At 47.4% G+C, this 143,607-nt stretch overlaps 1 protein-coding gene across 4 annotated transcripts; it reads left to right on the top strand.

Moving 5' to 3' along the window:
* Positions 1-41,401: 41,401 nt before the first annotated feature.
* Zbtb7c (zinc finger and BTB domain containing 7C) lies at positions 41,402-134,916 on the top strand. Of its 4 annotated transcripts, XM_005372894.2 has the most exons (5): positions 41,702-41,773; positions 88,101-88,270; positions 88,866-88,920; positions 122,141-123,367; positions 131,966-134,916. In XM_005372894.2, the coding sequence occupies exons 2-5, from the start codon at positions 88,177-88,179 to the stop codon at positions 132,615-132,617; spliced, it is 2,028 nt and encodes a 675-aa protein (XP_005372951.2). In that variant the 5' UTR covers positions 41,702-41,773; positions 88,101-88,176; the 3' UTR covers positions 132,618-134,916. The 4 variants fall into 4 exon arrangements, with proteins under 4 accessions (XP_013365990.1, XP_005372951.2, XP_005372952.1 ...); XM_005372895.2 differs by lacking the exons at positions 88,101-88,270; positions 88,866-88,920 and adding an exon at positions 45,843-45,969 and having other exon boundaries at positions 41,744-41,773; XM_013510536.1 differs by lacking the exons at positions 88,101-88,270; positions 88,866-88,920 and having other exon boundaries at positions 41,402-41,773.
* Positions 134,917-143,607: the final 8,691 nt, after the last annotated feature.

The following is a 143,607-nucleotide window of genomic DNA, read 5'->3' as shown; positions in this document are numbered from 1 at the left end:
ATTTTCTTCTGGAATATGAACAGGTGTGCAGGGGGAGTCAACATTTATCAACAAGATAGGTCTTAGGAGATTAATACTGAGTTTAGGTTTGCTCAAGGAAACAAAAGAAAGGAAAAAGAAATACTTCTGCTTGCAGTTGAGACCCTTCCAGGCTGGCCTCTGACCGCTTCCCCAACAGTGGTTTGTCCTGTGCCCTTGGCCTCTGGGCCTCTCACTCACTTGCCTCAGTGTAGAGGTGCTTTTTGCCCCCTCCTTTCCCCCTCCTCTCTCCCTTCTCCCTCCTCTCTCCTTCCCTGTGTTTAACTGTCTGTCACATGTCACCTCTCCAGCAACCTAGTAAGCCCTCCTCAGTCCACGCAGCCTGGGAATCTCTGTCTTCTCCCACCACCAGCACCACCACACATATGGGGCCTTGGGCAGTTTTGCTCCCTAGCTACCTGGAGGTCCCTAAAGAACATACATTTGGCTACACTGTAATGCAGGCCACTGGGCACACTCTCTACTCCCTGCCCTAGCCATCTAGGGCACCATATCAGCTGGGGATTATGATCTTACCCTGGGCCTCAAAGAGGGGGTGGTGCACTGAGCTAAGAGATTTGCAGTCTTCCTAGGGGCCCATTAAAACATCACCATAACACCCCTGGGTGACGCACTAGAGTGCTAAAAGCTAGATTTGTTTATGCCTGCTGGAAAAATGGAATTCATTTCTATTGTGGTATTCCCTCCAGAAATAAATGCAGCAATGAGAAGCCCAGAAAATTGAAAGGCACTTTTTATTTAAGCCTCAGGTCCCTGGTCATCAGGCCCTCTGGCCACTTCAAAATCAGTTCTGGCTTTAGATTGGGAAACAACCATCTTGGGCCTGAGTGGGGCCTGACCAAGCTCCATAGCCACCATGAGGAGCTCCAGTGCAGGGCAGGGCTGGAAAGTGACATCTTTTCACAGGAGCGTTGGCACAATGGGCTCCCCAGTTGGCTCTGCTGCTTTGTCCTAGACCTGCCAGTGTCTCCTATCCAGGACAAGAGACAGAATGGACTTAACAGAGGCAGCACATGAAAGGCCTTTTTCTCCACTTTCAAGTAGACAATGCATCAGAGAAGTTGCCAGGCCCACTCTGATGCTGCAACAAGCATTAGCTAATATTTTGATTTTAATAGAATGAATAATAAAGAGCCCCGAGTGTCTCTCGGAACTAATTTTGGAGAACATGCTCTGCCACATGTTTGTCTCATTGAATCAGGCTCCTAAAGAGTTGCTAACAAAAGGTTTAGCTAAGAAGAAAGGCATTCCTCCACCAACTTTTCTCTCTTTTAATTCCCTTCTTGTAATGCTTCTCAATTAGCAGTAACTTACGAAAAGATGAAATAAAGCAGAGCAGGAAGCAGCATGCCTTAGAGGGAGGCGTGAAGTGGTAGCCCTGGCTTTTTGTTCTGCAGCCCAGTGGCCTCACGGTGGAGCCCCTCACAAGCATGGTACCCTGGCCTCATGCAGACAAACCCGGACACTTCATGGGGGCATGCACCAAGCCCTCCACAGGTATCTGTGTGAGTCAGGACCAGCAGGATGCAGTGGCACACTCAGTGGGGCACCTGAAGGAGTTGAGTCCAAAGACCCACTGCGAGATGTAGGGAACTTGAGACCCAATGCAGCAGCCAAGGCTATTACATTGGGGAGCTGCTCCACCTGGGGCTGAAGGGCAAAGAGGGAGACAGGTGCTGAGAACAGAGGAGGGTGAGGAATCACCTTGTCTGGATGTGACCTCTGATCCAGTGTCACAGCCAGCTTGAGGTATCTCTGAAGAAAAGGAGACAAGGCACTAAATACCCCGACCTTGACCTCCTCTCTCCCTGTCTGTAGTCCCCACTTTGGGCTGCATCGGGTGAACAAACAGGAAGACAGTTGAAGGAGTCCATTGCTATATTCTCTAGGGTTCAGCTTCCTGGGATGCAGAGCTGGTGGAGAAGGGTAGAAAGCAACCCTGAAGGGGAAAAATGGAAGATGGTGACACAACTGCATTTCCTCAAAACAATGGGCCAGAGTAGGGGTAGATCCAGAATCATTGTTGGGGCAGTCCAGGCCTGAGTGCTGATTCCAAAGCCTCAAAGATTAATACACACACTCACACACATAGAGATATACCTGCACGCAGACACACAAACACACACTGCCCATTAGGGATCCCAGCTCTTTTGCCAGGAACTTGGGAATAATGACATTGTCACAGAGGGGTCCCCTGGGGGAGAAGAGATGGGACCATAAGTGAATCTATTTGGAAATACCACCCCAGATCCTTACTTGGAGAAGAAGCCAGTGGAGGGGACTGAAATAGCTCTAGCAGGGCTCAAGGAGTAGAATTTGAGGAGATCAGTCCCAAAGGAAAAGATTTTGCAGATGAGGTTAAGAGTGAGTCAAGCCAAGAGTGCAAGGGCCTCAGTTCCAGAAGCCTGAGGCCTGACAGGGACACAACTCGACCGCAAAGCTTTTTCCAGTGGAGCCAACCTGAGGCCAACCCTGGACAAACTTTTCTTATCAGCTCACAGTCTTGCTGGAGGACACAGGTGTCTCTGGGAAAGGTAGGCAGCTGTCACCCATGACCCTAAAAAAGATTTGTGATAAAAAAAAAAACACCACCAAAGTGACAGCTCATATTAGACCAGCCCTGCCTATGGCAGGCCCTCAGCTAAGCACTCGCACTTGTGATCTGCCTTAATCGTCCAAATGCCCAAGTGGTGGACAACACTCTATAGACAAGGGAGCAGAGACTCCAAGAGTAAAGTCACTTCTCCAAGGTCATCTATTGAATGAGATTTGTTTGATTCCAGGACTGTTCCCTGGCTGAGGATAGTGTATACCCACAGAAAAGGAATGCCTTGCAAGTGTTGGAACATACAGGAAATATTTAAATTTCAAAAAGCTTTCCATTCATGTGAGTTGCAAAAATAAAAATAACTGAGGGAAAACACTTGTATTCTTATATCGTAGATTTATCTGTTAAAATTCCAGCTCATTTGCTTGATCATCTGTGCTCTCTGTTAGTACCTGTGCACATGCATGGATGTGTACACGTGTGCATTTTCTCCCTGAACCATTTGAGAGTAAGTTGCATACCTGACAATAAACCTTCACCCTAAATATGTCAGCTGTGTTTCCCAAGGATGGGCACATTCCCTCACATGGTCATGGCGTGGTTGACCCATAACTTTAACATTCACACAACACTTTCTTAAATCTAATCTATCATTTGTATTCCAAATTTGACAACTAACTTCATGCTATGTCCTTCATAGCATTTTTCCCTCCAGTAGAGGATTCACTCAAGAGTCACACATTGCATTTAGTTATGTTTTCTTAGCCTCCTTTAATCCAGAGCATTTTTACAGCCTTTGTCTTTCATTTATTTTTCTTTTCTCCCTTGTTTCTTTCTTTCCTTTCTTTTCCCTTTATTTATTTATTTATTTATTTTTGGTTTTTCTCCGGTATCAGGAATCGAACTCACAACCTTGCGCTTGCCAGGCAGGCACTGTGCCGCTGAGCTAAATCCCCAGCCCCTTTTCTCTTTTTTTAAAGCACAAGGGAATTGAACCCAGGGTCTCATGCATGCTAGGAAAGTGCTTTGTCACTGAGCTACAACCTCTACCTCTTTTTATTTTATTTCCAGATAAGGTCTATATAAGTTGTCCAGGCTGTCCTTGAACTTGTGATCGTCTTGCTTTAACCTGCAGAGTAACTGGGATTGGAAGTGTGTCCCACTGCACCCATCTGACATTCACGTTTTTGTAGAATGCAATGTTTCCCTTATTTTTAATAAAATGTTCTTATTTTAAGTGTCTAATATTTCCTTGGGCTCTTGCTCTTGGCCAGACTCTTGCACAGGAGTCTTGGGGAATCGTATGCAAATACATTCACTGGCCTTCATTGATGAAGTTATTCGATTTCCTAGTCTAGGTATTGTCTGATTTCTCCACGATACGATGATTGCTTTTTTCCTCCCCTGGAAACAGGAAGCAGTCTGTGGGAAGGCAGTTTAACATGATGACGGAGCCATAATTTTTAGTCTTGCTGTCAGACAGCTCTTTAAATGCAGCATCCATTGATGATGCTGCCTCATTCTGTTGTTAATGTGATGACTGCAGATGTTCCTTTTCCAGCTCCTACACTGTCTCCATGTTTACCAATTATGAGGTATGATTTTCAAAAATAAAGGGAATGTTTAATTTTTAAAAACATTTTTTGCATCTTTAGTTGCACTATTACAACTACCTTGACATCCTGAATGGATTCAAAATATTTACCTTTCATGGTCATTTTGACTTTGGATGAAAGCCAGCAGTTGCACGGTGCCAGATTTGGCGAATAAGGTGGATGAGGACACACTGTTTGTGATGTTTTTATTTGATAGAATTTGCCATAAGCATTTTGAATGAACTCAGGGCATCAAGGCAGACACAAAAAGACAGTCACAAAAGAGACTTCCAGAACCATCTCAGAAAGTGGCAAGCATGAGGGCATAAGTGTGTTCAAAGTAAGGGGGGTTAATGACAAAGTGTCTTTTACTGTAATGCTTTATTTTTAATTTAAATGTTCACAATATATTTGTTTTTTACTGCATCTGGTATTTTGGTACTTAAACTGTCTCATATTTGATGGGTGAGCCCCTTAAGCTCACTCCCATGTTAATATGTCACTGTCCCTGACTTGAGCATGTTCTTCCTTTCTGGTGTAAGAAGAGGCTGTGGGCTCCTGTGCACCTGCCCCGCACTAATCCTGGAACTTGGTCACTTCTCTGGGGAGTTCTGGTTCCTCTTTGTGGACAACAGCATTAAATGCTACAGTCTTGGCACTAAATGTGTTTATTGCTGCTGAGTGTCTTTGCTTATGGGCCCTTTCAAGAGATAGAACTAGGAAACACACACATGTACACATACCTGCACACTCACATACCTTTCGTACATCGCTGAATGTATATGCACATATAAATATGCATATACACTCACACATACACATGCGTGTGTTACTATTTCAGAAATCATGAATCCACGATAATACTTCTAACTCCATTTCAATTCCACAGGGTTGTTTCCCCCTTTCCCCACCCCATATTTATATGTTTTTCCACAATGAATTGTGGTCTCTTATAACCATTCATTGATTTCTTTAGATCTTTTATTACATCTAAACTACTTTGAAAATTGTTTCACCAACACTACTACAACTAACAATTTTCCTGCTCCTTGCCCTTTACCCCAATCTACCATGTTCATAAATTACTTGAATCAGTTTTTCCTTGTTTTTCTTTTTTTTGGCTCTTCAGTATGATTATAGTATTTATCTAAGACATAGCTAGTTTCTTTTATTTTCAGTTTGGTTTCAGTTTGAAGATTTTCTTTCCCATTCTTATTGATTTAATATAATTTTTAAAATATATACAATATTAACATGCTTCTAAAAATCAAAACTACATGAAGATGTATATTTGAAGACTTTTTATTCTTTCTTATGTCCCATTCTCTCTTTGTAGGTAACCAATTTAATTGCTCTTTGCTTACACTTCGATTGATTTTTGTGAAAATAAGCAAAACTATAATTTCTCTCTTTCCTTTCTTAGAAAAGTAGCATATTATATATGCTTTTAAATGCCTTATTCATGTAATAACCTGTCATGGAAATCACTTCATACCAGCTGTCAGAGGTCTTCCTCATTCTTTTCCATAGCTGTATAATTCTCCATTATTTATGCATACCAAAGTTTATTTATCTGCCCTCCTGTGTATAAAGTGTAGATATTTTCCTATATTTCACAATTACAAACAGTGCTGCAGTGTTGTGCATATATTTCTTATGCTTGGAAATGTAGCTTCAGGGCAAGTCTCTAGGTGTTGCCACAGCCCCAGTATGGGGCTCCGCCAGGTTCCATTCCCACATGCTTACCCGTAGCCTCCAACAGAAGGGATCATGGAGGGGTGGAATTTTTGTCAATCTCGTGGGTACAATATAGTATTTCAGTGTAACTTTAATTTCCCTTGTAATGAGAAAAGCTAACAGTTTTTGTATGTTTAAGGATCATTTTTAAAAGCTCCTTTTGTGAATTGTCTGTTCATGTCTTTTGCTCATTTTCTATTGGGTTTTAGTTCTTTTTTTTTGTTTTTGTTTTTTTTTCCGGTACCGGGAATCAAACTTATGACCGTGCGCTTGCCAGGCAGGTGCTGTGCTGCTGAGCTAAATCCCCAGCTCCTGGGTTTTAGTTCTTGACCCTCCATTTATATGAGTTGTTTGTGAGTGACTGGTATTAACCCTTTCTCATTTATCATTAACTTTTTTTACTTTCTCATGAGGCTTGTCATAGAAAGTGGTTTTTTTGTTGTGTCAAACTATTCAATGTTTTCTTTTATTAACTCTGGGTTTTTTGTCACAGGTCAGGAACCCTCTTCTTATATTCAGCTTATAAAAGAATTCACTCATGTGGAAAATAATTTTAACAGTTGTATAATGTCTCACTGGAATGATAAACAGTAATTTTTATGTGGATTCTAACACATGAATTGGTTTTCTTAGGGAGATGGGAGTGGAGGACAGATGAGGGCAGAGGAGAGCAAGTTTGGAGGTTGGAGGTGTGGATGCAGATGGAGGAAATGTGGTCTCTGCCCTGCAGCAATGAATATGCATGAGGTTGACACAACCCAATGACAGGAGCCACAGAGGAGTGCTTGGTCTTTGGGGCCATAAGGGTCCTTTGGGCTGGCAGAACTCTGGGGTGCGGCCAGGACTGGAATGAGGCAAAGAGACGGGGCAAAATTTAAAGAAGCACTCACTCTCAGGTTCGTGCAAGTGCAGAACTGATGCCTAGGGGTGAGGGCCTCCTTAAATTCTGTGCTCCATAGCCATTCCTCCCTCACCCTCATTTCTGCCCTGTTTGAGAGGAGCCAGGCCTGCGCTGGGCCCTGGGGAAAGACACCAATTAAATGGGCAGAGAAGTGGGAAAGATTGTGGGCCTGAGGTTGCATGAGGACAAACAGTTATCCATCAGCACTGGCCAAGCTGGGGGCACTTAGTACAGCATGGGAAAGGTGGGTGGGGAGGAGCCTGGATCTTATCCCAAAGAGGATGGAAAAGTGACTGAGGACTTTGGAAATGTAGGAAATTATGCCCAAGTGGGGGAAATGAGAATGAGAATGGCCTCTTCCCAGAGCTGATGTCAAAATTAAATGAGATAATTGCTGTAAACATTTTCAGCTGGCATCGGGCCCAGCATGGAGTAGAAGTTCAATAATCATTGTTTCCTATGCTTTGAGGGAATCTATGATTTTCTTAATCAGGTTTCAGGTCCACTGCCCATGACACCATGAGACTTTTCAAACCGCAGTATATAAGTAGAAAACTGTAACACATAAAACTGGAGGTCAGCTCAGGCCCAGAAACGTCTTGTCCACTCAGATCTGGAAACATCTGGGAAGAGGAAGAAGGTGTTATAGAAGGACTGTAGAAAGTTAGAGCTAAAGGGTGGCTCCAAAGCCCCTGTTTCATAGAAATGGAAATTGAGGGTTGGGGAAAGTTTCATGGTGAGTTAATGGTCCAAAATAAGGTAAGGGGTATGAGTTCCTCAGCCAACCGAAGAGGCAGGGACACCCATCTCTCCAGCACACCCCTCCTCCTACAAAGCCTCTGTGCTTCTGCAGGAAGGCTTTCTGAACCAGAGCCTTTCCTTCCTGAGCTGGGCTCACCCAGGAAGGAGAAAATGGGAAGAACCTGAAGCAGGCAGCTGTCCCTTCCCACTCACCAAAGCAGACCTGGGAAGAGGTGGAAAGCTCTACCTGCTTTCCACTCCAGGCCACACCTCCCTGAGGGAAAGCTCCGCCCCCACCCCAGAACCCTATGGGCATCATTGCTCTCTCCCAGCTCCAGTGAAGGCTGTTCCCTGTGGTCCTGGGGGACACATCAATCACATGTGTGGAAAAATAGTAAGTCGAGCAACGTGGCCACTGTGTCCTTCTGAGCTCATTGATCTGGTCTGTCCTGGATCTTACTGGTGGAGGCCCAGAGGTTGCTGATTCTCCCAGACATGTTGGTGGAAGGAGGGCACCAGCTGCTGGCTGTAGCTCCCCTGCCCCCACTCACGCCCTCCAATCTTGCAGCTCCTGCTGAGAATTACACATCCTGGAGCAGATTCTCCAGGGATGCTCCAGCTCTCTCTCTCTCTCTTTCTCTCTCTCTCTCTCTCTCTCTCTCTCTCTCTCTCTGCCATGGCCCACTGCACTAAGCTGGCTAATTAGCAACATCATGATATGTGCTAGAGAGCCCCAACCGCAGACTCATCCCACCTTGGGCCTTCCCACCAGGGAGCTGCTTAAAATCTATCTTTCAAGCTTCCTGGCCTCACTCCAGCCTGTTCATGGCTCAAAGCCTGTCTGTCTTTCATGGCCCAACCCCCTATGTCCTCTTCTCACATAATTCTCTCAAACCACAGATAGAGACCTCCCTCTGCCTGCCACCTGCATACGGAAGTTCCAGCTTTTGGGACAGGCCCTGCAATATCTGGTTGTTGTCACAGGTAGTTGTAAACAAGATCATCTGCCTCTTATGAACTACCCAAGAGCTGGGGCTACTTCTTACTCTCTTTGAACCTCCATATACTAATTGCAAGACCATAGTCTTTAGGGGCAGGAAAGATTGAGCTTGGGCACTAGGGGACCGATGCTTGTGAATGGCCTCAAAGCACCTTGCCTGAGTCTCCATTTCCTTGTCCAGTAATGGGGACAATCCTATCAGCCTTGCAGGCCCGCCACATAAAACAAAGCAATGAAGGTACCCAGGGTAGTAGCTGGTTCTTAGCAGTTACCTATCATTCATTCACAGACACTTACTATGACCTTTGTTCAGGGTGACCAGAGAATGGAAAGCTGATACTTTTATGTCATGTGTGAACCTGTTGCCAGCCTTCTGTCCTGTTGGTCAGGGCTGGTGCCACAGTGGTTAGCAAAGCATCTCTGTCTTCAGGTGTTAATTGTCTCTCCCATCATGGGGACAGTGGCTTCTCTAGGTGCTTTACAGTCATACAGTTGCTGAGATGAGCCCCAGAATTGGGAATGGAGGTTTCTGGGATATTCCTTGCAGACTGAAGACCTGGCCTAAGTGCGGAAGTGAAGCTAGAAGGAGTGGGGAATTCAAAAGGAGCAGGGGCCTGGGCACCTGAGGGCAAAGAGCTCTCGGGGTGGCATATTCACTGCCAGAGATGGCTGGGTCTTTCCTTTGGGGAAGATGAGTGTCACTAGCTTGGGGAAGAAGCCACAGTATCTGCCTTGTCCTCTTGTCTATCTTGTGATGGGCCTGGGAGCAATGGACAGTGGGGCTCCCCAGGCTCAGGCAGGTCCAGGGAGAGAGTTGGGGAGGTCCAGAGCCAAGGGAACTTGGAGTCCCAGGCCTACCATGCTGGGACCTGCACCCCAGCTTCTAGTTTTTAACAACTACTTCCAGCTGGGAGGCTAAGTGCCAGTTGAGTGTAAGCTATGCAAAGTCAGGTTGTAGCCCCCTCTGGGATCAGGAAGTGAACGATCTCTTTCCAGGCACTCCCATGATGTGCCTGGAAAGCAGCCATAGCAGGCAGGGCTCTGATATCTGCCAGTGCAAAGGGTGGGCGCAGGAGAGGGACTGAACCCATGGTGGATAGCTGACTGAGAAAGGCCCTGGGGAGGTACCTGTGGCACCAGGCCTGGAACTCATCCATGGGCAAGTAGGGGCTCACCAATCACTTACTCTGCTAAGGTGCTCACAGGTCTTTTTCTCTTCCCATCCCCCTCTGAACATCTGAGGACCAACAGAAAGGCAGCTCTCCACCCGACCCCACCCCACCCCAGAGCCAGTCTGGTAATACTTGGCTCTGTGGTTAATCTTGGTTGGATGAGCTTCCCTTGGTGGGGAGCTGCTCTTTGTTCTGAAAGAGCTGTCAGGTCCACTGGACTGTGATGGGTGAATCCCTGTTCATCCTGATGGCTCGGATGCCTCTGCCAAATAGAAAGGCTAGATGCTGGTTATCCAAGCTCCTTGGGACAGACAAACATGTGCTTATAGTCATCCAATACGCTAAGAATGCTGTGTGTGCCTTAGGGTTAGTCTTTGGTGACACAGGGCAGGGCAGAGAAGCAGTGGGCACCCACCACCCCATGATACACGCCATGCCACGGGAGCATTCATGATGTTGGCTTGTATGCTTACAGATTTTCTGGGGGAAGGTGGCCTTTGAGGTGAGTATTGCTTAAATGGAGCTTTCAAGGAACAGATAACGGAATGACATTTTAATTGCATTTCTGGCTAAGGGTAAGAGAGCTGTGGGGTGAGGGAGAAGATGGAGTCAGGGAAACACAGTCCCTCCTTCTACTTTTCCTTATAATAGGGAGGACAGACAATTTATCATCCAAATGGGACACTTTGAGGGTGAAAGTGGACATTATTATAATGATTAGGGGGAACAGGTGTAAAATGGGACTTTCCCTGGCAAATATGAGATTTCACGAACTCTGTGCTTGGCTGTGTTTTCTCCTCTGCATTGTGTGCATGACAAAAAGACCTCCTGACCCTCTGCAGGCAGCTCATGAATTGTGGAGCCCTAAGCATGTCACTTTAGCTTTGTGACCCTTAGCTGCCTTATCCATAAGTTTCACTTATTTACTCCACAGATGCTATTTTGTGCCTTCTGTGTGCAAGATAATGTGCCAGGTGCTACAAGTGTGAAAGCAACAAAGGCAGGGCCCGGATGTTGGCCTGATGCTCTCAGCCCTGTGGGTTCCCTGTGACCTACAGAAACACAGATCCTGTCGGTGATGGCATGTTATCTAATTTGGGGAGCCAAAAGAAACAAGTAATACAGGGCAGGGTTCTCTCCAAATGTGCCCAGCTATGTAATAAAGACAAAGGCAAGGCGAGGAGGCTGGAAGGTGGGGAGCATGTGCCCATTTTGTAGAGGAGAAGCCCGAGCAGCAAAGAAATGGAACTACCTAGTAGCACACAACTAGGAGGTGGTAGAGTTGGGATTTGAGCCCAAAGCTGCCTGACAATAAAGGTCTGCTCTTTCCTTACACCTTACCTCTCTATTGTCTACTAACCTTTCTCTGTTCTCCATGCACACATCAGAACAGCAGACCCATGGCACAGACAGACTCCATGGCACAGCTAGACCCCTGAAAGGACAGGGCAAGAGCCCTGTTCTGTCTACACAGATTCCAGAGATGGGAAGTGGACCTAATAAATCTTCTGTTTCTAATCATCCAGGGGTGAGGGTGGAGAAGAAAATGTGATAAGCCTTCTGGAGTTGCCCAGAGAAGGGGAAAAAGAGTAAGAAGTCATTTTCATGCTTGAGGCAAAATACACAAGACCACTGCCACTCTTTATGTTTCTTTCATTAAAACATGAACTAGGAGAATATCCAGACAGGGAAAGTGATTTGACGGAAGTTTCGCAGAATAGAAAAATTAATCTTAGATTTAGCTCATTGAGTCCCCTTTCTCTAATATATCTGCTCCTATATTTTCATCAGCACTTAACAGATGGTTTTTACATATAAAAATGTTAGTGAAATTGAACAGTTTAACTTTGGGTTGTGTGTGTGCATGTGTGTTGCATGTGTGTGTGTGTGTGTGTGTGTGTATTTGTGTGTGTGTTGCTAGATATGGAACCCAGGCCTGTGCATACTAGACAGGTGCTCTACTACAGAGCTACACTGCCAGCCCTCAGTTTAAATAATTTTAGTAGACATTTAAACTTTATTGTTTTCCTTACTGATTCATAAGAGCTTGGTGTATATAATGGGTTTAAATCTATGTCCATTATATATGATTCTAATACTTACTCCCACTTGGTTTTTAATTTGCAGTGTAGTATCTTGTCATATAAAAGTTTTTAACTTTTATTTAACTAAATATATTACATTTTTCCTTTTTATGTCTTATGGGTTGGATTTTCTGTCATGTTTAGAAAAACCTGCATACTGATCAAGTCTTTATCGAAAACAAATGAGGTAACATTTCTGGATCTGAGAGCTTTGGGGGCAGAGGTCCCAGTAGGTTGTGCTGCAGCAAGCAGACCTTTTTTGAAGGCCTTTAATGAAAAGCCTTGGAGCAGGAGGCCCAGGGCAGTTTATCAGCCCGGCCTTCAAGCTGGACCCCTCACACCCACGGCAGCTGTGTGCCAGGCTCTGCCCTTGACTCCTTAAGTTCAGGGCCTGACTATAAGCTCTGTGGCAGGAATATTGACCGTGGTACCCTCAGAACATGTTTTCCTGGTTCCCAGGGCCGAATCAGAGCACGTGAACTTGGTCTTCCTTTTTGAGGTCCTCTTCCCCTTCCTCTCTACTCATGTGAGGGATCTAAAACCCCACAGAAAGTGTTTTATGTGGGCGGGCACCTTTATCTGACTGTAGCTGCTTTTATGGGAAACTTTTCACTGAACTGAACACAGAAAATTATCTTTTCAAACATACCATTCAGTGTAATTTTATAAGCTCTACAGTAATTGCCCTAGAATCTTCTCAAAGAAATGTAGTGGCTGCTGTTACAAAGGAAGCAAGAAATGTGGGTGACCAGAAAAGGACTCTTCATCTTTCTGGGGTTCATCCTCACTCCACTGTTTCTGGTAAAGGGGGAAATTTTGGTTTGAAAAGCTTCTTAAAAGGATCCAGAATTTATTGGTGTGCCATGTGTGTACACACACACACTCATATTCATACATAGCCAACCTAGCAAGACAGTGGCCTATGTGTAATATTTCCAAGTAGTAACCCAGGCATTAGTTTTGTGCTGAGTTGCTGCCTTTGTTGCCCTCCTGTTTTAGTGCCACATGCTATCAGCGTGTGTGTGCTCTGGGTAAGAGTTAACTCCACAGAGAAAAGGCAAGAACTAGAGGCCCCAGTGAGGGAGCAGCTGGAAGGAGGAAGGAGCTGGGCCAAGGCTTGGAATAGCCGGGTCCTGGCGCCAAAGGGTGAAAAGGGCAGAGGAAACGGGTAGGCTGGGCTGGCAGGAGGGGCAGGCAGGGCTGGGAGGGAAGCGAGGGTGCACTGTGGCCTAGAAGAGGTCACTGTTTGAAGAGAGCCTTCAAAGTGGAGATTCAGGGGTGGGTGGGAGGCCTGAAAGGGTGGAGGAAGGCTCTGGATGTTGCCTCTAGCCAAGAAGGGAGGGTCACAGGACAACCGGGTCCGGATGGCCATTGTGCAGAGAGGAGGCACAGACAGCACTGGTGGAAGGGCAGGATGGAGGTCACCGGGCAAGAGAAGGGCAGGGCTGGCAGAGGTTTCTGCCAGGCTCAACCCCGGGCTTTCGTCTGAGCGCTCTCCTAAGAGGAAGAGGTTTCTTGCACGGGCAGGGGCTGGGAGAGAGGAAATGGCATCAACAGCTCTCCCTCAGGGACAGCATGGCGTTTCACCTCCTGGTCAAGGATGGTAGCCTCACTGACTGCATCCAAAGAGCTTGGTCCAGTGTGGACAGTGGCTTCTAGGTTCATTTCAGCAAAACTGTCACCCAGTGTGGTCCATCTTAGGCTGTTCTTGACTGCCTGTGACATTACCATGCCCTGGCCCTATACTGCTGGGATAACTGTGCCACATCTCCCCGCTAGAGACTCCATTTCCTTCTCCCCAGTATGCTGCTTCACCTCTCTTGTCGCTGCCGCTCAGAACTAAACCAGACCTTCTGCCTGGAAGTAGCCAGGGGCACTGAGCCTCCATGGCACTGGCCCTCCCTGTGGTGACGTCCCTGTGGCAGCATTCCCTCCCCCCTCACAGTATCCATGGGGAGGAGGCAGGACCTGGTCACTGTGTACTTTGGGCAGGTGAGAGCTGAAGCTCCTGAAGCTGAGGGTCTAGGCTGTTCTTTAGGAGGAACTGGCTTTGTAGACACAAAGCATGCATGCTATATGATTCCACTTATATGAACCATTTAGAATAGGCAAATTCATAGAGAAAGAAAGGAGATTAGAAGGGATTGGGGGCTGTGGGAGGGGAGAGGAGGGAAGGGACTGCTTAGGTTGTGTTTGGGTTATTTAAAATGTTTTGAAAATAAGCCAGGCATAATGGTGCATGCCTGCATCGCAGCACGTGGGAGGGTGAAGCAGAAGGATCACAAGTTTGAGAAGAGCCTGGGCTACATAATAAGACCCTGTTTAAAAAATGGGAAGAAGGAAGGAAGGAAGAAAGGAAGGGAGGGAGGGGAAAAAAGAAAAGAAGAAAAGAAAAGCTCTGGAAATAGTGACAGTGGTTGTACAATATTGTGAAATACTCAGTGCCACTAATTTGCACACTTAAAATAGTTAAATGGCTATGTTATATATTTACCACAACTTTAAAATTTTTCTTCTTTTATAAAGAGGCAATCAAATGATAGTAGTCAAAAAATATGGGGTGGGGAGGGATATAGTTCAGTGGCACAGCACCTGCCTGGCAAGTGCAAGGTCCTGAGTTCAATTCCCAGAACAACAACAGCAAAAAAAGAATAACAACCTAAAAAATATGGAGGCAATGTAATATGCAGATATGCCATACTACTAAGAAAAAGTACTGATAATTTTAAAAGGAGACCAGCTTTGAGTCCAGCCCACCAGGTACTAGCTTTGTGTCCTTGAGCAGGCCACCTCCCCGCTATACTTGAGTTTCCTCATCTGTAAAATGAGGCTGTTATGGGATTAAACAAGACAGCAATGTGTGCAGCTAGTCCTGAGCAGTGCAAAGGCCATGAAGAGTAGCTGTCATAGTTCTGGTGATTCTGTCCCTCATTAATATTAAGCAGCTGAAGTTCATAGCACTAAGGAGGAGCTTCATGTTGGCAGGCGTCCAGGACTCTATTTTGACGTTAACCTTGAGGGCGTAGCATTTGGTGATGAGAGGAGTGTGTGAGGGGCAGAGGGAGGATTGGGAAGAGTGGCTTTGAAAGCTTGCTGTGCAGCAGAGATAGTGATGGGCTTTGTCTCTTAAGGTCCCAGAAGGTTATGGCAAGCACTAGAGGTCCATGGTGCTGATGAGGCCATGGTTTGGGGTTTGTCCACAAGAACCTTCCCTTTGCTGGCCTGCAGATTCCTGCCTTTGTAACACGAGGGTTGATGAGTGTCTCTTCCCCACTGGATGCTAGATTTTGTGCCTCTACTTATTGGTGGGGCTGTCATCGCAAACAGTGATGCAACACGGGTTATAGAACTAGTGTTAAGAGGTACTGAGAAGCAATATAGCTGTACCCTTCACCAGCTGGATTACCAAGTGCAGGTCACCTGGCCTTCCTGTACCTCAGTGTCTTCATCTGTCGAATAAGGATAACAACAACCTCAACTGGTGGGCGGGAGTAAGGGTCAGGTGAGAGCTAAAGGAGTTACTGGTGTGGAGTCATTTGAACAGTGCCTACCACTGTAGGTGTTTAATAAATGTTTGCAGCTCTTTCCATTTACAGAGTACTTAAAATTGTGAAATTAACCACACCCTGGGTTCGAGTAAGCTCCTGGATATCCAAAGAAGCACAGGCCTATTTTTCATGTTCAAGGAAACAATAGCCAATGAGAAAGTGCATTATCTGAGACCAGGAGTGTGAATGCTGGGGGAAGTGGGGTGAACATTTGACTTGAGCCAGGCCAGACAGGGAGAACAACAAAGGGGTTCCAGCTGGTGGTGAGTGTATGTGTGTATGTATGTATGCAAGCCAATCAGTGCAAGTTGTGTTGTGATGGGGTGTGTGTGTGTGTTCGTGCGTACACGCGGGTGGCCAAGAGCGCAAAGGCTTGTGAGTCTGGGTCTTTAGCTCCTTTAGGCAGTGCCATATTTGGGACTGTGTCACGGCCATGTGCACTTTTTCTGCCAGTAGCTCTGACCCAGAATGTGCCTGCTTGTGAATACAGGAACAAGCCCTTGTTCATAACCCAGGGTGTGATTAATTTAATTATTTCAAAGGCCCCTTTGGTATTTTATGAGGGTCATGCCCCTGGCTGTGGGCTTGAATACAACTGCAGCAGGTTTCAATAAAATCAATTAATTTAATTTGATTTGGTTTTATGTACTTGGAGCTGGTGCCTCTTGAACTCAGTATGAAAATTATTGCAGAATAAAAATGCATATTAGTACTCTGAGCCCAGTGTCCTTGGACTTTCTTCATAGAGCCTGCAGCCCTGATCACAAAGGCAAATCCCCCTGACCTGGTAAGAGCTGCTGCCCACCACCCACCATCCACCCCCTCCAGGTGAGGACACTGTTGCTGGAGGCTCTTTGGAGCACTCCTTTCACTTTCCAAAGCACCTTGTTTCTGGTAGTGAAACTAACGCATTTCCATTGCACTTTCATGAAAAGGATTCATAGGTTTTGATCAGCTTTGGTCACCAGCCTACTGAGTTTTGTTATTGTTAAGTAAATTAACTGGAGGCAGTATGGTGTAATGGATTGAAAGGTAGCTGGCTGTGCCCCTTGAAATCACATGAACCTGGGAAAGTCCCTTCTCTGGGCTTCTGTTTCTTCAGCTACATGTGATAAGGCTGGACACCTGCTCACAAGACAGCTTTGAGTCTTTTTCAGTGGGATAGCCTCTCTTCCCCAGGCATCCTTGGGGAGCCCTGTTTCATTTTCATTCCACTGAAGAGCGTCTAGGAGTTCACAGAATCACCACTGGGATGGAACACCAGCCCTGCACCCCTAACCAGTGGCTTTTGCCCCACATTCCTGAAGGTCAGAGTGCAGAGCTCCTTTCAGGGAGGAGGGTTGTGGCTCAGGAGGCCTAGAGAGCATCTGGCCCAGCCTTTGTTGTACAGACAGGGAATCATCTGAACTCCAGGGCCACACAGCACAGCCCAGGGCAGGAGCCAGGTTCAACCACATTCACGGTCTCTGTAGAGGGCAGAGGTTTTGTGCAGGGGTCATTTTCCAACCATCCTTTTCATTTCTTTCTCCTGTCCAGATGGGAAAGAGATGGACAAGCTTTCCCGCAGGCATCCCCAATAAAGCAGAAGCTGTCAGACATTCCACAGTCCCTATGTCCCTTCTTCCTGTGGTGGGAGAAGGCTGGGGCGCCCAATCAGAATAGTCCCCCACAGATACTGAGACCTGACTGTTGGCAGCTGCTTCCTTCTCTCGGACACCAAGGCCTGTGTGCCCACTGCCCTTCCTACTGACCTCCAGGTTAACCCTGAGTGATGATCCTAGTCAGCCTTATTTTTGTCACATAGGTCTTTCCTCCCTAGAGCTCTGAAGTCATAGGAACTGAGATTCTCCTTCCCATCTCTACCTTCAACTCTCCCAGGTTTTTGTTTTGTTTTTTCTTTTCAGGCAGAGTCTTGCTAACTTGCCCTGGCTAGGCTCTAACTTTTGATTCTCCTGCGTAGGCTTCCCAGAGTGCTGGGCCTGGGCCACCGTTACCAGCCCTAGCTCCTACTTTCTGAGAGGCATCTACTGTGTGCTGAGAACATCACATGTCAGTTCCTGCATCGGTTCTGCACCATGAGCATTGCTGTCCCTACCTTGCTGTGGGGGGAGCATCCACGAGAAGTGTTTTTCTCAAGGTCACTCTCAGCCACGGAGTGACAGGGCTAAGGTTCAACCCCACATCTAACTACACACTGAGACTTGCAGCACAGCAGGTGGGCTTCCCTGCATAAAACGCAGCAGGTTCTTAACTCTTCTTTAAGGACACAGTGTGCTATTCATCCCTCTGCCAGAACGCAAATGAGGGGAAGAGGTAATAACAGCCTCTGTGCATGAACTCACAACTCTGCAAGGTAAGATTATCCCCATTTTATAGATGCAACAGCTGAGGCACAGAGAAGCAACGTGCCCAAGTCACCTAGAAAATAAGTGAGCTAGTTGGGCTTTAGCCTAGCTCCATGTGGTTATGGTGGCTTCTTCGATCCCTGCCTTGGTTTCCCGGTGGAAAGTGCTCCTGTCTGGGGGCGCCCGCAGCTGGCACTGTCCTCCACTCTGCGGATAGCGGCGTCCAGGCTAGCAGGGCCCTGGCACCAAGCCTGGCCTGGGGGGCGGGGGAACAGGGACGCTGCTGGCAGCGACCTATCTGCCCGAGCTTCCCGCTTGCCGGGGTCCCGCAGACACCCCGCCCAGGCAGGCTCCGGCCACTGGGGCAACCACGCGCAGGGGAGGCGCTCCACCTCTCAGAGCCGCGGACCCCAGCAGAGGCGGGCGGTGAGAGGTCCGCAGGCGCTGCGTGAGAATGCGGAGGCGAGGCCAGCAAACATGCGGAGGCCTTGGTAGGCGGGAGGGAGGGGCCGGGGCGCCCAAGTCCTCCAGGGAGGATCCGGCTCCAGAGGCTGAGAGCAAGCGGCATAGGGGGCGTGGCGGGGGCGGGGGCGGAGGCTGAGGGGCGGGGCCTAGTGGGCGGGGCTCGCAGAGGTGGGAGCAGTGGAAGGGGCTGCTGGCCGGCGCTGAGTCCAGAGCGTTCGCGGCCGGGGCCGAGCCGCTGTGGTTGCATAGCGTTTCGGGTTTTGCCTTCTCAAGGATCAGGCCAAGGGGGATGGCTGGGGAGGAGGGGTGGGAAAACCAGTCTGAACAGGCCGGGCAACTCGAAAGGCGTGGGCCTGGCGAACTGGGACGCTGCCCAGCACCATCTACCCTCTCCAGGCTCGGGAATTTTTCGTGCATCCGCCCCACTGGTTTTATAGTCTCCCGCACCCCTTGGCCCGGCCCCACCCTGTCTTCTGACCCGCCCTCCCTTCCTCCCCTCTCTGAGTTGGCTCCTCTGCGGAATCGGTTAGCCAAAGGGAGGCACCAAGCTCTTGCCCTCAACTCTCCCACTCCCACCCGCCCTGGAGAATTCAAATCTTGCGCGTGCTCTCTCTTTCTCTGCCTCGATCTCCCAGGTCCTTGGACTTAATTCAAGGTCTTCTAGCCTGAATTTAGCCCCAGAAGCCCGCCCTCCCTCCCCTGCCGCCTCCTCAGGGTCCCTTCAAGGTATCCCTCCCCCAGCCTCATGTAACAGGGCCACAGGCCGAAAGGCTCTGGCTGAGAGGCAGGAGGGATCCTGGCAACCTGAGCAGGGTAGGACCCGCACCTTTCTGGAGGCTCTGCGTTTTGCACATAAATTGCTGCAAACAGAGTTTACCACACACACCCCAATTTGTCTCAAAAGATTGAATCGCCGAGTAAGATTCCTAGAATAGAGGTTGGGGAGTAGATAGCTGAGGCAGCAGAGGCCTTTCAAGGATCCTTCATACCACACCAAGAAAACAACTGTTGTACCCCCTAGAGTCCCCACTGCCCTGTCCTTGTGTCATTCCCTGTGGCCAGGTAAAGAAACCCAAGAACCTATTATTTCCTGGTAAGCAAATCAGGAACCTTCGTGTGACTACGGGAACTTGGCAGGTTGCTGAGCCTGTTTTCTACAAGCTTAGAGCTGCTTGACCAAGATTGCCCCTATCTATGCATTAGGGATGTTATTTAACAGATAGAATAAGGCAGGATTGCTAATAGTGCTGGACCACAGATTCATCAGCCACATGTCAGGTTTTGTAGGCAAGGCCTTGGAGACCCAGAGAGAAAAATGACCTGCTTTGTATCTTCTGGAAGAAGACGCCAGGCTTCCCGGAGCCCTTGGCCTCCTGGCCCCTTTCTACTGAGAGCCCTAGCAAAATGTTTAGGGCGGCCAACCAGCCAGTGGTGACAACAGCAGGAGATTGGCATCATCCTTGGTCACCTGAAGCCCGGTCATTTTGCCCAAGGAGACTGTGGACCGAAGGTGGGTCTAAGCGTGAGGCAAATTGACAGCTCCAGATCAAAGCGATTAATGCTGTGACTCTTTTCCATTCATTACTCTCAACCAATATCTGAACAGGTTGCAAAAGTCTAGGACATGTCTGCTCCTGCAGGGGCGCTTGTCATTCTGCAGCCCTGCCAGCCATTGTATTAGACCACGGCCCCTCAGAGCGATAGTCAACGGGACTGGAGGCTCCCTGTTGTCCTTGGGCTGCCAGGACTCTGTGGATCTGCTGTCCTGCACATCTGTGTCTTGCCTGCCCGGTATTGACTGTTAGTAAGTGTTTATATGGCACAGTCATGGAAGAGAGACAGGATTTTGGGGGAAGGTGAAAGCAGGAAAAATTCTAGTCAGTCAAGCTATTTGTTATTATTTTTAATAAAGCATTCAGATAAACGATTAAAATGATACTTTTGGTGATAGTAGAAGCTCAGGAATTCAGATGTCACTGATTGGGAATTTAAGATAGTGGAGTTTGGCTGTGGTAAAGTTCTTTTTGCATGGTCTGGACACAGAGCCCTGATGAATAACTTGTCAAAGCACATGTGATTTAGAAAGGGAGGCACATGTGTGTGTCTTGCTCACAATGAGAAACTTGGTTCGGAAGCAGTTCAGCCCCACTCACCTTGGTAAGCCTTTTACTCACAGTTATTGGGTACTTTCTCTGTGCCAGGCCCTATGCTAAACATTCCACAAACATTACTTTATTGAATCATTGTAAGAACCTTAGGAAGTAGGAATCATGATTCTTCCCATTTCACAGACAAAGAAACTCATGCAAGTAAGGGGAAACCACCAAGATTCACACCCAGGCAGTCTGGCTACAGGGCCCTTTAACTACCACATATGCCGGTGTTTTATGTGTTAGGACAAGGTGGATGGAAAAGAAAGAAAAGGGATGAACTATAACCCCTACCCATTCAGAAGCTTTTGATCTAGTTGGGAGAGGCAAACACAGGGCCTGGCTTATAATAGGTGCTCTATAATTAAGCAATGAGTGAGACATGGGCTAAACTCCTAAATAAGACAAACCCTATTCTGCTTCTCTGCTCTCCTCCTGCTTGTACATAATAGAGAAAGAATAGCCAGTAGAACTGCAGGGTGAGGAAGTGGCCCATGAGTGGAGAAGGAGTTTGTCTAAGGCCCACAGAGATCCCTGGTCTAAGGCTCCTCTACACAGCCTTCTGATTGGCTGCTTGGAAGCAGATATGGGCCTGAGGAACACAAAAGTGGATTGGCTGGCTCGTCATCCTCTCTACCCTTCCATTTTCATCTCCAGCCCCTGGAGAAATCCCACCATATAGAGAGGGCCCTGGGAACTTGTCTCCAGCTTTACCCTCTACTCTAGTCTGTCCTCTCCCCACAACCTTCACACTCCTCCCAAACCATTATTAAAGCTAGGTGCCTTCCAAGCTTCAAGATGGGCCACCGGGTAGGGAGGTGGAGAATGTCATGCCCAGAACCTCCCCTTGACCTATCTTATGCCATCCTCTGCTTTTGGAGTCTGCTGCCTACTGTCCTTATGAGAGCAGGGCCAGGGACATGGGGATACCTCATGCATTTGTTGAATGAGCAAACACTCCAGTATACTGCCAGGGCACTAATTAAAGCTTAGAGAATCTTGCAGAAAAGGGCCAAGAAGCTGCAAGAAGGCAGGCCATCAACAGCCATTCAGAATTCTGCCATGATGGCCTCAGGATCTTTCTCCAAACTCAAGGATGGGAGATTCAAAAAGGGCCTTCAGATTCCTCACCCCCACCAAGACCCCAACCTCCAAGACCCTCATTTTACTGATGAGAACAGTGAGGACCAGGAAGGAAGCAGTACTTGCTCCAGAACCTGCCGCCCCTTAGGAGCAGGTAGAAATAGGCTTCTTGTCTCCCAGCTGAGACCCTGCCCCCCAGTGTGCAGGCCATGCTTTGGAACACATTGTGCAGCCTGTGGTCACCCTGTGGCCCGGCAAAGTAAGAATGATGAGAAAGAACTTGTTTGCCTAGCACCTTCATAGGTCTCCTCACAGCCAAACCACCTGTCATTTCTGATGGGCTCCCTTGGCAGCAACTAAAATAAATCCACCAGAAGCAAAGAGGAGGAAGAGGATGGACAGAGCTGAGAACCAGTGTTTGCCCTGGTGGTAACCTGGCATATTTGACTTGTCGGCTTGTCCAGCCCAGATAACCTTCCTGCTTGGCATTGATTTATCAAGCTGTGAGTTCCTCTTTGTCAAGGTCCTCCAAGAGAGAGGAAGCAGGGGCCATCCCTGGGGTCTGGGAAAGTTTGCCAGATGCCTGCTCCCCACCTTCTTCCAGGTTTGGACCTTTTCTCTACCTCTCAGTGATTGCCCTGGGTGGATATTGAGTGACATTAACATTCTTCTGAGGCACATGCTTGAAATCTTGCCATTGGCCCGTTTCATTTGCCATTGTCCACCTTGTCATTGGTTGTTAAGGTGTGCACCAAGTTAGCTTATGTCTTCGGCATGCTTTTAGGGCACTTTATATATGGCAGGTACTGTTCTAGCACTTTACAAATACTGTATTGGCTGAGATAATCCTCCCAATAGCTGCTGTAGATGAAGAAACAGAGGCAGAAAAAGGATAAAGAACTTGTTTCAGGTCACACAGCAAGTGATAGCAGAACCAGGATACATAGTCTGCGTCCAGAGTTCATGTGATTCCATGCTGCCTTTCTGTTGGGGCAGCCAGGTCCTTGCCAATTTTACAAGTCATTTAACTGACCCAAGTCTCAGTTTCCTCATTGGTAATAGGAGGACAGTAAAAGTAACTCTCCCTTAAGCCCTCAGATAGTCATTTTGAAAAAAGTGGAGGGCCCAACCAGAGATTTTTCTCTTGGTTTACCAGGTTCCCAGCTGGGGTGGATCAATTCCACTGTTTGTTTCTCTTCCTGGAGGCCAGCAGGCTCTGGAGAAGTCACTGCCTGTGTGACTAGTGCACTGTGAAGGAGATTATTGGGCCCTCTTCCCCATCAGCAACCTTTGCATCTTCAATCCCAACTAAACATATTGTCTGTATGTTATTGACATGATATTTACACAGTTCTTCTTGCCATTAATGAGTGTTTATGTTTACTGAAGACCTCTTCTCCATGAATACCCCCAGTTTATAAACAAAGCCACATAGAAGAAGCTGGCTGAGCCCCCTAGAGGTCTGCTTGCCTACACTTAACTTTTTCTCCCACGTTCTCATCCTTTGGAACAACAACTTGCCAACCCTGGACCACTGGTTAATTTTTAGCTAAAATTCTGGCCTGTGTTCAGAAGATACTTATTCCACCCCTAACTTTTAGGGCTGGGGAGACCCTCTGAGAGACAGGCAGTAGGAAGAGGCCCCTAAAGGTGTGCAGTCTTCTCTTTGGCCAACCCTACTGTCTCTTCTCCTGCTTTTCAACACCCTGCTGCATAAATTTTTAAGGGAGACTTAAACTTGGCATTATAATTTGGTGTTCCTTCCTGTCCCTTTGTAACTGCCTTAATTTTTCCCAGAGCAAGGAAAGGGGAAAAGGTATAAAGAAATGGGCGTGATTGTACCTCAGAAAATGTCATGCAGCTTCCCACAGTTTGACTGTTCCCAGTGTTTTTGCTTGATGTTCTTAAACCTGTACAAAATCAGCTTTGGCCACCACAGCAGCTTCTTCCATCTGGCGGCCACATCAGCAATGCAACATGAGCAGGGTTTAATGCACAAGCAGACAGCCAGAAAGTGAGAAAGGATGAACTGTTTTGTGTCTCTTACTTTACCTTTCAAGTGCTTTCTTTTATGTACAAGACCTAACTTGCTCCACACAAAGATCCTACAAGCCAAGATTTGCCCATTTGACAGAGAGGATGCCCAGAGAGGGAAGTGTCGCATGTGAGTGAGTAACAAGTCCTAGACTTGGAAAGTGGAGCCTGTTGGGGCTGGCATAGTTATCCCTCCTGTGACTATAGCATCTTAGTACAGTATGCAGTCTATAGCCAGGTGCAAGATTTGTGGGTTCTTATCTTGGGTACTGACCTTAAACCTGGCTCCATCTTTGCTTTTATTTCTCCATTGTTTTGTTCTTTCTGATTTTTTATTTTTATTTTCGTTGTTATGTTGACCCGGCATTGCAGGCACATTTGTAAGCTGGCTCCAATCCTTTTTGGAGGAAGGTGGGTTACACACACTCCTACGCAGGCTGTTGTTAATCATTTTATAAGGTCTCTGGTGCAGGAGATAGTAACAGATTAGCCAAGAGCTTCTTTTGTAACATTGGACACACCTTCCATCCCAGGGGTAAAATGAGAGTGTGGGTTGGCAGGGTCTTTGCAGAGCCCAGCAGCTCTGACAGCCCGTGTGTGCTGCTATTCCCTGCCTTGTTAGAGACTCACAGTTCAGTGTGAGAGAAAGTTCAGTGTAAAAACCTGATTTTCCTAGTCTTGCCTCGTTTGCAATAAGCCAGTGGTTCTCAACCTAAAACTCAGGAACATCCCCCTGCCCCCACCCAACCACACCACACAAATATCACTGCATCAGGAAAGAACTAATTTAGAGGAAGGGAAAGAGAAGTAAAAAGTATTAAGATGTGTTAAGTACAGGTACCAACTCCCCATGATGAATGTAATCATTTTGTACTGCAAACGTGTACTAATAAAAATAAAAATTAAAAAAGAAAAAACTAATTAAAGTTACAAAGAAATAAAACCCTGTATGAAATAGTAAAGAATATGCGAGGTATAGGGAAATCTCATTTCTCTACTTACCTTATTTTGAGACAGAGCCAAGAATCTGAAAGGAAAATCAAATAATTTTGAACCACCTAAAGAGGCCACAGAATACATGTCCTGACACACATTCCTGTGGGGCTCATAGGCCAAGAGATCACGTGGGTCCTATCTGCTCTTGACATATTTAGTTTTCTAGTCCCCAAACCCACATGTAACTCTTTGACAGACAGGAATGTAGGGTAAAGGACTGCTAATGAAAATTCAGCTATGTTCCAACTCTGGCCAATCTGGTACCTCCAGGAGGCAGCCTGGTGAGGACTGGCACAGAGGGGTGAGAGTGCAAGGCTTTTCTAATTTTCTGTTATGCAAACCTCTTCAGATCCTATAAGCAGTTCCCATGAACAGACCAGGACTTGATCCTGTAGCTGTAACAGTGTACCTCAAAATGCTGCTGGCTTAATCAGAGGACACAGGTGCTAGCTGGAGGCATTTGCAGGTAAGATTTAACATGAAGTAAGGAGAAATGGGATGGAGAATGAGTACAAGTGCATAACTGGAAAATGTTCACCATAAAATGGCTAGTGAAGAAAACAGTGTAAATAAACTGCTGTCATAATGGAGTCCCAAACACATAAGGCTTTCCTCAAGGTGTACTGTATAGAGTACTTTGAGGATTTAGAAACACAAAGTTTGATTTTCTAAATTGAAAGGACATGCCAGACTCAAGATGACGGTGGAGTCCGGAGAGTGAGCATTCTAGGAAACAGAAGGGCTGATTTGGAAGACTATCGTGGAACATCTGCCACTCTGGGGTCAGCTTGGCTTCTGGGACACATCAGTGGCCACAGCTCACTCCCGCTGGTCACAGTCCAGCCTCTGCCATGGCCTGCCTTGCCTGTGTCCCTAAGGCTCACAGGGTCATTGTGAGAGGCTCCGTTTATCCTTCTGAGATCCATCGCCAGACAATTTGCTTTCCCCTGGCTCCTCAGGTGGACTGCTGACCCCGATCATGCCTGACTGTCAGGACCCCAGATAGGGGCCACGTGCCTTACCAAGTTGGAGCACTGGCTGTGTGTCCTGCTATCAGAGACCCTTCTGACTTTGCATCCAGCTTGGCCTCTAGACTTGGTAGGGCTTACACAACCCTCCCCTTCAGGTGTTCTTCCCTTCTACCTCTGGCCTAGGAGTGGATGTCCCTACTTTCTCGTGAAAGGAGGACTTTGTGACTTCTAGGCCCTAAAAGGTCAGAGCCACTAATTTTAACCAAAGGAATCTGCTCCCATCTTTACTTGCTCACATAAGAACAGCAAGGCGGTGGGCCTCAAAGACCACAGCCCAGTACTCAGAGGGCATGAGTCATGACTGTCCTGGAAGGAGTAGTCCAGGGTAAGCAGATCCATAGCACTGTAGTCAGTGTCCCTTTTTAGCAAGCTATGTTTGGATAAGTCCTCAACATCTTAGGCTGCCTAACACACAGACCATCTTCATCCACATTTCCTCCACTCCCTCCTTCTTTCCTTTTTTTCCTTCTTCCCTTCCTTTCTCCCTTCCTTCCTCTCTTCATTCCTCTCTATCTCCAAGACTCCCTTTCATCTTTCCTTCTTTCACTCCCCCTGTCTGGCTCCCTACCTTCCTTTCTTCCTTCTTTTCTTTCCCTTTGACTCTGGCCAGGAGCTTTGTCATGCCCCCATCATCAGGCAGACCTTAGGTGCAAGGGAAGAGAGCCCCTTGCACCACTGAGCCCTACTTTACCCAACAAGAGGCAGAGAAGCAAAGAGAAGGTGGTGCGGTCCAGTCCCTTCCACTTGCTACCTGACCGCAACCAGGCTCTCTCATGGGGTACCTCAGTACTCCATTATTAAAACAGGCACACAGGTACTCACTTTAGAAGCTTACTGAAAGGATGGAATTAATAAAATACTGTAAAGCATTTTATATATTGTCCAACTCAGATACTCAGTAAATGGAAGGGATTAATATAGCTACAACTATTATTATGCCATTGTGTGGGCAGTCAGCCTGGATAATTTCAAGTATACACACTACATTATCCTTTTAAAGACAAAGGGAATAGTAAAGGTCCAGCTCTTCTGTGGAAGCCAGACATGGGGCTGATTCTGGAGACCAGACAGTACTGTTCTCAAAGTCTGTGTCTGCCCCAGCTCCAGGAGCCCAGCTGTGGACCTACCTGCCTGACTTCTGGCACCCACCATTCCTTTCATGGCTGTTTGAGGGCAAATGACTGACCATTCCTGGTCCCTGGTCTTTATTTCCTCCCTGGTAAAATCGAAGTTATTGTACTGCCCAAACCGCAGGGCTGCTGTCAGATGTAAACAAGACAATACTTGCAGGATACTTCACTTGGTGCCTGACACCCACTAAGTACTCAATAAGGGCTCACTGTGATTATTTTCAAACATGTCCCATCTTATGCAAGACATGGCTCCAGAAAGGTTGTGAAACCAATCCCATTTTCCCACAAACTGACTTCATCACTTCACACAGGCTTTATCTTTGCCTCAGATCGTCCTTGGAGGGCAGTGACTCTGAACACCTCCGCACCAGTGCCTGTCTCCTCCCGGCCCCACAGTCACCCTGGCACGCAGTGGAAAATAAGAACACACAGGAGGTATAAGCGATGATTCCCATTGTACCTGTTCGTTACCTGTAGATTTGTTCTATCAGTATATCAGTCATCCAGCCATCTCTCTTATTAATCGTCTATCTAAGAAAGACCACCTGTAATTGTTTTTTCTGCCTACCATGGGTAAAAGTCACAAAACAGTTTATGTTCCTACTGGACTTCCTACCTTTCACTTGAATTTTGGTTTTTGAACTTTGTGGAGGTCATAAACTCTTTTGAAAATCTGATGAATCACAATGAGCTGTTTTCCCAGAAAAAGAAGCTGCTCCCATTGTCACACATGTGGTTTAGCTGGAGGTGGAAGGTGCCTTTGAAGCCTACCTGAGGCATTCTGTTCAAGCTACAGCCAGAACCCAGCTCTCCTACATAAACAGTAGCTGCACATGGCTGCTCATCCCTCCCCTCCCTCCAATTTGGGCTCCAAAGTGTGTTCCACCAGACCCTATCACCTGGCCCCCACTGCCTTCCCACCCAGTGGTCCCTGAGGTACACCTGACCAGGCTAGCTGGCTGCCTTTGGGGTGAGGACCCTTGGCTGTCACTTCACCTTTGTCTCATTGCTCCCCAGCGTCAAACACTCTTCGTCCACCCCCTTGTGTACATCCATCACACAGTACAAGTATGCAGTGACCTCCTCACCTGATCAGAGCAGGGTTCAGAGAAGATATGGAGCTTGGCCATGGAGACCCTGGTCCTCAAGGCAGAAATGCACAAAAACATCAACTCCTAGCATGGCTGAAGTCAGAGCTGGCAGTGAAATTGGAACACAGAATGGTGTCCCAGGCTGGGTTTTTCCTTCCTGCCTGGTTGGCCATGGCAAAATGATCTAACCCATGGATAAGAACTCCCTGGGTTTTTGCCCCAACTCTTGCATTGACTAGGTATGTAGCTTCAGCCAGATCAGTCAGTCACCAATTAGTACTGCGTCTTCTACTTCAGCATGCATCCTCAAGGAAGTCAGTAAGAATGTAGATTTGAGACTGAGATTCTGACCCACTGGCTTGAGGAGGCCTCAGACTCTGCATTGTAATTTTCTGGCCAGAGTGCTGTTATGGAGGATCAGAGAGGCATAACATGCTGCAGTCATTGCACAGCACATCCCTGTGACACACCATCCAGGCTGTTGTCCCTCTGCTCTTCATCAGGGAGATGGAAACCTTTATCAAAGACATCAAAATTGCATTTGACCTTGAACTTGCAGCTAGGCAAATCTGCTAAGTATACCAGACAGAGGGCTGTTTATTCTCTACTAGAAAGTACTCCCAAACAGCATCCCTAACCTAGAACAAGGGCCCGGTCTAATGTTTTACTTCTGTCATGATGAACTGAGCCTACTGTCTACCTTGCTTTGGTTTCTCTTACAAAAATATTCTGGGCCACTTTATCCAGTTCCCCAGGATTAAAAGTAATTTTAGAGGTGATAAATGTGACCTGAGTTCAGATTGTGGGTCTGAGCTGCTATTCTGTTAAAAAAAAGAAAAAGGAAAAAATATATGTGTGGCTGGGCATACTGCTCAGTGTTATGATGCCTGCCTGGCAAGTGTGAGGTCCTGAGTTTGATTTCTGGTACCAAGATTGTGTGTGTGTGTGTGTGTGTGTGTGTGTGTGTGTATTTTTCTGACTTCGTAGGATTATTATTGAGGATTAAAAGAAAAAATATGCAAAGTTCTGAGCATAATGAGTGCAACTGTTATGATTATTTTCCTGTCCTTGGGGTGAACAGTGGGCCTTTAATTTGATGTAGTCTTTCTAAGAAGCCAAGTCTGTTGTTTTGCTCTTGTAGTAGCCATTTAGTTCTGTCCTGTTCCCCTGTTCATCCTACAAGCCTAACCTTGAACTATAGAAAATGTCCAGCTTCAGTTAGAAGGTCCCTGTCTCAGCAGCCTGGAAATATGGCAAAGGCCACTGCGGTGACATGCCACCCTTGCTGATTTGTGTGGCCCTGAGAAAGGGCTGTGGGCTGCCCTAGCCATCCTCAGTATCCCCTAATGGCACACTGACCAGCATGAGAGGTGAGGCCAACCTCTGCCTGGGTATGCTGGCGTCAGCTAGAGCAGACACTTTCCTAGGAGTAGTCAAGAGTCCTGTTTGGTGCTTGATGCAACAGAGAAACTGTAGGCATGCACCCTTTCCTCATCTAGTAATCAGCCATCTAGCCCAGCTACTGGTCCTACTGTCCACCCTCCAGGCCTGCCTTCATCTTCCCCATCCCCGTCTCTACATTTCCTTTCCTGGTCAAACACTAACAGAGGAAAACTGAACCCTGACAAGATGTGCAACATGCCAAGATCGAGCCCAGTTTGCAAGTAGATATAAACCCTCACAGCCAATGAACAGGACATAGCTGATAACGCATAAAAGCGTGCTATCATTTTCTACTGAAATACAAAATTTCTCATGCAAGTATACTCAGCCTGCAGATGGTAGGTTAGGCATACTTACGTGTGCATGTGAGAGGGTGCTGAGGAGTGAACTTGGGGTCTTTACACTGACCTGTATCCCCAGCCCTTTTTATTCTTTTTATTTTGAGACAGGATTGCACTAAGCTGCTAAGTTGCCCAGGTTGGGCTCCACCTTATGACCCTCCTGCCTCAGCTTCCCAGGGTGCTGGGATTACATATGTGTGCCATGGACTGCCTACGTTGTAATAAAATATAAAGGAAGTTGTGTTACTTACATACATTAGCTATATTGTATATTTGATACATGGCCCAGAACAATTCTTCTTCACTCAGTGCAGCCCAGGCAAGCCAGGTGTGTCTGGTCTGTGACCTACAGGTTGTACACCCTGCCTAACCCCATTTTTGATCAAAGATAATCAAGGTCAATTCGTTCTTGTTTATAAAATAAGTTTAGTCTCATTGGATTTGGTCTGATTATGTGCATAAGCCTAGCAAGAATGATAACCAGCTACACAGGCCTTTTTAAGTTTGCGTTGCTGGCATTTTGCCTCAGGTTGGACCTTGAAAAGGTTCTCAAGGCTAGTAAGCCGTGCTGAGAAGTTGCCACCAGAGTGTGCCTGCAGTACCTACAAATTTGGGGGAAATCCTGTCTTCTTGAGGTCCCTCAAATAGCTCAAGGTTCCTGGGCCTACCAGGAAGCAACCTTCCCAGCAGCGGGATCATTTTCTCAAGAGGGCTATGTAAGCACTGACTCCACAAAATGGGCCTTCATTTCTCAGAAATGTCTGGTCATATCTGATGCATGGTACTCAAAGACAACATTCCAGTCAAAGCCTTGGTTACAAGGCTTTGTTTTCAATTATGCCCTGTTACAAGCAGAACAGATTCTTATTGAATGTGTGCAAATAATTATATTGCTATGAAAATGAGAACATTCAAAAAGAGTTTCTGAATTGTGGAGAAATTGGACAGGGACAAAAAGGTCAATGTTTCATTGCTGTTTACAGAAGCATAATCTACCAAATGGTTGTGAGTTATAGATAGCTTAAGAGAAAAGGAAAGAGGGTTTCTTAAAGCTGATAGTAGTATTCTAAACAAAAGCCACAATTATCCTTTACCAATTCAGACTAATGTAATTAATTCTTGTTTTGCCTGATCCTGGGTTATCAGGTTAATGAATGCAACTGTCTCTTCCTTAGAGGTGTAGAAATTCTGATTTGGTCTCCTAGTAGCATCTCTAAGTTATTTAAGCAATGCCATCAGAGGCCTGGAGCACTGTCCTTTCCATGGCCTCCAAGACAGACTTTTATAGAAGGAGAGGGTATTCTGATTTACAGTTGGTGGCAAATACTTTCAGAGAAGAACAGGGTTAAGAAAAACTACCAGAAATCTCTGTGAATGACAAAAAACTCAACAGGGCCATGATAAAAGATCTGATGAGGGTTTATCTGACAAGAAATTTAGTTGTTTCTGTGGCACGTAATGTTTTAAAACAACCAGAATTATGTTGGTGACTTTATACCATGACATGTCATGAACAGCAAGGGTACTGACAAATTTCTAGAAAGTTTGTACAGTTTCTAAAATATTTATACTAATAACATTTGCCAATATATAACACAGGGAAGGTTAGATATCTCTTCTTACCTGAAAATACTTTTCATGAAAATCAACATATCAAATAAACCTAATTATTTTTAACATCTCTTTTCACAAGGTGATAGAAAAATCCTTTGAGATTTCCCAGGGACCTTTTGGGAAATTTCAAGGTCAGTTCTCAAGATCAGGATTTTATTCAAGAGCTGGGCTGCAGCTCAGTGGTAGAGTGCTTGCCTAGTTGTGTGCAAGGCCTTGGGTTTGATGCCTAGCATAACAAAAAGTGTATGTGTGTGTGTGTCTGTGTGTATTTAAGATTTGAAGTAAGTAATTGTCTGTCCTGTACAAGTATTCTAGAGTAAACTTGCAGTTTTATGGTTATATCATCTTACTTTTTGTATAAGTTTATGCTGTTTCAAAGTGCAATTCACAGTGTAGCTAAGAGTATGCTTATTAACAGAGGTAGACGGTAGATGGATGGATGGGTAGATAGATAGATAGATAGATAGATAGATAGATAGATAGATAGATAGATGTCCTCTCTATACTGTATAAAAGTAGGAAGCCAGAAGTATACAAACTTAAACTTGTGCTTAGTAATTAATTTTTCAGTAGTTTGTCTTAGTTGGAAATGAGTCTAGCTATTTAAAATCTGTTGCTTCATTTAATTTAGGATACATCTAAGGTTGCCAAGATTTTGATAACTTTTTAGCTAGATATTGTAAAAAACATAATTATAATTCATAAAACTTTTATTCTACTTACATGAATTTAATATACATGATCTTAGCAAATATACTCATATTTTGAAAGTTTCACAGGACAGTAACCAAAGCTAACAATCAGCTTAGTTATCTCCCTGTTAACTGTTTTTATAACGCATGAACATTAGGCAAGTATCAAAAAATCACAAAAGGAAAACTAAAAAAAAAGGTTAAATATAAATGTATGCTTATATTACACTTAATATGGGCAAGTCAGAAGACATAGCTGGTTTTACTGTATTGAACCAACAATATAACATTATTATTTGCCAAACATACCTAAATGACATGAACTTGAGACATTTAAATTAATTCCTATATTTCTGAGAGCTTTTAGGAATACTTAACTTATGTTAGCACTTACAGTAATATGTTTAAGACCCTCAGTGGTTGCCTGCTGACAGTACCAACCCTTAATATATGCTATGTTTTTCCTAAATGTACAGGCTTATGATAAAGTTTAATTTATAAACTAGCACAATAAGAGATTAACAACAAATAATAATGAAATAGGACAGTTATAACAATATACTATAATAAAAGTTATGTAAATGTGGTCTCTCACTCTCAAAATACCTTACTGTGCTGCACTCACCATCTTGTGATGATGGTAGATAAAACAATAGCCATGTGGTGGGATGAACTGAAGTGAGTGATACAGGTACTATGTCAGTGTTAGGTAAATGCAGACTTTTTTCATTGATCCCCAGGAAGCTGTTTGAGTAGTATGATGCAATCTCATTCTGTTGTGCCTGGAATGTGAATCACTTCTTTATCCTGTGTGTCCACAGTATATATGCTACCCACCCATTAGTCACTCAGAAGCTGTCTCTCTTCTCAGATTGACTAGCACAATATTGCAGGGCTTGTGCTAAAGTAACCCTTGGAATGGTGTGAATTTAAAATTTATGAATTATTTATTTCTGGAATCTTTTATTCAATAATTTTGAACTCCAGTTGACTGAGATTGACAGCAAGTTAACTGAAACTAACTGCAGAAAATGAAAATGTGGATAAGAGAGAGACTACTATATTTGTATCTCAGCCAATCTGAATAAAATTGTCTTAAAGGGTTTTTTACATTGATTTGATAATGTCATCTGGCGGTAGAAGGATATCACAGATACATAGCATACACAAACAAATGTACAGACACAAATAGAGACCTTATAGCTTGTGTTCTAAAATTTGGGCCATAGTTAATGTAATAGCAACTATATAAGACTGACTGATTTCCATATGATAGTTGGCTCCCATTTTTGTTCCACTTCCTACTTCTATTTGACTTGGTTTCTGACAGATGGAATGAGTTAGGGTTACATGGGAAGGCTAAAGCTTGTTACCAATATTTGTGGAGATAACTTCCAAATTTTTCTTCTGCTCTGGTACATAATTGCTTTTGGGATCCTTGAGTCCCTTGAAAGCCTCACTGGGTCAGGAATCTAAAGTTCAAGTAACTGCAGGGAGTTGAGGGGTGGGAGTGGGAGCAATGAAGTGAAGGGGTGGACAGAAGAAAGGAGAAAAATGGACTTGCAGGGGGATATATGCAGGCCTGAGGGAGTTGAACAAAAAGTTGTAGGAGGTGAAAGGAGGAAGAGGAGCAGAAGCAATAAGGGGGGGTGCGTTATAGGAGCCAATCCAGGGAAGTCACTGAAGTTTCAGAGTTTCCTTAGTTAAATCGTGCCAAAAAGAAAAGAAGAGGACAGAGTTCCTACCACTGTTGTAGAGCATATCCTTAGCAGGACTTCTAAGGGTGTTTCAGTGACCAAGAAGCTTCCATATTCTTAACTAGTGATACTTTCTTAGCAAAGAATCCTAGGACTCTAACCCATCCTCTGTTTGTCTAGAACTCTAACCCGACTTCTAGACCGAAGGGCTCACAGAAGAGCCAGGAATTTCCTGCTCCAGGGCCAGGGAATAAATCACCAGAAAAGAGCCAGGGAGACCTCCATCCAAGAAGATTCTTGCTCAGTCAGGTAACTTTCAGCCGAAAAAGTCTAAGGCTCTCTCCTCGCCACCAAGATTATACTCAGACTCGTAAGAATAAAAATGTGTCTAATCATGTCTCAGTGGACTATTGTCCAGAACACTGAATTAGATCCAGAAGGGGTTCACCAGTAAATCCCCAGCCACTCAATAAGGAGTGAAAACAAAAACTTCAAAGGAGCACACTCAGGGTCCTGGGTGTCAGTCTGGGGTTCCAGTGATGAATGTCCAAGTCACAGCACCATAACTAACAAAGTTATTCATACAGTTGTTAAAATGGTTAAGGAAGATGGTCCTCACTTGTTTTTCTTATATTTGGAGTTGAGCCCATTACAGTGGGAAGGAGAAGCTGGGCTCAGCTCTGCATACAACAGGACAAGTAGGGATTTATAGGGCGGGATTACTAAGAGAAGACATCGCAAGTAGGGGATTCTCGCTTAACTGCCTTGATTCTTGCTGAAGGCAGACCAGTAGGCCAGAGTAATAAATATCAGGGTAGGGGGGCATTCTCGCCAAACTTAGCAGAATTCTTGTTAAAACAGGGCCAGGGAGACTCAAGACAGAGCTCAAAGCCAAGACCAAGTCAAGAAGACTCAGAGCAGCCTGAGTAAAGTCTGGTCAAGGAAAAAGCCTTTGTCAATACCCAGAGAACGTTTGTTATATTCAGGGGGTTTCAGTAACCTAGTTGGGTAATAGGACCCTCACAAATATATGAGGACCCAGGAAGCACAGGTCAGCTTTCATCACATTTGTCAAAAGGAGTGAGGTTCAAGGCCAGAGTCTGCAGCTAGCATGGCTGGACCTCAGCTCCCTTGAGACCCTCAAGCCCCAGGGATCCTGTCCTGGGCACAGCAAATGTTCATTCAATATCAGGAAAATCAGTGGTATGTCTAAGTCAAAATTCTTAGTTTTCTATTTATAAATGTTCACTTTAAAAAATATGGTCTCTAACTTAACTCCCTACTGTGGAACTAAGTTCAGCTGACTGCTGGGAGAAATGGGAGCACAGGGTAGGGAATTGGAAGGTGGCATTTCATTGCCACAAGCTCTACCACTACTCCCAGTAGGACGCTGGGCAAGTCCCCTCCCCACCCTGAATCCCATTTCCTCATTCTATATGGGAGCTATAATTCCTGGTGCCCTGGTCCCTTGGGATCAATTGAGGGAAGAGATGGGTAAGTGGTTGACCTAAGGTGGGAGCTGAGAGATGAATGATTGGACTCCATCAGAGTTCACTGTGGATGCTCAGCTATTTATGGTCTTTCCCCAACAAACAGGTCATCCCTATGCAGGTGGAGACCACAGTGGGTTTTCATCCCCTTACAGGAAAGCCTAGGGTGGTGTGAATGGGATAGATAGTGCATAGCTCAGAGAGAAAGGAAAAGGAAGGGGAGGGAAGGAGGGAGGATAAAGGAGAGAAAAGCAGGGAGGAATAGACAGAGAGGGAGGGAAGAGGGAGAAAAGGTGAAAAGGAGGGAGAATCTGTGTCTTGTACCTGGTGGTGTAATCCCCTTTCGTGCCACTGTCCCACCTTGGCCAGGTCTGAGGAGCCTCCTCCTCCTCCTCTAGGCTTCCAGTGTCTCCCGTGGTATCGGGCCTAGCCCCACCCTCAGCCAGACTTAGCTAAAGCTCCTGCCTGGCACCCGCCCCTCCTCCCATGTGAGTGTGATGCAGTCTTGGGAGTAGGATGGTGAGGCCCTGGCACCTGGGGCCTCAGGCTGTACACACAATGCTGGGACCTTGCTTGTTCTCCCTGCTTATTGTGAGCCAGCCAGGCTCAGAGCCCTTCCCTGTGCCCCAGCCCTGGCAGGGGTCTTTCCCCTCACTTCCCCTGAGAGAACACGCCAGCATCCTGTGCTTACTCAGCATCTCCCCTCAGAAGCTCCTGAAGCCCCAGACAAGCACTGGCTGGTCCCCAGAGCACCTGAGAAGTGAGAGGCAGGCTCTGCGGGTATCTGGTCCTCCCTTTTAGAGCCACAGCTCCTCCCTCACCCTCCAGCTCCCACAGGACAGGGCAGCCAAAGGCCGACCAGCCACAGGACTCTGCTTTTCTGGCTCACTGCCTATGCTTGAAGAATTGGAGTTGAGGGAGTTTGCAATGACTGGGTCCGCCTCCCTTAAATATAGTGGTAGAAATGTATGTAGCATTGGCAACTAACAGATTTGGAAACTGGATGATCATAAAAATCGCTGTTAAAACATAGCTTAGATTCAGTTTGTGGCCACTTCTGTGTTCTTGATGCTAAATAACAATGAATTGTTTTTTCAAATTAGTGTTGAATACATGCCATGAGATCTTACCTATGCATCACAGCGATAGAGCCAAGATCACAGCATCCACTGGGGCTAATGGCAGGACCATGGGCTTCAAAGCAGAGAAGTCTTGGCCTGTCCTCCAGCCAGAAGCAGCAGGAGCAAGAGGAAAGGGCCTGACTGCTCAACCTGAGGGAACCTCTGTTAGAAATGCCACCATCTTCCTGTTGCTCTGGCTGGCTGAGTTTGCTCTCACTTTTCCTCAAAATTTAATTAAATATTTGTTGAGCATTTAATAAGTTCAAGGTGGATGTTAGGTGAAGCCTGTGTAAAATGCAGTGTGGACGCTTCAGAGAGAGAGAGAGGGAGGACAAAGCAGCCTCCTCACACTACTGTGATGCTAGGAACATTAGTTCAACTGCTGTGGTGAGATTAGGGATGACCCTTTCTCCTTTCCTGTTGCATGAATTTCCTGCGTGAATTTGGAAGAAATTCAAATGCATTTTTTAAGAGTATAGGAATCTCTGTGGGGGTTTTCATTATTAATTTCAAAGGTTTTCCTTTGGCCACTCACTTTTTCATGTGGACCTCAGTTTCCATGTCTGAAAAGGATATACATTCCTTCCAGGCCTACTCTCAGGGCCGTAGTGAATGCTGATAATGGCAGAATTAGAAGAAGTGAAAGTACTCTGGGCATGGCAGTTGTCACCAATGTAAGTCCCAGATGCTCAGACGTGGTACACTGGGAGGAAATGGGTGTTGGGGTGGACCTCATCATCTGAGGTGGCAACTGCTGTCTCTGGATGAGCCTCAGTTTCCACACTTGTGTTTTAGGAAGTGGCAGAAGAATGCCACGGAGCATCACTTGCCCTTGTATCATAGCTGTGAGAAGGCTGCAGGCTTCTCAAGCTGATTTGGTCATAAAGTCAGCGGGGCCAATAAACAGAAGCAAAGCCTTCTCCCAGCTGCACCCAGTGCACTGTGGCCAGGATTCTTTTCCTGTTTGTCATAAGCATCTGCAGTTTCCCAGAGGATGAGAGCTAATTTGTGGAACATCGATGCTGGAAAGGCTTTGGGTCATCATCTTACTCACGTTCTCCATTTACAGAGGATGAGGCTGAGGATCTGGGGAAGCACAAGACAACCCCCGCCAAGGGCACAGAACATGCCTAAGAGTGCACAGCTTGCCAGTGGCAAAGCCAAGACGAGGCCCCTTTCATATGCTTCCCAGATCATGGGTTCACTCGATCAGCATCTGTCCCACATGTATCAGCCAGGGCCTGGCACATACCAGGCGTGATGCAGTGAAAAGGACACACAGGGTTCTTGCCACAGCAGGTTCCATGCTAGAAGGAAGGCAGTCAAAGCATAAAATCAATAGGCTCATGCATTAAAATAAATGCAAGATACAGGAATACTTTGATCAAAGGCCTGAGACAGACAATGGGAAGGGGAAATCCCAACTTAGCAGTATGGTCTGGAAAGAACTCTCTAAGGAACTGATGTTTCTGTCACACCTGAGGTGAGGAGTGAGCATTTCAAGCCAAGAGAATCAAAGCAAGCCAAACTCCACAGCTAAAAGGAAAGAAAATGAGGTGTATCCGACTGCAATGGGAGTATAGGGGTAAGAAGGGAGGCAGTTTGGAGAGAGAAGCAGGGACTTTGCAGTGCTTTGTGGGCCATGGTAAACAGTCTGAAGAGCATCGCAAGTTGCATGTGATGTGCTTTGATGCATGTTTTATCTTCTTTTGTATTTGCAGTGCTAGGGACAGAATCCAGGGCCTCAGACATGCTAGGTAAGTGCTTTACCACTGAGCTACACCCTAGCCCCAGATGAGTGTTTTCAGAGGATTGCTTGGGCAGACATGTGGTACCAAGGTGAGGAGCAGGAGAGGAGTGGGTCAAGGCAATGGGTTAGGAGGTCTCTGCAGAAGTCAAAGTGAAAGGGACCTGGGGGCACAGCCTGGGGAGGGGTGGGAGAGGTGGCAGGAAGAGATTCTTGATCTCTTGTGGAAACCGACTTGCTGGTGGAAGGTTTGGCTGGGAGCCCAGTGGGGAGCAGGAAGGAGAGGCAGATAGCAAGGATGGCTTTGTTCAGGCTTGAGTGACACTTGTTCCCAGCGCTAAGTTCTTTCTCTAGCAAGCCTTGCTTCAGTGTCTTACCAAAGTCCAACTTCCATCTCAGCTCCTCCTGGCCATCAGTATCCCCTCACATCTGTAAGAGATGCCACCCTCTTCAGCAGAGACAAAGCCTGAGGCGCACGGTGACAAAGCCAAGTCCCTTAGGAAACCAGTACTATAAAATAAAGAGGCAGGGCTTGAATCCCAGGAGAGCCTTGGGGCACCAGAGCCACGAATATCACTGTAGGATATCCAGTTTTATGGTGTATCGTGCAATGTGAACTTGAACAAGTTATGAGGCCTCTCTGAGCCTGTTTCTCATCAGGAGGATGGGAAAATAATGGAGTCTGCCTCCAGTGTTGATGAAAGGACTAAGTGAAGGACTAGCCCCTTGGTAGCTCCTGCACTGTCTGTGTGTGCCCTGTGCAGTCTGCGCACAGAAGCAGTCTGTGTGCCCGCACCACAGCAAAGGCCAGGCCCCGCCCAGGCTTCAAGTAAAGATGGAGCACAGTTGCTCTGGTGTTTCTGCACGGCCGTACGCCTGCGGTGGAAGCAGGAGCCTTTCCCCTTTGGAGAAAGGGGAGTGGGCTCTGGGGCCAGCTGTGGAAGTCAGGGTGCCTGTGAGCGCAACCTGCTTCCCAGCGCTCTGGCTGACCAGACCGAGGAAGGCAGGACAGGAGTCAGGGTGGAGGCAAAGGTGGGGCTGTGTGAGAAGGAAAGAGCGCAGGAACAGGGTAAGACAGAGGGGGCCAAGAGGGTTCCTGGAAGAAATGGGGCAAGAAGGAAAAGCACAATCACAGGTCTAGAGCAGTCTGCCCAGAGTTCCTTCTGTGGGAAGCTCTGGAGCCTCCTCCCTGTTCTCCTGTCCACACCGCACCCCTCTCTCAGACAACTCCTTTATACTCTTGTTCCCAGGAGGCAGCTGGCACTGAGTGAGGGGGCAGCGGGGCGGGGCTCCCACTTCTTCCCCAGAGCCATTCCGAAGGGCGTGTCCCAGCAGGGCACACACACAGTGATTAAGAGGGAGGGAGGAGTGACATTCAATGTCCACTGCAGGACCCAGCGGGTGGGCTGGACAGCAGCCAGTTCTCCCCAGGCTCTTGGCTGCAATACCATTGGCCCTGGCACCACCCACTGCTCTACCCAGACACTCCTCCAGAGCAAGGCTGGAGCCTGCACAGAGGGGCCGCCTGGGCAGGCTGGGCTGGGCACCGCCTCCCTCCCCACCCCTCTTGCAGTAGCCCTCCCCCACATTCCCTCCACCCACATCCCGCCCCAGCTGGCTTTGAAAAGGTGCTGCAATTCTCCCTCCCCACCAAAGCAGGCCCTGCCCCGTTCCGGAAGCTGTGGCTACAAACTGACCCTACCCCATAGACCCCTGCCTGATGTCCTACACACCGGCAGGACCTTCTCAACCAGGCCAGCTGTCCACTTGCCCTATGACTCTACCTCCTGCCTTCCCTCCCCCACCCAACAAGCCCTCCTGCTCACAGCAGCACACACTTCTGAGCCTGCTTGGCCTCTCTCTTCCTGCAGCCCAGTCCTCTTAAACCTGCCTTACCAACTGCTTTGGGCTACTGTCAACTCTCCCAGAAGTTGCACCCCATTCCTTAGTGGATGGCACTGTTTGCCCTTTGTCCCGCAGTTCACAGTCCCCCTGTGCTTTATCTACCCCACAGACACAGCGCTAAGGGTGGTACCCCACGGCACCCACCCCACCTGTGGGCTGTGAGGCAAACTCCTTGTGGCAACAGAACAAACACCTCAGGATTGATACTGATTCCATCCAGGCGTGGGTTGGCACCTTTACCCTGCCTGGGTCAGGGAGTGGAACATGGTGTTATGCTTGATCGAATATTTAATTAGTGACTTTGTGGACAAAGGGATTTGAGTTTTCATTCTTTGGCTTGGGTGTTCCGGGAGTACAGGGGTTTTGATTTTTTAGAACAATGCAGTCATCTAATTTTGGAGAATATCCACCTACTCAGATGGGAATGGACAGGCTTTCTCTTCTTCCCCTCAGCACACAATTCCTGGTCCAGCATGCTCCCTGCTGCTCTCCCAGCGCCCCCCCCTCTCCTGACACTGCCCTCTTAGACCTTCCTACACAGCAGAGAGGAGCTGACAAATGCATTCCAGGCTGTATGAAAACTGCTCCCCAGCCCCGTGGGAATTCACAGTTTAAGCGAGAGCCACAGAGACCCTTCCGGCCTTCCTTTGCCTACCCCGCTGGGGCAGGCTCCCTGCAGGGTGTGTGCCAAGCAGGAATGAATCACTGATACTGGAATTTCAGGCAGGGGGCATCTGTTGGAGATATTCTAGTGAGAACCATCTTTATGGGTCTGCAGATCACAAGCCCTATCCTTAGCTGTTTGAGGTGCCAGTGTAGCTTCAGAATGTATCTTTGGCTTCAGGATGCTTTAGGCCAAACCTGCCCCTTGGAAGAGTGGCAGAGATCTGGGAAGGGCAAGCATCTCATCTCCTGTGATCTGTGCTCATTTTCCGTGGAACATGGGATAGTTAGCTGGTCAGCCAAAAGGAATCCTCTTCCTGGCTCCTTGTCCTTTCTGAGGACAGCCAGCTGCTCAGGAGTTAATGGCAGCTTCCCCCAGGTGGCCAGACAGTGCCAGGCGAAAGAAGCCTGACAAGCTGGCTGGCCAGAACCTCCCAGCTGGCAATTTTCAAAAGAGCTGTGGTGTGTGGTTTGAAGGAAAGGCTGGGGAGAGGGTGCTGGCCACACCTCTCTGTGATTGGTGGCTGGCCCACCCCAAATGTGGACAGTTGGAATCTCCGGCTGGGATTTGAGTCAGCCTGTGTGATAAGTGTGTTTGCTGGCGGAAAGAGGTGGCAGTGGGTGCCCTCACCTCAGGCCTCATGACCTATCCTGGGCCCCCGGTGGGAGCAAGGAACTGCAGTTCTCTGCTTACTACCTGCACTTTCTTCTTTTTCGAAAAAAGAAATCACTTAAATGATTGCTGTGCAGTAGTTGACTGGTTAAGTTATTGTCACGACCCTTTAAGGAGAAAACGTACAATTCTAGTAATTTTATTGGGCTCAGGTTTCAGGCAAATGGAAACAAAATTGCCTCTAAAAATAAAAGACACATACCGAATTGACTAAAACAATAATAATAAAAAGCCTCCCTTGCCTTGAGTTCAGTAGCAAGGCACTTTGTGAAATATTAGACAGAAAGAGAGTAGGGAAAATTTTGGAGAGACCCAGGAGAAAAGGGGAAAGAAAAACTATTCCATCGTCCTTGCTTTCATTTCTGCACTACCTTCCCCAAAGAGCTTAATTTACGTGTTCAAAAGTGAAGCAGAAAGCGCCAGTGGTGAAATTGGTCCTTGTCCCGCGCTCAGCAGTACAGGTGGAGGAAGGGGGCTGTCTGCCAAATACTTCTGGTTGGAGGGAGGGGTGGGAGTGCTCTCTCCAAACCACTCCTGGAATGGCTTAGCGCGCCCAGCGCGAATCAATGACAACCTCTCTCGCCGGCTGCGGCAGGCTCCTTGAGCAGCGCTGCTGCGTGGATTCCCAGCCCCGGACCCTGGCGGCGCTCAAGACACGGCCCGGGCACCAGCGCGGCGTCCCGGGAACGGCCAGGTGAGTCTGCGGCGACCTCGGCTGAAATTGGCGACCTGGGGAGCCCTAGCTGAGGTTTGGGGAGGCCGTGGGGAAGAAGCCACTCCCAGGCTCTGCGGGCATTCTCGCTTCGTGCGCGGCGAACCCTCTGGCCAGGTGGCGCCTTGGGGGCCCCTGGGCAGCTCGGGGGAGCGCTCGCGGGCGGGAGCCCTGTCTTTCAAGACGTTTCAAGCCCGCTCCTCGCTGGAACCGCTGCGTGAGCGCGGGGCAAACGTCCCCGGCGGAACCCAGGAGAGAACCTGGAACTCTGCAGCGACACTCGCCGCTTGTCGCTTCCCGGTGCCCGCGTCGGCAGGCTCTTTCTGAGCGAGGGGCAGCGTAAGGCAGTTGCAGATTCACATTGTTAGCACCAAAGCTTGGCCCTCCCAAGTGTCAGAAAACTTGGGGAAAGCAAAAGCCATGGCAACTTGGCAGAAGTGTCGGTCCAGAGACCAGAGACGTGGGCAGAAATTAAAGGGAGATTGGCAGAAGTAACCGGGCACGCAGGAGAGCTGAACAGAGCTGGTGGGGGACCTGAGGGACTTCCCAGCGGGCCAGTCAAGCTGGGGTCTTGCAGCTCCGAGGAGGCCAGGTGCAGTAGGGCAGGGGCACCGACCCTGCTTGCCTCCTTCCCGGATAGTGCCCGGCCTTGCGTCACCTCGTTGAGCGGCACGGCCCGGGTTCTGGGTTTCGGGCGCAGCAGCCGCGGGACTGGCTTGGAAAGGACGCTGGAACGAGCTACTGGCCTGGCAAGGTCGAGGCCCCATGCTCATGGCCTCCCTGGACATTTCGTTCAGATCCTGCCTTGGGCTGTCCGGGTGTGGCTGTGCCTGCAGTTGATCGGCAGGGGATAGCTGCCCTCCCCTTTAGCAGCTGGTACCTGGCTGTGTGCAGGAGGAAGGCGCCCCCCGCCTCCTGCGCGATTCAGCTGCTGGTCGGTTAGGGACAGATCATTTTCAATACCTCTAAATGTGGAATTTAAATAATGTAAAGGAAATGATTGAAGCAATTAGGAGGTTTTCTCCAGGTTAGGTTGAAGATTTTTCGAAGTAGGAGGGATGCAAGGGGATGGGGTTCAGCATCACTCTTTCCCAGGGCTTCCCTCGTTAAGTCCTCTCTCCAGGCTTAGAAAGGCTTCTGGAGCCCCTTCTGGGTGAATCCCCAGGAAAGGAAGCAGCCCCGGTGCTGTCACCATGTCCTCTTAAGAGCTTACCTTAAGCTGAACTGGAAGAAAAACGACTCTTCCCCCAAAAAGCTGTGCCTTCTTGGTGGTTATGTTGGGTACGGGTATGGTATTCTGGTAGTGTTTAGTACTATTTCTTAAGCTCTCCTAAAGTGCTACTCAAGGACCATGGCAAGGGCAAACACACCATCCTCATCTACCTGATTGGAACCCCAGAGAGCAAGGTACATGCCCCAAGGTCCCAGGGTAGGCAGCAGAGGAGTCCGAGGTGCCTTACACAGAATTGCCAACTGGGTCCTATGGCCTCCAGCTTAGGATGCAGCATTTGATAAAAGTGGTAAATTTAGACCCCACCCAGCCCCCTCTGAGCCCTGCTAGGAAATGCACACAGGACTAGAGCAGGAAGCACCCCACCCCCAGGGGCAATTGGCAGAGAGAAGCATACAGGGCATAGCTCCTGAGGGAGCAAGTACAGGCCCCAGCAGTCACTGGGAGAGCCACTTTGGGATCTGAGAAGGGGCATCTGGCAGCCAGAGTTTAAGAAAGGCTTCTAAAGGAGGTGACACTGGGACAAGGACGTGAAGGAGAAAGACCTAGAGAACAAAGGCCTGGAAGCTGCAGAGCATGAAGCTTATCCTGCTAAGTGAGTGCTGGGAGCCAGAGGGGACAGAGGCAGAAAAAGAGTGGGTGTCTGGAGATTAAATCCTATGCCCCATACATTATTTCCTCTAACCCACCAATTCCTGTCAGATATAAATCATTAGCTGGACTTTGCAGATGAGGACAGTGGAGCTCAGAAGGGTTAAGTAAATGTCCAGGTAGTGACAGAGGCAGAATTCAAAGCTACCCATTACACTCCACATCTTTTTAGAACATTACACTGTAATTGGGGAAATGGGAACCACCTTGGTATAATTATAATACAATACAAAATAGTATGTAAGTGTTGTACATAGTATTAACTTTTTTGAGCTTTAGTTTCTTTCCACTCAGTCACTCAGCTTGTTATTCAACATGATTGTACTGCCTACTGTGCATTACCAGGGGTCATACTAAGTGCTAAGTATCCATCAATGAGTGAAATCAGAGCCAGTTCCTGGCCTCTGTCAGTGGGAGTAGTAATGGAAAAGTACATGCCCACCAGGATCGAGTGGACAGGGTGAGGTAGTGTGTGGGAGGGTGCCACAGAAGCTCTGCCACAGAAGCAGCAGCATGTGGCCTGGGTGAAGAGGAGAATGCGAGAAGGCAGGGAGGAAGGAAAGAGCTTGGACTGATGAGCTGTCTTCATGCTACAGTTACAAGGACTTGTCCCTGCCTCAAGGGGACACTGTGGAGTACAAACAGAATAATCAGCCCCTGCCCCAAAAGCTGGGAAGTAATTTGAGCCTCTGCTGTTTTAATGATCAGCTTTTACCAGTATAGATGACAAGAGACTCATGCAACCTCTAAGAGCATGACCCCTCTCTGGAGCAGTGCCTGCCAGGCTGAGAATTGCCCTTGTGCGCCATCCTCCTGATATACCGGCTGTGTTCCTCTGTGGTGGGAAGCCTCTCCCACTTGAGAGGCTCCCCCATGGCCCCAAGCTCTGAGAGATCTTGTCCGTGGTCACAGACTTATTGGTAAGAAAGCCAGGACTGGGACCCAGGCCTCCAGACCACCTGTGGTTCTCAGAGTAGCTCACACTGGTCAGCCAGGGCAGTTTCAGACCTCAACTGAAGAGGCACCTACACTTGCTTATTCTCCACTTCCATTGCCATTTTCTGAGACGTGAATCCTTCTCTGTTTTAGCTGACTGACATATCTGTCTGAATAGAATGGTGTCAGATGGATATTTGAGACAGAGCAGCCATAAATTTTCTGGGGTGTCTGGCCTGTTAACTTTCCTTCCATCTCAAATAGTGTAATAGGTGTAAGATAACTACCTCTAACATTAACGGTCCCGTCTGTGAGGACCATGAACGGATAGATCTTCCTTGAAGCTCTTGTCTGGCTGGATGATGCTCTGAGAGCTTCCTTCTCCAGAGATGCCAGCTCTTACCAGGAGGATATGTTTTCATTCTCTCTTTTTTTAATAAAAAAGAAAAAGAAGTTCTTGGATTTGAGGTCACAAAATTGCATTGCATTCCATTTTGATGTCATGCTGCCAGAATAAAGGCATTTTTCTCCTAATACTTCTGATGATGAGCTTAAGGGTGTCAAGCACCCGCTGGCAGCCCCATGTTTACAGCAATTACACAGGTGTATAATTGCACCAGGGTGTTTGTTTGTGTAGCCCGTGCCCAGCCGTGCAGCCCTACAGGTTAGTCCAGGGAGAGGGCTGTTCAGTTTATTTTCCTTTGGCTAGGAACTGCAGAGATGAATAGAGGGAGGGGAATCAGGTTGAGAAATTGTTGCCAAGAGCAATTTGGAGTCTCCTTCATATTAGTCAGAGATCATGTTTTTCCTTTCTGAAGCCGCCTGCCTTGTAGCAACTTCCAGGAAGAGCTTTCCCCCACCTCTGCCCTATCTTTTGTGGTGTATGTGTGTGCTTGTTGGTTTTTGTTTTGATTTTTAACTTGCTAGACTTCTTATGAGTAAGCAAAAAAAGAAGAAAAGAAAAAAGTAGCTTGGGGAAGGGGGTGATGAAACAGGTCTTTTGGTAGCATACATTCTGCACAACATGGCTTAATAAATTTGAATCCTGATTAACCCGAGGCACCATGACGGAGTGAGATGAATAATTCCTTTGAAGGGAGAGTTTATCTTCAGTAGATGGTATTCAAAATTGAACCATAATTTCACCTCCCTTCTGTACATCTCAGTCCTGTGTTTGGATCAAGAGAAGTGCTTGTTGTCTTCTGTTACACTCACCCTTGCTCCACTTGCCAGCGCCCTCCATCCTGGCCATGCTTGGATGAGGATCTTCCCGGAGGGCCTCCTTCCATTCTACCTGGCCTGCACACCTCCCTTTTCCACGCAAGAGGTCTGCTAATGAGAAAGACCCTTCGCTCAAGGGGTAAGAGCTTCTCCCTGGGGGAAATGTGGTGCCTGTGAGAGGTGGAACAGGAAAGTTTGCCTAGCCATAGCCTGCCTGTCCTAGGGCAGGAACCTGCTGGGGTGGGTTATAATCCATCCACTGGGGGCTGGGGATTTAGCTCAGCGGCAAAGCGCCTGCCTGGCAAGCGCAAGGTCGTGAGTTCGGTTCCCGGTACCGGAGAAAAACCAAAAAAGAAAAAAAAAAAAAAAATAATCCATCCACTGAACAAGATAGTCCATCTGCTGAACAAATTGAGTAGAGCAACCTCAAGACTCCAGACTTCAATAATTGCTTTATAAGATGGTACATGATGTCTGTCAGCTTTTTCAAATTAGTTACAAACCAGATGCAGATGTATATGTGACCCTCCAAATGATATCACATAACTAGACTTGGCCTTCAGGAAAATCTGTGTTGCCTGCACACATGTGTACACACATACCCTCAAGGGTCTTGCTTTATTTATTTATTTATTTAATTTTTGGCTGTGGATTTTGGCTGACAGTTCTATTCACTTGTTCCTGCAGATAACAAATTGGCCCTTTGGTCTTTGTGGAGCTACTGGTAAAAGATGACAAAGGTCCCAACTTCACTTGATATCTACCTTCCTGAAGCCCTAGAGAAGTCTAATAGGGGCTGCCTTAGTATGCAGAGATGAAATAACAGTAGCTTTCCTAAGAATTATTTTATTTTTGCTTTTTAATAACAGCTTTGTAGAGACATAGATAGATACAGTTCGCTTCTTTAAAGTGTATGGCTCAATGCTTTTAGTATGTTTGCAAGATTGTGTAACTGTCACGCAATCAATTCTACAGTGTTTTCATATGTACCCATTAGCAGTTACTGCCCATTTTATCCCAGCTGTCAGTCTGGGGTCAGCAGTAATCCACTTTCTGACTCTATGGACTTGCGTATTCTGGTCTTTTCATACAAACAGAATGGTACAATATGTGGCCTTTGGAGACAGACTTCTTGCAATTAGCATAATGCTTTCAAGAGTCATCCATTTTGTAGCATTCATCAGTACTGCATTTTTTTTATTACCAAATACTATTCCTTGTACAGATAAACTACATTTTGTTTCTCCTTTAACCCCTTGGTGGATATTTGGGCTGTGTCCACATTTGCCTTTTGTAAACAATGCTGCCTCGAATGTGTGAGTTTTTGTGTGGACATAGATTTTATTTCTTTTGGGTATATAGCTAGGAAAGGAATTGTTGGGTCAGAAGGCAACTCTACTCAACTTTTGGGAACATTACCAGGCTGTCTTTCACAGTGGCTGTACCGTTGTTCTCCTACCAGCAGGGCATGATGGCTCCAGTTTCTCCATAGTCTTAACACTGTTTAATAAGGGTTTATATGCTTAAGGTAGCAGTACCAGGGAGCATTTTAGGGTCAGCTCAGTCACATTTACCATGGCTGTTGTGAGATCCCCATGGACCTCTGGTGCATCCCAAATACTTGGGTGTTTCCTCTGAGCTCTATGCTGAGTTTTCCCTCCAAGTTTCTGTAGAACAATGGCTTTGTGTGGTTGGGTGCTCTGTTTTACACTGGTATTTCAGATCTGCAGGGAAATAATTTTACTCATTTTCAGGGGTATACTAGGGTGACACTTTGAACAGTTAATTTTGAGCCAAATAGTGGGGGAGGGCTGCATCTAGTTTGGAAATTACCAAAAATGACAGGAATTTACTAGAGTATCTGAATGTGCTGAAGTTCTGATCATTAGGTGTTCTGATCCAAAGCTCAGCAGTAGGATGGAATTCCGGTAGCTTCTAGGGACTCAGATTGAATTTGACCTGCGTAACCCAAGGGAAGTCTGAATGGGGCTCTGCTTCCAATGGACTCTTCACCTTCAAAGTAGTGCTTGGTCCAGCAGTTCCCAAACCTAACCACATGCTATAATCACCTGTGAAGTCTTCTATAAGAGGACAGCTGCCAGGGACCTACCCAGGAAGGTCTGAAGGAGAACCTAAGGGCAGTGGCCAGATCCTTAGAGGTGATTGTGATGAAGTCTAAGAACACAAGGCAGCCTCTCAGTGCCTCAGTTTTCTTACTGGAAATGAGTAGGATTAGACCAACATCCTCCAAAGCATCTTATAAAACTGATTCAAGCAGAACAGTTCTGGGTGGGGCAGCTTTTGCCCAACATTTAATTTGTAAAAGAGCATTTCTGCTGCTGAAAACAATTCAAAGAATGCTTGAATAGATGGCTTCTGAATTTAGCTTTGAGAGTTCTGAGAATCACATCCTCAGAGGATAATTGTCCCAACTTTTTGGAGAAGGATTTGGCAGGAGTCAGGTAAATGGCACTTATGTGGTAAATGTCACCCTATTTGAAGGATCATCTCCCTTTGCCACCCTTACTGGCTTTATGCACAACTGTAATGTGACAGAATTTAACTTTGTTCCACTACCCCTCATCTTGTCTTCCTTACCCACTTCCCTTGCAGTTCTCAGAGCTTTCCCTGCCTTTTCTCTGGTACCCAGAGTATCATTCATTCAATCCTTCATTCAACAAACATTTTCAAACACCTCTGATAGATAACAAATTGGCTAAAATTCTATTTCTGTCCTCAAATATTGTACCAGCACATTTTAAGCAGAGAAGAAGCCTGAGGCTAATCCCCCAGAGATACAATTTCAGGGCTCCCTGACTTGGATGAAGAAGGACCTTGGAGAGACCTGAATCCATGGGCGTGAGTGAGGTGCCTCCACCTCTAGCCTCATCCGCAAGCTCTGCTCCACAGCCTCCCCCAAGGGGCCTTGGCCCTCAGCAGGCTGCCGGGAAAGTGCTTCTGTCATCCCTTGTCTCAGCCAAAGAAATGCTCTCCTCCTCAACTCCCACCTGCTAGGGAGGAGGGGAAGGGAGACTGGGTTATTAGGAGATCTGAACTCCAGCTCCAGCCTTTGGCTCCCACCCCATAACCCTGACTGGACAATTCACAGGACAGCTGTGCTCTGAGGACTGAAATAATCAGTGTTTATTAAAGCTGTTGGAGGGAGGGCCAGCGGAGGAGGAGGGAAGGAAGGGTTGCATTTCTGCCTTCCAACAAGAGAGAGGCCAGGTGAGGAAACCTGAGGCCAGCCTGGATGCCAGAGCCCTCTCCCTCCCTTCCTGGCCCTGCACACACTGATGACATTAGAGCCGCTGGTTTGGGGGTGTTTCGAGAGGTTTTTCTTTTTTTAATAAATGAAAGAAGAGCCTTGAAGGTTCATTTGAATAGGGATTAATATCTCTGCAGGCTAGACCTGCAGAGAAGGAGAAATTCTAGAAGGGTGGAAGTTGCAATAAAAGGAAATGGACTTGATCTGCCTCCAAGTGATCGAGGGGCCTCCCAGTTGGCAGCTTTGAAAGGAACGTGTTTGGGGCAGTTTTCTGGGCAATGCTGTACCTTTCCATGGATGTGGATGCCTGTGTGTGTTTGTCCTCCATGGATATCTAATCTCTGGTGTTCTAACCAAGCGGGGGAGACACTGGCAATTTATACACCACCCTCAGTGTCTTTGGTCCCTATTGTTTCACTGTCCCTCTTTGGAATTTTTGTGGAGGGCAGTGATCAGGTATTTATGGTAAATGTTTTTCCCCCTGCATTTCTTCCACTGCTCACTCCCCTGCACCCTACTGGGACCTGCCTACCTGGCACCACTCTGTGTTCTGGGGTCCCCTCGTTAAGCCCTTGTCATCCCTCCCAAACTCTCACTTCACCCCTTGTTCTTATGCTGCACCCTGGTTTTAGGAAAAGCCAACTTTTTACACCAGTTCTCATGCAATATGAAAGGCAGGAGCTACTGCCTCACCCACTCACAGTGGTTCTGAGTTTGAAAGAGGAGTGTTGATGGTGTGCGAACCAAGTGATAGAACTTGGGCAGGAAGATGTGGAAGCTACTTATGAGGCCTGTTCATGGAATCCCATGCAGGTGGCTGAGTTTAGAGGAGGGAGGGGGACCCAAGTAAGGGTACTGTGAGAGGATAGTCAGTTGGAGTGCATGGTGGGGACACAGGGGTAGCTGAAAGACAAGCTGGACTGAAAGGCAGCCAGAATGGCCCCCTTCTCTGTAGGTATGAACTTCCTCAAGGAAATATTAGGTTTGACTCCAGGCAGGTTAGAGGACAAATGGAGTTTATGACTACTCCAGATGACTCAGGCCTTGGGGAGGGGCCCTTGGTAGAGCTGAGTGGCCTCTGGCTGGCCCTGGTATACAAGCAGCTGTGGGGTTCTCAAATCCAATGCCTCCTTCTCCCTCACTTCCCTGCTGGGGGACAGCTTCCCGATGTGTTTGCTGCTCCTCCTCTCCCACTCCCGCAGTGCACCCTCTGAGTGAACCTGGCCTCCAGCTCTTGAAAGTTTTTCCAATAATACAGGGGTAGGCTCTGCAGATTCAGGGGTAGGCTCTGCAGATGCAGGGAGAAGAGAAGGGCTGAGTGTTGGCCAACCCCAGAGTACACCCTGGGATGAAAGGCAGAGGGAGCCTCTGGTGTGGGGAGCCAAGGAGACGACAGATGGGTCCCTAGGGGGTAAACGTGGGCCCAAAGGGCCTTTCTCACTGCCAGCGGGGCCATCACAGGCAGGGCCTGGGGAGTATGGACAGAGCAGCACTTACTGCACCAAGCCTTTGCTGGCCCAGTAGAATGTAAACATAGGTCTCAGTCCTGCTTTCTGAAAGGCCATCATATGTTCAGCTAGGTAAGACCAGAGTATGGGGGCTTGGGATTTAGCTCAGCAGCAAAGAGCCTGCCTGGCAAGCGCAAAGTCGTGAGTTCGGTTCCCGGTACCGGAGAAAAACCGAAAAAAAAAAAAAAAAAAAAAAAAGACCAGAGTATGAAAAGAAAGCAAGAGGGCCGGGGATACAGCTCAGTGGCCCCATCGCCTGCCTGTGAGCACAAGGTCCTGAGTTCGATGCCTGGTACAAAAAAGAAAAGGAAGCGAGAGTCTGTGGGGTCAATACACGAAAGAGCACTGTTCAAGGTCAACGCAGCTGGACAGGGTGTGGGATATGGCTCTAAGAGTCCTTGGGGACACTCTCTGAGCTGGTACTGATGTTGATCATGGCCAAGTGGTACAGTCTCTTAACACATGGGCTGTGCAGTCAGGACCTGGTTCCAGTCTCATCTCTGTTACTTACAGGCTGTCTGACCTTAGCCTAGTTATTTAACCTCTTTGTGCTAAGATTTATCATTTGCAAAATGGAGATGAAGCCTACAAGATTGATGAGCAGACATAAGTGGCACATGCTCTTTAAGTAGTGACCTTCACCATCTGGAGAGGACTGTTGTTAATCCATGTACACCTTCCCTTGCCCTTGAACCTCCAGTGTTCTCTCTCCCCATCCTCCTTTCCCCCTACCTCTCTTTCTTTCTCCTTTGCTTGCTCCCTCTTCTTCCCTACCCTAAGGCTACATGTGATTGCTGTGCCTTGTGCCCAGGCTGGAGTGGGGAATTCTCCTTCTTTGTTTCCTGGATCTGGCAAGGTTTAGATCCTCCTCACAGGAGCAGCTCTTGGAGGATTGCTCCTACCCAGATGAATAATTTCAGACTCTGTGCAGAGCTCTGTCTTTCTCCTTTTCTCCCATCATGGAACCCAGAACAATGTAAATGCCTCCTGCAAATCACATAACAAGCGAGGATTGGTCACAATGGCCCATCCCAAGTAGGTGTCCCTAGGTAACATGAGGCTAATGAGGGTGTCCATTTAGACACGATCTCCCATGAACTTAAACTACCTGAAATTTTTGAAATGCGCTGATTTTGGAAAGCAGAGGAAGCTTAAGCCCACCATCTGTTTCAGATGATTGGATTCAGAAGCCACCAGGGGTCACACTGTCCAGAGCTAGACTCTGAGTACTATTCTGCCATGGACAGAGAGGAATAGCACCCTTCTGTCTTCATTTCCCAGGGTGTGAGGGGTTAAAAGTAGAGTTATTCTGGTCTGTTTAATCAGGAACTCCTTAGATCTGTCTATGACAAAATTCTGGTCTATTCTTAAACTAAGCGTTTTCACCAGTGACAGTGAGGAACTACCTTATAACTGTCTTTCAAAGTAATTATTAGCAGGGATTAAATCAGAAAAGGTAATAATATGGGAGAAAATCAGCATGAATGGTAATAAAGAAAATAGAAAACACCAGTATGTAAACTTTTGAAATGATGTCCTTTGAAGAGATCCAATGTTGTAAAAATGACATATTACCAAAGAATAATCCTGGCCAAATGTGCACACTTCCAGAAGTCTGATTGCAGGTGCAGGTGTTTTCATAGTGGTCCTGCTGCTGGCATACCAGTTCCCTTTCTCTTGGCAGGGCTCTTCCAGGATCCCTTGCCCAAAGCACCTTAGGGAAAGAGTTGCATGATGCCACACATTCACTCCAGAAGGACATCTTCTGAACAATGTCTTATGGGGCCCCATGAGCAGGGCTGCTGCTGTGGATTTCCTTGTCCACTGGGGCCATCTAACGAGGGCAAGGCAGACAGAATTAGGGAATCAGAAGCCCTCCTCATCTGAGAATTCATTCCCTACGGACATTGAAGCCAGGCTACGGGTCTGCTTTTTCCAAAGACCATGCTCTTGGCATGAGGGCTGACTGCCATCATATCCAGCCATTGTATTGTTAAGCCACGGTCCCATCATCCTTCCTCAGCCTCCTGAGATCTAGAGAGAGGACTAGAAGACCCTTAAAACAAGTAGCCTTTGAGTAGTGGCTCACAGGATGGCACAGAGGACTATTCAGGGGTCCCTAGTCAGGCAGCAGAGAAAGGACCCAAGGGTACAAGCACAGACATCTGTGAGACAGGCATGGGAGATGGGACATTTCAGTGGCTTTCAGTGCTGGGCTGCCTTCTTCCTCAAGACACTATCCAGGCCATGTATCTGTATCCATTCAGGAGCAAGATCCCATCGCTGGTTTTCCCACTTAATGGGGAGGTTGTTACTGGGTACAAATCCACTTAGAACTGAGCTCCAGTCTCAGCTCCTTTACTTGCCAGATTAGTCCCTGTGGACTTCTTGGGACCTCCAAGCCTCAAGTTATTTATCTGTATGGTGGGATAATCCTAACTGCCCTCTGAGCTGATGGGAGGATTAAAAACAAAAATTATGTAATGCATCTAGCACATAGTAGCCAACATTTTGAACATAGTCTGTAACTCAAGTGCTCCCATGCAGCGTGTTTCTGGGCCCCAGTTCGCCCTTTCCTCAGTGGCTCCCAGTGTCCTCTCACGGCAGTGGTAATTCCCTTGCCACCGCTGACGAAAGCTGAGGACACAGACGAGCAGTTGCTTCCTCTGCCCTACATTCTCTCCTGCTTGTCCCCATACTGGCCCCTACAGCTACCAGACGAGATAGGAAGGGAGTGACAGCTTGGGGCCTTCTTCAAACTAATGTTAAAACTCTTCCTGCCCATCCCCACCCACCCAAATCTTTGTTGTCCACTTTTCTCATCCTTTCTTACTCTCGGAGAAACTGGAGCCCCTAAAACAGCACTTAACAAAACCAAAAACGTCAGCTGTATTCCAGGAGGATTGCTGGTCTCAGCCATATGAGAGTGAATGCCCAGTCTTAATCCTAAATTCCTATGACTGTCCAGCCACCATCCACAAACTCTATGCATTATTGTTCCCCCAAACCCTCATGGTCCTCACATAGACCAGGACTACAAGGCTGGACATGCAGATTCACCCACCCCTCACCCAGCTGGCTCCTCCATAGTGATCATTTATTTAATCAATAACATGATAAAGAGTAATTAAATTGTGACAGCATCTGAAAAAGGCAATTAGCAGAGGAACGCACAGTTCTCCAGGTACTAGGTTATGTTTTGTTTGGCTCTGGGGACGATAGTGCAGAATATTCGTGGGAGGAGGCATATGGGCCACTTCCCACTAACATGTTCCTTTGGGGGATCCACTCCCACTTTCTCCTACCCAGGCCTGCCCACGGTTGCAGCCAGGACGGACTGTAGGCTTTGCTTGACTTTTTTTGTCAGCCCCCAAACTTGACATTTTTGGGTAGAGGTCACCTTGCCCCAAAGGAAGTGATGCCAGTTAAAGGGACCCTGAATGCTTGAGAATTTGAGAATGGTACCCAGCCTGTGATCCCCAGGTCATAGGGTTAATGTGACAACTGAAATGATTCCTTGCAGACAGCTTTGCCTTAATTGGCACGTTTCCTGGCTGGCTGAGCCCTGTGGGGAAGAAACCATCTCACTATCCCCAGGCTACATCACCTCCTGTCCATCAGCAACCACAGAGCTGAACATTATACATAAAATACATGAGGAACAACTCTTCATATTAATAAAGGGGACTGCGATATACATGTGGTAGTCTTATAAACTCATTAAGAAAAACATATACAAACATTCCTAAGGAAAGTTGTATTTTCAAGACCTATCTTCCAGCATTTACTTCTACAACCACCATGCTGAAAATGTGTTCAAAGTCCTAACCACAGAATTAACCCTGAGTGTTGAAGGATGAATTATTTTTCAGTATGCGTGTTTCTCAGTGCGGGGTTCCCTAGCCAGCTGACAGGAAGCAGTTTGGAACACATGACGTTAGAGGAATCAACTCCCACACACAGTGGGCGATGGAGGTGACAAGCAGAAGGGACTGGGGTAAAGCTGTAATGATGGCAGTCTCACAGCACAGTCAATCCCGTGGGGACCTCTGGAACTGAAATGGCCCCCTCAGGTTTGTCCCAGCATGGACCCACATGCTCAGACTTTAATAGAGCCTCTGATACCATCTGTAGTCCTTGAATGTGGGAAGTCTTTGGAAGTGTGTCACTTTGGTCCAGGTGGCATTCTGCAGCTGAGACAACCCCTTGCAGCTGTCCTGAGCTGAGGGCTGGCCGCTGACTTTCCCCTAGTACCCAAGGCCACTGCTGGGTGGCTCATCTCTGAGGCCCCAAGGGGCTGAATGTGATTATCTTTCTCTTTAATTTGTAAACTCCCTGTAAGTAGGAAGTATGTCTTATATATACTGCTCTTTCTATCCCCCTTTCAGTCCCTAGCATGGAGCTGAGCACTTGGTAGGGGATCACAAAGCAGTGGCTCAGGTGAGGCATAGCTGTAGATGTCAGGCTTGCTGGCTCTCAGTACCTGGGGATAGATCACCCAGGAGTCCACAGCTGCCACGGAGATGCTACAGCTCAGGGGATCAACCCTTCCAGACAGAGCCCCAAGGACAGGCTTCCCTATGGATCCAAACCCCTTCTGCAAGGAGTCAGGATCCAAGAGGGATGACTCCAGCCTTCCTGGGGTGAGGATTAGAGAGCGTGCAGTATGAAAGCTGCTCCTACCCATTTATTTAGTCATGCTCTCCTTCCTTCACGGGCTCCCTGAGCCCCTGCAATGATGCTGGCCCAGGGCTGCAGAGCACAGGTGTGGGCAGCTCTTCTTTCCCAGGGAGTGGACATATGCACAGCTGGAAGGGACCCCAGAACAACCTCCTAACTCTGCCACCACCAACAACCGGGAGGAATCTTACTCATGTCCATTTGACCTCCTTCTCACAAACGTCCTCTCACTTGGCACATACCCCTAACCCCACCCCTTGTTCTTTGCTGCCCAGTGCAGATATTTCACAGAGTATGTTATACCATATTAAGTCAGCCTAATCCTTGTGATCCCAGCTTCCCAGCTGCTCTGGTCCTTCTCAGTAGAGCTAGCTGTCACCATGGTTTTAATGGCACCACTGGCTGAGAGGCATCTAACACAGGGAGCTTGTACATGGGCAGGACAGAAGATCCAGTTTCTGCCCTCCGCCTCCCACACACCCTGCTCCAGCATTTGTGTACCTTTAAAGATAAAACAAGCACTCCATCCTCATAACCAAGAAGGAAAAGTTAGTCATGACCCATGTATTCCCAAACCAGACAATGGTGGTACCAGTTGTCCCTCGGTTCAGTATTGTTGGACCATTTGAAGGACAGACTGACACTGCACAGTGACGTGAGATGGGTCTATGAAGAAATAGACTGGAAATCAGATTGCCCATGGCACTGTGCCGCCCCCAGGCCATGCTGGCGTGACTGTCAGTGCAAGTAGAACTCAATTTCCACAGCAATATGGAGAGCCAGGTCAGATGACTGCAGCTCAGTTTGCTCAGCTTCAGGAGGCTGGGGCCACCTCCCACACCTGTAGGTCACCTTCTGTTATTGCTGTAAGTTACCAGGAGCTGAAATATGTCACAGGCCCCAGGCACCAGTCAGCTTTGACTTTAATGGGGTCTCTGCTGCCATCTGATGAGATCGTGACTTTCCCTAAGGCCACCCTGAACCCTCAGTACACCAGAGCCACCTTGTTCCCAGTACAGACCTTGCCCTTTCTCTGCACCCTCTCTGTCATCAGTGCCCAAGGCCCCACAGTTCTCAGCCTCTCTCCCAAGCCCTTATTTTCCAGATGCCCTTATTTTCCAAACCTGACTGTCAGGCCAGGTGGAGGTCATACCATGGGTCTTGGTGCTGTGTCCCTCCTGCCTGCCTCCCATACCACATCTCAAGCACTTTCATTCAGTCCAAAAGCCTCCTGTGAGTGGCCACCCATCCAATCCACACACAGCTAAGTTCACAGTCCCATCTGTACCAGGAAGACAACTCACTAGACCTTCTGTAACTGCCAGTATGTTTAAAGAGGGGCATCTGAGCCTGGCTCAGACAGGATTGAGATGCAGAAACAGGTGTACTAAAAGGGGATGGATCCTGGCGTGGTGGTGCACACATGTAATCCCAGCACTTTGGGAGACTAAAGTAGGGGGATTGCAAGTTTGAGTCCACCCTGAGCAATTTAGCAAGACTGTATATCTGAATAATATATAAAAAAGGGCTAGAGAGGTAGCTCAGTGTGAAATCCCTGGATTCAATCACCAGTATCAAAGGAGGGGCAGAGAGTTCTAGTTTTAAATTGTTCCTGAATAGTGTGATCTAATAAGGTAGAGATAGAGATAGATATGGATATTAGACCAACCTTAAAAGGAAAACAGTTATAGAAAGCTCAAGATACACAGCAGGGACAGCTGGAAAGGTTGATGACAGTGGAGAGGTTACCTGGGAAGATGTACACCTGAGAGTTGCTTATGTCAGTTTTGCCACTAGGTAGGTGGTCCACCTCCTCCTTCCGTGCTTGCCATTCCTGAATTATTGCCTGGCTGGTGGCCTGGATCTGTCGAGGAGGGACAGCTCTTTTCTCGGAGCAGATGGGGGGAATAACAGTGCTCATGGGTGTGGCTCCACAGGTTGTACATAGGAGACAGGAGAAGCAGGGACCCTGGTTGGTGGTGGGGGGCGTCAGGCAGAGATTCCCGAGGTACCTGTTGGCTCTCCTGAACCCCCAAAGCCAGTTGCCCCTGCAGCCGTGCTGCTTCCTTTCTGAGCTGGGAAGCAAGTATGAAAATGCACTGTGTTCTTTTCCAGCACTGTTCCCAGGCAAGTAGGGAAGGCCTGGAGCAACCCCACTTGTGTGCAAGATGTTTGTCTTGCTGGGAGTCCCTTATTGGTAGGTGGGAAGGGACTCTCAGCAGAGTCTGCCCTGTGTTTGGGGTTGCGCAGGCTTACCTGAAGCCTGCTGGGAAGCTTGAAATCTCTCTCCACTATCCAGTCCCACAGCCTAGCCTGCCAGCCTGGTTCCAACATGACACCTGGACCTGACCACTTCTCGTGCCTCAACAGCTACCTGCAATGGGCCACCACCCTTCCCTGCCACCCAACCTCCTGCCTCCCTGTTCCTTCTCTGAGCCCTCCTACACATTCTCTCCCTCAGAACCGTCTTTTAAAACACAAGTAGGATCTGCCACTTTTTCAAAACTTCAGAATTCTCAATGGTCCTCAGTGTAATTTAACTGAATTCCCAGTTCCTCACTGGCCTAAGGGCTTGCTACTTGTGTGTGTGGGTCCCTCTGGAGACTCCTGTGCGGACTCCTCCTCGAAGTATGTTGCAAATGCAACATCTCAGACCCCACTTCAATCTCCAGAATCAAAATTCCTTATGTGTGTGTGTGTGTGTGTCTGCTTCAGAAAGGCCTGCTGGTAGGACTCTGCCATCTTCCAACCCTTTGACCCTAAGCCCATTGCTGTTACTTAGAACCAACACATTGAATATACTCTGAATATACTCAGTGAACTAAAACAGCCTCTCAACCCAAGGCACTTTGCAATTTTATTCCTGCTTTATGTTGTTCAGAATGCATATCCCCACTAAAGACCATGTATTATTTTGTGTCTTCACATTAAAACATAAGCTTCATGGGAAGGGATGTGTCTTGGTTAGTTTTCTCTTACTGCTGGCACAAAATACCTGACACCCAAAATTAAGGAAGGGAAGGTTTATTTAGCTCACTGTTTGTGAAGGTTTCAGTCCATACTGGGCTGGCTCCAAGGCAGAGTGGCACATGGCAGAGGGCAACAGTTCATGGCGGAGGAAGATGGCAAAAGCAACAAGAGCCAAAGGGAGGAGCAGAGGCAAGCAGCCTCTTTCCCTTCACATTGTATGCAAACTACCCGCCCCAGGCTGGGTGTAGCACTCACATCCATAATTCCAATATTGGGCCATGGATCAATGATAAGCTCTAGAAGCCAGCCCCATGACTGCATGTGGCTTTGGGAGGACATTCAGACACAAACCATAACAGGATGTCAACCTATGCTGCTCATCACTAAGCCCTCCCAGCCCACAACAGTCCCTGAGGAACAGGAGGGATCCAGTTGAGCCACAACATGTTTCCCAGGCACCTATGATTGGCAAGGTGCCTTTACCCTCTGGTGTTTATGGTCAGGTCAGGAAGACCTGCCTGCCACAGTAGTTTAAAATGTGGGAGGTAAATATAAATAAAACCCGCCCTCATTATTCTGATTTCTTGGTTGGAAAATGAGGAAGAAAGAAAGATGCCCAGTGGTTCTAAAAAGGAAAGTATGTGTGTAGATCCAAAATATGGAGCTGGCTGTGGGCACAGGGCTTTGCCCGTGCTGGGATCATCATGATGGTCTGGCCCTTTCTTATCTGGTACAAACAACTAATCAGTCTTTAATGATTGGAGGGCCATTGCTTTTCATCTCCTCAGCCTAAATGGAAATAACACCATGGGAGAAGAAATACCCTTTGCTGTAGAGCCATGGTTCTCTAAGTGCATTCCCTGGACCAGCAGCAACATGGATGGGGAAACTCAATGATGGGAACTTGTTAGAAATGCAGAATCTCAGGCCCTACCTGGAGCTACTGACTTGGAGACCCAGGGATGCAGTAGGTTGTCTGTTAACAGCCCCTCCAGGTGATTCTGATGCATGCTGGAGTCCGAGAGGCTGATCTGATCAAAGTATGTAAATCTCTCTCTTATAAAAAATTAATACAGACAATTTAGAAAATTGGAAAAAAAGTAAAAGAAAATTAAGGCATCAGTAATTCTACCACTCAGGAATAATTCCTACCATTGCCGTTAATATTTTTGGTGTATCTTCTAGCAATCTTTTTTTAAAAGCGTATGCATAATTTTTTACTTTACAAAATTGGAATTATTTTGGCCATTATGCCTCTTTTATCGTAGTATTTTATCTTTCAGCTAATCATTCATAGAAAATCTCATTTTAATAGCTGTGAACTATTCACTCATGTTAATGTACTATAATAGCTATATATTAGGTAGTTTCCTATTTTCTCAAATATAATGGCATGGAATGAACATTCTGGTTTTCAAACTCTGATTATTTTCTTAGAATAAAATGCTAGAAGAAGAAGGATAAGTCAAAGACTAAATATTTTAGGTTTCTTAATGAACATTTTATTGTTAAAGTGTTTTAAAACATATGTATGTATTTGCAGCGTATATGGAAAAAAAGAGTTCATGTATTAACCCTATAAAAAGATCTTCTGTAAACTTAAAAGAAAGCCCTATATCTCAGGGGAAAAGGAAGTGACAGTTCATAAATACAGTTCAAATACCAGAAAAAGTTGAATCTTGTCACTAGTTTTTTGCAAAGCTGAAACTAAAACTCCATGGTACCTGTTTTTTTAAAAAAATTCATTAATTTCACAAAGCTTTGTTAAAAAATGAGACTAGCTGAGCTGGCAAGAAAGGGTGCAGTGAAATGGATATTCCCTCCTGTCTCTTCTGAAAGGAATATAAATTGTGACCACCTTTGTGGAGAGCAGTTTGGTGTGTTTTACTAAAGACATTCTACTTGTAGCTCATTATTTGCCATAAAGGCCCATCCACAAAGCAAGGTTCTGGGCTGTGGGACAAACGTTTGGTTATACAGTAAGCCAAGCCACCTCTAATCAGGGCATGTGACCAACTAGGTGCTCTTTCAGTGTTTCCCTTGTGTAACTAATGAATCTTCACAACTGTGCAATCAGGGGTTATTTATTATTCTCATTCTATAAATGACAAAAGGAGGCCAAAGAGGTCAAGTAACTTGCCTAAGGTCATGAGGTAGGAAAGTAACCAAGGTAGGATTTAAACCCGAGAAGGCTCACTTGTAACACCCATGCTCTTAACTTCTGTGACAGGATGGCTTCCTGTGTGTCAGAACCTGAGAGACAGAGAAGCCAAGCCACCTTGCCAGGCCATCCAAGACTGCAAGGGCTTTCTCTTGTCTCTTAGTTTGGGATTCATTTATCCCCTCTATTACAGGCCATCTGTTGACCTTGGTGTGAAATTTAGTTTGCACTGCCTCTAAGTCACTGTCTTTGTTTTGAAGCATCTAAGTTTCAGACAGTAATAAGAAAATATTTGGTTTATAAACAGAGGGAAATTTGCTTTGTGCACAGAAGCACCCGTATGTGTGATAGATCCAGGGCCTGAACATGTACTGGGGTTTCTATGGCTGTCAGTTCCTTGAGTGGGGCAGCAGCTGGCCACATGTGTGACTCTCACCCACCCCTGGGCAGATTGCATTGCTGGAATCTTAGACAGATGAAAGTGAAGTCCATTCTCAGGTCACTGCGTTCCCTCAGGGCTCAGGAGCATGCTAAGCACTGTGGGAGTTACAAAAGGATTAGTAAGTAGAGCCCCTGCCCTGGAGGACTGTGAGGCTCCTTGGGGCTGCACAGACCCACACTCACAGCATGTCAGGAACAGACCCCAGTGGCCTGAGTGATGTGGACCCTGTGCTTTTTCTACCCACTCATGAAGTTCCTGGTGAGGTTAGATAGAGGCTTGCTGGAGGAAGTGTCCTATGAAGCAGGCCTTGGACAAATGGAGAGGCAGAAGACCAAGTGTCCTCAGAAAAGGAGTGGCCCAGGCGGGCTGGATCCAGAACTGTGTGGAGGGGAAAGGCAGGATCCAGCCAGAGAAGTTGTGGGGAGTCCCTACCACAGAGACTTCTCCTGAGAGAAGAGGACGGCAGGATCATCCTCTTCATGTCTTCCAGTCCCCAGCACAGCCTGCAAGAACATATGACTCAGGGTTGGGGATTTAGCTCAGTGGCACAGCACCTGCCTGGCAAGCGCAAGGTCATGAGTTCGATTCCAGGTACCGGAAAAAAAACAAAACAAAACAAAAACAAACAAACAAACAAAAAGAACATAGGACTCATGAGGATTCATTGTGTGTGTGTGTGTAAACAGCCACATTCAGGAGGTAACACAGCCACTTGAGCAAGGGATTGTCATGGTTAAAGTGAGATTTGGATGACACAAATGAAGTCATGGGTGGTCCCAATTCTCCTAGGTACAGCATTGCCTGGGCTACAGACCACCTGTGGGAGGCACTCCCTTAGAGGTGGTGGCCAGGGAAGAATGCACAGAAGACACTGGAGCACACAGAAGCCATGAGGTAGAAACAGAAAGGGCTACGAGTATGGGTTGTATGTTAGTCACTTTTCTCTCGTTGCTGAGACAAAAAACCTAACAACCACAAGTTAAGGGAAGAAAGATTTATTTAGCTCACAGTTTGTAGAAGTTTTACTCCATAGGTGTTTGACTGCAAAGCAGGGTGGCATGGCAGAAGGGCATCACAGAGGAGAAGCAGTTTATGGCAAGCAGAAGACAGAAGTCAGCAAAGCAGCAAGCTAGCAAGAAGAGACAAGGCATAACCACAGCTCTTTCTGTCCCTTATATCTTATCCAGACTACCAGCCCTCAAAGCAGGTATCACTCATATCCTTAATCCTAGTAGCATCACACAGTGAATCAATCCCAGCATCACATCCTTCCTTCATCCCAGCAGCACACACCCTAGATCCAGACACCTCCGAAAAGACATGAGGCTTTAGGGGAAATCTAGTTATACCTATAACAGGGTGTTCAGCCAGGGCAATTTGGTTGTGTTAGAGGAACCAGTTCCATGTGATAAGCATACTAGTGCTTCTCAATATGGTCAGCAGCAGAGGGAGGTGAGAGATAAAAGCAAACCTAGATGCCCAACAGCCAACTGGTACACCACTGTCCATCTCCCAGCCCTGTCAGCTTCTGACTGCTTAACCACAGTGCACACACCTCCCCCACTGGGCACACAACAGGAACACACTAGGCACCCCAGCTCCTTCTAAATGTGGGTTAGGACTGAAGGTGCTGCCCACAGTGAGTGTGAGGGGCCAGATAGGGGCTGTCAGTGGCCAGCCAGCTGGCAGAGGTGAGGGATCTGAGAAGGGACTCAGAGATCCTAGCCAGTAGCAGGAGCATAGGAAAGCTGTAGGCATTAGTGATGGGGTGAGCAGGCCAGGGTAGCCATAGGAGGGCCAGCACCAGTGCAGCTCACTTAGAGTCTGGGAGCAACAGAAACAGAAAGCAAAAGTAAGAGAAAGCTCAGCAGGGGTGGGGGCAGAAGCTCACTCTGGGTCTATCTTGAGGACAGAAGAAAGAAGGTGGCCTCCAAATGCGAGGGACCACAGCTGGAAACCTACTGATTAATACTGCTATATTCATTTTTCCACTGAATGGACTTGTGCGGAGCAGGCTGTGTTTTCCAGGAATTCTGCTCACCACTGGGGCCTAAGAAGTCAGAGTCTCCAGAAGCCTGCAGCCTAATAGGAGGGACGACATGATACAGAATCACGACATACAGGGAGTCGCACCTTCAGCACAGTGAGGTCCTCCTATCTGACCTGTGACAGTAGGCAGCAGCATTTCTGCTGCTGTTCTATGGAGTGGGGAGGGAATAGACCAATTTTCTTCTTTCTTTCTACTTTTCTGTGTGGTTTTTAATGCAGCATCTGACATTTTAAAAAGAATATTTGTTATATGTGTGTAATGGTAATGGTTGCACAACATCGTGAGTCTAATTGTGAATCTATATAAACATATACTCATATATGGAATGTATATATGTATATACTCTTCGTATATATGTGTGGGAATTTATATATAAAAATTTTCCATACTTCTATATGGAAAATTCTCCACATATGTATGTATATATATATATATATATATATATATATATATATATATATACACACACACACACACACACACAGAGAGACACTGTGAATAATAGTGATAGAATAAACTCTAAGGAACCTATCCCTCAGTTTATAAAATGCAGCCAAAAGTACTAAATAGTAACTGAGAGTACTGAAGTTCCTTGGCCCCCTTCCTCCATGGAATCTCCCTCCTTTTTTTTTCCCAGAAATACTCACCATCCTGAATTGTGTGGGTATCTTTCTCTTGCTTTTCCTGATGGCCTTACCACTTACATAGGATTCTTAAACTTTTATGGTTCCTCAAAAGCTGAAACATAGAATTACTATATGACCCTGCAATTCCACTGCTAGGCATGTACCCCAAAGAACTGAACATGTGTGCTCGGATACTTGTGTGCAGATATTTATTGCAGCATTATTCCTTTTTTTTTTTTTTTTTTTTGGTTTTTCTCCAGTACCGGGAACCAAACTCAGGACCTTGCGCTTGCCAGGCAGGCACTTTGCCGCTGAGCTAAATCCCCAGACTGCAGCATTATTCCTAATGAACCAAAAGACAAACAACCCAAATATCTATTAGCAAAAACAGACGATAAACAAAATGTAAATATTTATGAATATTTGCATGAATATTATTCAGCCATAAAAAATGAAATTCTGATATGTACTTAACATAGATGAATCTTAAAAACATCTACTAAGTGAAAGAAGCCAGTCATAAAATGTCAAATACGGTGTCATTGTACTCATACAAAATATGTACCAGAATAGGCAAATTCATAGAGATAGAAAGTAGGTTATAGCTCATGAGAGGCTGGGTAGAAGGGAAAATGAGGAATTGTTGCTTAACACATCCAGAGTTTCCTTTTGGAATGATGAAAAAGTTTGGAAAACGTGGTAATTGTTGTACAGCACTGTGAATGTAGTTGTCACTGCTGAATCGTGGGTAGTACATTATTTTAAAATGGCTAAAATGGCAGTGTTTGATCCTTATGAAATGCAGTCAGACTTGGTGCATACTTCTGCAACTGGCTTTATTCACTCAGTGTTGTTTTTACCATTTGTCCATGTTGAGCAGGCAGCTATACAGCTATAATTCAGTCCCTCTAACCACTGAATAGTGTTATAGGGTGTGAATAGTCTACAGTCTGTTCATCCATCTTTTGTTTTGTGGCATTGGAGATTTTTCCGGTATTTTTAACTTTTAGAACCAGTGCTTCCAGCTGAGCATGGTGGCTCACACCTGCCTAACAGAATATTGTGTGTTTTTGTTTTCTCTTTTTTCTGACTCGTTATGTCTGAGTTTTGTGTGTGTGTATGTGTGTGTGTGTGTGTGTGTGTGTGTGTGCGTGCGCGTTTCAATGTCTGTTTTGACAAACTTCATTTCTGAAATAAGTGAGTGAGGGCAGCTCAAGAAGGCCCAAAACTCAGTCCCCTCGGGTGGCTGAGCTGGCTCTGGGGCCGCTCATCATATCCAGTGCATCAGAGGTGAAAACGGAGAGGGCCTCCCCTACCGCCTCCCTGCTCCCCAGCTCAGGGCTCTGGCTGCCTCCCTTCCTGGACAGTTGCAACAGAATCAGAACAACCTGGGAAGTAGCTCACTGTGGGTTACAAAGTATGTAGGGGAAAAAGCCATCTAAGTAGTTTTTTAAAGTTTCCTTTATTGACTTTATAATTTTGAAATTAATTGTTCACAAACATTATGTGGATTCATTCCACTCCTGGGATAAAACAAACTAAAGCATAATAACAAAGTCCCCACTGGCATTTTCCCTAATCCAAAATTCCATGTTGTATGCATGTGGAATTATGCTAATTTGTTAAATTTGGTTGGGGTTTTTTTTGTTTTTTTTTTTTTTACTCCAACATGAGTTCCACAAACTTCGCTCCAGCAACCAGTTCTATGGAGGTGCTGGGTACCCAGACATGAATCAGGGACAGCCTTGACCTTGGGGGACAGGGTAGAGGAAAATCACACAATAGACAGGACTCTTTGTGTCATGGTATTGTCCAGCAACTGGAGGCTGGCTTGCTCCGTAGAAAGTTGAGGGACTCCTTGGACCAACTCTAACTGAGAGACAGTTATTATACAAAGCCCAAATCAAACCCAGTGTCCTATCAGCCTGCCAAGTGTTCCCAGCACTTGGAAGGCTGAGGCAGGAAAATCTTGGTTCAAGGGCAGCTTGGGCTGCATAACAAGACTTTGTCACAAAGCAAACAAAAAAATTAAACCTTCACAAAGCCTATGCTATGACAGTAGTTCTGGCAGCTGAAGCAATAGAATAAACCTAATTTTACTTCTCAGTAACGGAAGACTCCTAGGTTTCATATCCCCCTATTCGGTCCTCTAGGACATGGTTCTAGTCACCTCCCCATCCTGGACCCCCTCCTTGGACCCTTTCTTTTTGCAGGATAGAACCAGCTGGCATGGGGGCATCTGGGGCTCAGCTGAGTCCAGGCAGAAAGATTGACTGCTTGGCAAGATGTGGCAGGACGCCCCCTCACCCCGGAGAAGAAGCTTAGAGCTGTGTGTTCTAAGGAGGCCAAATGACAATGCAAATTAAATCTCCAGGGTGCTGATGGGAAAGGAGTGATTAAGAATCCTAATTAATAATTTGACGCAGACAAGGGGGCTGACAGCAAGGAGTCACCCTGCACAATTGTTTCATGGTCTCGCCTGAGTGTCAGCCTCATGACTTCAGTCTTTCTCTAGATGCACTAATTAGTATCCCTGGGTAATTAGGAAATTAGCTCCCTAAAGATCACCTACGAGTGCAGGACAGGCTAGATGAGAAGCACCAGCCAAGGTGAGGCCTTTAGAGCGCAGCTCTACCAATCAGTCTAGGGGCGGGGCAGGGCCAGACCATGCAGAGCAAATACAGATGTGGTCGAGGGAGTTGGGGGTGCCCTTAATGAGAATGTGTCCCCCTCTGATCAGTGTGCATCCGTGGGTAACATACACGCGCAAGATGCGAGATGACTACCCCTGTCGTGGTGGAACGCAGCACTGTGCCCGCGGGTGACAAGGCTGATGGTAACAGTAAGCGCGCTACGCAATGTAGTATTGTCTTCGTCAGCTTTCTGTTACTTTGACAAAATATCAACATCATCAGCTTCTAAAGAAAAATGGTTTCTTTTGGCTCGTGGTTCAGAAGTTTCAGTCTCTGGTCAGTTGGCTCTGTTGCTTTTGGGCCTGAAGTGAGGCAGAACATCATGGGAAGGGCAGGTGGGAGAGCAAAGCTGTTCACCTCATAGCAGCCAGGAAGCAAAGAGAGAGAGGAAGGGGCCAGGGCACCACTACTCACTTCCTGGACATGACCCAAGGAACCTAGCTCCTCCCACAGGGCTCCCTGAAATAACTTCAAAGGCTCAGGACCAGGCCTTCAACACGAGGGCCTTTGGGGAGCCCTTCCAAACCATAGCTTGTATACAGAATAAAAAAGAGCATTGAGCCAAAGTTAAAGATACATGGTCTCTACCACTACCTACCTTCTCATGGGTCTGAGCCTAAAGCACTTTACCCCTCTGTGCCTCAGTCTTCTTGTCTGAGAAATGGGTCCTCTTTCCAACCTTCCGGGAGTTGGGGGTCTGAGTGATCTGTGCTCTTTTAGCACCATGGGTTTCTTGAGGACAGTCCATGCTGCTAGTCAGGCCCGTGGAACTCCAAGGAATGGAAAGACACCAGGCTCACTGAGCCTGGTTTGTGGGGAGAGTGGCTGCTTGTGGCTGACTCACTCATTAATACATCTGCACAAGGAAGCACTTCTTTTTGTTTTCCAAAAATACAGCATTTCTTCTTTTTTAATAAATAACATTTATTTGTGTCCATTAACAGTACGGCATGCTCATAATGGAATATTCGAAAGATCTACACCCACAGCCACATCCTGCAACCCCCCTCTCCCCCTCCTGTCCCAGGCCCTGCCTCTGACAGCCTCGTTCATCACCTGGCTGTGTTTTCTCCCATTTATTTCCCACGCCTACATTGTTTGGGGGTGTTCATTTGCTGCAACAGATTAATGATTATTCTCTTCACAAATTCTGTATCCCATTTTTTCACCCATCTTTGTAGGCATTTGCATAAGCACCATTTTTTTAGGGCAGAAGTTGCCGCTGATCTTTTCAGTCTTAGAAAGGAAAGAGGTGGTACGGGAGGGATTCTTGAGGGGCCCAGGCTCCAGGTGTGCAAAATTGGTACACTGAGGGTGGGGCAGGGCTGTCTGGGCAGGAGTCCCACTCTTTGGAGGTGGCAGGGCCTGCCTTCCTTCACACCCTTGCTATGTCCCCTGGACTCTCCTCTTTCTTCAGGAGACCCCTGGACAATCCACCCTTCGCCACAGCCTGGGTTCCCAGCAGAATTCCAAGGATGGGGCTAGGTACCACTCCCTTCCTCTCCCCCACCTCCCAGCTTGCATGGCCTTTCTTCTCTCTGCACGTCTCCTGCCCTAAGAAATCTCCCCATTCCAGCTCCCTCTGAAAAACATCTCTTACCCTGAACTGGCTGTGCCCCACCCCTGAGAGCTCCTCAATTTTTAATATGGAGTTTCAGGGACATTTAATAGCTCTGTTGATTCAAGAGGTGCATGTCAGGGAACAAGCATACAGTCACTGAAGCAGAAAAGGTGGGACAAGCCAAGACATAGGACAGGACAGAAAAGGGTGGGAAGCCTAAGCCCTGAGCCTAGCAAGGCCTAGCCCATAAACTCAGGTGAATCCAGGCTTCTCTGCCCTGTAGACAAAATGGTCAGAGACCAGGGAATTTAGTTGGGACAGCACCTTCTTCCTCCAGGGTGACCCTCTGGGGACCTCCGGAGCCTCTCCCCATGATTGCCTCCCATACTGGCCACTGCTGACCTGTGCAGGCCCTCTGGCATCTCTGCCCACAACGCTGCCCTTCCCGTGGTCCCATTGTAGGAAAGCACTCCTGTGTCTTGGTCCTTCTGATCATCTGACTTTCCTGCCAGGCTAGGTGGACCTCCCACCCTTGCATCTGTACTGCAAGCTTCCTCCCAACTGCAGACCTCCCACTCTCCTGCTCTTGGCTTGCCCTGTAGGCTTGAGTCTTGCACCTTCCCATATCATAGCAGTCCATTGCTGCTATCCCTGGGGTCTCCATGCTTAGGGCTCCAGATGTACCCTGAGAATGGAAAGGGCATGGGCCCTGGAGTCAGATGCATGTGACAGGAAGCAAGTAATTTTTCTTGCTAGGCTCAGATGCCACTATAGGAAAAACTCTCTAATGGTAGAATTTCACATACTCTGACAAATATGTGGGGAATGGTTTTGTCTTCGTGTCAGGAGGAAAAAGAGATGTCATTGGGCTGGGCACAAAACCAAACTCTGAGAGCCATTTGAGAGCACCAGGCGTCAGAGTTAGCTCTACCTGCTGCTTCTGCAGCTTCTCTCTGGATGACACTGGTTCCAGGCAGCTGGCCCTTGAATTCACTGGGCCCTGTGAAGTTATCTTAGGCTCCATCCCAGCCCTGAGCCAAACTCCTACTGAGCTCTGGGATGACCCAGTCTGTTCTCATTTGCAAATTCCCATCAGGGGACAGAAGGAGATGCTGCCAGGAAGGTTCCTAAGTAGACATGTGAGGTGGTTTTCGGTGAGGTCAGCTCTGCCCTGCCTGTGGCTGTCTCCTCAGTCCAAGCTTTGGCTTCAGCCCAAACTTATCTCCTCTTATCTTCAGAAACATCTCCAGGCTCCCCTTTCCCTGAGAGGTGTCAGTGACCCCAGAAACTGTCCTTGCGCACTGTGCACAGGTCTCTTAACCTGCAGCATCAGCGCCTTTCCTGGCCAGCTCTTGGCCTCCTCCCTCCCCTTCCTCCTCCTGGCCCCCCTCTCGCCTCTCCTTCCCTCTTTCCTCACTCTCCTTTCTTAGCTCTTTCTCACTGCTTCCTGCCCTCTGTCCATCCCTCCTCCCCTGTTCATGTCCTCCCTCTCCTCCTTGATCTTCCCTCTCCCTGCCTACCTCTTCTGCTCTCTAAGCTTCAATCTCCTCTCCATCTTCCTTCCTCCCTCCTCCCTCTCCTGACCCCTCCCACCCTGCTTCTCTCAGACCCCTCCTCACATCTTCACCTAGCCTCCCTACTTCCTCCCTCTCTCTTATCTCTTAGGTAAACTTTGCATCCTGATATTCAAAGCTCCACTCATTTCCTGGTTCAGTGGAGGCTAATTCCAATTCTGTCACCCTCACCCTCCAAGTAGACAGCTTCCAGCAGTCTGACACTGACTGGACTACTTTGCTTTATATAACTGGTTCTTGCCTGCTGCTTCTCTGTACCTGCCTCCTCTCTCCCTCCCCTGCCCCCATCCTCTGCAGTGTGGAGTAGGAGTCCAAGGTCCCACCCTCCTCCAATACCCCCTTCCTAATACCCCCTTCCAAAGGGTGGCTTTGTTCCAACCTGGTGGGTCTCCAGTTTGAGCTGAACACCCATCTTCATGGTTTGCCTAGGGATATTTGTATGCACCTTTATAGAGGTATAATTGTTGTGCAATAAAACTCCCACATTTAAAATCTAGTGTGATAGGTTTGGGCACTTGGAGACACCCACAACCAACCGATCACCATATCAGATAGTGAACAAAGCCAGCACCCGGCTTACCTCCTGCACTTTCTGTCCCTCCCACTGCTCATCCTAGCCTCCCCATCCTGGGCAATAAGCTTTGTGCTTTCTTGCTTGTATGATCATCTTCTGTCTGCCTTACAAACCCTACCTCGTTAAAACAGAGTTTGGGCCCCTTGTTCCATAGGCCAGCTGGCCATCTCTTGGCCAGACCAACCTGGGGGAACTGCTTGCCAGCCTGTGCACATGTATAGGACTCTTGGGGTTAGCTATGACCTTTGGCCTCCTCCTCCTTTTCCTCCTCCTTTTCCTTTATCACTTTTGGAAATGTATGGGCTCTGGCAGGAGTTCCTGAGCCTATTCTATCTGGGGATGGAGGAGCTTTCTGAAGCCTAGAGTCTGGAAGCAGGGAGGATGCCTGCTGAAAGCAGGGAGATAGTAGGAGGGATGTGGACCCGGAGTCACTGAGCTCCTCCCATTGTGGGAAGGCCCATCAAGGCCTTGGTGGAGTGGCACAAGCAGCCAGCTCCCTGTGGCCTTGGTTCCTGCTCTGGGTCTTCCTGTCATTAACATATCAGCCTTGCCTTTCAGTGACACATTTCTCATTTGTCCGTAGCCTGCCTCATGAGCAAGATGTGTTATCAAGAGTTTTAATAACAGTAGTATTATTTGGTTCTAAACTATGAGAATACAGAAAGACTACTCAAAAGGGCCTCTTAATTTAGCATATCTTTTTAATGAGCATTTAGAGAGTACAGTGAGATACAAGATGTCAGGCAATGGTCTGCTGCCACCAGCTCCTGCTGGCTGGCAAGCACAAGAGCCAGTTGTTACATTTTAGGAATTTGTGAATAAATTGTTCCACACAGCTATCTTTTTTTTAAAAAAGTTTTTTTATTTGAAAATGGTCATGCTGGGAATATTGACACCATGGAAATCAACATGGTCTCCACACCAGAATCAGAGCTAGAAAAGCCCTGAGATCACCAGGGGCAATTCCATGCCCCACACTCCACAGCAGTCCCCCACCAGGAGCATTTGGAAGGTACGCGTAGGGGACATGATTATAGTTGTCCGTATTATTGACTGAGTGACCAAGACCATGGCTGCTAAAATCTTCCGCATGGCCACCACTTGCCCTAAATTATGGTCTCACACACCCAAGATGCAAGTACCACCATCAAGAAGCATTGAGGTTCTTTGCCAAGGTCCTGCGGTTTGAATGAAGCTCAGAGAATCTGATGCAGTTCAGTCAGTGAATCAGGCACCATGGTTGGGGTCACAGTGGTGAATGACACTGAGCTCTGCCTTCCCAGGACCTGAAATTACTTTGCTGTTGGAAGGTCTGCAGTGACCTGGAAACCAAGGTCACCCATAGCCTGAACCCTGTTCTTGACTCTGCCCTTGTCAGTAGCACTGGGGGCTTAAAGGAGTGCTTGACCTTGTAGGAGAGGACAAAAGGGACAGAAACGCAGCCTCTGCAGATACCTGGCAGGGTTTAGTCCCGTTGCAGTGCATCTTACACAGGTGCAGAGAAATGAATAAGTGTTTCTAGCCCTGGGGAGTGTGATGGGAGTTTGCCAGTAGCAGAGGTCAGGGCTGCTTATTCTGAAATAGCTTCAGGGTTGCACAGTGCAGTGTACTTCGCTGGGCCCACTCCCTGCTCTTTGTACTTCTGCTTGGTCTGCTTGTTCTGCTTGAGGACTGAGCCACCAGGGAACCCTGAAGCTGCCCAATTGAGGAGTGTGACTTAGGAGAGCATGTAGGTCCCCATGTGGCTTGCTTCTTTGGCATCCTCAGAGTAAAAGAGAAGGAGGACAGCATCTTCTATTACAAGTACCAAGCACCTGCAGTATCCCTACCCCATGACAGGCTGAAGTGTGTGTGTGGGGATGGGTGGATGAATAGATAGATACATAGATACATACATAGACTGACAGAATAAGATATAGATATGGACGATACAGCTATAGATATAGGTCCAGATATAGGTATAGATAGATGAGAGTTCACATACCATACAACTGACTCATTGAAAGTACATAATTCAAACTTTTCAGTTTGTTCACAAAGCTGTGCAACCATCACCACATTTCTAAAAATATACTCAAGCTGGTTTTTAAAGGCTGTCTGTTAAAGACTAGTATCTTCATTTGTTTTTGTTTGTTTTTTTCAAAATAAAGATTATAGGTTGGCATATTCGCTATGTGAGGAAGATCTAGTATCAGGCAAGGAGATTGGTTACCTGGAGCCTGTGACCAGGGATGTGAATCACTCAGAGGGAACCACCTGCCCTGGTTTGGTAGGGGACTTATCAGCACATGGGCCTTTGGTAGGTCGTGTAAGGCTCTGTTGGATTTAGAGTAACAGGCCAATTATCAAGACATCAGAAATGTGCTGAGCTCATACCTACAGCGTGACCCATTCTGAGCGGTAACCCGTGTAAGCTCTGTTACTTCAAACAAATTACTTAACCTCTCTGCCTCAGTTTCCTCTGTGTAAACTGAGCATAATTGTAGGATCTAATTGATATTATTGAGAGTGTTAAATGAATTACTATATATAGATTGCTAAGAGCCATGCCTATTGTGAAGTAAATGCTTAATAATGGAAAGCTACTTAGAAAATTAAAGTGTGATAGAGCACTGGAAATGCGACCAGTCCAAATGGAGATGAGCTATAAGACATAGTGTGAAAAAAGGAAAAGAAAGTATCTAATGAGCCATTTAAAAAAAAAATTGTTACATGTTGAAATGATAATTTTGTGGGTATATTCTTTAAAGAAGAGGTGTTGTTAAAGTTAGATTTACCTGTTTATTTTTACTTTTGAAGGTGGCTACTAAAATATTTAAAATTACAGTGTAGCTCAGGTTATATTCTTTTTGGACAGTACTGGTCCAGATTAATAAAGAGGAGCAAACAATGACTGTCAAATTCTTGAGCATTCAATCCAGAAATCCCAAAGATAGAATCAGGTGCTACCCAGGCAGCCTGGGGGGTGCTTGTTGTAGGAGCCAAGGAAGCGGGAAGCGGGTTGAGTTCATTTAGAAGGTGAAGGAAGGACTCAGAGAGCCCAGGGACTGGGTAGCCCTGCTGGCTGGTTTCTTTCTAGGCAGCAAAGAGGACTCCAAGTGAATCAAGGACAAGGACACTGCACAAAAGTGAGGCGACAGATGAGAAAGCTTTGTAGAGATGCATAAAGAAGTCAGAATGCCCCTTGACCACCAGCCTGCTTCTGTCCCCAGCTAGTATAGCTGTTCCTGTCCCCCACCACTCCTTCAGGCAGGCCCTCCTCCCTTTGGGTTCCCAGACCTGCTCCTCTACCTCCTCCTTCCAGGGCTGGGGCTTGATTTGCGACCTTGTTTTCCAAAGGCAAGCCTGCTTCCCCTCCCCCATTCCCCACGGGTGGCTTCCGCCTCCATTACCAACCCTGTGACAAGAAATGCGGCCCCCTTATTAAAATAATGTAATGTCTAACTAAAATAGAAATCCCAGATAACAGTTTTTGATGTTTTAATGACTGGGCTCATTAGACAGACTTCCCACTTAAAGTGTCTGTCTAGCAATTAAGGCTAAAAAAATCATAAATGATGACCACACCTTTTGTGGCTTAATGGTTACCGTGAAGGCTGGTCTTATTATCTCGGTGATACAGTCTGTGATAAAAAAGAATTTAAGATACTCTCCCAAGATTTATTTCCCCATTAGCAAGCTGGAGGAGGAAGGTTAAGAGTACTCTTAAGGTCAGAACTGGAAAGGGAGCGAGTGAATAATAAGATGCCTAGAATTTTCCTCCTGCAAAACCAGCTCCTCCTCACCCCGTCAGGAGGTCCTGCTCACCGAGGGGCCTAAGTTTTGCCTGTCACAGGGAAGTCTGTGAATTGTTACTTCAAGTGACCCCAAGCAGTTTATTTAGCTAATTGTCAAGCATGCGGGCTGAACTGTAGAATCACCTACTTCCACGTAAATTCTTTCCAAAGCTAATCTGCTGACGCTAGAGGAAAAGAGGGAAAGGGAGCGCTTGATGAGAAAAACCTGGGAGAATGCAGCCAGCTCCCCAAGCCAACATCCCGGATGAGAGGGAGAGTGAATGGAGAAAAGAGAAGGAAAACACAAGAGAATTATTTTTGTTGCCAAAGAAATGAAGGTGTGGGTCTCCCCACAACATGCTCCTGGACTCGACCTTCTATGAGAGGAGCTATCAAGGCTACAGCCCCGCAGAATAAAGGAGACACCCTCTGAAAATTTTAAAGAATTGTGTTCAGAAGTACATGTTGGTGGGGAGTGCTTCTAGCTTTTTATTAGGTTTGTCTGAGGTGATGAATGATATTTGTACAACTGAAGCTGTTAATGGAGGTTTCATACCTGTCCTGGCCGGTGGGGAAAGGCTGCCAGCTGCCTGTGGATCGGTGATGGACTGGTGACAAACAGCCTCCTTATCCGAGAACCAGCTGGAACTGCCTGACCCCACCCTGCACCCTAGCCAGCAGGAGCCAGTTAGTTTGGGTTACCAACTTGCTCAGTCCTTCAGCTGGATCTGTCACTCTGCACCCTCTCCTGATGCCCTGGTAGGGAGGGCAGGCAGGTGTGGCATTTCTCAAAGGAGAGGGAGGGGGCGCCAGTACTGTCAATTTAATGTAAGATCAGAGAGGAGAGGTCTGCTTAGATGTGTTCCATACAGGGCCTCCTTGGCTGGCTTCTTTCAGTATATGCTATTAATTATCTATTACACATCTCTTCTGTACTAGGCATTGGGCTAGGATGCATTGTGTGAAAATGAGATGACATACTTCACATTTTTGTTTCTTTGGAGAACGTTGACACCCCTCCTAAAATCACTTACTGGAGTGACATTCTCCTTTACTGCTAGGGCTTGCTTAGTGATCAATAAAACATTTTAGAGACCCTCAGTTATTCCTGGCAACCATCCTATGCGGAGTGAACTGTTCTGAATCCCATTTTATTGATGAAGTAATCAAGGCAGACTGTAATAAGATTTTTTATGTAAATGAGAATAAACTCATATCAAACTGACTTAAGCAAAACAGACTGTGTATTAGCTCCTGAATGCAATGATCAGTCAGGGTCATGCTCAAATACCACTGCATCCAAGACTCAGGTTTCTTTGTCTCTTAACCCTGCTTTATGCTCTGCTTCACAGTCTGTCCTGTTAAAGTCTAGTAGGAAAAAGAGAACACTACTCACTTGTCATTTAGGAACAAGCCTAGGGTTAACTTTGCTTGAACATGATTGGCTGCCTTATGTCACATGTCCATCTCTGAAGGAGTTCCTGTAGCCAGACAGTGGACCTCCTGGATTGGTTAATGTGTAGTCACATGTTCCACCACCCTCCCAAACACAGACAGAAGCCTTCCCACACAAATGGACTGGGTGGGAGCCAGGGACACACAGAAGGAAATTCAGAGCTATAACTTCAGAAGGTAAAATGGATTTTAGAAAGTTGAAACATATTTACTAGAAAGAGTCCAAGGCTAGGCCTGGATTAAAAACAAAAACAAAAACCATCTGAGTGGTTTGGTTCTTCCCCAAGCTCCATAGGGTGCTGGGAAGCAAAAGAAGAACGAGCAGCACCCCAGCTGTAGCCAACACCAACTTTTAGATTTGTTCATTATTCCTTTTTAAAGTGGATCCTAGAGCAACCTAAACAACAGTAACTAAAATGGTTTCCTGAAATATGGAGCAGCCTGGTAAGATGTGGTTAGGGAGACACCAAAGTGAGTATTGGGTCCATTCCTCAATGGTGACATGATTCCAAAGGCTACTTCTGTCTCCCTCACATTTGAAGGGCATTTTGTCCATCTGTGCCTGGAAAAATCTACCCATTGTTCAAGTCCATACTTGGAAGCCTTGTCAGAGTAAATCTCTCCCTCCCATGTGATCCTATGTTACTCTTTAGTCCTATTGTCCATCATAGACTCTGGGCTGATAAGTAGTCTGTGGGTGGTTTTGTTTGCTTCTGCCAGAAGATTTTTAGCTTGTCTACTAACTTGGCTCATTGATAGTGACTGTCAGATGAAGGATTTTGAGGCTTAGTGGAAAACTGCTGTGATTGATTAGTGATAGTTACTGAGACAAGCAGGGCGGTGACACATGTGTTATATTACTTAAGATATCTTTGGTTGCAAGTAGAAAACCAATTCAAACTAGCATAAGCTGAAAATACCATTCACCATAAGGATACTGAGGTTTGTTACAGTCTTAAGAGCAGGAAATACACTGATGAAAGACCTCTAGAGAGAGTAGAACCAGGAAAGGCATGGGCAATAGATTATTTCCTCAGTATTTGTCTGTCATTGTGGAGCCATTTGCTCTATCATCTTGGCTTCTTTGTCCTCTCTACAGATGGGGTTTCACAGCTTTTCCTTGCACATGATAGAAGGTGGGCTTATGAAATCCACACCGCCAGGGGTAGCACATGTGGGGAAAATCTCATTTGGCCTAAACTAGGTCACTTACCCGCCTCTGAGCCATTCAACTGTGATCATGGGTGGGGTCCTTCAATAAGGAGTAGAATCCTCTGTGAGGAGAGAGGAGAAATTTCTCGGGAAAAGGGGATCATCCATTATCCGACAGACACTCCAAAAGGAGGCTCCTTTCCGTGCGTCCTGTGTATTTGCCGAGCATCCGTTGGTGGTGGCCGTTGAGATATGGCCATTGCAATAATGGTGATGGTGATGGAGGGTGGGGGTCAAACAAACATACAGAAACAAATACAACTCAGAGTTCCTTTGCAGGACGTGCATTCTACTAAGGAGAAATAAGCTGGATCCAACACAGACTTTAATAACTGTTAAAAAGAAGTCTCTGGGGCTGGAGAGGGAGACCAGAAAGACTCGCCATTCTCCTTGCTTTCTCTTCATCCGTTTTTCTCACATCCCACCCAAGATGAGGCAATTCTTACTCAAGCCTTCATGATCTTGTGCAGAGTCAGGCTTTTGACCAGAAGTGAAGCATACTGTCACCTGTCCCTGCTGCACTGACCCTCTCCCCCTCAACCAGTGAAGCAGTGCTCTCTGCCTCCAAGCAGGAGCTTCAGGCATGCACTCCAGCCCCTGGCCTTCATGCTTTGCCATCTGCCTGTCAAATACCATCATGTCCTGATAGCTGTCTTAAAAGAAAGGAAAAAATAAGGATAAAATCATGTCAGGAAGCCATCAGTGACCACCCTGACGTCCTCAGCAGCTCCATTTCCTTTCCCTCTAAATATCTTGCACAGAAAACACATTTATAGTCAGGGAATTGTGCCCTGAGCAATTCAGAGTTTCATAAAAAGCTCGGTTTGTACCCCATCTTTCAAGGGAAAAGCCTGTAATCCAGTTTCCTTTTTCTCTTGCTTGCTTTCACACACACACTTAAGAAACCACAATGCCTAGTTTTTGGCTTTCCAATCAGATGTTTGCAGTTGGTGCTTTCTTCTCTTCCTTTTCCTGCTAGAAGAATGAGAACATATTTACCTGCCCGAATTAGAGAAAACTTCTTTGAAAGGGATGGAGGGTGTTCATGGCACCAGGGTCCTGAGCCCCCAGCAAAGGCAGAGCTGCAAGTGTTGTAACAGTTACCAGCGTTAGTTACCAAGTTTCCAGAAGAGGGAAACTTTGAGAAGAGGTTACATGATTGCTGCTGCTGCCTTGGGGTGGCCTACTCTTCCTGACTGAATTGTGCTTTCCTTAAGTTGCTGGGTTCTACATAAGAGGTCACCAGCTGTTTATCAACTCAAAAGCAATGGGATTTCCCCATCTGGTTCCTCAGGGAGAAGCAAGGGTAGGAGACAACCAGCTATCCCTCAACTGGAGGCTGCAGTACAGCTTGAAATACACTCATGCCTTTTTTTCTTGACCAGTCACCATTTACTGAGATGCCCGCTCTCCTCCCAAACTTAGGCAGCTTGCTCTCTCTCATTTTGACCAACAGACCTCAGGTTTAAACAACAGTGCAGGTATATTAATGTCTTTGCTTTGCCTGACTCTACTCCACCTCTGTGTCTAATAGCAATGCCATGTTTTCCATGGAACTGCCTCAAAGTAGCCATAAGAACTCAAAGACTCATTTTCCTCCAGACATAAGGATGCGCTTGAGGCTTGAGGTGCAGCGCTTTGGCAGCACTGAGGTCATCTCTTACGTTGCTCAGCCAACTAGAGTTAGTGTGTGGTTTTTACTAGGAAGGACTTGGTAGAGAATTTTGTACCAAATTCACCTGCCCCGGAGTAGGAAGAATAACTCAGAAATGTCTCACCAGGTTGGAAAGTGCTGTGAAGTGTGGTTGAAAACACAATTACTGCCTCGCAGGCAGGGCGGCTAATGTATGGGCATGGCTGGGCTCTGCTTTTTATCACCTTGACTGCTGCTTCCCCAGAGCTGTATCCAGGTGGAACCATTCAGCTCTGTGCTCCTTTTTTGTTTCAGAGTGTTCAATTTTAATGATATGATATGAGGTCAGGGAACCGAAGTCACTTAAGAAGTAACTGCATATGCAAACTACTGTGTAACTCACTGCACTTGAAAATGCAGTAACACCTTGATTAAGTGCACCCCAAGTAACCAGAACTCTCAATTAACTGGGATTTATTTCTTAGAATTCTCCTTTTGAGGGAATACAATGTATGATCAAGAGGATAGGATCTTATTTCAGGAATTTTTTTAAGAAACAGTTCCAAAGTCAGCCTAGACTGAGTCTACCTTCTCCCTAATCTTTCTGTCCTTCTTACTCTCCACTTGAAAATCTGAAAGATGAAGACTGATATGTTGACCCTGGAATGCACAGTGTCTGTGCAACTCCTTCATTTTATGGAAGAGGGCCCTGAGACCCAGACAAATGCACTGTCTTGCCCTAAGACACGTAGCTGATGGTAGCAAGCAGCCACACCTCTAAGGTGCTAGTCAGTTGTTACAACTATAGCATGCCACCACCCCAACCTTAGCTGCCTAATCTTGGTAGTCACCAAAATAACTGCCTGTGAACTAAATGCATGAGGGGGAAAATAACAGGAGCTCAACCAGACAACCCATTGTCCTGGAAGCCATGAGCATACTGCCATTCAGTCCAGAGCGCTTGACTTCAAAATGGTAGCTGGACAGGAGCCAAAATTGAGTGCAATGGCCACTGAAATTTTCCACCCTTTATATCTGTGTTATAATAAGTAAGAAGGCGATGAACCTTTAAAGGCTTTTTAAAAATGAAAATGCATCCCAGCATCACCTTCTAGACAGTTTGCTACCACTGATCCTCCTAGACAGTTTGCTGTCTCTTCTTCTGGAAGCTTTTATGCTTCCCTTGGAATCCATCTCTGTGCCAGTTTTGTCCTCATCACTGCCCTCCAGGTCAACCTTAGTATAGAAGTCATTTATGTAGCACAATTGTAGGGCAACAGGAGACAACCCTTTCCCGGCTCTGGCCTCAAACATATACTTTTCCTTGCCCAGCCTTAGTAGTGTCTTAAATTTTTGGATCTCAGCAGAGCTGGGCCAGAAGGGGTTCTGTATGCCCTCAGATGCCCTGAGATTTCTTCCTTGCTCTGTATCTTCCTTGCTCTGTATCCACCAGCAGCACTGCAAGGCTCCCTTGCCAGGTGAGCTTCTAGCTGAGTTTGGCCAATGGCTGTATCTGCTCTGTGGCCCCCAGAAAAGCCCCTCTGTGATTCTGGCAGTTGAGGAAGTCCAAAATTGGCACTGTGTTAACACACTCTGTCTTGGTTACTTTTCTCTCATTGCTGAGACAAAATACTTGATGCCCAGTATTAAGAAAGAAAAGGTTTATTCGGCTCACAGTTTGTGGAGGTTTCAGTCCATACTTGGCCAGTTCCAAGGCAGAGTAGCACATGGCAGAGAACCACAGTTCATGGCAGCAGAAAAGAGCAAAAGCAGCAAGAGCAAAAGGGAAGTGTGGCGGTAAGCAGCCTCTTTCTGTCCCTTAAATATGCAAACTATTCACCCCAGGGTGGGTGTAGCACTCACACCCATGAATCAATCATAAACTCTAAAAGCCCACCCCACGACTGCATGGATCTTTGGGGGGACACCCAGACATAAACCATAACATACTCTTCCTTGCACACTTCAGCAGATTCTGACTGTTGTGAATCATGTAATCCTTCAAATTAATCCCCTCTATTAAATTCTCACCATTGAATTACTTGGCCCTGACTGGTCCCTGAAAATACTAGATCCCAATGAAAATTCAAAAGCCCTGTAAATGTCCAACTTTAGTCTTCAGTAGAGACCAGCTGTATACTGCAGGTTCTCCTCACCCCAGCCAGTAAGGCTCAGTAAAAATTTGACCCAGTCACCTGACCAGAACCCAATTAAAAATAGCAGGGATTAGAAACCAAAGCTAAATAAATAACTTAGAACATGTACATTTACAGTTCTTCACCAATCTTTTGGAGTGAATCAAGGCCTTTCATTTGCATATGAGTCTAGGAATTGGGCCTCTCTTCTCTTCTTACATAGACTATCCTCACAAGGAATATGTAGTTTCTAGAATGAATTTATTGAAGCTGTGTAAGAATTTAAAGACACATGCAAACCATATTTGAGTACAACATCCTTCCAGGTTTTTGTTTCGATAATAATGCTTTACTATCTTATCCATACTTCATTCAGCAGCACTTTTTAGTGACTAACCTTTGAGTCCATCAACTTAGTTTGCATGAAAATTTCACCTGTTTTTTTTTTTATACTTCTATCCCATCAGGTTACACGGTATTTATATTGTGAGATGACAATAACAAGTACAGTTGGCATACACAGTGAGGGGCCCAGCACTGTTCCTTCCTAGGCAAGCAGCTCAGATACTGGGTGCAGGTGTCTGGGTGGACCTGAGAGAGGACAGTAGCCTCCAGTGTTTGCTGAGGGGATGAGGCCAGTGCCCTGAGCCCAGCAAGTGGAGATAACCCTCCTCCTATAACTCTGCCAGGGTTCTGTGGCTGGAGGATGGACCCATGGTGGAGAAACAAACCCTAGGGGCTGATTAGACAGATGTTTCCCTCCTTATTGCAGCATCAGTGCATGAATGATTCCACAATGGTTTCTGCTGCCGGGAATGCATGACTGGCACCCACATCTGCTTCTTTGCCAAGGTTCCTTCTTGCTATGTCCTCATCTTCCCACTTTTAACCCAGGACTAGAAGAATTGGAAGTTTTAAGGAGACATTGGCTCTGGAGAGAATCTTTAGGAAGAGGAAAGAGGTGACCAGGGCAGCATCTGCTTTGGAGCTCAAAAAGGAAAGGATGCCATGGGCTGGAGTCACCCTGCAGGGGTGAGCAGTGAGAATGGAATGTGGGTAGGCCTGACTCCAGTAATGGAGGTGAGGCTATATTTGTCTGGCTTGGAGAAAGTAAGGGTAGGAAGCTGCGACCAATGGTGTGGTTGGCCAACCTTCCTGGAACTGAAGGCTTTGGGAGCTACTATGGGGAGCAAAGGCTGGAAAGACAGGTCCTACCACTACTTCGTAGTGTCTACCTCTCTCCACTCCCTCTCAGCTCCATCACTCATCTTCCATCTTCTACTATTGTGTCTATGTTCCACGTTGAGGATGCTCAGCCCAGCTAAAAAGGGACTTGCTTGATTCATCCTGCCTTGCTTTCTATGAGGCAAGGTCAGCATGACTCACCTGGAGACTGTGATGTTCAGCAAAGTGAAAAACTACCCCAGAACCCTCTGGATGTCCTTGCGAAGAATTTTCTTGAATAAAAATGTGAAGTCCAGGATTAGGAAGGGTAGCCAAAACCAGTGCCAGCAGGTAAGCTCCTACTATTGAATACAGACGCCATCACCCCAGTCCCAGGCACTCATGCTTTCTACGTCAGTACCCAGCAACAGTACATCTGACTGGCGGAGGGCTGCTGTTGCTTCACTTTCCACCCTATGACTTGAGAAAACTGGGGCCTCATAAGACAACTGCATGCTGCTCTGGCCCCATGTATTTTCCCAGCATCCTCCATGCTTGGGTCCCACCCCACAGGAACCTTCCTGAGCACCACCTGCTGGCCAAAGGTGAGAAGGGCTTAGTGCTGCCCACCTCACCACCCTCTCTGCTGGCCCCCTTTCACCCCTGTACCCAGTCCTAAGTCATGGGACCATCTTGACAGTGTTGCGAAGAGATAAGCACTTTCCTCATAGAGTTATGGGATAGTTTAAAAGCACCCAGGGAGCTTTTAAACTATATGCAAGGTTGACCCCACCTCCAGAGATTCTAATTAATTAGACCACAGTTGGCAGATGGAAGTATTTTTTAAAGCTTCTTTAGCATGGAGACCAACTCTTTACTTTCAGGACAGAACTTTGTCACCTTGTTACTCAAGGTGTGGTTCTTGAATAGTCAGTGTTGGCCTGACCTGAAAGCTAATTTGAAGCACAGATTATGAGGCCCCACCTCAGACCTACTGAATCAGAATCCACAACATAGTGAGATTCCCAGTGGTCAGCATGCATAACATAGGGTGAAAAAAGAGCCACTGAGGTTCACATCAGAGTCACCTGGGTAAGTCAGACAAGTATAAATCTGGGACCCTGATCATTGAACCTGGGACAGGGTAGAAATCCTTCCTTAAGAAGCAATCCAGATGATTCTAGTTAATTGGAACAATGGATTTAAGACTAGTCTTTTCAAAGCACTTATCTCCACTGTGTGATTAGTAAAGTGGGCTCAGGGCAGTTGTGTGCACACCACCACCAGGTAAACTATATTTTTACCTGTTGCATTCAAAAGACCTTCAGTGGCTGCCCATTCTGCCAAATTAAGGGCATATTCCTCAGCCTGGCATTGGATAATATCCATCATTTACTCCACGCCCCACTGCAAAGATCACACTCAGTTTTCTTCTATCCACCAACCAAAATGGAGCCACTGGATGTGCTGAGCATATTGTCTGTGATAATTTCTTGGTTCCTCCTTTGTGCCTCTGTGAGGATTTTTGTTATTTCTGTTTATTACTTTTTGAATTTTGAGACAGAGTTTTACTAAATTGCCCGTGCTGACCTTGAACTTGTAATCCTCCTGCCTCAGCTTTTGAAGTAGCCGAGATTACAGGTATGTGCCACCACTCTGGAATTTCTATTTTTTATAGAATGTCTGTCTCTACCAAAAGTTATCCTTTCCTAAATGCTGGCCATCCTTCAAGGCCAGTTTTTCCAGCACCTCAAACTCAGAGCAATATATTCCTCATCTGAGTTCCTGAAGGGCCAACTTTACACAGTATCACTTACCTGATGGAGGCCAAGGTCTCTGGGGACTGTGGAGTCCTTGCTTCTTTTCCTGAGCATGAATTCTTTGCACCCTATTGGACAGTGAGATTAAAGGGAACCCTAAACCTTAATTTTATGCTTTTATTGTAACCACTCTGCTTTCCTAACCCTGTTTATCACTGTGACTACTGCATGCCTGTGGTTTCATCAACTTTGATTGAAGGTGGATAGTCAGAGTAAAATCTTGATGAGGAGATGTTGATGATGCCAGTCACTCATACTGATGTATTGCCTGCATACTTCTTGAAATCCTTATAACTCTGCTGCATTAGTCTTTTTGAAAAGTAGATGGCAGCTCTAAAACATGCAATTAATATTGAAGTAGAATAAGGGGAGGAAAGCTAAATAGCTGGATGTTGGAAACAATGTAAAAGGCCATCAACAGATGAATGGATAAAGGAAATGTGCTATTTATGCACAATAGAATACTACTCTGCCATAAAGATAAACTTAAGGCGTTTGTAGGCAAATTGATGAAACTTGAGAACATAATGTTAAGTGAAAAAGCCAGACACACAAGTTTAAATATTGCATGGTTTCTCTTATATGAGAATGTCTTCATTACTTTTCTCTCATTGCTGAGACAAAATACCTGATGCCCAAATTAAGGATTTAGGAAAGGTTTATTTAGCTCACAGTTTGTGGAGGGTTCAGCCCATAATCAGCTGGCTCCAAGGCAGAGTGGCACATGGCAGAGGGCAAGAGTTCATGGCTCAGAAAATAACAAAAGCAACAGGAGCAAAAGAGAGGAACAGCAAGGAAGCCTCTTTCTCTCCCTTACATTGTACGCAAACTACCTGCCCCAGGGCAGGTGTAGCACTCACACCCACAATTCCAACACTGGACCATGAATCAATCATAAACTCTAGAAGCTGGCCCCAAGACTGCAGGAGGCTTTGGGGGGACATCCAGACACAAACCACAACAGAGAAATATATACATGTAGATTTTTCGTATATATGTGTATGGGGAAGAACAGAGAGCAAAATGTAAAATAACTAGGAAGTAGGGAGAAGTTCAAATAATTTCCCAAATTATCTATTCCATTATTTCAAAAATATTTTATGATATGTGTTACTTTGTTTCATTTACACTGCTAAGTTTCTCTTTGTTCATTGAAAAGAAAGTTTTGTCCTTTTATTATCCTTTTATTGTTTCTCCTTTTTTGTATATAACTTGTTCTCTGAGTAGCATTTTGGCTTTTCTTTTAAGATTAAGATACGTGGTGTATTAACTATTGTTATTCTCTAATCATTTTGTTATGAAATTTTGTTTTATTTTTGCATAGTAATAAGAACAGTGCTTTTTAAATTTTTGAAAGCTAAAGCCATGGTGGAACAAATAAGAAAAATCTGGGAGAATGGTTCCTTTGGGCTCTCAGTCCCAGTCCTGTGTGAGCAAGTACCAGGGTCATAGCTCTGGTCCCTTTGAATCAAATCTGAGCAGAGAGAGACCCATGGGAATAAAAACAGAGTTTGTTGTGAATGCAGAAGACCTGTGAGCTCCCCATTCTGCAACTAGCAGGAAGCATGCATAAGGTAGCACTGTATTCAAGTCTTTGGCTTTGCAGATTCTCTTTCCCCATAGAAAATCCAGTGTCATGTTTTTCACATGAACAAACCAGAGCTTTTGTACCTCTTGCTTTTGTTCATAGAACTCAGGTGCTCTCCTTGCTCTTGGACCTCATTGGTGCTTCTTCCAGCCCCAGAATCCAGTGGACCCTCAGCAGCCAAGAGGACAGGTTGAGAAGCCAGCACTGGGTGACTCAGGGTTGGTCCCAAGCTCTACCCTTAGCTATTTACACAGTCCTGGACACATAGTTTCACATTACCAATGCCCAGTGTTCTCACCTGGAAAATGGGGATAATTACAGTTGCTTCTTGGAATCACTGGGAGGAGTTACTGAGAAAAGATATGTTAGCACAGGCCTCAAGTGGAGTAACCCGACACATGATATCTATTATTTTTATTTGCAAAATGGGGATAACAAAATTAAATGATAACTTTAAAGCATAAAACATACAGTTTAGAGCATGAAACAAGATGGGACATGGAGTGCATACTTCAAAACCTATTGCATATCATATATTCATTCATTTAACAAACAGTACTAAGACTGCTCAGGCTGCTGCAGAAAGATGAGAGATGCCCAAGATGGAACCCTTAGAATCCAGTGAGGGGGATTAAAATTTTGTTCAAATGTGTCTCCAAGGCAGCAAAAAGGGAAAGACGACTTCTCATGGAGCAGCAAGCCTTTCTGTGCCAGATCTACATGAACCTTGACATAGAGTTCTGTTGTGGTAAATGGGAGTGGATTCTGGAGGAGGTGAGGGCAAGAGGGCATTTCAGGCAATGGAAGAACTCACATGACCAGCAGGACCAGGCACAGCATGCTGGGAAAATACAGATCAATCCAGGTTGTAGAACACTGGGTGTAGCCCCATTGGACAATAGATAGGAATGTAGGCTCTGGAGGTTACCATTGTTTACCACCACCTAGCTCTGTGATGTTAGGCACAGTTCTTAACTTCTCTGTCCCTTAATGTCCTTGTTCTTAAAATGGAGATAATCATAGCAGCTACCTCTGAGATTGTTTCGAGAGTTAAATGAGGTAGTATATGCAGAACCTTTGGAATGGGGAGGGCAGGGTCTAAGAGACAAGCAAGCACTCACTATGGTTACCAGATGGGGAACAGCAGTGGTAGAAAGAAAAGCCCAGGAAGCCGGGGGTGGCCATGGATGACAGGCTAAGGAATTGTTCTTCCTGTCATGGGTAGGGACCCACTGAAGGTGCCTGAGCAAGAGAGTAGTGTGATCTAAGTTGTTTGCTAAGGGTGAATCAGCTGGCAATGTTCAGAGGAGCCGGGTACAGGGAGAAAGGGGGTGGCGCAAGGCCTGGCAGGCATCAGCACGGATCTGGAGAAGACCTAGAGAAGGAGGCAGAGCCCTGCAGAGGCCTGCAGACCAGCTTCTCCAGATCTGCTGCTAGAGATGAGCTGGGTGCCTGGCCAGGCAGGAGGGGCCCCGCAGAGTCCCAGAGTCTGTCTGTGAGCACCGGGGTATACAGAGAGCCCAAGCCTGTTTTGTGCGAGCAGCACTCAGTTGTCCTGTGAAGATTTTTACTGTTGGTGGGCAGTAATGGCTGATGTTTGCTGAGCACTTCCTGCCAGGCAGGTACTGTTCTAAGAACTCACACCATTGACTAGACCTTTCCCTCCCTCCTCACCCTTCTTTCTCCAGCACATTCCATCTCAACCTCTGAAGCCCACTCTTGGGAAAGACCCCAGGGTCCTTGAAAACAAAGACTGTGTCTCATTGCCCTTTTACATCCCCACTCCCCCACACCCCATAAGGCCCAGGAGAAGACTGAGCATGAGGATGGCCCTTGAGTTCAGCTGAGTTGATTTGAATGAACTCATCCATTCTAAGACGCAATTGACTGATAAGGTTTAATGACACCACTCCCGGGGCTGGGCGCTTTAACTAACATAGGTTAAAGTACAGGTTTGGCTTACACAAAGAAAGGAAGGTTTCCTGCGGAGTTAAACGTCAGTCAGCTAGGAAGGAAAGAGATTAGGGTGACAGAGACCTTCCCTGGCCCCAGAGGTGGAACCCCCACACAGGCAGCCACAGGTTCTCCCTGTACCCTGGCAGCTATTTAGACAGCATAATTCTCAGGCCTGAGTGTGTAGGACCCATGCTGGCTCAGAGGAGGCCAGGAAGTATGTGGGAGGGGTCAGCTCTGAGAGGGCAGTGGGGAGCCTTACTGACCATTGTGTCTAGAGATGCTCAGGCTGTGAGACCTGGGGTGAGAAGGTATGGGCCTGACTCCCTCAGTCCTCCGTGGCTCACAGCCACACATGGGCGGTAGGCATGTGTTGAAGCCCAGAGTGAACTACAGATTTGCCCCAGTGGATCCAGCAGAAGGGAGCGAGACAGCTTTGAGAGAAGCCTGTCCAGGACAGGAGAGCCACTGCCACCAGTCCTAGGAATCACCCACAACTAAAGATGGAACAGCTCCTAATGGGACCTGTGAGATAAAAGGATGTATGAAATGAGGCAGTCATCTACCTACTCATAGGAACAAGTAGATGAGACCTGAAACATGGGGGACACATCATCCAGCAGCACCTCCTTCCCTGCTGGCTCCGACCTCGGCACCCCAGCTAGAGGTAGTATATGCAGAACCCTTCCTACCACTGTCTTGCTCAGTCGCCTTAAATGGGTCCCTACCCATGATAGGAAGGACAATTCCTTAGCCTGTCATTCATGGCCACCCCGGGCTTCCTGGGCTTTTCTTTCTGCCCTGCTGTTCCCCATCTGGTAACCACAGTGAGTGCTTGCTTAGCTCTTAGACCCTTCCCTCCCCATTCCAAGAGTTCTGCATATACTACTTCTAGCTGGGGTGCAGAGGTCAGAGCCAGCAGAAGTAGTATATGCAGAACCTCTTCCTCTTGCCTCTTTCCCCAGCACCTTTCACTTTCCCCCTGGTCCTGCCTCTCCAGCGCCATCCTTCAGAACAGTGGGACTTCCACCCAGGGGCAGTGAACAAGGAAGCCAGGTGCAGAAGAGACCTCACACTCACAGAAGGTTCCAGAAACTCCTTGGGTATAGAGACTTTGCACAGCCAGTTGGCAGGAAGGGAGCAGGAGGCCATCCCTGTAATGACCCTGGAGAGACTGCCTCAGGTTATGCTTAAAGGTCTGCTTCAGCCAACATGACCCACTGCAGGCTGTGTGAGATTTGGGGTCCCCACTATTTACCCACAGCAGGGCTGCCTTTCTCTATGATAAGATAAGAAGGAAAAATAAGGTCCTAATATGGGTCATTAAAATAAGGCTCTTTATAACCTCCTCATCAGAAGAAACAAAAGGATTTCCTTACAGAGGCAACATTTGCAGACGGAAAATTCTTTAATTTTGTGTTTTTCAGGGCTCTGAATTGTTTTTGTGACTCAGTGGGCAGTAAAGACCTGTTACGATGAATCCAGTCATAGAGAGAGATTTCCATGTCTGAAGAAATGGCCTACAGAACAAGACCTGTTGTAGGGTCAGAGACAAAAATCTGCAGCAGGCTGCTCTGTCCCTCTTCCTGGCACTCACGTATCCTTCAGGGGAGGGAAGTGTCTTTGCTTGGCCCCCTTCCTCTGTGGTGGTGCCGGGAGTGTGGGGCCCAGGCATAGGGGCTACAATGAGAAGACGGGGGAAGACAGCAGGAGGAGAGCTGGTCTGCAGCAGAGAGGATTATAGAACTTTAGTCAGCATCAGTAGCAGCTCCTCCTCTGTGAGCTGTGAAGAGCAGCTTAGAAGCCAATCATTTAAGGCAATGTTTTTCAAAATATAAATGGTGCCCTACTGTAGGCTGCATGATCATCCTTGTAGGTCACACCACCAGCTTAAAAAGATAAAGAAGAAATTAGAATAGAAGAGAAAATATTACAGTGCATCATATGCAGTTAGAATAAAGTTGTTCAGTGAAACTTATTTCAGATTTACTCACAGAAATTAATATCTTGGTTGTGAAGAAAAATGTTACAATGGGTTACAATTGGAAAAATCTTGAGAAACACTGCTTTTGTCTACCAAGGCCTGCATTTTCATTTTAGAAACGTTGGTGTTCAGGGAGAAAAAAGACTTTAAAAGTTTGTGAAATTCAAATCCAGAGCACTAGGCCTGACATTTCCTCAGCAGTTTCCAGCACCAGGGCCTTTCTGCAGGAGGGGCAGTAGAAAATGTGTATCAGCCAGCTCTGGGTGAGTAAATTAGCTCCCTGTGCCTCTGTTTTCTCATCTATAAAATGGGCCCATACCCACCTAGCAGTTTCATTGTGAGAATACTGAGCTATATAATACCCTGACATCTCTTCCCCACTCCTGAGGGACAGCTGAGTCTTTATGACAGCCTCACTCTGCTGCCATAAGAGCCCTGTAGACCCTGCACAGCTGTCCAGTGGCCCATGGATGAGCTTTCTTACCACCAGGGTGCCCTTGTTTGGTCTGCTTGGAGGAGAGTCACAGCCCCTTCTCTCAGCCCCATGTGCAAGAGACAATGGGGGACCACATCGTGCCCTACAAAGTGCAATAATTGGTGCCAAGAGAGCCCAGTAGTACAGCTGGTCTATCAAAGGCCACTTTGGCGTAAGCATGGGTCCTGGTAGGAGTCTGGCTGCCTTCTCTTCGTGGGCCCAGCCCACTTCCCTCTGCTTGGGTTGACGTAGCCAAGAAAAAATCGTTAGGAAATGGAGCAGCAAGAAACATACACAAAGAGACGAGCCCAATTCCTTTGAGCCTATTTACCCTTACCCTTCTGCCGCAGGATTCTTGGATCCTCTGAGGTGAGGTAACTGGCACCTCTATCTTCAGAGTGAGTAATACTTTAAAAACTAGGTGCAAATATTCACTTTCTTTCCCTCACTCTGCACATATCTGGTGCCTGCTGTGTTCAAGAGACACTTGCTGAGCATCAGTGAGTACAGTGAGTAATGATCTATCTATGGTTGAATTTTTAAAAACCGCTGATGCTTGGGCGTCTGTGACCCTTAGCGGAGCGGATATTCTACCAGGCCTCAGTTTCCCTACCTGTAAAACTGGGATAACCTTTAAGTTCATTCCAGTGCTAAAAGCTCTGTAATTGCTCCAGCAAGTCCATTCCTGGGCCTATAACCAAAAGAAATGAAAATAGATACCCAAATTCTAGTACACAAGTGTTAATAGCAACACCGTTTACAGCAGCCAGAAGGTGGAAACAGCCCAAACACGCACCCACAGATGAATGAGTAACGAATTGGGATGTAACCCATATATTGGAATATTGCTCAGCCACAAAGGGATGAGATTCTACTACATGCTACAATGTAGACAAACGTCAAAAACGTTAAGGTGAAGAAAATAGACACAAAAGGTCATGGGCTGTATGATTCTATTTATATAAAATGGGTAAATCCATAGAAACCAAAGGCAGGCAGTCGGGGTGGGGAGACTGGGTGAAATGTAACTGCTTTAAAAATGGGATCCCCTTCTGCTGGGAGGAAAGTGTTTTAGAACTAGATAGAGGTGAATGAAGTGAATGCCATTGAATTCATTTAAAGTGGTTAATTTTGTCAAACGAATTTCACCTAAATCGAAAAACAACTCTGTAACCCCTTAGAACTATTGCAGAAGTGCAGCGTGTGTCTCCCATGCCATCTGCCCTGGGGCGAATGAGAAGCGCAAGGAAGTGACACGCAAGGGTTCTGTGGCTCTCTCCGCTGTTCTGGTGTGAGAATGCTGGTTCTCCTGTACTTCCAGCTGGTCTGGAGCGGCACTCACCACAATTCGGGAAGTCCCTGGGCATCCTGTGTGTGTCCTGGGTATACTTTCTCACCCCGTTTCTCTGTCACTCATTCACTCAACAAGTTGTCCCAAGCATCTACTCCATGCCAGCCTCAGACTGGCTGTCAGGTCGGAAGTAGCCTTTGGTTTTGTGTGTCTGCTGCAGGGCTTGTCAATGAGTGGTAGGGAGTTTGGGTGAGACTACTGGGGGTTCCATAGGAGAATCTCCAGTAAAGTGTTTTCAGGTATCACCCCATCACCATTCCCACCCAGAGTTTCCTTTATGGGGGTATGTGGTAAGACCACATCTTAAGAATACACCTACCTCTCTCCATAAATATGCACTTGTATGTGTTAGTAAAATAACAAATTTTAGCAAATTTCACGTACATCATTATCATTAACTATTGTCATGAGCCTGTTTACTAGGGCTCCGGACATTCATTTTGTAACTGAAAGTTTATACCCGTTGGCCACCATCTCTCAATTCCCCACACCCCTTTGGTCTTTTTGACTTTTGAGAAATAAGCCTGAATTGCCTTTTTAATAAGTAAGAGCAAGAGCCAAGGATGTAGCTCGGCGGCACAGCGCCTGCCTGCAAGCACAAGGTCCTGAGTTTGATTCCAGGTGCAACAAAAAACTTACAAGAAGAATTTGAGAAAGAGAATAAGTAAAAGCAGTAGAGAGTGAAATGTTTCATTAACGATACATTATAAGTGTCTTTCTCTGCTGGCCCTATTGCCTTTGCTGGAATGGAACTTAGGTGCCATCTTGGCTGAATCAGACTGCGCAGGAGGTTAAGGGGAAAGGTCCAAGTGAGGTTGGTGCTTAGCTGAAGCTTCTTCCAGACTTAATTAGATTAATTAGAAAAGTGAGAGTGGCCAGGGCTCTGGTTGGGGCTGTAGGGGCTGTGTGCTCCTGCGATCCATAGGTTCTTAGCAGAACTGTGCATCTGGGAACATGGGACTCTGACATGCAAATCCAGAAGGCTCCTATGGAACCATCAAAGTAGCTGTTCCAGTGGCTCAGTGGATTGCAGAGGATGCAAATCCATCAGGAACCAGCCTCCTGCTAAGCCCAGGGCCCCACACTCTGCCTTCTGCCTAGGGGTTCATGTGTCTTCTCTGCTTTAGAATCAGTTGTTCAGACAACCAGTCGACTATGGTCATCATGGCGGGCAAGGTGCTTGAAAAGCAGGGAGCATTTGGGGTCAGTACTCTAGATCTAGCTTGAATATAGAAAAACTGGCCCTTTCTCATGTCCTCTGCTGTCAGGTCACCCTCCCCATTTGACTTGGGTCTTATCACAGCCACCTTTCAGCACCCCTCTCCCTTGTGGGGAACTCTGCCCACCAGCCCTCCTCTGAGCACCCAGATACTTTCTAATTTTCCTCTTCAGGCCCTTATCACCTCGAACTTTATGGTTATTTGTAAAGAGCTTGTTGCAGGTACTAGATAGTAATTCCTCTGGTCGCTCATTGATCCTCTCATCTCTTTCACATTTGTTTTAAAATGTGAAATTTAAATTAAATCAGGCCAAAGAAGTGTAAAGGACTTCAGAAGGACATAGAAACCATTCATTTAGTGGGGTGCCCTGTCATGACCCCTTTGGGGTCAAGAAGCACATTTACTTTTCACTCCTTGCCCTGGCCTGTTCCCCAAAGGAACTAGCCAGCATGGGCTGAATTTGCCTGAGCAGGCATGGGTGGGGGGGTGAGAGTGCATTTCTGGCCCTACATGCCAGATGTCCTCTTTGGGGCACATGATGGAGTATGTGTTCAGTCTGGAGAGAGCTGCAGCTTCCAGAGAGAGCAGACACTGGGAGGATGGGGAGTTTTCAACAGCAGTGCTCCCGATTTCTGTGGGTGCTGAGAAATGGCAGAACAGGTGGGGTCCCTCAAAGCCCTCTGTTTAATGGGGCCATTCTCCCATGCAGGTGTCCAGACACAGAGAGGACAAAATGAAAGTTGGGAAAAGACAGAAAGGCATCCTCTGGGCAGGCATGGTAGCACACACCTGTAATCCCAGCACTCAGGAGGCTGAGGCAGGAGCATTGCCACAAGTTCAAGGCCACCCAGGACTATATAGCAAGATCCTGTCTCAAAAAAAAAAAAAAAAAAAAAGAAAGGAAGGAAAGAAGGAAGAAAGGACAGAGAGGAAGAAAGGAAGAAAGGAGAAAGAAAGAAAGAAAGAAAGAAAGAAAGAAAGAAAGAAAGAAAGAAAGAAAGAAAGAAAGAAAAAAGGAAGGTAGACAGGCATCCTCTGCTCCCCCGACCCCCACCAGGAAGCACAGCCTGGTGATTCTTTCATGCTGTCCCAAAGCTGTGGGTGAAGCCCTTGCATGCTATCTGGGGAGCAGGGGGTAGGATGTGGGGTAAATCAAGCCAGAACTGCACAATTGCTGAGCCCATGATGTCGCTGAGCCTACAGTGGAGGAAGAGGGCATCAGAAGATCCCTCCGAGGTTCTAGCGTGTTCTCCCTCTGTGGACTGGCTGCTGCCACCTCATCTTGCTTCTCCTTCTTGGGCACAAGACTAGAGGAGCCTCCGTGGGCAGAATGGCAAGGAGCTGCAGCTAACCCTGGGGAGCCCCTGTGGAATCTTGTGTCCTTATGTGTCCCAGTGGAGCAACGTGCTTGACAGGGGTGAGAATGACTAAAAGCATTTTCTAGAAGGAAGCAAAGTCTGTGGAGCAGGGTGTCCAGAGTGCCCCCTGTGGCAGCTGTCATGCAGCAACGTGCAGTGCACAAGGTATCTCCTCCTGACCAGGCCATGGCTCTGCAAGGTGGGAGGGGCAAGGTGGAGAAGGCACAGAGGCCCGGATACTGGGGACATTACCAAACACTTCCTTCCCTGCCCTCCTGCCTTGTGCCACCACCTCTCTGAGCATTTTGATAGGTGACCTATTTTAATGCTGGCAAGGATGTGAGTTTAATTAACTAGAAGGGCCGAAGGGTCCAAGGAAATCTGAAAATTTAAAAAAAAAAGTGCCAATATGTTAATAACTATGTGACCTATCAGAATAACATCACTGGATGCAAAGGACTTTCATAGCAGGAGGCCCAGGTTTTAGGTCCTTTGAGCCAGGCCTCCTTGATAGCGGTTCTCCCCTGTAGATTTCCCAGGCTACAGGGTTTGCAGGCCTTCCAGATAAACACTGCTAAGATTCTGTTTGTGCTTGGCCCTAGAAAGCATCTTGGAGAAAATGACTTTACTCTTCCCTCTTTTCCATGTTGGTAAGGGTTGTAGGGGGTGGGAGAATTGGGTCACTCTGTCCCAAACCAGTACAGAGTCTGCATGCAGGGCCACAGGGTGCTGGGTGATCTAAGCTGCTCTGTTCTCTCTGAGCCTCCCGTGGTGCCCATACATGGTCCTCATCCATTCACACAGCAGGCACCTACCGAGCCCCTAGTATGTATCGGGCCACTGCTGGAGGGCCAGAGATGAGGCCGGGCTCCTGCGAGCGGATATCTAGGGAGCGTGTCACAGGTAGGATAAAGGAGCCTCTCAGGGATGACTGAATATCTGGCAGAGGGTGATCTTGGAGCAGGCCATGTGAAGGATGATTACCCAGCTCGGGCCTGAGAGTCAGGAAAAGGCCTTCAGCCTATGGAGCTTCTATTATAGCTGGAGACTAAAGGAGACAAAGCAGAGTGATGAGAGCAAAGGGAGAACTGAACAGAGGGCATGGGGCAGTCCGCAGGAACGTGGCACAGAAGCCCAGGGAGCTAGGCAGGGCTGAAACGCCCACACAGACCCTCTCCTGCCAGCTTGCTGCATGACCTGGCTCTTGAAGAGAGGGGGTGGGGAGCAGGGCGGAGACCAGCTGGCCAGCCAGCCAGGGCTAGCCTTGCGTAAAAGCAACAGTGAGGTTTCCTAGGGTGGGGAGAGGGAGGGAGGAAGGCAGGGAGAGGAACAGGCCTTCTCCATGTTCAAACTCAGGGCCCAGCGAGCAGCCTGCTAGGAACCTGTCTGTACCTGCTCCAGCCCTATGCCTCTCCCAGCTCAAGGACTCCTCTGTTTGCATTGTTTCCTGTACCTGACACCAAGCCCAGGAATAAAGATAAACCACCCCTGCCCACTGCCGCCCGCCCGCCCCACCCGGGTGACTCAGGCTGGGTGCCTGGTGGCAGCGGTTCTGCTCAGCCTGGCCCTGCTCAGCTGCCTACATCTGTTCCTGATTTGCCATCCATGTCTGTGACCTAAAGGAAGGTGGGTTTTTCCTCTAGATTTAAAAAAAAAAAAAAAAAAAATGGTACCTTTCTCCCCCTGTGGTGTGCAGATTATTATAGTGTCTGCTGTGTCGAGGGGATAAGAAAGAAAATGAACTCGGACAAAGCCAGTTTAATTGCGATGTAGAGCTTCCCGAGGTCTCCTGTCCACTCTGGCCAGTTCTGAGCCAAACCAGTTTTCCATGGCCAAACTGGGCCTGGTTTCCACATCGGTTCCTGTCAGGAAGTTTCTCCGCCCAGTATGTGCTGTTAAATAAGATCCTTTTCATTCCTTTTCCTCTTATAAACTTCCCTTTCAGGTCATCCTGAAGGGAGAATGGGCATGTGGCCTGGAGGGGGAGGGGGAGGGGGAGACCAGGCTCCAGTCCCAGAAGGGAAGTGGCCATGGAGGGGAGGCAACTAGGTGCCTGCCAGGGTCAAACCTCTGGGGACCCAGCCCAAGGACAGAGCCCAGAATGACTTCCTCCTCTGCAGAGCAGGCCAGTTGATCCCCTCCCCCATCATGAGCATCCTTTCTCTGGTTCCCATTGGGAGGGGTTCTCAGGGGCAATAGGAAGAGCAGCCCATCCCAAAAATACCTCCCACCTTCTGCCATCCTAAAAATAGTTCTGCCACAAATGTCCCACAGAGAGCAAGGTTCTCCCTTCTCCTCTTTAGTCTTTGCCTGTTTGCCTGTTGCAAGTCCCACGCTGAGATGGGGCAGGTTCTGTTCAGCTTTGCTAAGCCCTTGGCTGATATTTCACTGAGATGGAGGCTGCCTTTCTCTTCTTCCTTCTGCTGCCTCCAGTCCTGGACGAGCAGGGTAGCACCCTGTATCCTTCATCCACTAGACTGAGTTTGCTGTGCCTGAGACTTTTGTTCACTGTTGTCTGCATACCTAGCAATGCCAGGCACATAGTGTCTGTGTCACACAGTACGTTAAGTAACTGAGGAGGTCATTTCCTTCCTGCCTCTGTGACACTGCCTTGATGCCCCAAAAGTCACCTGGATTTAGGTTGTGGCCTCGTTACACAGGAGCCTTAATGCCTTGGGTGACTTACTGCAGCTCTGTGTGCCTCTGCTGCCTCGACTGTGAAAAGAGCTCATGTTTCAGGACTCTTGCCAGGACTCAGCAAAAGCATGTACACAAAGGGCCAGGCAAGTGCCTGATATCCCTTCCCTCGGATCCCCCGGAGGGCCAGACTCCACCTCCCTGAAGCCATTGTCAATCGCTTAGCTCTCTGGCCCTTTTATATTCCAGGGGAGGGGTTTATTCAAACACATTAACCAAACTAATAAATCTGTGAAGAGCAGGAACATTTGCTAGTTTTACATAAGGTCTTTAATAATTTCTCATAAAAGGTCAAATTTAAAATCTCATTGCAGATCTGGGGTGAAATTGCTGTTTGGGTGATAGGTGGCACAACCTTTCCCCCCTTTTTAGTTTTATTCAGTTTTTAATTGATTCGTAATGATTGTGCATATGTACAAGGAACAGTGTAATGTTAAATGCAAGTACATATGAAATGATCAAATCAGGGTATTTAGTATATCCATCTCCTCCAACATTAATCATTTCTCTGTGGTAAGACATTCAAACCATCTTCTCTAGTTCTTTTGAAATATACATACAATGTAATATTAACTGTAGTTGCTCTATTGTGCAATAGAACAGATCTTTCTGACCCACCCCGTTGGTTCAATCCTGCCATCATCCTTGCCTTTCAAAGGGACAGAGAAGAGCTATCTTCTCCAGTCAGTGCCATGGGAATCTTGCACCTCAGTGGCCAGGAGCATGACCCTGACATTGGAAGGAGCAGGGTTCAGGTGATATACAAACAGCAAAGAATCTTGTTCCTGACAGTAGGGGCTTCAAGTAAAGGAACAATTAGGGAGGCCAAACTTGCTATCCAGACCACATATGCAAGCTGGGATTTCCTCAGCATGTGGGAGCCATAAGTTCTTGCAGCTTCTTGCTATATGCTTGGCCCGTCCTCTGACTGCTCACAGTGTAGGTCAGTGATGATGAACCTTTTAGAGATCGAGTGCCAAACTGCAACCCAAATCCACTTACTTATTGCAAAGTGCCAAGGTTACAATTAAACCCGAATACTGAGGTTTTAGTTTATGAAAAACAACTCATACAGAAAAACACAATAACACGAGTGCCGGGGCTAGGGATTTAGCTCAGCGGCACAGCACCTGCCTGGCAAGCACAAGATCGTGAGTTCGATTCCCGGTACTGGAAAAAAACAAACAATAACACGAGTGCCATGGGTTCGCCACCAGTAATCTAGGAAATGACATGGGAGCAAGAGAGATGAGGACCACCATAGGGCAGCTCCCTGGACATGCCAGAGTCCACCAGGTGCAGGGAGGAGAGAGTGGAAAGAAGAGAAGAATCAGGGAAGATCTATCAAAGGGAGGGAGCATCTACTAGCTACTGGACAGTGACTGGAAGGCAAGAAAAGAAGCAAAGGAAAGTCATTTTCCAACTGCAGGGAAGAATTAGGCAAGGCAAAAGGTCTTAATACCACACGTTGGGCCAAATATCTGAATACCACAGAGACACCTGCATAGAGGTGAGCCCCATGATGATGCAACCGTGTGGTCATACATTCACTTAGGCAATAAAAATGCATGAGCACCTACTGTGTGCCCCGCCCCTCCCTGCCCTGGGTCTGGGGACACCAGCATACATGTTCTGCAGGAGTGAAGGTGGCCTTCCTGGCACCAGCAGTGCGCCCTTCGTGGAGACATAGGGTTGGATACTGATTCCTTTTGATTCAGTGAGCTCTAGAAAGAGCTCATCCTCTTCTCAGATCCTAGGTTCCTCTTGGCTTCTCTTGCTGTGATGTCCGTGGCCTCCACCAGAGAAGAAGCAGTAGGCTCTAGCCCCAAGCCCTGGATCACAGAACTATAGATTGTCAACATGAAAAGGGCCCTGAGAGTTGGTGCAGGCCTAGGACTCTCAAACGTGAGAGCAGTTGCCCCTTTTGCTGAGAGCTTGTTAATCCTAGGGATGCCAGGAGCTTGCCAGAGGTTTTCATTCATAGGGCTTGCAAGGGCCCAGGGAATATGCACTTTTAATCATCTTCAAAGTGACTCTGCTGTGCACTCAGTGTGGGTCTGGCTGCTGTGGGGAGGCCCTGAGGTGTTTAAAGACACTAATGCTCATTCACCATTTCCAGAGTTCAATTCAACTGGCCTGGATTTAGACTCTGAAAGCTGCTGTTTTTAAATAGTTCCTGTGGTGTCTAATGTGAAGCCTGGATTAAAAGCCATAGGGCTCAGATTTGAGCACCACTGACTTCATCTGGCCACATTGCGTTAATCAGGGCTGTCCAGAGAAGCAGCACCAGTAGGATGTGTGTGTATGTGCTATTATTGTGGAGCTGGCAAATCCAAAATTAGAAAGGACTGGAGACCCAGGGAGGGGCTGATGTTGCAGCTTGATGAAGGCCAGCTGGGGACAGAGTTCCCTCTTCCTCTGGTGGTCTCAGTCTTTTCCTCTTAAAGCCTTCAACTGACTGGATGAGGCCCACCTATATAGAGTGATCTACTTTACTCAAAAAGTACTAATGTAAGTGTTAATCTCACCTTTAAAAACACTTTGCAGCGACATTTGTTTGTATTTGATCAAATATCTGAATACCATAGCTTAGCCAAATTGGCCTGTAAAACTATCACATACCTCGTTTCATAAATAAGAGAAATAGAGTAAATAGCTCATCCAGGGGCCTATGACCAGCTCTACTATGCTTTTTTCCTCATCTCTGTCTTGTAGTTGTACAGCTATGAAAGAACTTTCAATGTGAAACCCAACTCCTTCATTTAGGGATGCTATAGCTCAGGAAGGCTCACAACCCTTCTAGGTCATGCATTTTGGCCAAGAAATAGAACTGAGTTTTAAATCCAGGACTCCTAACATCCAGTGGCTGCTCGTTCCCATATTTCACATGGCTCAAACATAGGTACCCTTCTGCAAACATGAGACCATGCTCAATACCTCTCTCCAGCCTGTAGGCATAGTCCTTAAGTAGAGGGGAGAGTTGGGAGGCCGTAGAGGGGAGATTTGGGAGGCCTTAGAGTGGTTGCCAACTCTAGATTTATATCCAGATCTTGCTGGTATCTATAATTTTGTGGCTGCTTCATTTATGCTTGAGTTTGCACACTTAATGCCATAATCTACAGATATGGTCTCTGCATTCCTGCCTCTTGCTCAGTATTAAAATCGCTTGTGAGACAGATGTTGATTTAAGTCAAAACCCAGTTAGGATGATTGATCTTGCTAGTAATATGTCACCCTAGTCCTGCCTCCTGAGGCTGGGCAGTGCTCACATCAGAGGAGTAAGTAGATCCTCTGAATATATATGTGATGTTGGCCAGAGATTGTGATCCTAAGAGAGTCAGATGAGGCAAACCATAGGAGATAGGTGCTTCGGAGGCAGGACCAAGAATCAAGGATGATGGAGCCAAGAAAGGAGCTAGCCCAGGTCCCAGAAGTGTGGGGCCTCAAGAGGTAAATGGCATCGAAGCCAAAAGTCAGGCTCAGCCAGGAGATGGTACCTGGCTAACAGGTGAAGGTAAATGCCACTTGCTGGAGACAAGAGAGCTCCTGAGACAGGGCTGCCTCATCCAGGAAGCTTTCGTGTACTGCTTGCTGGGCTGGATCAGGCACTGGATGGGAAGCAGGGGGTGGGGAATTGGGCAGAGGGCAGAGCTGAAGTCCTTCTTCTGAGCTAACTACAGGGCTAGGGTGGATTGGGAGATCAGCTGCCCCATTCTGCCCTCTTATCTCTGATTTTAAAAACAGGGCATTTTCTGATAAGACCACTTATTCAAGAACCATGGAAGGAAGCTGTGCAGTGTGGTAGAGGAGGCCTTAGGCAGTCATGGCTACCTGTCCAATATACAGAAGGTGGTGTGAGCCGTGACAGGGCAAGAGTTCAGGCCTCTAGGCATCTGTCCCAAAGGGTCTGTCCTCTGTTTCACAACTTCCCAACCAATGGCTTTGTGCCCAGATCCTGACCCCTCATCTCTCATGCTGAGTGGGCTAGTGACTCCTGAGAGCCCTTGGGCTCATGGGAGCCGTAACAATATTATTTCTCTGTGAATTCCATAAGCAAGAGGACTGGAAAGCACAGCTCCATACTGGTATCTCTGAAGTTATGCATGTCACGCCACTTCCGCAAGACCTTAGAAAGTGTTAGGCAAAGCAGAGTAATCAAACACATTTAGAAAATGCAAAGTTGAACTGTTCTGTGGGTCTGGTTACTCAGGTGTGAGTGTGTGTGTCTACTGTTCATTTGAAATCTCTGACAGGATTCCAGTACCAGGTATCCCCCATATTTGTGTTATTCAGAGTCCATAATATCCAATAAAAGTCATAAGCTGCAGCTGCTAGCTGTCATTTAAAATCCTCAGTCCTGGCAGTGGCCTCCTGCTGGCTGGGTGTGGTGATGTGCTCCTGTGCTCCAGTGGGAGGAGCCCCCTTCTTGCTGGAGAGGTAGAGTCCTGCTTGCTGCAATCAAAGCTTTCACACGGGAGGACTTCCCCAGTCCAAAAGATATGCTAGGCGCTTGGTTGGCAGTCAAAACCTTTCACTACAGAGTCCTCTTCTTGGAGGGAGGATACTGAAAACACTCCAGGGAGCCGGTGTGATGAGAACGGACTTTGCTCTCTTGCCATTTTCTGTAAAGCAAAAGTTCTAGATGTCACCTTAGCATCCACCCTGCACCCTTCTATTCTTCTCATTTCTATTACCAACTTCCTTTTCCCTCAACACACATGTTGGTGGCATGGTCAGTAAGCCAGTTTCCTCAGAGACACACCATTCATCTAAGGAGCTCACAACTCTGAGACTAGTGCAGAAATCCTGGAATAACTTGGATGTGGGATGAAAACCAAAAGAACTCCTCGTTAACATCTCCCCTAGTGGGAATTCCCCATTGTAGGAATGGCAGGCTGGGTGGCATCACACAGGTGACAGAAGACATGCAGGTGAGTAGAACTTAGGCACCTTCCACTTACCCCATCCAGTTGCAACCAGTCCTGCTTCTATTTCCCAGTGGATTGGGGCCACCTTCTCATTCTTCATGGCCTGGTTGCTCAAATTTCCAAGATAATTAGCCAACTTTGTGTTGACATTAACTTGGAAAGACCTACTTAAAAGGACTGGATTGCCAGCGATCAATATCAACTATTGTCACCATCCTTATTAAGGAATATTTAAGATTCTGCCATGGACAAGATACCATGAAAGTTTTTGATGAGTTCAAAAAAGAGTTCAGCATTGATTTCTGCTATGAAGACCCTCACGTTCTAGTTTACAAACCCCAAAATCTCAAAATGAAGTCACAGAGCCAGATAAACACATCGCTGCTCTGTGCAAGTGCTGAGGACCTGGGCCCCAGCTGGTTGTGATAATTGACCATTCCTTTTCATCTGTAACCCTTATTGTCACTATGCCGTCTTTCTGTCCTTGCTTTATAGTTTTCTTATCCCTGCTTCCCTCTGCTGCCTTCCTCTCACATTTCAATTTCATTCACTTCTTTTCCCTACCTTTTTCCCATTTCCATCACAGTCTGTTTCCCCACCCGCTGCCTTCCTTGTCCTGGATCCACCTTGGAGCCTGAGGCAGAGGGCTGCCCCCTCACAGGCAAGGCAGAAAGGTGCCAGTGTTGAGCAATCTGCGGTGACAGCAGGAATTTTTTCCTCTAGCATCGAATGGGGCAGGGCAGCACTTCAAGGGTGTGGGTGAGAACAAAACCTCCACACTGGTGCAGCGGGAGGTCACCTGATCCCTAAAGACAATGGCCATGGGTGGCATCTACAGGATGATGGAGACAGTCTAGGGGTGACCAACCATCCCAGATAGCTCTGGCCTGAGGACATTTATGGAATATGAGACTTTCAGTGTTTAAACCATGAGGATCCTGGGAAAACCAAGACTTCTGATCTCACTTCTGGGCTGTAGTGGTGGGAAGCAGAGAGGGTCACATTATGGGTGAGAATGGAGTCTTCGTAATTCTTTCTGGAGCACGGGCTGCTGCCTGGGTCTGTACTGCACTGGAGAGCTAAGCAGAGTGAGGGTAAGCACAGGTGTCAGAGTACTCCCTGTGCTTTCCTATGCCACAAGGTGTGTCCTACCTTGATAAAGAGTTCAGGTTATGCTTTCTGCCATAACCAGATTGACACATCTTTCTTCGTCTCTGGGCCTCAGCATCTTTGACTATAAAAGTCCTATCCAAGGGCCAGGGATATAGCTCATTGGCACAAACGCCTACCTGGCAAGTGCAAAGTCCTGAGTTCGATTCCCGGTGCCCCAGAAGAAAAGTCCCATGTAGCCCTGACATCCCAGGAATCTTGTCTAGTTATTCGCACACCATTCTTCCAACCATTATCAAATGTTCTCAAATAGAGTTCTCACCCAATGGAGCAGGCCAGCAATGTACTGCAGTCCTGGAACCTGGGACTTGCCATTTCTTGCCCAGGCTCCATGTAAAAAAAAAAAGGGGGGGGGTAAAAATCAACATCTCACAGGATTATCATAGGATTAGATGAGATAACTTAGGTAAAAGAGGCCAGCTCATTCTCTGGTGCATAGTAGGTGCTCAAGGAATGGTGTCTGAAGTTGCAGCTGCTCTGGATATGTCTTGGCACACTCACTCTGACTGTGACAAGACGGCTTTAGCTGGTGTAGTGACCAGCAGCGGGCAAGTCAGCCTGATTCATGCTTGCAGACAACGCGGCTTTGGGAGCAGAGAAGGAATTGCTCCCTGTTCCTTCGCAGGGGTCGAACCTCCAAAGGTGTCTGTTGCTCACTTCTCAAACTGAACGTAATTGTCCCTCAAAATCCAAGGGTTTCACTTTTCATGGTTTCGGTTACCTGTGATCAACTATATGTTGAAAGTATTAAATGGAAATTTCTAGAAAGAAATAAATCATGTTTTAAATAACTTTTACAATCATATATTTTCATAACTATTCTACTTTATTATTAGTTGTTGTCCTTAATTTTTTACTGTGCCTAACTAACTCACAAGTTAAACTCTATCATAGGTATGTATGTTCAGGAGAAACAGCTTGTACAGGGTTCAGTCCTGTCTCTGGGGGTCGGTGAACATACCCACCATGGATAAGGGGGGGCGCCTCTGTACTCCGGAACAAAATGAAATGCTTCATGGTGGCTTCTCTTGTTATATTTTGAAATTATAGCGATATTGAAGCATTATTGGGCTGAAGATTTTTCGAGGAAATCCTTTATATCCTGATTCATAAATTGTTTAATCAAAAGAAACAAGACCCTTATTCTTTTCCTGGAGAGACTTAGCTCATGTAAATGTTGTAGTTTAGCATTTTGCTCTCCCACATATAACCAGATGTATAGCCTGAGTGCTGGACCAATCTTACTGGAAGGGCAAAACCTACACCAGTGCTTGCTATTTACTGAGGGCTTTGCCCTACTTTATTACTGATGCTCCAAGTTATTTCCTCCTTATGAAAGTAGAGGTGATACTGAAAACTTGAAGGCAAATAGCCCACCTATGCTCAGTGAGTCACTCGGCAAACATTCTATCATGAGATATTCTATCAAATACTTATGATGGGAAGCTCTATCCTCCATCCTGTGAGGGTCCAGAGAAGCAACCCCTTCTCACCACCAAAGAACTTACCTTCCAGTTCTGTTGTCTCCATCCTTTTGAAGGTGAATGTCTGTTTTGGGGGCTCAAATTGTTCTGCAGACCCCTGCCTGTCTAGCCCTCCTCTGATTCAGCAATGTTTTAACACACATTTGTGATGAATGCACTCCCACCCCAACCGCATGCATTTGAAACCGGCCATGCGTATATATGTGAAATGATTCACTCTCCACACTGAAGGGGTTCAGGTGCTTGCAAGTGTGAAGACCCCACACTGTCTCCCTCTGCCTGAGGGCTTCATGAGTGCTCAGGACTCCTGGCAGGAACATGGGGACTCCAGGACAGAAAGGATGAGTACCCAGTAAAGAAAGAAGAGGCCGAGAACCTCAGGTGGGAGTGGGCTGGGCAGTGGCCCCTGCATGGACAGACAGCAGCGGGGGCAGGGTAGGGAAGAAATGACATTTTCCTGGGGAAGGACACATAAATAATCCAACCTTTGTCTCCTATGATTGTCTGTTTTAGGAAATCCTCATTACCCTCTCTGCTGAGTTTTCTAACTGGGTACACATTGTTCTTTTTGCAATTTCGGTAATGAAGGTCCATTAGTCTGAGGCTTTGTAAATGGCCCACAGCCATTTCCAAGGTGCCCTACCTCCCTGGCTGCGTGGAGAAGCCCTTACTCTGCAGAGCCAGAACAGCATCACTGTCCTGTCTCTAGTGCTGTCCACCCTGCCTGAGCCAAGCACTCCATGGGGCTGAGTCCCCGCCTTTCACACAGCCGGGGCTGGTCAGGGCTGTTTCTCTCTGTTCCTGGCAGACCCTCTTACCTCGTGAGCTATGGGGACACTGACTCCCCAGTGCTCCTCATGCAATTCTCACCATGGCCTGGCACCCGCCCCGACACCTCACGTCCAGGGTTACTTCTCCTCCTCTCCCCCAGGCCCGTCACCCCACTTACCTTCCAGTTGCATCTCCACATGCATGGGAGCAGGAGAGAGGGCAGGATGGGAACATGGAAGACAGGCATCTAACTAGGGAGGCTTTGGGAGGAGGTGACATCTGGACCAAGGCTTCAAGGATGGCAAGAACTAGTCCAATAAAGTTGGGCTAGGGTGACAAGATTGGGAAGGGACTGTGTTTACTGAGGGAGCAGAATGAACAAGGCCAAGGTGTTGAGGACTGGGCAGGCTAGTGACACCTTCCACAAGTTAGAAGACCACGGGAACCCACAAGAGGGACGCAGCAGGGTAGGCAGAGGGAGTGGAGTGTGTGGTGTCCTGGGAGTCAGTGGTGAGAGATGACTCGTGGTGTCAGGCACAAAGCAAGGGAGAGGGAGACCCATAGTGATAGCCAAGGTTTGGGACCTGGATGGCTAACTTGGGAACAGAGACACAATGGGAGGAAGTGAAAGGAAGACTTCCCCAGTCCTGCTTGGTCCATTTCCTCCTTCCCTTTCTTCTAGGAACTGTAGCATATTTGTTTGCTTCTTCCCTCCTCCTCCCTTCTGCCTTCCGTGCTGGCACAAACTCTCCAGAAAAGCTAAAAATTCATCTCATTTGACCCAAATCAGAGGGTGGATGAGCCGGGGCTTTATTACACACTGGTTAAAATGGGTCTTGTGGGAGAGGATGGGCTACATTATAATTGCATCTTTGGTCACCTCCACCCACCCAGCCAAAACCATGGTGGAGCTGCCTCTGTTTAGACACCATTGTACAAAAGAGCTCTCCTCCTCCCTTCTACATGTGTTGATCAGTCTGGAAAAATAATCCTGCCAGCCTGGGAAAGAGCTGAGAAGAAGGGTCGTGTCCTCCCACGGCTGCCTTTAGGGAAAATGGCCTGGGTGGTCTTGGAGATGCATCTCTGGGAACTGGGCACAGGGCTCCATGGGAGATAGAGGCAGAGGCTGTTTTAAAAGGAGCAGCAGTGGCCCCCTCTGCAGCAGCGCCCCCTTTATGACTCTTAAACTCCTAAATTATCCTGTAGGGTTAAGCATGCCATCCATTTAGAACTGAGCATTGGAAACATTGAAAGGAGGATTGTCCCTGTGGATTTCAAAGAAATATTTTTAGAAAGGGTGTAAAACAAGTAAATAAATTATGAGTAACACCTAGTGTGATAGGTAACAACCCTCTCTAGGCCTTCCTCTTCCTCCCTCCCCTCTGTAGGAGACCCTGACAAGTGAGTTATGAGTTGGACGCATTGGGGAACATTTGGGAATGCTCACAGAGGAATGCTTCAGTGTGATGGTGAATTGCAAGTTTTAGGTGGTGAGTTCACAGGTATTCTGTGTGTGAGTTTTTGGATATGATCTTATTCATTTTGTGTTAATATAACAAAATACTCATGTCTGGTACTTTATAAAGAAAAGAGGTTTATTTAGCTCACAGTTCTGGGAATTCAAAGGCATGGCACTAGCTTCTGATTAGCTCTGATGAGCCTTCTGGCTATATCACTACATGGCATCGTGGTCATCAGCATAGTCATATGGTAAGACAGGAAACTAGAGAGACTCAAAGGCCAAGCATACTCATTTTATAACAACCCATTATTGTAGGGATGAATGAGGGCCACCTCAAGAAAATGACATGAGTAATGGGGTCAAACAAACTCACTGGAAGAACGATAGCTTCTTTAATAAGTGGTGCTGGAAAAATTGGCTTGCCACCTGCCAAAGACTGAAAATAGACACAAGTCTATCACCATGCACCAAATTCAAGTCAAAATGGATCACACTAAATCTATTGGAAGAGAAAGTAGGTAAAAATCTTGAAATCATAGGGGTAGGCAGAGAGTTCATGAACAAAAACCAAACTGCCCATGAAATACTTCAAAGAATCAACAACTGGGATCTCATCCTACTGAAAAGTTTCTGTACATCTAAAGAAATCGCCAGCAAGGTTAAAAGAAAACCCACAAATTGGGAAAAAATTTTAACTGACTGTCCCTCGGACAAAGGTTGTCTACTTGGAACATATAAAGAATTAAAAAACATCAGCCCCCCCCCAGATTCAAGGGCTCAATCCAAACATGGGCATCTGAGATGAACACACACTTCTCAGATAAAGAAATACAAATGGCAAATAAATGCATGAGAAAATGTTCAACATCATTAGTCATTTGAGAAATGCAAATTAAAACAACATTGAGATTTCATCTCACCAGAATAAGAATGGCTATCATTAAGAAATCAACCAATAACAAATGCTACCGAGGCTGTGGAGAAATAGGAACTCTTCTCCACTGCTGGTGGGAATGCAGACTGGTGAAACCACTGTGGAGATCAGTTTGGAGATTCCTCAGCAAACTAGGTCTAGAGGTCCCATTCAACCCAGCTATTCCCCTTCTGGGTATTTTCCCAGAAGATCTGAAAACATCATATCATAGCGATCATGTGTACCCATGTTCATAGCAGTGCAATTTGTAATAGCTAAATTGTGGAAGCAAGAAAATGACATGAATTCCTCCTGAAGGCAGTACCCCTGATGACCTAACCGAACTACCTCCCCTAGGCCCCCACTTCCTAAGCATCACACTGCCTCAACATCTCCACACTGAAGACCAAGCTTCCAGCATATGAACCTTTGGGGGACACACTCAAGCCATACTGAGGCCATTGCACACACTTAGGAGGACACTAACCAAACAAGAAACCTTCAGTCACTTCATCTGCCTTTCCTTCACAAATAATGAGCTGGAAAATCAATGTGAATCTCTCCTATTCCCAGCTGCCACCAAAAGGATAGGATATATAGGAAAATTATAAAATGCAGATGCCTTTATTGTCTTGTTGGAGGGACAACATTTCACACACACACACGCACATCTGGGCAAGACAGTAAGTGGGCAAGGAGAGAACAGTAGCATCCTGCCTCCTGTAGTTGAATTAACTAATATGCATTAGTTAGATGTTGTTGTGCAACAAAATTTTCCTTTAACAAAGCACATACCCGTAATCCCAGCTAGTCAAGAGGCTGAGGCAGGAGGATTACAAATTTGAAGCTAGCCAGAGCAATGTAATGAGACCTTGTCTCAAAATAAGAAAGGTTGGGATATATCTTAGTAGTAGAGCACTTGTCTAGCATGTGCAAGGCTCTGAATTCAATCCCTAGTACTTCAGAAAACAAAAAAAGGAAACAATAACTAAAAACCCACTAGCAGCTCAAAGCAGCAGTAAATATGTAGTAGCCTCAAGATTTTTATAGTCAAGAGTTCAGGAGCTGCTTAGCTGGAGAGGTCTGGCTCAGGGTTTCCCATGGAGTTGCAGTCCAGATATTGATGAAGGCTACAATCACTGAAAGACTGATGGGGACAGAAGGGTCTGATTCCAAGATGGTCCACTCGTGTAGCTGGCAAGTTGGTGCTGGCTGTTGGTGGAAGGCCTCAGCTTCTGCCCAATAGGACTTCTCCACAGGCTGCCTAAGGGGTCTCTCAACATGAAGACAGGCTTCCCACAGCAAGAGTGTTGAGACAAGGTGAAAGTGGTAATATCTCTTATAACTTATCTGTGGAAGTCACACTGTGTCACTTCCCTATTATCTCTGGGCACACAGACCAATTCCAATAGGCTTTGGGAGGGAACTGCACAAGGTGTGAATACCAAGAGGTAGGGATCTTTGGGAGCCATCCTGGAGGGTGACTGTCACACCACACAAAGTCCCCTGGGGGAGAGGGAAAGGTGTCAGGAAACAGTGGTGATGGAGGAGCCCAGGAAGGCAGAAGAGGCAGGACTGGAGATGTAAGCAGATCCCAGGAACAGGTGCCGAGGCAGAAATGAGCATGGTGCGTCTGGAGGGCAGTTCAGAGGCCAGCTGTCAAGGGAGAGTGCAGGTCAGAGAATGTGGAGATAAGATGGGTGTCAGACTAGGGAGGACTGAGAAGGTCGACTTCAGACTGTTGAATCGGGGCTGGGGATTTAGCTCAACGGCCTAATGCCTGCCTGGCAAGCGCAAGGTCATGAGTTCGATTCCCGGTACCGGAAAAAACCAGACTGTTGAATCCCTTAAAGGAACTTATAGAGGAACTCATCAGAAGTTCTGCAGCAGAGAAATGACAGATTCCAGGCGGGGAGGGTCAGCCTCTTACTGGGTAGGTGCCTTGAGTGGGTCGCTTCAGTCCCTTAGAGCTCAGTGGACGCATCTGTATAAGAGGAATAATAAATGAGCTAATTATGAGTGATAGGTGATTCCCTGAAAATCAGTAAGTTTTTCATTGGTGTGAGGACACAGTCATACTCCCCGCCAAGGACTCTTGAAGTTCCAAGGATGTCAAAACAACCTCTATGGCTCCTGCTATCCCTACTCTCACCTGTGTTCTATTGCTATATAATGTTGGGCCAGCAAATAGCCCCTTGAAATTGAAATCATGATCTGGAAATGCCCAGCTGTGGAGAACCCGGCTCTGGGGCATGGCCTGCCCATCTAGCCACACAGCGCTATTGCTGTGTGTAGACAGACAGGCGCTGGGCAGAACATGGACCACACTGCTTTTCCACAGTTGCATCCTAGAGGACATGAAGGCAGCCAAAGCCTGTTCTTATTTGGTTCTCACAGCCAGCCCAGCAGGCACCCCAGTGTCATTAGCTCAAGGCTGTAGGTGGAAAGCCTGAGACAGAAGAGCAAAATGGCCCGGCAACCAATCAACAGTGATCAGACATTATGAAAACTTGGAAGGAAGATTTGGCCATTTGTGAAAGAAGGAAGAGAATATAAATCATTCAACATTACTAAAAGTAATGGCTTTAAAATTCAAATACCACCAAAGAATATATATAGGAAAATAAATCTGCCTTCTATCCCTCACTGGTAGCCTTCCAACTCCTCCTCAGAAACTAGTAACCAATTTAAGCCACATAGTTATAATCCTGTATGTACATGTGGCATCATTCTCTTTCCAAACATGGTAAAAAACCAAATTGCATGTCACACAGCATGCTTTGCTGTTAATGATAAATGTTAGAGTGAAGTTCTTCATATATTTGTATACAGATGTACCTCATTCTCTCTGCCTACTACTACTCTTTGATGGATCTAGCCTGGCCCACTGATGGACACACTGTTTGCTTCCACTTGTTGGCTATCAAATCTATGCTGCACAGATTTAATATGCTTGTGTATAAATTGAGCACATGAAATCATGAAACTGCACAGCAAATATAAAGGAAATAGCTGGGTGAGCATAGTCTATTGTTTTTGTACAACTGAGAGGCAAAAAATGCAATTTGTTTAATCTTTAATGCTCAGTGATGCTAAGCATTTTTCACACACTTAACAGCTACTTGTACTTCTTCGTGATCACTTTTTGTCTGTTGCCAATTTTTCTAATAAGCTAGAGATCTTTTCCTGATTTGTCGATATAAGCTGTCTCTATAAAAGCAACTAGCCCTAAATCATGTTTTACAAATATTTTCCAAATTTTATTATGTCTCAGTTTTGTTATGGGATTTTTGATATTTGTAAAATTTTAAATCATTATTTAGTCAAATTTATCAAACTTTCATGACTTCTGAGTTTTGGCCTTAGAAAAGAATTTTGTCCTTATGATTATAAAATGATGCTCAAGTATTTTCTTTTCATTATTTTGTGAAGGTCTTAAATCTTTACTCTATGTGTCATGTATTTTGAGGTAAAGAATGAGGAAGAGATCCAAGTTTTATCTTTTTCTTTTGCTTCCTACATAAATTGCCACCTGTCCCAATCCCATTTATTGAAAAATCCATCTTAAAGCAAAAATTGAAATTCTATCCTTGTTATATGCTAAATTCACATGCATATGAATTTATTGAATCTATTTATGGCATCTCTATGGCTGTCTATTGATTTGTCTCTCCGTTCACGACCCAGTACCAAATATTTTATTTTTACGGCTGTCTAATGTATTTTTATATCTGGCAGGGCTAGTCTAGGTTAGTCTCCCTATTCCAATTAATCATCTTCTTCAAAAATTTCTTGGCTATTCTTAAAGGCTTACTTTTCTATATGAACTTTTGAATCAACTTATCTAATTTCAATAGAAATTCTGGTTGATATTTTCATTGGGATCACATTGCACTTATTAAATAATTTTGGGGAAATTGGCATCTTTACAATACCATGACTCCCTACCTAAGAACAGGATATATCTTTCTATTGATTTAAGTCTTCTTAAAAAGTGTTTCAGTCATGTTTTAAAACTTTCTTGGTATGGATCTCACACATTTCTTATGACCTTATTCCTAGGTGTTTTTTTCTATTTTTGTTGCCAAGTAAATGGGTCCTCTAACATACTTTTTAACTTGCCTGTTATTTATAGAGGAAAATACCCAACTATATCATCTTCAAATAATAAGTTTTTGGCAACTCTTTTCTAACTTTTTGACCTTGCATTTTTTATTCAGTATTTCTGATCTTGAGACATCAAAGGGCAGCACAAATCTGAGGTATGAGGAAATTACAGTGCCCACTCTAGCTCCTTAGTGAATCAGACTTCTTCACATTGGAAGGTGGAGGTGAGGGTGGGGTGCCTGATGAATAATATTTCCACTATAGTTTATGATTGTCCAAACACCAAAAATCTCAGAGCAAATGGATTAGCAGTGATGGCTAGAATGTGGTAGAAGTGTATGTGTGAGGCAAGAGTGTGTGTGTGGTGACGGGCAGGGTTACTCTATAAGCTGTCTAAGTTGAAGCCCTCTCCCTGGTGAGTAGGAAAGAGTCCTTGGTGCTGGAGGCAAATGTCAGCAGAGGGAAGGTAGGCTTTTCCCTAAGATCTGATTCAAACAGAAGACTGAACTTGCTGTGCACCATCAAATAGCTTCTCTGTGACCATAACTATGGGCTGTAAGTGACTGTCTCCCATACCCCAACTGCCAGACCCTGCCCATACTGGCTCCTGTTGCTCTGCAATGTTTTGCTTTGGGTTAAGTGAAGCAAGAAGCCTCCACCCCAAATCAGGCTTAGGGTGTTTGCAGAGCCCCATATAGCTTGAAGCCCAGGCTGAGCACCTGAGGAGTGATCAGTAGCATTTGTTAGTTGACTGGCACTCCACGAGGAAACTACTGTGCCAAATGGATGTCAGTCTCACATCCTAACTGGCCTTTCTTTAGAAAAGGCTACTGGCACCAAGCAGCCCTCCTCTGCAGTGGGCAAGGGAGAAATTATAGCAGAGGAAAGACTAGGCTCAAGTATAAATAGGAAGAGGAAATTCTTGGACTTCCTCGGTGCAATAAAAGTTCTATATAATAACATTATATGTAACTGTACAATTAAGCCTGAAAATTGCAAGCTTCCAGTGTGTTCTTTCCTAGCCAAATCCCAGGCGGTTCTCGTGGTAGATGGCGTTTGCTTAGAAGAAAAGTGCAAATTCTGAGTCAAATCTGAGGTTTTACTTCCTTGGCAAAACACAGGCAGGATTGGGATCCTTGAGGCTGTCTGGCTGGACCCCTCATCTGTGCCGTGTCTCCGAATTGAAGTGCACCACAGCAGGAAGGCGGGAAGTATTTTTCAAGGGTGGAGGCATAAGCAGGTCTGCTCACAGCTCTGATAGGCCTTGGGCCTATCCTCCTCCCAACAGCTGCTACCCAAAGGGGGCCCTCCCCCTCCAGATCCGAGTCAGAGGTCTGGGGCGAGGGAAGGGCAGAGGAGTGGCCATGAATAATGAGGCTGCCTGGGTCAGAAGATACAATCTCCTAACTGGTTTCTGCCTGTCCCTCCCACCCAGGACTGCCTGTTGCTGACATCGTCAAGTGCAGCACTAAGCGGATTCCTCTCCTTCCTTGGCCTCTTTAACAGAGTTGAAATGCTTGGGAGGCCCAGGATATCCCCGCCTTACCTTGCCATCCAGCCTTGACTCCCACTATTATAGGCTGCTGCCATGCCAGCTCTTCCCCCAGACATGCCTGTCTCTGGACTCACCCACCATCTAGCTTTGAACCTGGCACCCCAAACTACCTGATATTCCTGTCTGAGTGTACCACACTTGCTCAGTCTCTGTGCCTCGCGTAGCACATGCTTGTTCCCTTGCCAGAAGAGGGCCCTCCAGCCAGCCATTTCAATAGCTGTCTGCCTAGGAGCCCCACTTCCTTTGTGGAGTTCCTCTGAGCCTACGGGAGCCCTTGCCCTCTGACCCAAGGCACCCTGTCCATACTGCTTCACTACCACTCTGCATTCATTTGGGGTCTTTACTCATGTCTTCCACTCTTCAGTGAGGTCTTAAGGCCAACAGTCCCATCCCTGCATCCACATTTCTCCAGCACTTAGCAAAAGAGTGCCCCCTATGGCTGCAGAAAGGCAGCATGACAGACCACCTAGGGAACCTGGAGGCCAGCTGCTTCAAGACCTCAGTTTCCCGATTTGAAAAATAAGATGACCATGATGACAGTTATCATCCAGATGCCTCCTGGGATTTTGGAAAGGATGGAAATGAGAATCTGTGTAAACCGTTTAGGACAGGATCTGGCACCAAATGGGCATTCACGGCATCTCAGTCATTAGTTTGATTCTGTGGAAGTGAAAAAATCACAGGCTGAAGCCCTCCTCTGATGCATCTGCTGAGCATGCTCGCAGTCCACACTGCATCTGTCCCCATCTGTTCCCCAGCCCCACTCAGAGCTGTGGGGCTGTTCACAATGAGCATGTGCACATTCTGCAGAAGCACCCATTCCTAGCTCTGCGGCCACCCTTGGCCACTGTGGGGAGGCGGGGAGACACCCTGGGCAAAGTGAGGGAACATAGCAAGCTCTTTACCAGCCCGATGAGTCTGCATCACCCCACCTGGTGTGACCAGAAGACAACCCATCCTGACTGTGTGGTGTACTCGGCATCTGAAAGGCTAGTGTGTGCTCACTGGTATCCTGCCAGGGTTCCCAAGGGACCTAGGGTGATGACAGGGGCAGAGCCAAGGTCATGGGGAATCTGTGGTCAAGCACAGCAGTTCCAGGCCATCCAAAGTTGAACTTTTCATGACCTTGGAGCTCAGGGATCTGTCCTAGAACCAAGATATTTAAATGGATTAGCTGGAGGACACAGTAGAGCCAAGGAGCGTGTGGGCAGCAAGGGGCCTCACAACCTCATAGTCTAACACAGAAAAAGTAACTGAAGCTCTGAGAGGACCTGGCTGCCCCAAGGTCACACCATTAATCAATTGCAGAATGAAGCTAGGATTTTAATTATAATTCCTCCCAAAAGCCTTTTAGCTCCTCTCGGCTAACTGCACACCTGGGCATTCCCAGCCTTTCTGCCTCGTGTTCTCGACATTTCTTTGCTCTATCTATGACTCCCTCACTTGCTACCGTGTTCCCTTCTGCCCAGGGTAAAGTCCCCAGGCTCCATAGTATAGAGTCAGCTTCCAGAACCCTGTCCTTGGCACTGGGAGCCTTGACATATGGACAGAGGTGGCTTGTGGGAGCAGAACATGCGCTGGAGCAGATGCTAATTTATCCACAGGAAGGGTCCAAATATGGTACTGCATAACCCAGGTGTCCATGCCCCTTAAATAACTAGCAAAATCTAAGCCATTCCCACTCCTCTACAGAAATGGCCCATTGGGGCAGAAGTGCTCAAAAAGAATAGGGCTCCCCAGGGGGCAGATATAGGAATTCTCGGCCTAGTGCTGTTTATGGGAGACGAGTGATTTATTTTATTATCTAAATTTTCAGTGGTTTAATAAGGTTTAATAAGCCTCCCAAGGAGTTATCTGGCTCAGGAAATCGCCTGTAATAAACACAAGTAGTAAATCCTTTATTTTGAACATAAAGTAAAAGATGTGCAATTTTTTTCTTGAAGGACAACAAATCTCCCTCCCTTTGGACTCCCCTCCTCAAATAAAGGCTGAATAAATAATTAAAGAACACAGCTTGAAGGGGGACCACTAGATCCACCAAGCCGATGCTAGTGTACATGAGGAGACAAAGGGAGTGAAGAGGGGGAGGTGACGATGGGGTGGGGGTTGGTAAGGGCTATAGCTTGATACAGTGACAGAGCCCGGAGGTTTAGGATCTCTGTCGTTTAGCTAGTTCCGTGACCTTGAGTGAGTCAGTTCACCAACAGGAGCTTTATTTCTCATTAGCTAAATGGACATAATGATTCCTCTGTACAGAGGCTCTACACAAACACAGGGAGGAGAGTGAATATGAATATATTCTTCTGAATGTCCAGCTCAATGAGCATGTGGTCTCATTAACTCAGGAGCTTGCCAGAGAAGAGTGAAGCAGGGCTTGCATGCCTGGTCACAGGAGAAGAACCCAAGACCCTCACAGGAATATCTGCCTGTGGCTGGGATAAGAACCCAGGTGTGCCTGCTTCCCAAGTCCGGCCTCTGTCTTGGCCCTTACAGGTGCTATCCTGGAGACAGATGAGAGGATTTGATACCGTGGGTGGAAAGCAAGAGGTGCCCAGCTGTGCATTCTGGGGAGGGCCTGCACTGCAGTTGCAAGGGAATATCTGGATGGCCATCACTTTTGACAGAGGAAGAAACCTCACAGCCAATTGCACAGACACCCTAAGGGACCGAGTGGGGCCTCCGCAGAGCTGGAGATTACGGGTTCTAGGCATGTCCTGGCAGGGTGGCAGAGCAGGTGGGGCCAGCTTTACCCAGTGTGGGCATTGTGCCCAGGGTGCTCGAAGCAGGCAGGGTGAAGGCTGGAAGTTAAAGTGGCCCTGCCCAGCCTCCCAGCCCACATGTCTGGCCTCAGCCTCTGGGGCAGCTGAAGCTCAGGGGCATTCCGGGGCCAAGGGGTGTAGCCATCCTGCTTGGGGAAACTGCCAAGGGCAGGGTAGGGTGTGCCCAGCAGAGACAAAGGCTGGCTGGAAGCTTGGGTCAGACTTCTCTGTGCTCTCTACTGCCTGGCCCACCACCTCCTGGTGGGTTTCAGTGCCTACAGACCCCAGGGGGTAACGACCTGCTCAAAGGACACAGGTAACCACTGCCCAGTCTCATTGCCAGGTCTATAAAGGAAACCATATTCCCTCTGCCCTGTGTAGCACCCCTCCTACCTTTACTCTAGCCACTAATTCCACCAGGTGGCCTAGGCAAGGGAGGAGCTGGTAGGGCCAGCTTCCCAGTAGTAGGAGTCTACTGGTTGGGGCCAGCCTGCCCTGGGGATTTGGCAGATGGAAGACTTATCCTGAGCCCCAGATTTGCTGAACTGAGCAGGATTCAGGGAGGTGCTAAAATTGTGAATCAGAGCAATAGAATTGTCATGAAAGTCACACCATCAAGGCAGCCATAGAAGACAGGAAAGCAGTGGGACTCAAGCAGATATCAGGTGACACAAAACAGGTGTCATAAAACAGCTCATCTGTTTTGTGTCAGATGTGCCTACGGCAGAGGGTTAAGGTCATCCCACTGCCATTTATGACAACAAATCTACCTTCTTTGTTTATTTGGGCTGATCTTATCCATTCACAGTCTATCAGGTTCCTGCTTGATGATGTCCTGGAAATGATACAGACATAGAAGAAACAAACCCTGCCAGGAAGTAGATAATCTCTCAGGGGAAATGGCTCCTACAAATACCCATGTGTACCTGGTGCTTAATGTTGACTTGTTCCACTTACACACCGCACAGTGAGATCCATACACTCACGTCCTCATTCCCCAGGCAAGTAAACTGAGGACATCAGGAAGATGTGACACACCTACATTTGCATTTCTCATTGTTAGGAAAGTCAAGAACTCTACTGCCTTCTACTAGCCAGGCAGCACTGTGCCTCATTGGTGGTCTAATAAGGGCACACAGGGGTGGGCATTAAAACACCCAAGTTTTAATTCTGTCTCTGGCTCTTACCGTTAGATCCTGAGCACTGGCTCCTTTCTCTGCCTTATTTTTCTCATTGATAAAATGGACATAAAATTTTTTTATCAGCCTTGCCTGCCTCGTTGGAGTAGGAATCCCTGCGACAGGAAGTATTAAAAGTCTTGGAAGATTATGGTGCCTTTCATATGCCAGGAGGTTACCCTGGGAGCTTGTACGAGATGATCTCGGAATGTCTTTCTCTTCCTTTCACAGCTCAGACAAAGGGAATGCCAGCCTTGATGCCCCACGTACAGGGCCAAGGGCCTTTCTGTCCACATCCCTCATGTGCACTTGGCACTGAGCTGCCCTTAGCTTTCTGCAACTGTGGACCTCACATGCCAGTGCCCATCATTTAGGCCTGGCTCCGACCAAACCCTAGGGTAAGTCAGTCTGCAGGAAGAAGGGTTCAACTCCTTTGCCCCCTTTGTAGGTGGTGACATGATGAAGGGGAACACATGTGAGTTTTGTCACCAAATGCAGCTGGGTTTAAATCATGGCTGATAGTTGCTGACTGTGTAGCCTTGGACACATCCCTTGCCCTTCCCATACCTGCTTCTCTGTTTTTGCATTGGAGATGCTGGTGAAAATATGCAACTTTCAGAGTTGTGTTTTTGAGGTTTGTGACTGACATGTGACAAGTACTTGATAAATAGCACCTCCTATTGATTATGGTTGAAAATGCTGGCTCGCTTTCTGGCCCTTTGGAAGTGAGAAAGGGGAGCACAGCGCTCTCTGTGAGAGAAAAAGATACTGTCATTTTACAGCTGAATAATCAGAGGCCCTGTCTTCATCAGACAGTGTTGCCTGGGCCTACCTGGATTCTAGAACCTTCCACTGAAGTACAAGCTCAGGGCATACCAAGTTAGACCTTTTGTCCTCTGGAATTGTGGCCATATCTAAGAACATTTTAACCTCCCCACATTCTTGCCCCTTTTCTTTACCCCTTTTCTCCATTTCTAAGGCTCTCTTCTGCTCTTTCCTTCTTTCCCCTTTATTTTACTTTAATTTTTTTGTACCAGAAATCAAATTCAGGACCACATGCTTGCCAGGCAGGTGCTGTGCTGCTGAGCTATATCCTCAGTCTCCCCTTTATTTTTGGCTCACTATATATATATATATATATATATATATTTTTTTTTTTTTTTTTTCTATCATCTTCCTCCCAGAGGTTTTTATTTTGCAGCAAGCCTCTACAAGCCTTTGAGAGTTTTTTGTTTGGCTCTGTGTGTGTGTGTGTGTGTGTGTGTGTGTGTGTGTGTGTGTGTGTGTGTGTGTGTGTGTGTGTGTGTGTTTAGTTTTTTTCCCTGTGCCTGTTATTCTTGGAGAGAGACTGCCCTGGCTTGGTCAGTGGGAGAGAAGGGATGGAAGGCTGGGGCGGGAAGATGGGGGAGGGACATGGCATCTCTTCTGGGACACTGTGAGTGCTGGATCACCAGGGCATGGGAATCTTAGGGTCACCAGGGAAGCTCCCAGAGTGCAGGGCGGAGGTGCTTCTTCCCAGAGAGACAATGAAGCAGCCTGTGGCAGCCCCCGCCTGCCTCCTGACCACAGCTTACCCGTCCCAGCCCCCACCCCCGGGTTAGTGTCCTGCCTGGAAAAACAACCTCGAGCTACCATGGTTACATCCGTTGCTCCGAGAATGGAACAAAGACCACAAACCAAGACACAGTCAGAAGTCGCTGCTGGGCAGGCCAGCCTTCAAGTCCAAGGTCACTGGGCAGGACCTGTTGCCCCCTCCTCAAGCTCCTCTTGGTCCTGATGTAGGTTATCAGATCTCTCATGACACCCAGTGACAACAGGAGAAAGCAGAAGCCCTGAAAGGTGGAGGGGCCTAATAAAATTACACTAACTCTGGATTCCAAGTACACATTGCCTTCGAAGCTCAGGAGATGGGGCATTCAGCTTAGGGCAACTACTTTCCATTCCTCAGTGGGCTCGGACAGTCACCACACATGCTGAGACACTGAGCACCAACACATGGTCCAATGGGCCCTGGATCCTCTATTTAAGATTGCCAGGAAAAGCTTAAGGAATGATTGGAATTTTCCCTGAGAACCATTAGAAAGCACTATCATCATTAAAGGAATAAGACCTTAGCAAGCAAGGAAATTTGCTTTCCATAAAGAACTAATTTCCTGAGGTTTCACTGACCTAGGTTTCTACCCAACAGTGTAAGGGGTGTTTCACTCATCGTCTTTTCAGAGGACAAGGCCTCTCTGAGGGTCAGGACTCCTACTGCCCTGAGGATGGTTTTGTGGGAATTAGGAAAAGATATCACTTCCTCAATAAATTTATTTTAATCTACCAAAGCACTGCCATAATATGCTGATTTTGTTAGACTGACATTTAACTGCAGAAAACCATCACCATAAATATCACAAGTCTACAATGTCTATGAAATGAACAGTGCCTCTGCATCAGAGTTATCTGTTTCTGCATAACAGACAATGAAACTTCATGGCTGAAAGTAAGAATAAGCATTTATCATCTCACAGCTTCTGTGGGTCAGAAATTGAGGAGAAGCTAAACTGAGTGTTCTACCTTCTCTTATAAAGGTGCCATCAAGGTGTCAGCAGGGGGTGCCATGAGTGTAAGGTCTGAGGGGGACAGGGGGAGCCACTCATACAGGGACAAGTGGGTGCTGCTGTTGTAGGAGACCTCAAGCTCTTGCCATGTCGCCCTCTCATGGCTTGAGCATCCTCCCCATGTGGCCCTAGGTCCCCGGAATGTGTGATCAAGAGAAAGCAAAGTGAAGCAGCAGTGTCTTTCATGACCCCCATAGAGGTCGCCTGTTATCACTCCCACAGATCTTACTGGTCGCCCTGTTTGTGTGAAGGGGAGCACACAAAGGCACAAAATCCCACCACCAAGATGCAGAAATCACTGGGAATACTTTTGAACCTGCCAGTACAATCCCTTGGATGAAATGCTTTTGTATAGCGAACAACCTGTAAAACATTAATTTCAGCACTAATTACTAGAACACCCCTTGCTATATATAGACCTTCACCAACTATATGCCAGGACTGTGCCAAGCATTTAATGATACTGATGGTAGTATCTGCCCTCAAGCATCTTACAGTCTAGCAGAGATGCCACCATAACTATCACTAGTTATAATATAAGACAGAGTCAAATTCAATGAATGACTGGGATCATCAGGTGTCCAGAAGGCCAAGGGCTGGAGAGGCCTGGCACCTGAATTGGGGAATGGCAAAGGGAACATCTGGGTGGGACTGGAGTGTGGTAGGATGTGAACCATTGGAGATGCATGATATTGGATGCTTTCCCACAGGAGCTCAGCATGAACAAAGGTTGGGAGGCTGAGAACTCTATGTTTGGGAATTGAGAATAGGAGGTACAGGGATACCCTGGAGGGGAGGGTTCTAGCCATGTGCCTCCTACAGTTTGTGTCACTCACAGCTGTGTCAAAAGGGGATGAGAAAGCCTGAGTGAGCTTCAGCTCCCTTTCCTTCCCTACTTTGCCTTCTCCTGGCAGAGCTTTGCAAAATCACCAGAAAGGGGCCACTGCCACGAAGCAGGAAAGGCTGCATGGGGAGCCAGCAAGCATCTGTGAACGGTCTGGGAGGTTTTGGTGCTCACTGCTGAGGCCAGTCCAGCATGCCTGGAAGAATTCAGTAGGCCCTGCATGTCCCTTCCTGCTTGGGCTCCCTGGAAGCCATGGCCACTCACTCGCTTCCAGCCTCAGTCCTTCCCACCCTCTGACAAAAGAAGTGCCTGGGCCCCTCTGAGTACCCACTGCCCGGGCCAGTCACGCAGTAATAGCAGTGCTGACTAGTTGTTCTAGGGACCTTTGCTGGTTATTGATTATTATGCATAAAGTGGCCATGAATATTTGTACAGAGGTTATTTTATAGACAGAGTTTTTTATTTCCCTGAGGTAAATGTTCAAGAATGCAGTCATAATTTTTAAGAAACTGCCGTACATTTTCCAGAGTGGCTGTACCATTTTACATTTCTACCAGCAATGTACACCTTATCCATTTTCTCCACATACTCACCAGCATTTGGTCTTATCACTATTTTGTATTTTAAGTACTCTAATAGGTATGTCGCAATACCTCATTGGGGTTTTAAGTTACATTTCTGTAATGGTTAACAGTGTTGAACCCTTTTTAAAGCAAGGTGGCTTATTTGCTGTCTGTATAGCCTCTTTGATGAGACATGTTTTTTCACAGCTCTCGTGGTCACATGAGGGCTGTCAGAGCAGAGGCCTTCTTGGTTTATTCTCTGCACATCCTCGGTGTTTAGGATCATGCCTGGCAGAAGGGGAAAACCCAATGAATATGTCAAGGAAGCAAATCCCTGGCTGTGGGGTCTTTGCCCTTGATGAGGTGGGATAGCAGTGGGACCTTTGCTCTGGGAAACCTTCTGAGCACCTGGTCATGTGGGATTGCTGAGGGAAGGTCCAGGCTGCTCCAGGATGGAGGAGAAGCTAGGGAAGGGAAGGAACACTCAGCACCCTGCGTGCCCGCTGGTTCCCTGGTGCTTTTACATTGTTGTCTGCACTTCTCACTCCTCCCTCCCCCTAATTCTGCCTTCCCAGGGCCGAAACTTCCAGGAGATAAATGTGTGAGGATAATTTTCCACTGGGCCGTGGGGCTCATAGATTGTCTTGTTCTTTTTTTTTTTTTTTTCTCGTCTTTTTAATTGTACCAAGATAAGGGTCAGGCCTTTGCTAGGATGATCTATGGGCCACCTTCAGGCTTTGCCACCAGTAGAAGGGCCCTGCATGTCTTGACAAAAGCCAGTTTTTGCCCAGGTTGAACATTCTAACAGGCTTGGACCTATACTTCCCTAATGAAAGGATGCCAGCCACCCTCTGCCGTGCCCTACTTTTCCCTGGTAGCCACAACATACATACAGATGTTCTTCAACAGTGATGGGGCTACATCCCCCCCAAACGCATCATGAGTAGAAAATATTGAAAGTCAGAATTGCATTTACTACACTCGAGCTATCCAATATCGTAGCTCAGCCTACCTCACCTCAAACACGCCCAGAACACTTAGCATTAGCCTACAGTTGGACAAAGTCATCCAACACAAAGCCTATTCCATAATCAAGGGTTGAATAACTCATGTAATTTACTGACTACTATACTAAAAGTGAAAAGCAGAATGGTTGTGTGTGTTCACTTTCACATCATCATAAAGCTGAAAAATGGTGTCCAACTATCTTAAGTCTGGGGCCATCCATAATGACAAAGTGACTCAGAAGAGTTTCTCCCCACAGAGGTTGATACATCCATGAGACTAACAGCATATAGTCATGATAAATAAATTAAAAGTACACTTGCATCTATATTGATTTTACTGTCTATTTGCAAGTGAAATGGCTGAGACATACATATAGAATACTTATTGAATGTATTAAAAGAAAAAAGTATTAAAAGAGAAAAAGCAAAAATTATAAATAAAAAGAAATTCTATCAGCTCTGATAAAGCCAGGAGTAAGTTCAGGAACCAAAGCAAAATCCCTATTCACTTGCTAAAACTGGTCACAAAGTGGATTTTAAGCTTCCTGGTAGCCAGTGCAAAATGGGAGTCTGCTGCAAAGTCTGAGGACCTGTGAGACAAATGAGAACATATCCTCAGCAGAAGCACCGCATGGTTCTTGTATAAATGGTGGGCACCATGATCAGAGTGCACAGAACTGCTGGCTGTTGTGTGGCTCTTCATCCTGTGTTCTGCAATTCCACACTGAAAAAGTGGGATTCAGTGAACCATGCCCAGAAGAAACCTCTACAGCTTTTGCTACAGAGCTGATGCCTGCTGTCCAGTGAGACACTAACTCTCAGCTTTCCAGGGTGCAGAGAATAATCCCAGCTTGTGTCAGGCTGTGAATTTCAGGTGCAGCTTGGCAAAACTGAGAGGTAGAGTAGCCAGCTTTCTCGTGACAGAGAACCCCTTAAGCAAAGTAGGGGTGAGAGCAAGCAAGTAGTCCAGGGTCCTGGAGCTGATTCCCCTCCTGGGCCATGCTGCTAACCACATTAGGTCTCTCTGTTTCCTTGCAGGGCTCTGGCTGAGAACATGGCCAATGGCATCGACGAGCTCATTGGCATTCCCTTCCCCAACCACAGCAGCGAGGTGCTGTGCAGTCTCAATGAGCAGCGGCACGCAGGGCTGCTGTGCGACGTGCTCCTGGTGGTGCAGGAGCAGGAGTACCGCACACACCGCTCTGTCCTGGCTGCCTGCAGCAAGTACTTCAAGAAGCTCTTCACAGCTGGCAGCCTAGCCAGCCAGCCCTACGTCTATGAGATCGACTTCGTCCAGCCTGAGGCTCTGGCCGCCATCCTGGAATTTGCCTACACCTCCACACTCACCATCACCGCCTCCAATGTCAAGCACATCCTCAATGCTGCCAGGATGCTAGAGATCCAGTGCATCGTGAATGTGTGCCTGGAGATCATGGAGCCTGGTGGTGATGGAGGAGAGGAGGATGACAAGGAGGATGATGATGACGATGAAGATGATGATGATGAGGAAGATGAAGAGGAGGAGGAGGAAGAGGAAGAAGAGGAGGAGGATGATGATACAGAGGACTTTGCTGACCAAGAAAATCTGCCCGATCCCCAGGACATCAACTGCCACCAAAGCCCCTCCAAGACGGACCATCTCACAGAGAAGGCCTATTCAGACACACCCAGGGACTTCCCTGATTCTTTCCAGGCTGCCAGCCCTGGCCATCTGGGTGTGATCCGGGACTTCTCCATTGAGTCTCTGCTGAGGGAGAACCTGTATCCCAAAGCCAGCATCCCTGACAGGAGACCCTCCTTGTCTCCATTTGCCCCAGACTTCTTCCCACACCTTTGGCCAGGGGACTTCGGTGCCTTTGCCCAGCTGCCTGAGCAGCCAATGGACAGTGGGCCACTGGATCTGGTCATCAAGAACCGGAAGATCAAGGAGGAGGAGAAGGAGGAGCTGCCCCCACCCCCACCCCCACCCTTCCCTAGCGACTTCTTCAAGGACATGTTCCCTGACCTGCCTGGGGGGCCACTGGGCCCCATCAAGGCAGAGAACGACTATGGTGCCTATCTTAACTTCCTGAGTGCCACCCATCTGGGGAGCCTTTTCCCACCCTGGCCGCTGGTAGAGGAGCGCAAGCTGAAGCCCAAGGCCTCTCAGCAGTGCCCCATCTGCCACAAAGTCATCATGGGGGCCGGGAAGCTACCGCGGCACATGAGGACCCACACCGGGGAGAAGCCATACATGTGCAACATCTGCGAGGTCCGCTTCACCAGGTGCGAAACTGTAGCCAAGGGTAAGGTGAGGGTGCTGGGGACAGGGCCAGAAGCTGGGAGATGACAGCAGAAAGACGCATGGAGACCAGGGATGGAGAGAGAGCCGCAGGCTGAGCCTAGGCACATATCAAATTCATTGCTAGGAGGGATGGCAGCCATTACCCAGTGTGCTGACTTCCAAACCCATTGTAGCTAAAATATTTTCTCAGAAACAGTGTCAAGTGGGAGCCCAGGATATAAGACAGGTCAGAGCAGAGCTGTTCTGATGAGACAGAGGTGAGGGGCTTCACTGCCTTGTCCACATGGCCTCCCTGTCTTCTTCCCCACTGCATATCCACAGAGCCCTGTTGGAGGCTCCCCATGGAGGCAGCCCTTGTCTCATTGGGAAAAGCAGCAGCTACCCTTTCTGAAGCAGGACCTGCGTCCTAAGTGCCCCGAAGGATGGGGAAGCACTATTGCCTTCGTTTCAGGTCCATCTCCCAGTGGCAAGCTGGCCACTTGTAAGTGCAGCTGGACAGTGGCAGAGCTGGGACTTAGCTCTCAGTGCGTGGGCGATGGCAAAGTCTGGAGAGATCCCTGAAGGCCCCTTCCATCTCCCTTAAGGGATGGGCTTCATTTTATGGTCTCCCTTTTGCCTGTCCATGTTAGAAAGAAGGAGGATAACTATTCTAAGATTTGAAAGGAACGTATGACAAACTTCATCTTCAGGGAAACCATCGCATTCAGCAGATGTGTGTTATGCACCTTCCCTGTGCAGCAACTTTGGTAGTCAAAATGGACAGGTGGGACGATGTGAAATCAGAGCTGCCTGCTGATAGATTTTTGAAAGGCCACAGTTGTTGGAAAATACTGCCTGTTTGTGCCACCTGTGGCCCTTGGTCCTCTAGCTATCCATGGTGGGGAAAGGTCAGGTGAGTGGCCTCGAATCAATGTCTGGTCATTTCATGTGCTGGATGTGGACAGAGCCTGGTGACACCTGTGCCGTAGTCATGGCCTATGAAACTAGATCCTTTCCCCACTGCCACTGTCCCCTCAAAGAACTTACCTCGAAAAGCCCCAACTTGTTCTAACCGTGCACCATCACCCTAAATCCTCTTGGAAATTTGCCCTTGGGGATTGTTGGAGGCTCCTCCTTTGGATTTTTGCTCAGTGGGCCCAAGCCTTTGGCCTTTGAAAGTGGAGTGAAATTTTTTAATCAATTGAATATCAAATCAGGGACTGTGGTTTTCCAGGAATAACAAACAAGGTGAGTCCTCTAAACAGATACAACCTGCCTTCTTGGGTGGACGACAAGGAACACTATTTGGAGGTGCCAGAGAAGGGTTTCAGAAACACATTCCAGTGGCAGTGGCACTACTAAATAGCTCTGTGGCCACCCCTAGTGACTTCTTTGAAGGAAACACTAAGGGCTCCCACCGTGACTATGGAGTCCTCCTCACAGCTGCTTCTATGAGGTCCCGCAAACAGAATCACCACAGATGCTTCCAGGGGGCAGTAAGGAGAGAATCTGTAGGTGCAGGGCAGTGGCAAGCTCACACATCCAGGATGTGTCCCTTCCATCTTAGCAGCAAGCCACTTGGAATGCTCATGGTGTTCTGGTCCTGTTCTTCCATAGTGCAGGTGCACCTGAGTTCCTGGGAACCACCTCCCCTTGGGTGTCCCTTGAAAATAGCCCTGTGTGCTAACTCCACCTTGGGCAATGTTGTCCTCACTTTCCACCCCTGCCTTCTCCTGAATGCCACACAGGGCTCAGCTAGAATACCTGAAAAAGACTCAACTAAAACACAGGAAGGCAGGGATATAAGCCAGCATGCACGTGACGGCAGAGTTCACATACAGTGCACTCATCTTTAGCAGGGGCCTTGCTCCAGCCTGAGACTCCCAGCCCACTGGGACTGACCTCAAAGACTCAGGACAGATCCAGGAAAGCCAGCGGCTGCATCAGCCCAGAGTGCCCTCTCCTGCCTAGCCAAGCCCCTCTTCCCAGACTCCCCATGCCTGTCCCTTGGCAGATGGCTGCCACTGGAACCACCTCTCCTTTTTCAGGGGACACCAGGCCAGTGGCTTCAACAGCATATGCACCTCAGGGTACCATATGTGAGCTAACTGGCACCTGACTCCCCTTCTCCCTCCCTTCTGGGTCTTCCCCACACCATCCCTCTGTGAGGTCCACGCAGGTCTGGCCAGTCTGTGAGCCCCACTTTCCCTAGGAAAAGCTTTAAACTTGGCCAGTGACTGCAGATTTCTTGCCCTCTGGACACTGGAACATCCCCTGAGAATAGGCCTCCTGGTTTGGGCAACGATGCAATTTTATATAGGAGGGTGACATTTCAGAATAGTCCCTTGCAGCACATTCCTGATGGACCTTAAGGGTGGCCTCTGTGTCCACTGTCTCCCTACCCCTCCAGGCCAGATCAGCCCCGGGGCAGTTCCAGCCATCCAGCCATCTGTCCTGCCTGCCCTCTGGTTACTCCTGCTCAGCCGGATGACAGCCATCTGGGCCCCCAGGCTGTCTCCAGCTGCAGCAGCTGCGATCCAGCTCCCACCACACCTCCCCTCACTTGGTTCCCACTGGGCTCTGACCCTCCGGAACAAGATCAGACAAGCTCTGGGCCCCCTTTCTGGAGCAAAGAGAGGCCAGGGGCAGGGGACAGGAAGGGCGGAGGCTTGCTGGCCTGCCTCCCATCAGGGACTGTATTTCTCACTATGAACTGTGGCTGTCCTGTTGAACACTCCCACCACATTCTTCAGAATCACTGGTCCTTTGCTTCCTGCGCCCTCTCCAGGGCTGCCCAGCAAGGATTCTTTCCAGTCCTCCAACAGCACCAACCCTGACCTGTGCAGGATGAGATTTTCCTATAACACTTCCTAGAGCCAAGTCCACTTGCAGCCTTTCCATAGGGACCTGCTCTTTGGGTGAGTCCTCAACCACGATCTGTAACACCTTCCTACTTCCTCCCCACCTGGACATTCTTCAGCAGCAGTGGCTACTTCTCTGACCTGGAATTCCCAGGTTCCCTTGCAAGGCAAAACCAAAGATGAGGTGCAGGGGCCTGCCAGATTTAACACATAAGAAGGGCCCTGAAGGATAGGGAGCATGTGGCCCAGGAAGGACAAGAACTTGGTGGGCATTTCCTTGCACTGGACACTGCAGTGGGCCCTGTGCACCTTCTTGCTCCAACGGCAGCATCACTGCCAACTGGTACTGGGCCCCACCTCCTCTCACTTCCCACCACATGGGTCCTTGATCATAAGCCGTGGGGACCTGCCTGCTACAACAGGCCCTCTGCAGGGAGCTCCTAGAAGGCAAGGGTAAGGGTCTCCCTCCTCAGCCCTAATCCAAGGGTCACCTACAGCGAGGCTCAGCCATGTCTGATGGGCAAAAAATAAAGAAAAAAGAGCATGACTGGCCCCCAAAACAACAGAGGTGCCATGAAGGACAGACGGACCTTTCCCGGATGGCCAGCCTCTGCTTGCTAAGAACTCACCAGTGATAAGCCATGATGTCATCGGTTTTTGTAGAACCCCCTAGCAATGTCCCCAAAGGCTACTTTTATTGACCAGCACCTGACCTCCATTGGTCACCAACCCAATGCTGATGACCCCTCCCTGACATCTGTCTGCTCTCCAAACAAGAAACAGCATCCAGCGCCCTCCCTCCCCTGTCTTTTGTCCCCAGAGTGCCCTTCCCACAGCTCTGGGTACCTTGTTAAGATACTGTAAGGTGCCTGCCTGCCAAGCACAAGGTCCTGAGTTCGAGTCCCAGTACCAAAAAAAAAAAGATATTGTAAGGTCATTAGCCCAGCTGCAGGAAAAGAGGTGGTCTCGGACCATCATTCCCTGGGACATCTGGGTGGATGGTGCTGGGAAACACCTGACTGGGAGCCTTTGTAAAAGCAAATGTCCATGCTCAGGCCCACAGCCCTCTCCTCCCACTTGTACACAGTGACCCTTGTCCTCATGAGGACTTGAACATCTTTCCTGACCATGGATCCCTCCAAGTCAGAGGGGGCCCTGCGCATCAGGTTTGAGTGCCTATGTCTTTGGCGGGTCTCTGATGCAAGGAAATGGAATGAGGTGACAGGTAAGGGGAACTAGGACCTGAGAGGATGCATCACATTTGGAGATGAGGAGTTCTGAAATTAGCCCTGATGGTCATTAGTCAACAAACTCACCACAAGCACTCTTTCTACCTACTTGCAGTGTTGTGCACTTGCAGAATACAAAACGAGTGTCCAACAGGTGTGTCTCAAAGCAGGTACCACTGCCTACCTGCCCCAGTTGAACAGTCATCACTGAATGGCTGAAGGCAAGGCTCCACAGCTCTCAGTCATGGCACTTTGGAAAGAGCACTGGGAGGCCATTGGGAGGCTCAGGTTCAGAGCCTGGCTGTTTGCAGCTGTGTGACCTTGCTCAAGTCCTTTACTCCCTCTGGGCCTCAGTTTCTCAGGTGTCACTAGAGAGGGTGGAGCAGTTCCTCCTTGAGGTTGTTCCCCATTTCATGGCTATCCGGCCCACAGTGAGGGAAGCTATGAACATACTGATGTATCTCTGCCTCAGTTTCCTCATGAGAAGGATGATAATTCTGACTTTAGAGGCTCCAGGGAGCTCAGGCAGAATGCCCAGCCCACATAAGCCCTTGAGCCATGTTGATGATGAGTGCTGAGAATATCCACGATGTTGGGTCCCTTTTCTGCATCCAGTGGGGATCACTGCTTCCCTGCCCATGAATTTTCTGTCTCACGAATTACCATGTCATCTATACTCCTAACAAGCTATGCTCCAGGAGCCAGGGGCAGGTGGTGGCTTGTGTGCATGCACGCACAATGGCCTTTGTCCTAGCAATAGTACACACATGGAAATGAAGGGCGGCTCTGGCCAGAGTGACCTCAAAAGGTTTGTTACCTATCAGGAGCTCCTAGAGGTCTCAGCAGGGGTCATAGGCGATGCAGATGGAAAGTCTGGGTTTCCCCTGAGCACCTGAGCTGCTGGGAAGGCAATGCTGAAACACATGGAACCACTAGGGCACGGGAGATGACACCTTGTCTTCTGTTGCTGCTCCCCTGTGTCCCTCAGGCGACCTGCCTTCAGGGGCAGTGTTCATGTCATAGATGTCTGGAGTGTCAGGGACCTGGGTGACTGCTTGAGACGTAGGTGGATAGCCCAGTTCTGTCACCAGATGTCCAAAGAAGCAAAGCCAGCCAGAGCATGAGCAGCGTAATCCTGTGGCCCGTGGGTACCATGGGGGCTGCTGCAAAGCAGAGTAGAGAGAGCGTATAAAGAACTTTGAAAGCCACCTAAGGGCTGAGTTAGTACACAGGTCAGTGGAAGTGGAGCTTCAGGAGATTTTGACTGGGGCCCCTAGACCTCCCTTCCTCAAGGGAAGGGGCTATGAGCTTAGCTCCTGAGAGTCACACTCTAGAATAGTCCATCCAAACTCATGCTGCTTCCTCAAGCAGACCAAATTTGTGAAGAGAAAAGGGAGAAGAGCTGTCAGACACAAAGCCCACCAGACAAACCAGGATGGGAAAGAACCAGCACGAGGTTATTACCCAGGTGCAACACCCTTGGAATATCAGAAGTCACCATTTTAGAGATCAGGACACTGAGGCCCCAGGCAATGAAGGGACCTGGTCCCGTTCTTTAGAGCATGCCTGTCGTGACACGCACATGAAGAGGTCATTGACTAAGGAGGAGGCTATCCGGCCTTAGAATGCTGGTTACTCTCTGGTCCTTGCTTTCCTCATCTTGCAAGTGGGGGAACTAGATTCTATCAGCATTTTCATGGTCCTAAGAAGTGCATTGCTAATGACTCAGGTGACCGGCCTACCCACTCAGACTCTGAATCCCAGCGATCACTACCTGATCTCCAGTGGTTTCTAGGACTAGCTTGTCATACAGTGTGCCCACTCTCTCCACTCCTCACCCTGCTCCTGTGAATCACCGATAGGGAAAGACAGCTCTGCCCAGAACTGAGTCCTCCCGCTAGCAATGCCCTCTTTGGATAGGTCCTGTGTGCACTTGCTGAGACAGCCCACAGAGGCTGCCGGTGGGAAGTCCTCAGTGGGAATCCTCCTTTCCCCTCCCTAGGGTCCTATCCCCATACCATGCCTTGCCTCTGAAGAATGACCTTCTTGGGTCTCTGAAATAGTGTATTCACCTGCCCAGAGCAGGTACCCAACCACGTGATGAGGAGGCACCTTCCTAGCACTTCTTAGGCCATGGGCCACTGCCACTGAGACAGGATTAATTTGAGATGCCCTAATATTAGAGAAGTTTGGGAGAAGTTATAGGTATTTACAGTGAGGCCCTTGACATTTGAAGATGCAACACTTTTTGCTCATGTTTGAGAGTGATCCGAAGAATCAATACTGCAAAACTGTTAATTATGTAATAGCAATTTAAAAAATATTTCTCCATATATATGTGTGTGTATATACATACATTTCTTAAGTTTGCAGTGAGTATTAAATGAGTTGGTGACTCTTCCTTCACTGATGACTCTGGGCAGAGCCCTTTGCCAAGCCCTCGGGAGAGAGCAGGTCTTGGGTCCAGTGAGTGAGCCTAGCTGACCACCTACCTTTACTGTTGCCACCAAACCTGGGCAAATTTGTAGAGCCCAAGGCATATCCCTCAAGACTGTAGAGTAGCATCACTATAGGGCTACAAAATGGTCCTGTGCATCTCTCTCCTACTTTTGTATACAGGTCACAGTGCAGTGGTGAGAAAGAGACCCTGACTCCCAGGCCCAAGTTCTAGTGTCAGCTTTGCTGTTAGCTTCTGGGTGACCTTGACAAGTTCTCCTCACTGGGCTCACTTTGTCCACTCAAAGCATGAAAGATTTACCAAGCCCAGTGGTTCTCAAGGCAGGGCCTTGTGGGCCAGCACCTGGCAGCTTGTTAGAAATGCAGTTCTCTGGTCCCCTTCTCACCCCAGACCTGTGACTCAGGAGCTCTGGGGTAGGCCCAGCACTCGGTGATAAGAAGTCCTGATAGTGGTTCTCATGCATCACTCAAATTTGAGCCACTGGCCTGGATGCCCTCTAAGGTCCCATCCTGCGCAGTGTTCTGGGGCTACACACCCAGGGCTGCATGCTGCTGGGAAGTGGGATGTCACCACAGGAAAGGCTGTGGGGCTGCGCAGGAGACAGCCTGGTGCGTGGAGAATAGTCAGCTCCAGGCAGAAGCGCAGCGCCCCTCCCACCCCAAGCCCATCCTGCGGCCCTCCTCCCCACCTGCCAGGAATCCTCCTGGCTCTGCCCTTTCTTTCCCTCCACCCTTCCCGAGTTCACAAGATCGATAGTCCTTCCTCAGAGACCACTTTGAAACTGAGAGTCAGAGAGCCCTCTAGTGGCCAGAGGACACCAGGGCTTCTGCTGTCTGGGGTTATGCGGAGCATAGTTGAAATCTGGCCATTTTAGGGAGGACTCTTGGGCTGCACATCTGCTCTGACCTCAAAGCCCAGCCTGAAATTACAAGCAGACGCCCCACCCAAACCACACCTGTGGAGAGGAGGCAGCCTCCGGCCAGCTAGAAAAAACTGGAGAATAATCTGGACACGCACCCCGGTTGCCGCCGCCTCAGCCAAGCTGAAAGCCTCCTTAAACTAGCCTACTGACTGCATAGTCCTGAGGACAAAAAACCCAGGATATCAGTTTTCCTTTCAAGCCCACCACAATACGTGCTGTCTCTTGCTCGCAGAAAGCCAACTGTCTTCAGCAGCCCTGGACAGTGGGGATTCATGTCTGGCCCTGGGTTCAACTCTGTGCAGAGGGATTTCATAACTTACTAAGATCACCCAGCAAGCTGGTGGTGGGTCTGCAGCTGGAGCTGGGGCTAGGGACCCCGCCCTATACCATGACTTACCTCTGAATAATACTCTAAACCCGGAGAAGCTTTGCCTTAGATTAGCCTGCATTCTTGTTGCACCTGGCTCTTTTGTAAACCCTGAAATTTTCTGCAAAGAGGAGAGAGCCCAGGGCTTAGGATAAGAAACCACAGTGCAGGAGACTTGAACAAGGTGTGCCTTGGCTTCTAGAGACTCCCAGATTAGTGCGGAGGACAGACTGCAACAGCCCAGGGCCTGGGATGGGACCAGGGGCTGTGGACAAAGCATAAAACAAGGATGAGCCCAGAGAGAAGACTGTTGCCTGGAAAGCAAGGTTAAAGATTAAAATACAATCTGGTATCTGCAGAAGTCGCTTCACTATGAGAATGCTAAGGCCAGAATGCTGATTTAGGGGGACCTATCTCCCCCAAAGTCTGTTTTCCAGTATGTGAGACAGGGCCCTGATAAGCAATGGGAGAGTCATTAATCTCAGTTTGTGCATAAAAGGAGTTCCACAAGAGGAAGTGGTCTTTGAGGACACTGATCCTTCCCACTTCCTTCTAAGCTAGAGGGGTAGACACACCTGTTTAAAATGGGGGTGATCCTTAGGACAAAAGTTGAAGGTAGAGCCTAGCGTGGGCCGCCCTCCCTGGGGTTTAATACCATAGCAACGTGGAGCCTCAGCACATTCCTGGAGGAACTGGGAGCAAGGGCTGAGGAGTGGCTCCCGGTGTTTCATGCAGCAGCTAATTCCTGGCTTCTATACCGCAGGCAGGACAAGTTGAAGATCCACATGCGGAAGCACACAGGGGAGCGACCCTACCTGTGCATTCACTGCAACGCCAAGTTCGTGCACAACTACGACCTCAAGAATCACATGCGCATCCACACTGGGGTGCGGCCCTACCAGTGCGAGTTCTGCTACAAGAGCTTCACACGCTCCGACCACCTGCATCGCCACATCAAGCGCCAGAGCTGCCGCATGGCGAGGCCCCGGCGCGGCCGCAAGCCCGCCGCCTGGAGGGCCGCCAGCCTGCTCTTTGGCCCCGGCGGCCCTGCGCCGGAAAAGGCGGCCTTCGTCATGCCACCCTCCCTGGGCGAGGTGGGCGGCCACCTGGGCGGTGCGGCCGTGTGCCTCCCGGGGCCCAGCCCCGCCAAGCACTTCCTGGCGGCGCCCAAGGGCACCCTGAGCCTGCAAGAGCTCGAGCGCCAATTCGAGGAGACACAGATGAAGCTGTTTGGGCGCGCCCAGCTGGAGGCCGAGAGGAACGCGGGGGGCCTCCTGGCCTTTGCGCTGGCTGAAAATGTAGCAGCCGCGCGGCCCTACTTCCCGCTCCCCGACCCCTGGGCTGCAGGCTTGGCCAGCCTCCCCGGGCTCACCAGCCTCAACCACGTGGCTTCTATGTCTGAAGCCAACAACTAGGCTGGCCCCGGTAGACCTGGCCCACCGGCCCTGTCCCCTCTTACACGCCTGAGCTGCCCCAAGCAGTGGCTGTGAACTTCACATTTTACGAACACAGAGGAAATGAAACAATATGTATTAGCAACCATGGTGTTTTCTGCGCCTCCAAAGGCAGTGCCTCCCTTTTGCTGGTGTCAGAGAGGGGGATCACCTCCCAATGGGTCTGGAGCCTGGGACCTCCTCTCTCTGTCTGTCTCTCTGTCTCACACAGAAACTTACAGAGCCCATGCCACAGCAGAGGGCCATATACTGGTGCCCAGAGCACCTTGGAGCCCTGGGGTCTATACAGAGGGGATTGTTCCTCCTAGAGGTGGGCAGGATAGAGAAAGAACAAGGGTAGGGTCTTGGGCACACAGCTTGGTTGAGCCCCACTGTCCAATGGGAATTTCTTCTATCACTGGGGCTCATTTTCCAGTGCCCTGAGGTCTGGGGTCCTTTAGAGCAATGACCATCTTCCACACAGAAAGAGGTCCCATTGACCACGAGACATCCAGGGACAAGGAAGCAGCCACTGGAGTCCAGGTCTATGTTTCCCTTACCTGCCCTGCGACCTTGAACAGGTCAGCCGTCTGTGCCTCTGTGTCACCTACTACGAAGAGGCTTGGTAATTTAGGTTCCCTGCCCCTAGCTCCTGTACCTGTCTACATCTATCCTCTAAAGAGGATCCTGGAGAGGTAGGAACTTTGCACCCTCTATTTTCCTGGAGAAAGTTTCTCTTACTGGGTACTTTGCTTTATTACCTCCACCTCCACTTTAGAATATTAGTACAGGCAACAAATTTGACCAAACTAGACAAGGGGAGGCTATGGGGTGGCTGTCACCACTTGTCCATAGCCCACAGGCAGATCTGGAGGGCTCCATGCTGCCCCACTTCCTGCAAGCTCTGTTTGGTCTGCACCCCTGGAAACACTCATCAGCATTTGCCCCACTCTCCTGTGCCCTCTTCAAAGCTGTACAGAGTCTCTTGGGACTCCTGGGGCCAATATCAAAGGGACAAGGCCAGATACTTGCACCTGACAACTGTCTCCCTTCCCCCTGATTCTTGAACTGAGACAAAGCACCCAGTTATTCAGGCTTTATTTGTTTGCTTCTCAATGTAGGGGTCCTGCAGGTGCCAGCCTCAATGGTGATTGCCCCCTTCTCAGTGTTTCACTCTCCCCAACCCTTTTTTCCACCCTCTGGGGATGAAGTTCCAGTGTTTGGCTTCCCTCTTGGCAGAAGGGTTGTGGGGAGGGGCAGAGGTTTGAGATCTGAAGATCCTTGTGTCTTAGGACATACACTGTCCTGGTCTGAGGTTAATGGCAGGTCCTGAGAAGGAAGACAGCTGCGTTGGCTGAGTGCCTTCCTGAGTGTGCTCCTCTTTTCTTCCCTCCCTCCTTTTTCTACCTGAGTCTGCTTTGACTGCTTAGTATCCCAGAGAGGAAAGTGCACCTGCCCAGAGGGCCCAGGACTGAAGTCCCTGGTCCCCAAGCTGTGGCACAAGAGCTTGGTCCTTCTTATCGCCTTGGCTTTTTTCCTGAGCAAACACACAAAAAAACAAAAAGGCCAGAGAAGACCACAGACTCTGTCCCTCTCACAGCTCCCCAGAAGAGACTCCCTCAGTCCTCATGTCACCAGATGCCATTTCAGCAGGGTGGAAACATCCAGACACCCTCTGCGGTCACCTGCCTGGGTAGCCACCTCTTAGATTCTTGTCTCCATTTCAGACACTTGCTTCTGGGACCCACCAGCTGATGTGCCCAAGCTCCCACATTGCCAAGGGACTGGGGCTGATCTCAACTTACAAAGACAAAATGAACAAAGTGGAATCCAGTGGTGTTGGGGCTTTTGTTTTTATTTTGTAAACGTAATGACTTCTTATAAACTCCAATTTTCAGATGACTGGTTAGTTCTTTTTGTTTTTTCTTGGCTGCAGTTTGGAGTTGTACATTGTAAAATATCCAAAGATGTTGAGTACTGTATGATCAAGAACTTGAAGCAAATGGGGGTGCAGGGGGGAGGGGTGGCTGTTTTATTTTGTTTCAATTTTCTTTTTGATATTTCTGATTTCCCTGTCTGTCTGTGGGAAAACTTTGGAATTTTTTCTATTTATAACTCTTTTTATGTGATTGCTATGTAAAATGACACTCAACAAAGTTTGCCTTAGTGATTCAAGGGACAATCTTCCATAACTTTGGTCGCACGCAGCATCCTGCCGAGAAACTCTCAGCTAATTTTCTGGCCTATTTATTAAACAGTATTAACTGACTTGATTAAATCATATTGAGAGTTGCACTTCTATGAGATGTCACTGCTGGATGTTCTGGGCAGCAACGAACCTATCTGTAGAAGTTCGGCACTTAAAGTATACACTATTATGTGTCATGCATTTCAAATCATCTCAAAGACACCGTTCCAGACACCTAAACCTTTGACTTTCTTTAATCATCAGGAGGACAGTGAGTCAAAGCAGCCCTTTTTGCTTCACTGGGTTCAGAGTGAAATCCCCCTCCCAGGTCATACTTCAGGTGTCTCTGGGTGTTGTGGGTAGGCTGAGCTCAGTTCTTCATAATCTCTTATATCGTAACTTTGTGAGGCACTGTATGATGGTAAGCTATAAGATGTCTGTGAGCCTGCACACAGTGTGTGTGTGTGTGTGTGTGTGTGTGAGAGAGAGAGAGAGAGAGAGAGTGTGTAGGGGCATGTGCCCAGGTGCAGCCTGGGGCATCTGAGCACGAGGAAGGCCAGGACTGCTGACTGTGTGAGCACAGCCAGTTGTACTAGTTCCCCGGCATGGTGCCCAAGCAGGCCAGCCCGCCCTACTGCCACGCTGGCCTCTTCTCATCCTTGCTGTGGAATTGGGCTTCTCCTCCTTGGGTCACCAGAACCTCTTTCCAACCACATAGTTCTAGGTCTTGAAGGAGGTAAAGAAATATGCTTCTCATTGAATGGGCTTCACTCTGTTCAAAGCATAGACCCAAAGCAAACTCTTAAGAGTTAAGTTTTTCTTTGAACTGCATTTTCTGGAAAACCAAGGGCTAACCTGGAACTTCCTTTCTGTTCTCAGTTCCTTTTCTCGCTGTGGTAGGCACTTCCTGTGCAGCATTTCTTGTGCACAGAAAAAAACAGATCTGGATTTAAAATCCGAATTCCTCTGAGCCATGTGCCCTCAGGTTAATCACTTCTCCACTCGGATCCTCTCTTTCCTGACCTCTTGTACTATAAGAATTCCTAAATTCTCCATCTAAACATCCCTCTGTTGAGGGCCGAGCCAGTTGGCTGACTAAGGGGCTGAAATCTAAAGAAATAGCCTGAAGTGACCTTCCTATAGGGTAATGCTCCTTTGAAGTTGCCTCTTGCGGTTTTGAAATTCATACCTCTGTATTCTATTACATAACACATATGCATTTATCTTCATATAAAAGAATGGCTTGAACTACTTCCAGGTAAAGTGACTGGCTTTTCTAGAATCTTCTAGTGAAGTCAGAATGGTCTATTGGTGACCCTGCAGCTTTAAGAGGCCCCAGCTCATGGCTGATGGCTGGGGGTGGGCACAGCCTGCCGCAAGAACACAGGCCATGAGACTCCACTGGCTTAGACTCTTAGGGATGCTTTGATCCTCATTCTGGGGCCCATGTCCACTGAAGGATAAGGTGAAGGCGGGAAGAAGTGAGGAACCGGACCCAGTGAGCCCCTACACCTGGCTGCTGCTGAACTCATGGGAGTAAAATCTTTTAGCCCCAGCAAGGTGGGAATTATATGGAGGTCACCAGATGTGGTCCCAAGATGCTAAGGGAGTTGGGGTACTAGCAACAAAGGACCTCCTGGGCAAGGAAGGGGTGGTGTTAGGAAGAGGACAAGGCCTCTGAGGACAGGCCAAAGAAGCAAGCACAGCTTCCTCTGGAGAAGAAGCCTTATGGAACACGCTGAAACAAAGCCTGGGGCTTCTCCGTGTGTGATAGAAGGTGCAAGGGTCTTGCCAAGAATTTAGCCAGTTCAACCCAATAGCAGAGACAGTCCAGCGGCAACCAGTGCCCAAACAAAGGAAGATGACTTCCTAACATCTGGAGCTGCCCTAGAGTGGAATGAGGTCCCTTAGGAAGGAGGAAGCTCTCTGTCATCGGAAGCACTCAATCTTTCAAGAATGCTGGAGGATAGATTCCTGCACAGGAAGGAGGGCTTGCTTTCTAGGTAGCCCCATGGGTCCCTCCTACCTGCTCTGTGAAAGGCACACATACACCTCTATGGCCATAGGAGGACTGTCAAGAGTGGTGACAAGAAGAGCTGCGACAAGTGTGCCCTCCCCACCCCGCCCTCACTGGTGACTACTGCAAATGGGGGCCAGAGAAAGGGGCTCCACAGAGAAGGGCCCTGCACTCATGTAGAGCTCCCAGTGAGCAACAAGAGAACCGTGAGCTGACAGGAAGTGAGACTCCCTGCTCTCAGGCCCATAGCGAAGTGTGGCACCACAGCTCATCCCTGTCCTAGCAGGACAGGATCCTCCTGCCACCTCTTCACTACCACTTCCTCTTTTCCCCAGAGCCCTTGCTGGCAGCCTCCTGAGGGTCCTCTGAGTTCAAGAGCAAGAGCAGGCAGCGGGCCATAGAAGGGAACACTGTCAGAGAAGGGTACAGCAGGGACAGTCCCTCCAGAGTGTCAGGTGGGGCTAGGCCTGGGAATGTGGGGCTAGACCTGGGAATGTGAGACTCTAGCCAGGGGCTTCCCAAGTTCAGTCCTTCGGGCACTAAGAAAGTCAGGAACATGGCACCTTTGCTGAACATCAGAGACCTGGGATGTCATAGGATAAATTTTAGAATCAGGTGTTTAACCAACGACACTTCTACTTCCAACCACCCATCCCATGTCCTACTTTTTCCCCGCTGACCCCAGCTGCCCCCCACTACGCGGGCGCCCCTCTGCGCTCTACCTTCTTACTCACGACCTGCCTCCAGAGGAGGCGTGACGGCTCACGGGCTCCCCCTTTCGGCCATCCGTGCTCCTTGTTCGGACTAAGCACAGCCACAGACCTCAGGCCTCTACAGATAAATAAGCACAGGTCTTTTGGGCAGAGGGGACCAGCACAGTGTCAGCTGCTGACCCGGTAACCCGCTAACCCACTGCCTGGCTCAGGAGGAGACCATGCATGCAGGAAGAAAGTAAATAACCTGCTTCCTTCCTTTCAGGTTGGAAGGCTGAGAATTGAATAAGCCTAAACTGATGGAAGGATTCCCTGGAGACACCCTGCTCCTTTTCCTTTTGTGACTACACACTGCAGGGGAGTTGCTGTAGAGACCTTGAGCAGTGGTGACCATGTGACCTGAACCCCAAAAATGAGCCCAGAAAGGCTTTTGCAAATCAGGGCAAAATCACTCACATCTTGCCCAGAAAACCTGGAAACTGATCACTTTGTCTGCTGCTAGATCCACCCCCACTGCCCAGTCATCAGATGTCCAGGTTGATGTCATCTCTCCTTGTAGCACAAGGAGACACACAGCTGCTGAACCAGACGTGGCAGGGCCACTTCGCCGTGAGTCTCCCCGCTGGAATATTTATCACATGTATAACACTCTCATTTTCATTCTATTGCTCCTCGCTTTAACCATGAACTCTGACCTTGATCACAAAAACAAAAGAATAAACTAATGGGTTTCTGGACCGAGGAAGACCCCTTTCCCATGTTCCTCTAAAAATTAATACACAAAACACTGACCCTCTGGGTATTGTAGTTGCCTTATGCCTTCTCCATGGACTCTTACATCCATTGATCATCTAACTCTTAGCCCTTTGAGAAATGTATCATTATAACCCGTTTGCATCAGCCAGAGCTCCTAGGCAAATGTCAGCTTCAGTAGAAAAGTTATTTATTAAAGGAAATAAAGCTCTCACAGAATTTCCACAAGGTCAGAGAGTCAAGCTTGCAGGGCCACCAAGATTAGTTGTGCAGGCTGCACACTGCACACGGCCACCCCATTTGAGGGAGTGTCATTCACACCTTGACAGATTTGTGTATTTGTTAGACAATAGATGTGCATATGATAACAAATTTCCAGCAGATGGCAGTAAATTGTCTCAGAAGTACATCCTTGTCTAATTAGCACCAAGTCTCCAAATAGCCTAGGGCAGCCCATGGCCTGGAAACCAGAAAGCCAAGTCGGGAACAACCCCAAACCACACAGTGTCAGATTTGATTGAAGCTGCTGCTGGATGCAGATCCCAAAACTCACATCACCAGCCCCAGGGCCTGGACATGGGAACCCTGCCTCTGTCGCCTGCTCTGTAGCAGTAGGTGATACTTCTGTACCACCTAGAAAACAGATTCCATACATCCATCCCTCCTTGTGCTGCTCCCCATGGCACAGAGTCTGTGCTGGGACACCTGACTGGAAGAGCCAAGCCTCACGAAGGCCCATGGGAATACAAGTTCCTGGCTTCCCCATGGGGGTGGAGGTGGTAATGTCTTTCTCCAGACAGCAGAGTTGTGTGTGAGGAGTTTGAAGCAGTCTTTTGTGTGTGAGGAGCCTGAAGCTCACACTGAGAAATGGTAAGAACAAAGCTGCAGAGCAAGCTGTGACAGAGTGAGACTGGAACCCCAGGCCACCAGCTCTCCAGGCGTAGCATCACACTGTCCCCTTAAAAGTCAGGGGCAAAAATGCAGAAAGGACACTGAGAACCGACCTCTAGAGGCAGCTCATTCTGGTCATTTTTCCCTTGATGCCCGAGCCCTCTGTAGGTCTTGTAGCACTCATCACTACACACACCCACACACACACACACACACACACACACACGCATGAACGCACACATGCACACACGTACCAAACCCTGTTTCCCAGCAGTAAGCTCCGGTCAGCATGAGGGGACTACCCATGTCCCCTGTCCCTCAGTGACAGTTGAGGCCCTGTGGGCTTCCCGTCACATCCAGCTTCCCTCCTCAAAAGGGGCTCCAGTTCAGTTGGCATAGCAGAGCCCAGATGTGTGATTTAATTAAATGGTTTTTTACTTCCAATTCATACATGGCTCCTGTAGGAGCTATACCCTGAAGTGAAAAAGTGCATTCTTATTGCCCACTGCCTGGGATATGGCAAGCAAGTGGGCCCTAGTCAGGGTAGCAGCTGGGGGAACGGAGGGAGAGACAGGACACAGCAAAAGGTGTGGATATGGTCACTGCTTTTTTCTCAGGTGGCTGGAGAAGTTTGGGAGGGGGAGGTTTCCTCCCCCATGTGACAGACCCAGGCTCCCTCCCAAGGGCCTCAGCAAGCTGACCCAGGCCTCTGTCTGTGTGAGAGACCCTATGTCACTCATCCTCCCAGCCCACCTTTCCTCCTGCATAAAAAGGGGGTACTGATCCCCACTTGGAGGGCTCAGTGGGGTATAAGGTGGGGACATGTGGAGTGCAGCACCTCCTGCTCCCCCAGTAAGTCCTCAGTCAGCTTAGGTGTCCCTTCTTCCTGTCCCTCAGTACATTTAAAGCATTCATGTTTGTTTATGTTTCCTTTCCTTTCTCCTTTTACTTTTTTTTTTACTCTAAAAATGGGAAAAGAAAGAAATGTAGGAAAGGGGAGAGGAGAAAAAGGCAGAGCTTCTTTTCCAGGTGTGCTTCCTTGTGACGAAGCTGAGGGATACCTGGGGGGCTGCATGTGGGGACCTGGGCAGAGATTGGGTATGGATAGGGGTGTTCACATACGAGACCCTCACAATACTAGGTGGAGCTGGGTAAGGACAGAAAAGAGGGACCGTGGACCACTGGCCATAGACTGGTCTGGCCCAAACTTGAAGGAGCCTGAGAATTCAAACTGGATTCTGGCTTTCAGGTCTTTCTGAAGGTACTTGCTAAGGTAGGATGCCAGGATGTTGTTCCACAAACAACGTGGTAGCTTGACTTATATCTAAATATTTAGACCTGTGATATATGGGCATACTTTTGGTAATCTGGTACAGGCCTTGCAAGTACCAGGGATGGACTGAGACAGGGCCCTGACTGTGTTGTGTCCCTGAGATCTAGCAAAGGCTGTGCAGGTCTGGCTGGTGGCCCAGTGGCCAGGGACTGCATTTGCATTTCCACTTTGCTTAAAGTTGCCTGCACATTATTGAAGGAGCCAACTCAGCAAGAATTCATCTTCCCTACCACTCCCCTTCACCCCTGCTCTTCTAGATCTCGCTTCTCCAACTCTTTACAGTTCTAGAGGATTCCATACCTTTACAGACCACACTGGAGTATTGAAAAAGCCTCACATTAGTTATTTGCACAGTGCAGCCCAGTGTAACATCAAGCTTCCATCCCTTGGACATCTCTGCACTTCCCCCTATGCTCTCCTTCACGCAGCTCAGGAACTTGCAGTGGAGACTGGAGTAGGACTGCATTCCACTCTTTGCACCTGGTCTTCACATGTATAGCAGCTATATTTCTGGATCCTCTGGGAGCATGCAGAGAGGAGGCGTCCAGGAGGACAAGGTAGTATCTAAGGCAGTGTCCTCTGAGTGGCAAATCTCCAAATGCTAACTTGTTCTCTCAGCATTGAAACCTCCAACTCTGCACTGTCCCCTCTGGATGGGTCTTGTTCCCTTGTATGATGGTCCTGTGTCCCAACATTGGTCACTCATGAATAGGACCAATGACAGACAAGTGTTCATACTTTACAGATAGGTTTTTATAACTCTACCGGGTGACCAACTGCAAAAGAGATATTCTAACCTTTAAAATTCCTTTCTCTGGGGCAGAGCTGTGAGGCCTGGTGAAATTTAATTAGAGCTTTCAGTTTTACTTTATGTGGACATCAAAGACAAGTGTCTTTATGATCTTCTTAGTGGGACATACATGACAGAGAGCCCCATGCAGCACTGCATGCCCAGGCTTCTGTTGGTTCATCACACTCCTTCCACTATGTCAGCTTACATATAAATGGAGACACCAAGTACAAAGCAGAAAGGGGACCTATTTAAAGGATATTGTAGCTCAGTAGACTGCTAGGAAGTCAGAGAATCAGCCTCAGAAAGGAAGCTAAGACTGGAAGAGGCTTGGTATCAGAAAAATTGGCCGAGATCATTGTCTGGGAATTTTCTCACTAGGTGTGATGGTTAATCTTGACTGTCAACTTACTCGATTGTTTTGAGAGGCACATAGGAGGCTAGTTAAGTACAATTTTGGGTGTGCCTGGGTGGGTCAAGGATATAGACCTTGGAGACTATATCCTATCCCCAGCCCCTTTCCTCTTTGGCTCTTCCTTCTTCATCTCTAGCAACCACGTAGTTGAGTAGCTTTCTTCCACAATGCCCCTCCACCGTAACATTCCTGCCTTGGAGCCAGCTGACCTTAGACTCAACCCCCTGAAACTTTGAGCCAAAATAAATACTCCTTTAAGTTGCTATGTCAGATATTTGGTCCCAGTGATGGAAAGCTGATACACTGGGAGACTACCCTGGGGACCACCAGCAGTCATAGCAATAGAGACCACCACTGTATGACTGCTGTTGCATCTGCACATCACTCTCTCCAGACACAGTGTGAGGGAGAAGCATCCAAATAACCAAGGCCCAAGTGCAGGTTTCCTACCTGTTGCTGCCAGGAGACTGGCAAAGGATGCTCTGAGCCTGTTTAGCTTCTACCTCACTCTTGTAGGTATCTTTCACAAGTAAAAGTATGACAGGATGCAGGGTAACTACATAGTGACTGAGGTTGAATATAGTTGGTATGCTTTGTTTTAAAAAAAAAAGTCACATTTCATTATTCTCATATGTTTATATGAGAAAGAAAAATCATGACAGCATCTTAGGCCAATGACAGGGTCTAATGTAGTATAGTGTTTTGTACTTCAAAGGCTTTTTTCTCATTTGAGAATTTAGAATATTTCCTTAGCAATTTATTATGTTCCATCCCTTTTTACCAGCTCTAAAGAGAGCCTGAAGGGGCTTTGAGAACATAGAAGGATGCTTTCTGAGCCTTCTGCTGCCACTGACTGTGCAACTTTGAGAATGTTACCTTCACTCTCTGAATCTGTGTTGTATCACCTGGAAAATGAGGGGTGGACAAGGGGATTCGCACAATTTCTTTCCATTGTCACAAAGATTCCATACGTTTATTTTGAGGAGCATTTGGAAGAGGCCTAATTTCCCAATTAAGGACCATCCTCACTTTCCAGGATGGAGGTTGCCAATGGGCAGGGTGTGAATTGCCCAAGGTTGTTTGATATAAATATTTTAGAGAATAACTGTACTATGTGACCAAAATAATCCCCTGGAAGTGCCTTTCAAGCCATACTACCAAACAATGCACGAATTTGTTTCTACTTTTGTCTTTCCTGTATCAGCGAGCTGGCTAAGTATTCTTTCCTCCCATATGAATGCGTGCGCGCGCGCGCGCGCGCGCACACACACACACACACACGGAGACATCCTTATGTGATCATCACTGAGTCTGGAGTTGATGATGTGGTGATCTGTACAGGAAAATTTCTTTTTCATGGTTTTGCCCTAATTATGGCCATAAAACAAGCTCTTGGGCTCTCTTTTTGTTCAGATTTGATTCTTTTACTTTATTCTCTGTGTTGGATAGATACTCTGTCTGTAGTCATACCCGGTCCATATACAAAACAGGATCTGACTGGAAAAGTCCAGACACCAAATACTCCATTTTCTCTAAGGTGACCAGCCTGTCTCTCTACCCCACCCCCAGATTCCTATTGTGGAATGATGGGAAAGAAGAGATACAGGGGTAAGAGTGGGGTCTGAAGAAAAATGCCTTTGAAGTGAACACTTGAGGGGCCTAAGTAGATATATAGCGTCTGGTTCCAAGGTTTCCTAGAGATAAACTAAATTTCTACGGCCAGAGTTGATGTTGCACTGTGATTTATGAGGGGAGGCCAACTTCCCAGAAGCCCCGCGGATGTGATGGGACAGTGTTGTGGGGGAGTGCATAGGGCAACGGGAGGGCAATAGATGTGGGACTTGTGAGCCTGGCTAGGAATTCATGTCTCCT

This window comes from Chinchilla lanigera, unplaced genomic scaffold (assembly GCF_000276665.1).
Source record: "Chinchilla lanigera isolate Chin_1 unplaced genomic scaffold, ChiLan1.0 scaffold00001, whole genome shotgun sequence".
NCBI lineage: Eukaryota > Metazoa > Chordata > Mammalia > Rodentia > Chinchillidae > Chinchilla > Chinchilla lanigera.
This window is presented reverse-complemented; position numbering and strand designations above follow the sequence as displayed.

Coding starts and splice junctions, on each gene's coding strand:
- Zbtb7c (XM_005372894.2), top strand. CDS start 88,177: ATGTCTGAAGAAATGGCCTACAGAACAAGACCTGTTGTAGGGTCAGAG. Junction 88,271..88,865: donor TCCCTCTTCCTGGCACTCAC/GTATCCTTCAGG, acceptor AGCAGTTTCCAG/CACCAGGGCCTTTCTGCAGG. Junction 123,368..131,965: donor TGCGAGGTCCGCTTCACCAG/GTGCGAAACTGT, acceptor TCTATACCGCAG/GCAGGACAAGTTGAAGATCC.